At 43.6% G+C, this 116,788-nt stretch overlaps 3 protein-coding genes across 4 annotated transcripts; 1 reads left to right on the top strand and 2 right to left on the bottom strand.

The window, feature by feature from the left end:
* Window positions 1-213: 213 nt before the first annotated feature.
* Window positions 214-47,725, bottom strand: DCAF13 (DDB1 and CUL4 associated factor 13). Of its 2 annotated transcripts, XM_050941051.1 has the most exons (11): window positions 47,572-47,725; window positions 42,673-42,872; window positions 33,480-33,587; window positions 32,667-32,756; window positions 30,569-30,724; window positions 29,783-29,860; window positions 25,628-25,710; window positions 21,010-21,174; window positions 12,574-12,709; window positions 1,950-2,113; window positions 214-1,036 (listed from the first exon to the last, which is right to left on the bottom strand). In XM_050941051.1, exons 1-11 carry the CDS (start codon window positions 47,639-47,641, stop codon window positions 949-951), a joined length of 1,338 nt encoding a protein of 445 aa, XP_050797008.1. In that variant the 5' UTR covers window positions 47,642-47,725; the 3' UTR covers window positions 214-948. The 2 variants fall into 2 exon arrangements, with proteins under 2 accessions (XP_050797008.1, XP_050797009.1); XM_050941052.1 differs by lacking the exon at window positions 42,673-42,872 and having other exon boundaries at window positions 47,572-47,713.
* Window positions 47,726-47,813: 88 nt separating this feature from the next.
* On the top strand, window positions 47,814-74,558 carry SLC25A32 (solute carrier family 25 member 32). The gene is made up of 7 exons (XM_050941196.1): window positions 47,814-48,125; window positions 52,626-52,776; window positions 61,068-61,153; window positions 62,705-62,865; window positions 68,521-68,634; window positions 69,328-69,473; window positions 71,012-74,558. The coding sequence occupies exons 1-7, from the start codon at window positions 47,948-47,950 to the stop codon at window positions 71,145-71,147; spliced, it is 972 nt and encodes a 323-aa protein (XP_050797153.1). The 5' UTR covers window positions 47,814-47,947; the 3' UTR covers window positions 71,148-74,558.
* Window positions 74,559-75,242: 684 nt separating this feature from the next.
* On the bottom strand, window positions 75,243-86,735 carry CTHRC1 (collagen triple helix repeat containing 1). Its single transcript, XM_050941253.1, is given in 5 exon segments — window positions 75,243-76,048; window positions 77,550-77,766; window positions 82,548-82,769; window positions 86,429-86,572; window positions 86,574-86,735. Coding segments are annotated over 5 exon segments (888 nt in total). The 3' UTR covers window positions 75,243-75,905.
* Between the last annotated feature and the right edge of the window lie 30,053 nt (window positions 86,736-116,788).

Below are 116,788 nucleotides of genomic sequence, written 5' to 3'. Positions count from 1 at the left end.
ACTAAATTACTCTGTCATTTCAATAGGAAGCCACTTCCATTTCGCTGCTGGGGGTGAAGTGATATCCGCATACAAATTAAAGAACTTTGGGATGAAAGTATGTTATCAGAGTGGGGGGATTTTATGCAATCTTAAACAAAAGGTTTACAACATATCTCACAAGAAGGGAAATTTCAAGGTTTTCTAAGACCTAAATGAGAGAGATACACTGAATCATTTTAAGAGGTTTTAATTAAGTTGAGAAGTAAAGACATTTATTCAAACAACTCTATTAATATTATCGAGATACAACAGCCCTTGAAGGTTTTGACTGGGTACACAGGAAAAAAAACCAATAAAGTCCTGTTATTTACGTTAGTCAAAGAGTGCTGTTGCATCCCTTCTAATCAAAGAGAAACAAGAGCATGTTGCACGGTAACAAGTATCGTGCAATGTATAGTTATTGAGCATAATCCTGATTTACCTAATTGTATGCAATATTCATTTTCTTTACTTCTACCAAAAATGTTTTTCTTTTTATAATTACCATTGTAAAAAACAAGGTAGTTTGTAATTTCTAACATCAGGGGAAGTCTGTTTGCCACAGGCAATGCTGAAGCACGTTCACCCTTTTTCTGGTAGGGAAGGTGGCAGGGGAAAGGGCTGATACACTGATGTACCACTCCTACGGTCAAATTTTCTGCTTGTATTACAAATGAAGTTCCACTGGGATATATAGGGGTGGATCAGTTTACATCAGCTGCAAGTTTGATTATAGGACTTTAAAGGAGCTAATTCTTCTGACCTCCCAAACTGGATGATGACCTGAGAAATGAAGGGGGATATACAGAGAAGAAAAGTGAGCCGCACCACTTGTGGCAGGGTCTGCAGCAGATCCTCTAACTTTTGTACAGTGTAGCTAATTATGTAAATAAAAAATTACACACAATACTGTAAGCCAGCAAAAAATTATTTCACTACAGCCACAATGTGCTTCTTCTTTTCTGACACAAACGGTAAGGATCCTGGCTTGCTGTGTTTACGGCGATTCAGTTCCCTGGAAACAGACAGGAGAAAGAGAAAAGTTAGACTGAGAATGTCAGCAGTAGATGTGTTGAAGTTCAGAAACACTAGCTTCTTGCTTGGGTACTACAGCAAGTGTTTCACCGCTTCTAAAAATTAATGTCTTCAGAGTCAAAATCAATTGAGATGGCTAAAATTTAATAAATTTTTCCCTTTAAAAAGGAATACTGTACATCTGAAAATCCTTTAAACTGCAAATTTAGAAGAGTTCACATTTTTAAGAGTTTTCTTTCTCGAGCACGCACAGCTTTATTTATTTATTTTAATTGTAAATAGGATCATCTGCAGGGAGCAGATATTTATAAGGGTCTATCAGCTGGGAAGAGTGCCCAAGCCAGAGTGTAACGAACGCATTCAGCCCCACCACTTCCCATTTCCTCTCCATGCATGTGCCAGCCAACTTCTCTTTCAATACCATGGCACCAGCCATGCACAGGTGCTTTCAGCTCCCTCATTCCTTTCTGCTCCCAGGGACCTGTAGAGATGTCCTGGGGAACTGAAAAACTCTCACACTGATCTTGAGGCCTAGCACCAACATGGAGCCAGAAGACCTTCATCCTCCCACACCAAGACTAATCCCTCTGATATGACGACACATAAGGCTGACTGGGGGTATTTCCTCCCCATATAACCTTATGTCCTTTCCCACCCTTTCAGAGGGCCTGGGAAGGAAACTAGTTCTTGCTACTACTGGCAGCTTGGTCTGCACTTACCACTCCACAGAGTCCAAAACAACCAGTCTAATAACTGATTTATTCACTTGGCCAAATTGATACCAGTCAGTCATTCATAAGAGCTGTTCCCTTGTTAGAGGCCCCATGCATTAGTGCCACAGCAATGGGACAGCATACGTTTTACTAAGACAAAATGAAAACAAAGAGTCGTACTTCCGCCGACGAGCATCTCGCATGATGCGCAGCTCCTTGGCCTGGTTGTAGATGGGTTTGGGCAGGTGACGGTGACGAGCTATGCGTTTGATCTGAGGGTGGTGTTGGAACTTCTCTTTCAACTTTTGGTTGTAATTCATAGCTGCTCTCTCTCGTGGTACAAGCTACAGAAGACACAAGCATGTTATAAACAGCATCAGTTGTGACCTTCTCTGAAAGCAAACTACAAGTTTAGGCAGCTTAAGCGGTTTCTTCTGGCCATTTCTCTCTATGCATTATAAAACTAAAAGCAGAGACTTTAAGGCTAGTAAATATTTTTACAAGTGTTACATTTTGTCACCCTACTGCTCAAATACAGAATATAGTACCATAATTTTAAGTTTAATGAAAGTTACAACGCAAGTTCATTTTTCTTAGAGCAGACTTCATTTTGCCACAGAGGAGGGAGAGGGAATGGAAACTGGTGACCTGCCAGTATCTTGCAGAGCAAAGGATTTGCCCTCAACGTAGGGGAGAACGTGGAGCATACAACAGCAAACAGGGAAAAAATATTCGTAACTCCCAGCTAGTGATGAGCTTTTCCTATGAAACAAAAAATTCACAGCCTTTTCAGTTCTTATGTACTGTAACTAGAGATGCTGCTAAGTGTCTAGCTATAGCCCCTCCTTACAGCAGGAATGTTCTCTTCACTGGGTTGGAGGCATGCTCCAACCTTACCCAGCATCTTCATCCATTTTAATGGAATTAGTCCATTGGGAACTGAAATGTGCACATGATAACTGTAAATTTTAACATGCCCATATTGCACATGCCATATTGCACATAATTTTTACTTCTCACTTCACATTCCTTACTAAAAAGCATTTTAATTGGTCAGTCTCCTGCTCCATTTTCAGTCTATACCTTACTTTTATAGGAGAGGGAACAGAACCAGCTATCGGTGAGTTCTGCAGCTTTTACTTTGGTGAGTAATCCTATTAAGGATTCATCATGTATAGGTTGCTGAATCATAAGTTACCAAATGTCTTAACAATTCCTAGTTTAGTAAACATCTTCAAAGCCTCAGTGTAGGTTCAGTGTATACTGTTTTCGAAAATTCAAAAAAAAAACAACAAAACCAGACCTTTTCGAAGATATATTTAGAGAAGACTTACTTGTTTGATTCCATCAATGCTGCCTTTTCCACTTTTCAATTTAAATGCTCATTTCCTCCAAATCAAACTAAAGGCAGTCCTCTTTTAAATTCCTAGATCTTTACAAGACTAAGGTATGTGTGCATTAGAAATCACTTGAGGTACTCCAGATTATACGTTAATAGGACTCTAAAGTACCTGAATTGTAACTTATAGTTTTTATGACACACATGGTGAATGTTTTTTTACGCTACAAAGTCCTGTTTTAAAATGTATTTTTCTGTAGCTACTGAAAAGAGTTTAACTTCTATTTTGATGTGTCAAAGTGCTAAAATTGTATTTAAAAGGCCAACCTCTCCTGTGGCTCTAACGACTAGGTTTAATTTAACTCCAATCCGTAAACAGAATCATGTAGATTTAACTGTCAGTGGAGTGTAGACATGGTATGCCTCTGGCTTCTGCAGAGACTTTTATTCTTGAATGTTTCACTGATTTTGCGTAATGAGAGCAATACCAAATGCATTAACAAAACAAAGGAAACATGCATGTCAGAACTGATGAATACTTGGCAGCCACAGTGCTGCAAGTACAACTTTCCAGTCAAACATTCACCAGCCACAAGACACAAAATAAACAGTGCACTTTTAGCCTCATTTCTATTGCGCCAGAATGGGAAGTAAAACACTATGCACAAGCCAAAGAATAATTCTCCAATTAGAGAAAAAAAAACAAAAACTTAAATTGCTATTAGCAATAATAAAACATCATGATGACCCAGGCCTCCCCAGCATAAGTAAATCTCAGTTCAACAAATTACCTCATTTTACAAGGTGCTGATATTTTAGAAATGCAATGATATTTGCATGCATCATTCAATCAAATCCTCCCACCTAAGAAAATAGTGCAGCCCAAACACCCCCAGTATTTATTACAAATACTCTGACATTTTTTTATACAGAATTGAGTTCCACAGCCTAACTACATGTTGTGTGAAAGAGTATTTCTTTTTACTGGTTACGAATTGACTTTCAGTTTCACCCAGGATCCCATTGTGCTTGTGTTATGAGACAAGAAGAAGAGGAGCTCCAAATCTAACTTCTCTGTACCATTCCTTATATCTCCTCTTATTTTTCTCCTTTCTAAGGTAAACAATCCCAACCTTTCCAATTTTTCTTTATCTGAGAGTTTTTTCATGCCTCTAGTCATTCTCATTATCCTTTTCTGAACCCCCCCTACATTTTGCAGTATCCTCTTTTGAGATAGGGACATTAGCGCTGCACACAGTAGTCCAGATGTGGGCACACCACTGATTTTCTGATTGATATACAACAGCATTATATTTTCCTTATTGTTCTTGGTTCTGTTCCTCGTGCATTTTAACAGATACATCTATGCACTGAAGTGACAAAGAACCTTAAACTCAGGGCTTGGCTACACTGGAGAGTTGCAGCGCAGGTGGTGGGTTTACAGCGCTGCAACTTACTAACTGTCCACACCTGCAAGGCACATCCAGCGCCGCAACTCCCTGGCTGCAGCGCTGACTGTACACCTGGTCTGCTTGGGGTGTAACAATTGCAGCGCTGGTGATGCAACGCTGCCCGTCAAGTGTGGCCACCAAAAGCGCTGTTATTGGCTTCCAGGGTATTAGGAGGTATCCCAGAATGCCTGCTCACAATAAACTGGAAGAATGGCTGAACTCCGAGCTCCCCCGAGCTGCTTATCTAAAAAACAAACACAGCTCCTGTTTGCTCGAGCGAGTGAGTGGAGGCAGGCAGGGGAATTGCTTTGGAAGGTTCACAGCTGTTTGCTTGAAGAGAGAAGTCACATGGCAGAGGGGGACGGGGGAGTCCGTGTTGAGCAGCTGCTTATGTTGTCTGAAGGCTATTTAGGAGTGTGTAATTTGCATTTAGTGAATAAGAGAGGTATGGGGGAAGGGCTCGAAACTTTTAAATTGATTGCAGGTTGGTGATGTGTATGTTGCAGTCCTTAGAACTTGCAAGGCAGGGAAGCTGACAGATCCAAAAATCCACTCTCTCTCTCTCTCTCCCCCACGTTCCCCCTCACCTCCCTTTTGAAAAGCACGTTGCAGCCACTTGAACGCTGGGATAGCTGCCCACAATGCACCACTCCCAACAGCGCTGCAAATGTGGCCACACTGCAGCGCTTGTAGCTGTCAGTGTGGCCACACTGCAGCGCTTTCCTTACACAGCTGTACAAAGACAGCTGTAACTCCCAGCGCTGTACAACTGTAAGTGTAGCCATACTCTCAGTTATACAGCAGCTGATGGGGCCAAATTCTAGTTAGCATACACCCCTACAAACAGTCATGCATACATGGTACAAAAGCTGTGAGAATAAGAACACGTGGTGGATTGGAGACTCACAAACAGCCTCCAATTTCAATGCACTACAATGCTTAGATATCATTCAGAGAGGCACATTAAGTATTAAACATCTAATCTAAACAGGAAAAAAATCTGTGCAGGGTGTTTTCCACACAAGTTGTTGCTGGGTCAGGAGCGTAACTGCACTAAGTATGCAGACCACAGCCCAAAACCCCTTAGCCAGGCTTAGAGATGCCCCTTTTGTAAAAGCAGCTTCTCTACAGTGTTTGGGAGGCCAAAATTGGGGAAGCCAGCTTCCAAGTGCACTTCTGCTATCTAGCTTTGTGTTCTTTGAAATATATCTATGCATCATTCTGGCTAGAATTTAGCGTTGTATTCCATTTCAGAATTTAACTTCATCTCTCTCACTTGTATACACATAATTCCCTCTTTATCCTAGTTTAACATTTTCAAAAGTGTCTAAGTGACTCAGATTCCTAAGTCCCACTGAAAGTCAATGGGATTTATGCTTTTTAAGATATTTAGGCACTTCTGAAAATTTTCCCCAGAAGTAATGCTCTTACACAATCATAGAAATGTAGAGTCGGAAGAGACTTTGACAGGTCATCCAGTCCACCCCTCTGCACTGAAGCAGGACCAAGTAAACCTAGACCAGGCCTGCATAACTTGTAAAGTGGCGAGGGCCACATTACTCCAAAGGAAACAAGTGAGGGCTGAAACCTCCCGGCCCCGCAGAAACACCCCGCCCCAGGGCCGCCCAGCCCTGCGGAAACAAACCCTCCTTTCCCAGCACCGCCCCACCAAAACAGCTGTGGGCAAAAAAGGAAGGATGGGGGTGGGGAGGTGATACTTTATTTTAAATCAACCAGGGACTCCCAGCTGAAGAGGTGGCTGGGAGCCCTCAGGGGCAAATTAAAGGGCCAGGGGCTCCGGCAGCTGGGGGAACCCGGCAGAGCCGGCTCTAGGTTTTTTGCTGCCTCAAGCAAAAAATATTTGGCTGCCCCCGTCCCAGCCCTGGGCTCCCCCCACCCGTACCACCCTGCTGCCTCAGCCCTGGGCTCTCCCCCCACCTACTCACACCCCCTGCCGCCCCAGCGCTGGGCTTCCCCCTTTCTTCCCCACCAGTGCCCTCCCACCACCCCGCTGCTGCCCCAGCCCTGCCCCCCCCCCCCCGGCCTCCTGCCACCTCAGCCCTGGGTCACTGGTAACTCACTCCCAGGGCGGATCATTCAGCAGGAATTTTGGATGTGCACAGAACACAGACAGGATTGGTTCCCATATGGTTACAGAGCTGCAGTAAAGTGGAACAATTTTCAGCGTGTGTGACTGGAGGATATCTGGATGCATATTATAAGACTGTCCTGCATAAATGAGGAAAAGTTGAGGTGCCTTTATTATACTTTTGTTCCACTCTTTCTTTCTACGGGGAATTTGCCAATGCAATATCACTGTCTTCCTTTCAAACAAACAAAAAGGCAACGGCTGTTGAAAATAGCAATTCCAGTCCTATTATGCATTTCTTGCTCAATTTTATCCTACTTTTTCTACGCCAAGTTACAGTGGATCAGTATATTTGATTTGGGAGAAATGAAGTAACAGCTGCCCAAACTGAGCTTGAGCACTCCTGAATTTTGTGGTGTTCAAATCTGGAAGGCAGGTGCTGGCGGGGGGAGCCTAGGCACTGCGGGGGAGCATGGCAGCAATGTTTCTGGAGCTGCACGGAGCCAGACACGCTGGTCTCAGTGGCATGGTAAGGGGGCTGGGGGTTGGAGAAGGGGTAGGGGGTTCCGGGGGGCAGTCAAGGGACAGGGAGCGGGGGGGTTAGATGGGGCAGAGGTTCAGGGGGGCAGTCAGGGGACAGGCAGCAGTTGGATAGGCATGGGAGTCCCAGGGGCTTATCAGGGGACAGGTGGGGGGGTGGGGTCCTGGGGGGAAGTTGGGGGGGGTCTCAGGAGGGGGCAGTTGGGGACAAGGAGAAGGGAGGCTTAGATAGGGGCTGGGGTCCCAAGGAGCAGCGGCACTTAGATAGAGGGTGGGGTCCTGGGGGGCAGTTGGGGCAGGGGTAATCAGCAGCCGGGGGCCGGGATTCAAAGTGCTCTGGGCTGCCCGCAGCTATGGGGAGCCCTGAGCCTTTTAAATATCTGCGGGCGGCCCAGACCCCTCTGATTCCCAGCCACGGCTGGGATTTAAAGGGCTCTGGGCTCCTCGCGGCTGCTGGCAGCCCAGAGCCCTCTGACTCCTGGCCATGGCTGGGATTTAAAGGGCTTTGGGCTCCCCGCAGCTGCGGGCAGCCCAGATCCCTCTGACTCCCAGCCATGGCTGAGATTTAAAGGGCTCTGGGTTCCCCGCCGCTGTGGGCAGCGCAGAGCCCTTTGATTCCCTGCCATGGCCATGATTCAAAGGGCTCTGGGCTGCCCGCAGAGCGCCTTGTGCGGGGGATTTAGAATCCCCCTGCGGGCTGCACAGTGAGGCTCTATGTTGTGCAGGCCTGACCTAGACCATCCCTGGCAGGTGTATAACCTCCAATGATGGGGATTCCATAGACTCCTTGGAAGCCTATTCCAGTACTTAATTATCTTAATAGTTATATAGGTTAAGTATTAGGAAAAACTTTCTATCTCTGGCTGCAGATTAAGCCCCTTACTTCTTGTCCTATTATCAGTGGATAATGGAGAACAATCAGTGACCTCTTTATAAAAGCCCTTAACATATCTGAAAAGGGTTAGTGGGTCCCCCCTCAATCTTTTTATCTCAAAACTAAATATGCCCCTTTTTAAATCTTTCCTCACAGGTGAGGGTTTTTTAAACCTTTTATCATTTTTGTTGCTTTCCTCTGGATTCCAGTTTGTCCACATATTTCTTAAAGTGTGGTGCCCAGAACAGGACACACTACTCCAGCTGAGGTCTCACCACTGCCAAGTAGAGCAGAACAATTATCTCCCAAGTCTTACATTCGACTCTCCTGTTAATACACCGCAGAATACTAGCCCTTTTTGCTACTGCATCACACTGATGACTCATTCAATTTGTGATCCACTATAACTGCTAGATCCTTTTCTGCAATACTACTGCTCAGCCAGTTAATCCCCATTTTGTACACGGGCATTTGATTTCCCCTCCGAAGTATAATACTTTAGCTTGTCTTTAATTAATGTCATCTTGTTGATTTCAGGCTAATTCTCCAATTTTTCAAGGTTGATTTTGAATTCTAATCCAGTCTTCCAAAGTGCATGCAAACCTTCCCAGCTTGGTGTCATTTACAAATTTTATAAGGATACTCTCCATTCCATTATAGAAGTCATTAATGCAAATGTTGAAGTGTACTACACCCAGGACAGACCCTTGCCGGGGCGGGGGGGGAGGCCTCCCAGTTTGACAGTGAACCACTGATAACTGCTCTTTGAGTACTATGTTTCCAATTAGTTATGTGTCCACTTTATGGTATTATTAGGGCCCTACCAAATTCATACTCCATTTTGGTCAGTTTCAGGGTCATAGGGTTTTAAAAATAATATATTTAATGATTTCAGCTATTTAAATCTGAAATTTCACAGTGTTGTAATTGTAGGGGTCCTGACCCGAAAAGGAGTTGGAAAAAGCACTGCAAAAGTAAGGATGGTATGATATGGTATTGCCACGTCTGCACTGCTGCCTTCAGAACTGGGCACCTCGTCAGCAGCTGCCACTCTCCAGCCACCCAGCTCTGAAGACAGCAGGGCAGAAGTAAGGATGACATGGTATAGTACTGCCACCCTTACTCCTGTGCTGTTGGCAGGGCACTGTCTTCAGAGCTGGGTGCTCAGCCAACAGCAGCTGCTCTCTGGCCGCTGAGCTCTGAAGGCAGTGAAGTAGTAAGGGCGGCAATACTGCAAGCCCCCTAAAATAACCTTGTGACCCCCTGCAACTCCCTTTTGGGTCAGGACTCCAATTTGAGAAACACTGGTCTCCCCTGTGAAATCTGTATAGCATAGAGTAAAAGCACATAACACCAGATTTCACAGTCTGCGACGTGTTTTTCATGGCTGTGAATTTGGTAGGGCTCTAGTTATTACATAAAGATATATATATATTATATATAATCTTGATATTCTGTTATTCAATTTTGAATTATTCAGACATATCAGCTTCTAGCAGGGGTTTCAAACCCCACATATCCTGTTATTGGGATATATTAATTCAACAAGGCATTCGTACTATGTGTTTGTAGAGCACCTAGCACAAAGTAGCTAGACCATGATTAGATCTGTTGGACACTACAGTGATACAAATTATAAAATAGTAATCAATGTAGCATCCTCAAATTAAATAATACAAATGGTATAGAAAATGGCAGATTGTATACCAAGCTTACAACTTAACTATTTTCAAATAGTTCAGAATACACTAAAAGCTTTGTTAACCGGCATGTTGGGGGAATGGAGGGTGCTGATAAGTCAAAAATTTTGGTTAACTAAGAGGGAGGGAGTTTGGGAGTGGGAGGGGGCCTAGGGCTGGGATGGAAGAGGGCTTGGGGAATGGGCTCTGGGAGGGGTCTGGGGCATGGGAGGGAGTTCGGCATTCCGGTTCCCGGCCAATAAGAGCTGTGGAGCCAGCACTTGGGGCAGGGGCAGCACATCCGCCTAGGAGACAGAAGAGACATGTCGCTGCTTCCAGGGAGCCACACAGAGCCAGGTAGGGAGCCTGCTGACCCCGCACCAACCCGACTGCCAATGAAAATTAGAAATGCCGGTTTACAGAGTGTTCCAGTTGGTAAAGTGCTGGATAACACAGCTTTTACTGTACTTAGTGTTAAGTAGCAGTGTTCATTACATGCAAAAGATATGCTGCCTTTGTCCATAATTTCCTAAAACCAAGAACCCATCCTATTAAACTCAAAGCAGCAGTTCTTAGACTGTAATCCATTGCCACCAGTAGTTAATAAAATGAATCTCCAGGAAGCTGAACCTAAAGATTCTGCAAAAACAGCCTAACTCCAGATCATGTATTCTGCCTCTGTCCATCTACCAGGGATAATGGAATATTCTACATTCTGCAACAAAAATACCACATCATCATTCCTATCAAATGTTAGTCATTCTATATGTATATCAGTGGTTCTCAACCAGGAGTATGTAGAGGTGTTCTAGGGGGTACAGCAACCCATCTAGATATTTGCCTAGTTTTACTAAAGGCTACATAAAAAGCACTAGTGAATTCAGTACAAACTAATATTTCATACAGACTATGATTTGTCTATACAGTTCTGTATACTATATCAGCAGTTCTCAAATTGTGGGCAAGTTTGTTTTAATGGGGTCACCAGGGCCAGTGTTAGATCCACTGGGGACCAGGGCAGAAAGCCCAAGCCCTGTGACATGGGGCTGAAGCCAAAGCCCAAGTTTTTAAGTCAGGTGAAACTTGGGATATGCAAGACAAAGCAGACTCTTGAAAGGGGTACAATAGTCTGGAAGGGTTGAGAATCAGTGCTTTAGCTACTCATCTATGTCCATTGTGTGAGTGTGCAAAGTAAAGGTGCACATCAAACCTGTTTCTGGACAGCACCTGTTTTAGAGCCATTTGGGGGATGTAGAAGGTAGATATAGTGCTTTTCTCAGTCAGTATACAGATGATGAATGAAGCAGATGAAGTTCTGGCTCATACTGTGATGCAATATGTGACAGGGTGCATCTGTATTGTATATGATGAACAACCAGTTGGATAAACAAATTATTTTTAGCGTGTTATACTTCCGTCCATCACTGCAGTAGCTGCACCCCTTCCACACTACATCAGCAGCAACAGAGAAGTACACAGTGGATGTCACATAGTCCCTACAACTAGAGGTGGTTTTTTGTCTGATACTTACAAAAGACACTTATATGGACCGCTACATATAAAGCTCCCTATAAATACAGCCAAAACATAGACCAAAGTGACTACTGCAGCAGCCTAAATAAAGAAAGTGGCCAATCAACATTTTATAGAAATTTAATTTCAATAATAATTTGTTACTATATAAATGTTCATAGGCTACATATATTCTGCTGGTCAGATTATAGTTCAAGATTCCTCCCTTCCTGGCTTTTACAAAAGAAAAATGCATTACTGTGAAAAATATCAGACTGACAGCTCTACAGACTGATATAGAATAAGCAGTAGCAGCACAAGCATCTCCCAACTACCCTACTAATATGCCACCACCAGGACCTGAAGGGACTAGTCCAAGAGAGCGAGAGGGCAATTTCACTCTCCATACCCGTTCAAACCTTGATCTTCTTACTAAGTCTGCTTAGGAGTGTACAAAATTAGCATCAACTGCGATATCAGATTTTGCCTTTTACTGTATTACACAGCTTGCACTGAGGTAAATAAAAAGTCTGTTTAGTTATGCTGGTATAAACCTCTAACAGATATGTTTAAATCAGTTTTAAGTCACACTTAAAACAGATTCTGTTCAGTGTAATAAACTAATTACACATACTTGTATTAGGGGTTCAGATAGACTAACTAGACAGATATTCAGTTACACCAGAGCAAGTTGTTCAGTATATACGGATCTATCCCACTAGGAACTATAAAAAGGGCATGATCTTACTTCACACAGATCACAGAACAGTTTTTGGCAAATAATGACACTGCACTCTAATAGACATAGGTCATGCCAGAATGTGTATGCAGTGTTGTTGCAGCCATGCTGGTCCCATGATATTAGCAAGTCAAGGTGGGTCAGGTAATATCTTTTACTGGATCAACTTCTGTTGGTGAGAGAGAGAGACAGACAGACAAAATCTGGTCTTTTGGCACTACTGCTCAGGGCTGAATTCATACCTGCATCGTAGATGTGAAAGGCTCAAATCCTGTTCAGACTGGTATAAGCTGAATAGTACACTTTAATAAAATATAACAAAAAAAGCTTTACAGGGAAAAAATGCATGATTCTAATATTATAAACAATGGAGGTAGGAGTAAAGGTCACAGTGAGTGAAATATTTGCCCATACTGAGTATGCTGATTTGCATATTATTTCAATTTTCAAAAGAAATTTTCAATTAAGTTTTCCTTTTACAAGTTCTGATTTTTTAGACGTTTATTTTTAATTTTGAAAAAATACTGTTTCATATCTTAATCTGTCTTGAGATAACTGGTAAAGCTAGCACAAAATCTTACCACGCCCAGTTTTTCAGAAGCATTAGCTTTCCACAGACGAATGTTCATCTCATCTGAGCCGCACAGAATATACTTGTTGTCAGAGGTCCACTTGACAGTGATGACATGCTGCATTCGCTTTGTATGATATACCTCTCTAAAAGAAGGCAAAAGAAACATTAGAAAATGTGTTATAGTTATCTTCCTGATCATTGCTGCCTTTCAAATATCATGACGTTCTCTCTTCAAGGTCTGAATATTGTTCTACAATAACTATAACTGATTAAAATGGTTTTGTTTACAGGGGAATAGTCTCCAAACTGATAAATGGCAAGTTCTCCAATTAAATTCTGCCTAGAATATACTGACAAAACACTGTCTAGATAATACTTAAAACAAAACAAACGCTCATCTTTTCCATAACATCTAACTAGAAGAAGAATTGCTCTCTTTAAATTACTAAAGTCAGTCATACAGACATACACTAACTACAAATCCTAGACAGCTGTTTCTTTATAAATTTCATTCAATATTTTTTAGTATAATGTCCTGTGTAAGCATTACAGATATGGGAAATGTAGAGCTAAATTCAGTCTGTCTGGCACCAATACTGTGAGTGAGAAGATGTCTGAAACCTAAAAGCATTAATACGAACGTGGAGATGTGTCAGTTACTATTCACAACAATTTTCCTCCTTTATCCCCCAAAAAATAGCCTCCTCCTCTGTCAGTCAAGGAGGAATTTGCAAACCATAAGAGAAAACAGCTTAAAATAAAAATGCTTCAGCACACACTGGGGAGTGACCGTTGTTGACAAATAGGTGAAGGATTTAGAACAGTAATGTTGCGTTTAAACCAATAACTAATAATTTCTGTAGACAAATAACAGATCAACCTTTTGTTCAACAATGCTAGCAATATTTGAAAAATAAATTTGCACTGACCTTCAGAAATGCTTCATTTCTGTGTTCAACAAACTATAGATTTTTCAGCTAAATTATGAGTGAATGCTTCTAAATGTTACATTTAAATCACTATTTAAAACAAACTCCTATTTGGATTTCATTCAATACTTACCAAGCGAACAAATGGATCAATAACGTTCACATAAAGCAATAACTTGGTTTCAGCTACATAAATAATTAAACAAACATTTACTATGTCTTATATATTTACCAATGTTCTAGAGTTTAGAACATTTTTAGTTTAATCAAACTTCATGTTTTAACCTTTAAACTTTAATTTTTGTATTATTTAAATCTATATTACATCAATAAACCAGATAGAAAATAGTTTTAACAGATAATTAGCATGTATTGTGCCTTTTACACAAACATGTGGGGGCCTAATTACCTCAGTGGACCTCAGATCAGGCCCAAAATACACTACAGTGGTGGCCAAGTATCATTATTGCTATTTTAGAGTTGGCAAAATAAAGGCTTATGTACACTTGAAAATTAATTTAATTTAAGTTAGGGTATGATTTAAAAGCACAATAGCTATTCCTGACCAATTCCATTTGTGCACACTCTTATTCCAAAGGAAAAGTGCCTTTTTTCCCTGTTTTGCTTAATACTCTGGGCTAAACTAAATAAGACCAAGGCACACTTATTATGGAATAAGAGGACACATGGAGCTAGTCCTGAATAACTCCATATATAGATAAGCCGTAAGGCACAAAGAAGTTAAGTGATTTGAACTAGCTACACAGGAAAGTAATTGCAGAGCCAAGAAAATGCATAAAGTCTTTTGACTCACTGCAGTATCCAATACACTGGACCAGGCTGCCTCCATTAAAGTCCAAGCTACTGGTCTTGTAAAACAAGTCAACAACTATAAAAAGTTAGTTAGTATCCTGTCTCAAGGGCTACAACCTCACCTGGTGTGAACAGACGTAGCTCCATAAACTTCAAAAGAAATACAGGTGGTCCCTGACTTATGCAAGCATTCCATTCCAGAATGCCTTGCGTAACTCAAATTTTGTTTAAGTCGGGAACGTATACCTGACCATTACGCAAAAAACCCACCACTTTCTAGCTTACGGAACTTACAGAACTTTTTCCTTAAGTGTGGATTTGCATAAGTCGGGTTTGCGTAACCCGGGGAGCGTCTGGACACCAATTTACATCAGCTTAGGGCTTGGCTACACTTGCAAGTTAGAGTGCATTAAGTCAGCCCTGGGTGCCCTAACTCCCGAGGTGTCCACACTGGCAAGGCACATAGAGTGCTCATATTCCGCAGCTGGAGTGCCCTGGTAATCCACCTCCACAAGAAGCATAAAGCTTGCTGCGTCCTGGCTGGAGTGCTGTGGTACCAGTGTGGATGCCCTGGTCTATTAATGTGCTCTGATCAGCCTCCAGAAGTGTTCCACAATGCCTGTTCCAGCCATTCTAGTCATCACTCTGAACTCTACTGCCCTGCCCTCAGGTGACCAACTATCAGACCCGCCCTTTAAATTCTCTGGGAATTCTGAAATTCCCCTTCCTGTTTGCTCAGCAAGGCATGGAGTGCTCTCAGCGCATCTTTGCATGTGACCATGCCTCCACGCGCCAGGTGATCCCCAGTATGAAGCAACGGTGAAGTACTGGACCTCACAGCGTTTGGGGGAGAAAGCTGTCCAGTCCCAGCTGCACTCTAGCTGTAGGAATTACGATACCTTCAGGCAGATATCAAGGGACATGATGGAATGGGGCCATGACCAGGATGCACAGCAGTGCAGGGTTCAAGTGAAGGAGCTGCAGAATGCCTACAACAAAACGTGGGACGCAAACTGCTGCTCCAGTGCTGCCCCTATGACCTGCCATTTCTACAAAGAGCTGGACATAATACTTGGAGGCAACCCCACCTCCACTCTGAAGACCACCATGAATACTTCAGAGGCCGTAGCAGCAGAGTTCAACAAAGCAGGAGCAGGAAAGTGGGAGCAAGGGTGCGGAGGAGGAGGGGGACAACCCAGCATCCCTAGATGCATGCAGCCTGGAGCTGTTTTCAAACCAGGAGGAAGGGAGCCAGTCGCAGTGGACGGTCTTGGGGAAAAAACAAACAGCAGAGGAGGTACCCAGTAAGTGGCTTTTATTCTGGGAAGGTAGTTATTTGGTGCGGGCTCTTGGGGCGAGGAGGGTTGCAGAAAGAAGGGTTAGGGTGGTGTGCATGCCTAGATGCGGAATAGCACGTTGATGTGCTCTCTCACATCATGGTAATCAGCCTCAGCACTCTTCAAAGGTCTCATGCAGAAGCTGGGCAATCCGCTTGCGCAGGTTCCTTGGCAGAGCTACTGTGCTCCTTGTCCCAGTAAGGCTAACACGTTCACGCTACTGTGCCGTGACGGGTGGAGGGACAATTGCTGCACACAGGCAAGCGGCATAAGGGCCAAGGCAGAAGCAGCATTGTAGTAAAAGACCCTCCCTTGCTTCCCAGGTCACCCTCAACATTGAGATATCTTCCAGGATGAACTCATCCTGTGGAAAATGTGGGGACAGTGTTCAGTATGTGGGCCCCCTGCAGCTGTTGGCTCTCCCCAAGGCACTGAACCCCAGAGGATAGTACAGCCGTGAAACAATCAGTCCCCCTTTCCCCTGTGCTCACTCACCATTTTGGAGCTCCTGTGGGTCATGTGCGCTCGCTTTGGGATGGGCAATTTCTGCTATTGTGTACACCATACTTGTCTTCAAGTATGGCCAAATCATTGCTCTGTTTGGTGTGAACAATGCTGCCTCTGTTAAATGTTGCATTTTGGCTTTACAGATGCAACCCTGAGATCCAGCCGTCCTTGTTATCAATGGCCAAAAGACTCCAAAGAATCAGGAAACATCTGTGAAGAACCAAAGAGGACCTGCTGTGCGAAGTCATGCAGCAGTCCCTGAATGAAAATCAAAAAGTGCAGGAGTAGTGGGAGACTGAAAGGAGGCTACCCCAGCAGAATGCGGATTGCCAGCACCATAGCACAGAGCAGCTGCTAAGCATCATGGAGCACCAAGCGGACTCAATACGGGCGATCATAGCAATGCAGATGGAGCAGATCCGTGCCTGCCCCCTACTGAAGCCCTTGTCCCAAAACTCTCTCCCTTGTGCCCCCATGTCACCGCCAACTCACTTTCCCCAACATCCAGGTTCTTATCGCTACCAGCTGCCTCCACCACCTATAGCTTCACCACCCAGCCCTGCAAACTACGACCCTTACCCACTACACTCAACCTCCACCACCATGCATTTTAGCGAGCCTGAAGTGCAGCACTCATTGCACAGCTCTCTAGACAGGAAGGCCGAGTATGATAACAGGACATACGCAAAACTGTGATTGTCCTGTTCCCTACCCTGCCCCCTTCCCTTCTCCTACACAGCACAGATGTGTCGTACCTTTTCTGTTTCCCATGCAGTTGTGTTTCTTTTCAAAAAATGAATTTTTTGACTTTGAAAACATTCTTTATTGCATTAAGTAAAAGATATTATAGCCCAGGAAGGCAATAGGCATCGCAAGTCAGTGCATCATACGTAGCAAACACAGATGCCTACTAGCATTGGAATCACTGCACTTCACTCCCGTGCACGGCACCAAACATTACTTGTGGCTTTCAGCATCGAATTGCTCCCTCAAGGCATCGCTACAGCCCCAAGCTGGGCCCCTCTAATAGCCCTGGTCTCTGGCTGTTCAAATTCAGCCTCCAGGTGTTGAATCGCTGAGGTCCATGCCTGAATGAATCTTTCACCCTTCCCTTCACAAAATGTTATGGAGGATACAGCACGTGGCTATAACCATGGGGATGTTGTCATCAGCCAGGTCCAGCTTCCCATACAGACAGCGCCAGAAGCCCTTTAGATGGCCAAAGCCACACTCAAATCATTCTGCACCGATTCAGCCTGTTATTGAACTGCTCCTTGCTGCTGGCAAGGCTCCCTGTGTAGGGTTTCATGAGCCATAGCATTGAAGTGTAAGCAGGGTCTCCAAGGATCACAATGGCATTTTGACTTCCCCTATGTGATGATCTGGTCTGGGAAGAAAGTCCCTGATTGCAGCTTCCTGAGCAGGCCTGCATTCCGAAAAATGCATGTGTCATGAACCTTTCCAGATCAGCCTGCGTTAATGTCAACGAAATGCCCATGGTGAGCCACAAGCTCCTGAAGAACCATAGAGAAATACTCCTTCCAATTTATGTACTAGGAGGCTAGGTGGTCTGGTGCCAGAACAGGAATGTGTGTCGCATCTATCACCCCTCTGCAGTTAGGGAAACCCATTTGTGCAAAGCCAGCCACAATGTCATGCACGTTGCCCAGAGTCACGGTTCTTCTGAGCAGGATGCAAATGGCCCTGCAAACTTGCATCAACACGATTCCAACGTTCGACTTTCCCAATCCAAACTGGTTAGGTGTCTGAAGTTGCCAGCTTCCAGATTGCAATAGCCACCTACTTCTCCCCCAGCAGGGCAGCTCTCAATCTTGTGTCCTTGCGCTGCAGGGTGGGGGCGAGCTCAGCATACAGTCCCATGAAAGTGGCTTTTCTCATCCAAAAGTTCTGCAACCACTGCTTGTCATCCCAGACTTGCATGACGATGTGATCCCACCATTCAGTGCTTGTTTCCCCGAGCCCAAAAGCGGCGTTCCACTGTGGTGAGCATGTCCATGAATGCCATAAGCAATCTCGTTTTGTATGCATTACGTGAGTCGACATCATTGTCGGACTCCTCACTGTCACTTTGTAGCTTAAGGAGTAACTCAACTGCAATTCATGACATGCTGGCGAGACCCATCAGCATATTCCTCACAAGTTCAGGTTCCATTCCCGCAGACCGAAAGGGAAGACAGAGTGTGCAGTACAAAAAACATTGAAAGATGGCACCAAATGTGGACAGAAATACAGGCATTGCTGGGATGCAAAGTGATGCATCACGGGGCATTGCGACAGGACACAGAATGCTCTGCATGCCCCCCTTCCCACAAGTCACAGCGCCAGAATGAGAAGAGGTGCTCTGTGGGATAGCTGCCCATAATGCACCACTCCCAATGCTGCTGCAAGTGCCGCAAATGTGGCCACACCACTGCGCCTGCAGCTGACAGCGTGAACACACTGCAGCGCTTTCCCTGCTGCGGTCTCCGAGGGCTAGTGTAACTCACAGAGCTCTACATCTGCAAGTGTAACCATGCCCTTAGAATCGAGCCATAAATTCTGCCTTTTCATATCTGTGTAAAATGGGAGTTGTGTCTACCTTTGAGGGCGTATGTCTTCAAGGCTGAACTTTGGAATACCAACAAGAGTGTTTACTGCTTCCTCATATCATGTAAGGTCTTCTAAAAAGGCTCCCCTCCGCACTTAAGATATGTCTACACTAAAAGTAAAGTGTTATGAGTAGACAATCTATTGCTAGTTTTAATTTAGCTAGCACAGGTAACTATAGTGTAGATGTGGCGGCACAGGCTTCAGCATGGGCTAGCAACAAGAATATGTACACAGGCGACCCGGCAGGCTTGTACTGTGGCATCTAGCTGTGCTGAAGCCCATACCATCACATCTACGCTGTCACTGTTACCCGTGCTTGCTAAATTAAAGCCAGCACAGGTATGCCTGCTCATGCTACAACCACACCTTCACTTGCACTATAGACATACACAAAAAGGAAAGTTCCCTCCATACCCCAAGTAGGAATAATCAGGTCTAGGTCTTCTCTACTGTTTCAACTTTCAAATTTAAGCTTTCCTTAAGAAAAGAAAGAAAGAAAGAAAGAGTTCCTAACCCACCTGACTGTGAATCAAGTCTTCTGAACTAACTGTGACAAGCCTGTGGTCCTGGTTTAAAGATGTACTTAAGTCAAGTTGTTCAGTTCTCTGAGCTACTAGTGCACCAGGGACACACACAACACAAATACTTCTGGATACACAAGTGGATACCTTCAGCTTAGACTTCTTTTGGCAAGTTTCCTGGTAGTTGGCACTTAACGCTTTCCCTCTCCCCTCTTCAGTGCTACACAGTTCTACCTCTTTTCCCTCTCTATAGATCTATCTGATGGACATAAGAGAAACAGCTACCACTTTGATTAGCAATACAAAAATAAAAAAAGTAGTCAAGGAACTGTAGTGGGTATCTGCAACATAATTCCAGGACTGAAGGAAAACTAAAGTTTTGTAGATCAATTATCAAGGACTCTAAGGAAAAAAAAAAACTTAGCCTTTAATAAGACAAAGGGGCATATGAATAGCTTGGAGAGTATGCTAAGGAAGCTGTAAATAACCAAATTGACTCCACAGAGTCAGCTGGTCTGGTTAATATGCATTTCAACATCCTAGAGGAAATAATTAATAAACTTAAACTCTGGCAACTATTTTTGAGAAAAGGAAAAAAGAGTAAGTCTTGCAAACGCTATTTGGCAAGTCTTCTCTAGTAAAATAAAAGCAGCAAGAATAAAAACCAGAATAATGGAACCAGACACAAACAGTACAGGTTTATGGAGAACAAATAATGCCAGACAAACCTGATAACTTTCTTTGATTTTGATCAAATTGAAAAAATAATTAAGGGAGTGCACAGTCAATGAAATCTAAACTTTAATATAGTACTTAATATGCTTATGAAATCTTGCACGAAAAAAATAATCCAAACTGTGTTGGACATAAACACTGTCACCTGGATAAAAACCCAGCTAGAGAAGCATGAACAAAAAGATAAGTGGAAATTAATTAGATGGGAGAAGTGTCCAGAATGATTCCACAGGAATCTTTTACATCCTGTTGTATGTAATCAAAGGAGGAGAAAAAACAGCCCATAAAAAGGCAAATGCTACAAAATTGTGGGTGTTCCACACACCAGCGGTGATAAAGATATACAAAGGGACCTACACAGATCAGAAACAAAAGCAGGAAATAAAATAAGATTCTGCCTGGACAAATGCAAACTAATACATCTAGGAATAATTCAGAACGGATATTCAATGTAAGACATATTTGCAAAGCAATAGTGTCAAGAGAGGTCTGAGGTGACAGCAGAAATCAAAGGTGTGTTTGCTACAAGATATATTGCTTGACAGGAAAGTAACATTAGCCTGCCTTCCCAAAGGACATCACATCATTAAACAAGGAGTGTATGTATCCCCTGTTCTGTATGAAACGGTCAACTGTTCTGTATGAAATAGACTACTTCTGTCCTTGGCACCTTAGTACCAGAAACATCAGTCAGAGGAGAAAAACAAATGATTTAACAGGCTAGAGAAATTTCATCCATGGATTCCACTTATAATTTTCACTCAAAACTAGAACACAAAATTCACTACTCATTAAATAGGAGTTTCACTCTAATATATTGAATAAAAATTTAGACAGTGATTTAGTATTTACATTCCTTCATATGATGAGACCCTACAGACATGCAATAGGAATCTATTGATTATATAGGTTAATGAGAGCACTAAGCATCTTTTTTGGGGAAAAAGACCCAAGAGAGAGATTTGAAAAAGAAAGAAAAAAAATCACTGACCTGCTGTGACCTTTGTCTACAGGAAAAATGCGAACAGATTTATCAAAGCTGGCAGATACAAATTCTTTCCCAGTGGGGGAGTAATCCACATCAAGAACTGCAGACACATGATCCATGTGAACCATTACAGACGAGTCAAGAAAGCGCATGTCAAAGGTATATAAGCTGTAAAAGAAATTTGCAATTTAAAAGCAGGCACCATGCTTTAAATACTATCTCATATAAACACATGAAAAAGATTAGTGCTTTTCAGATACCAATTTCCAAATAAACTGAATTATCAAACGCATGTCATATCGCCATACATTTCTTCTAAGTACATGATTATATGCACTCACAAAGCTCAGCTTTTAGATCCTAGGCCCTAAAGCTGTTTATTTCAAGCCAGACAACTGCTAATAAAGCATGAAAAGAAACTTAGGACTTGAAGAAGGGTACAGAACACATACTAGCTGGTAGGTTTAGCTGTACTGCTGGAGTTAGGATTCCTTCCCTGTTCCTACAGGAAAAGGGAGTCTCCATTACTCTACTTCTCCCTCAGCCTGTTTTTGGATCTCTGGCTCAATCTGCTTCATAAGCTACCACATCGTCGTCCTCCACTCTGCCCACCTGCAGACTCAAACGTACCATCTACAACTGCTGAGGCCTTGGCTACACTCACACTTTACAGCGCTGCAACTGGGGTGTGAAAAAACACCCCCCTGGGCGCTGCAAGATACAGCGCTGTAAAGCGTCAGTGTAATCAGGGCAGCAGCGCTGGGAGCGCGGCTCCCAGCGCTGCACGCTACACCCGTAAGGGATGTGGTTTACATGCAGCGCTGGGAGAGCTCTCTCCCAGCGCTGCTGCTCTGATTACACTCACACTTCAAAGCGCTGCCGCGGCAGCGCTTTGAAATTCCAGATGTAGCCATACCCTCAGTGTTTCTCACACTCCATTTGACACACCTTCTGCCCTGCCTGCCACCCTTTCTTCTCCGCTACAATGCCCTCATTTTCGTCAGGTCTACACTATACATTTATATCAATATAACTAAGTCACTCAGGGGTGTGAAAAATCCAACCCCGAGCCACGCAGTTAATCCAACCTAACTCCTGGTGTAGACAGCGCTTTGTCGATAGGAGGGCTTCTCTCATCAACATAATTATCGCCTCTAGCAGAAGTGGATTAACTACACCAACAGGAGAAGCTCTCCCATCAGCATAGTAGAATTTTCACTGAAGGCAGGCCAGCCAACTCCACAGATTTTCCCAGTAGGAGCCTACAGGGAAATCTTTGCCTGCTTGGAGAATGGGGACGGGAACCAATCTCCTGCAGAATGTAGGATGATTAGAATGGCTGCAGATGCTATGGGACAGCCTGGGCCCCCAGCATGTGGAGCAGCTACTGACTTTGCAGCTTCATTCTGGTTCCTAGCGTGCTGGTCCTCCTGCCCTCAAAGCAAGGTGGTGGGAAAAAAATTCTCTGTGTGGCCACCTCTAGGCTGACAAAAATACGAGGGAAAGCCATTTAGTATTGAACTGGATTGGGGATGTGCATGTGTGTAAAGTGTCTTTATTTTATTTTTTTAAAACAAAATACAAATTTAAGGGAGGGGGAGTGTGGTTTGTTTGTTTTTTAAAATAAAATCCCTGGCTTTTGGGTCTGTTAGTTAAAAATAAAATTGGATTGAGATTATCTTTTTATAATGAATAAAATTGGTTTACGGGAGAAGAATTTTTCAAACATAAGTTCATTATTAGTGACAGCGAGGAGTGTATTTGAAGAATGAAATGGTCTTTGAGGGAAAGAAGAATGATGTACTTTGGCAAAGAGAAAGAAAAAGCACTGGGGTTTCTCCCTAGGGCGACCTCTCTCTTTCCTTTCCTGTATCTAAGTATATCTATGCACATTTACATATGCAGATTTACATAAATCTGCCTCCTATTATTTTTGTTTTTGCAACACTGGCAGGTATGACAAGGTCTCTAATTAGTGAGACAAAGTGGCCGAGGCAGTATCTTTTATTGGACCAACTTCTGTTGGTGAGAGAGACAAGCTTTCCAGCTTCCATAGAGCTCTTCTTCAGGTCTGGGAAAGACACCCAGGCTATGTCTACACTACAAAATTATGTTGACCTAAGTTACGTAGGCATACAGCCACCACAGTAATTAAACTGCTTTTGCGTATGCACACTACATTCCTTGCGTCACTGGTGACAGTCCTCACCAGGAGCACTTGTACCAATTGTATGGTCTGTGTGTCTGCATCACCTTTGTAACTGCATCAAGTTCAAATCCATCTTTAAAGCCTTCCCCTTTTTTGATCACTTCCTCCTGCTAAACACATCCCTCATTTATGTGCCTCACCACAACTGTCTTCTGCTTTCTTCCACTTCATCCTTTACATATGGAATGCCCTTGAGTGGGCTCACAAGGCCCAGACTCCCAATTCAAATACCTACTCAAGACCACTTTCAGCCACGTCATCTACAAGACAGACAGTAATGACTTGCTAGAGCTGAGGAAAGGATAATTAGTATGTGGTTTAAAAAATAAAAAAAGATGCATCCTGTAGCACCACACCACCTGGCCTCTCCTCCCCACACATAACATTCATACGGAGTTTTTCTTGATTGTAAATAGCGTGCAGCAGGGACTGTCTTCCTAAATTTGTGTCCAACATTTTGCTCCCTCTGAATACTACTTTAATACATACAGAAACAGCAGTAAATTGCTGCACTGCAAGGTTCTGAATTGTATCAGTAAAAATGAAGTCTTGTTAATTTCATCCTGAAAAAGATAGCAGGAGTGGAACTTAAAAAAAAAAAAAAAAGCATCTTCACTTATACAGAAATTGGCTTACACCTCCCCAGTCACCAGGGAAAGCGCCCCAAAAGAGTGGGCAAGTAGATTTTTTCAAGCCCTGTCTAGATGGGTTTTGAGAAATTAGTAAGGGCTTGTCTACACATACAGTTATTCTGGAATAGCTACTGTACTTTAAATTCACACCCTACCTAAATCTAAATTAACTTTGCACCCAAGCCCTAAACTTTCAAATATGAAAAAGACAGAACTCTTCACAGAGAGAACCTGACACATATCAATCTGTAACAACTAACTGGATTATTAATGTGCATAGTGCCAGCATTCAAGGGTGCTTTATAGACACTGATACAGAACATTTATTGCAGCTAATATTAAGCTATGATCTTTACCCTCTTCACCACAGATGGATAGATAGCTGGAATTAATTTGATGCATAGTCTTTTTTCTTATGTACTTTTTCCTTCTGAATTCTCCCACTCACACCTGCTACTCCACTATTTAATTAACTAACGCTTGTACAATGTGTTGAAGATATACAACAGTACACAAGCACTATTACCCACTGTATTTTTTTAAACACAAATTAGAGGAATTAATAGTGGTTGCCAACTTCATAAAGTTTTGACCACTTCAGTGGTGCTACAAGCTATGAGATGTACTAAACTGCTTAAGAGGCCTTACTTTTCCCATCACGTGAATAAGGAATAAATAGAGCATCCAATGTATGCCCCTTTTCAAGTACATGGCCAGTTACCGGTTCTTTGGAAGAGTATTCTCAAGAAGAGTCACTATATTAATGTATTCTAGAATAAAGCGGTGATCTCTGGTTTTGGACCACTGGCTCCTTGGAAAGAAAGGTATGAAGTGCATCTAGAGTGCTTCTGGGTTTAAAACACCATTAGAGAGAGAAAAGGCTTTTTTCCAACATTAGGTTGACTGTTCAAGTGGCCAATGCCATCCAAAAATTTAAAAAAAAAAAAAAAAAAAGTGCTTTAGGAGACAGGAAGAGCTAGCAAATGATAAGTACTAAAACCTTTTGTAGAAAAAAGAAAAAAAATCGAGACTTTTTTTTTTTTAAAAAAGATATGTTCATGCCAAAATAGCTGATTAGCACACTATGCCAGGACTCATGATAGCTGGCAAGTAAATAAGCACTTCCATTGCGCTGGTGGCTGGATCAATGATGTTTAATTTCCAAGTGCCACTGTAGGTTACACTTACATCAACTCACTTTTTCTTATTGTGAGCTAAAATGGTGACCGAAGAGCTGTCATCTTATATTCCCATTTCCTTCTCCTACAGAAATAGTTACTCTGATTTTGATGATCATGCATAACTTTCAGTGCAGATAAGTTACATAGGCATATCAAGGACAGACAGACCTTGTAAATATATGAACAGCGGATTTAGTTTGAGAAAGCAAGTTCAGAGTACAACAGTAGCTGGTGGGTACATAGTACTACAGCCCTCCGTAGTAGTACTATCTTTTGGTCTTGCAAAGGCAGGGGACAAATCATGCAGTCTTTCAATACTCTCACTGAGTTAAAGCCAAATAAGGTCTGCTTCAATAGGCCCTTAGAGAACAAAATGGTGGCTAATTTTTAGTAAAAGACAATGTATTAATTCCAGCTACTGATTCATGTGGAAAGAGTGGTATGTTACTTAATACAAGCTTTATATCCAACAAACCTATGATTCTCTAATTAGTCATTTACTTAAGTGACTCAAACATAAAATGTGAAGAGATTTTATAAAAATAAGATTTAGGTAAATAAACTAAACAGGGATCACCAAAAAGTGAGATCATGCTTACTTGTGGTCCTCATTTGCTGAAGTGAAAATAAAAGCTTCCATGGGGTTCCAACAAAGTGTATTTGTCCTCATGTCCAAGATAACCTGAAGGAAGTTACATGTTACTACATCGTTATAAGTAATAAATAGTGGCCATTCTCCACACACATCAAATCTCCAAACACCTCTGGGAAGCAGGTAAACAATTCCATTCTACAGATGCAGAAACTGAGGCAGAAGGGTGAAGTGACATACCCAAGGCCATAGAGCATTTCAGTAGCAGTGCAAGGATTAGGACTCAGGAATTCCTGTCCCAAATTATGAGGTCTTTCCTTCAGATTATGCTGCAATTAAGTTCTCTGTAGAGACATGTCATGTAACAAGGGCTTTATGCCATGCCATGCTGCCCTCTACCCAGGGAATACCATATCTGAGCTGGTCCACCAAGCTACTTTTAAATTTCCCCTGTAGGCCCACTTCTTCCATAATACCAACAGGAACCTTTCAAATCTATTATCTATTCAATATATTTATTTCTTTAAAAGACATCTTTAATGGATGATGAAATGGATTAGTCTTACTAAGTAATCACATAAAATTAGTACTGCCCTGTCCTTTCTGCAACTACTCTTCGCCCCAGTTGTTATCTTCTTACTATGGCAGAAATTATTGTTCATTAATTCCTCAGGCCAAGATGATACCTTGTCTGCTTTGAGAAGTGCCTACCAGTTTTTGGGTCGGTGCAGTTAGTATAATACCATAGATATACTAAGTAAAAATGGGACCTGTACCGCTGGCAATAAGTTGCTTCACGAGTCAGAAATTTTGCATCCTGAGCTTGTGAAAACCACATGGCCACAGAAGAGACCAGCTTCATCTTAAAGTAGTAGAGATGGAGCTGACAGCTACCCTCGTAAGACAACCCACACATTTTGCTGATAGCCAATTAGGAAGCCATGTGTTCTATTCTCCTACCCTGAAGTGGAGTCCTGCAAGTGTAAAGACAGCTGGGGAATTGCTGGGGGAGGAGGGAAAAAAAAAAGTCATCTGTCATGTGGTAACAGAGTTAGCCCTGGTCTCTGCTGAGGCTTGGAGGAGCTTCCAACCACTATATCAAGAGAGTTATTTGCACACAGTGATTCTTCCTGCCACATATTAAATGGATAACTACACAGAAGTTATTAATAAGTGAGCAATTCAAACAGAATGTTCGCAACTCAGTGGGTCAACTCTAATCCTAGTCAAAGTTTTGTATTTAATCTTTATTCTCTCTCTCTCTCTCTCTCTCTCTCTCTCTCCCCCACCCCTTATTATAGGTGGATGAAAATTTCAGGGTCTTCAACTAGTTAACAGTAAGTGAATACTGCATGGCTTACATCAAAGTCACAAAAATAAATTTATAGCCAAATTTTTATTACATATATAATCAATATTCAAAATTTAAAATTTTGGTAAAAAAGTAACTATTTGGTATTACTGGTGAATCAGAAGTGGCTAAACATTTGTTGGTTTTGATTTGGGTCTTAGTATGGGTAACTCCCTCTCAAAAGGAGCCAGATTTGGTCAAAGTCTATGCCTTTGCCTCCTGTTTCACAATAGTTCTTTTCCAACTGAATGTCTAGTATATCTTGAGTCCACTGTTTCATACACGGCATCATTCTACACTTTTCAAGTAAAAACACCAACTAAACAAACAATGTTACCATACATATCTAATATTACGCCTGACCACAGCTGGAGAAATCAGTCTGGGGCTTGAAGAGATTTGAGTTACTGTGGATGTGATTTTTCACACAGCCACTACAGCCAGGGCCAGCTCCAGACACCACCGCAGGAAATCTGGCATCTCTGTCTGATAATCAGGCCAGGAGTTCATCCATTCACAGCCACTTTGTTTTAAAGATAGCACAGATTTTTCTACTGATTATTTCTCTCTCAAAAAATAAATCATTTTCAAAGACTTCCAGATATTCTTGAATTGTATCATCAATGTACGACTTATCTTTCTTCAGCAGCAGTGCTTCTAGTTTTGAATTCCTTTTTTTTAAAAACTGTTTTTCTATAAGAAAACAGCACCTCATCATAATTGCTTTAAAAGTTTCTCATCTGCAAGCCAGGATTTTGTAGCAGAGTTTTTTTAATTTTACCTCCTATCACAGTTTTATATTTACTATTGCTAAAATAGTTTAGCCACACAGAGCTCTTATCATAGAATATCAGGGTTGAAAGGGACCTCAGGAGATCATCTAGTCCAACCCCCTGCGTTATAGGTGAAACTGCGTTATATCGAACTTGCTTTGATCTGCCAGAGTACACAGCCCCGCCCTGCCGAAGCACTGCTTTACTGCGTTATATCCAAATTCGTGTTATATTGGGCGGCGTTATAACGGGGTAGAGGTGTAATACTACCAAGACTAAGAACTTCTTTTAAGTATGAAAAATAAACAATAATGATGGCTTGGAATAGAGTGAATGTAGAGCTATAGTTGCCTCCCACTGAAAGCACTCTCTTACATACTAGAAATCATGAAGTATTTCCATTCTCTTACGAGACCTATTCTGCTGTCAGGATTTTTTAAAATCGATTAATTTATTTTAAATCAAAGAGCAGATATACTGTTCTGTTAGGACTTTCCAGGCAGATTATTTTGGATCATCACTGAGGATCTACTGATCATTCTGTGCTTGTTTCCCCAGACAAGGCTCCCACTCACATCAACAACAGATTATTTTTTTTTTGTGGGGACAGACTGCATAATATACCATAGGGACTCTCAGTGCATAACAAATAGCCAGAACACTGCGCTCCCATAGAAGCAAAAATGTCATCAAGCTGAGTCAGTCTTTGAACCCAGTAACCACATTATTGGTTCATAAATGCTCAACGGTGAATTAACTTACATTTAATGGTTTGCCTAAAACATGAGTAGGCAACCTATGGCACGTGAGCTGATTTTCAGTGGCACTGACACTGCCGGGGTCCTGGCCACCGATCCTGAGGGCTCTGCATTTTAATTTAATTTTAAATGAAGCTTCTTAAGCATTTTAAAAACCTTATTTATTTTACATACATACATACATACATACAACAGTTTAGTTATATATTACAAACTTATAGAAAGAGACCTTCTAAAAATGTTAAAATGTATTACTGGCACGCAAAACTTTAAATTAGAGTGAATAAATGAAGATTCAGCACACCACTCCTGAAAGGTTGCCGACCCCTGGCCTAAAATGTTTTTGTAAAGGCAAGTGACAACTCACATGTTGTGTATAAAATAATTTATATAAATATAAATGTTATTCAACAAAGTATTTATTCAGTTTTAACTAGAAATGTATCAATCATACCATTTAACTCAAGCAAGCTCAAGAAAAACTTGTCATTTCCATTTGTAAAATATATGTAAGCTCAATTTTTCAGCATGGCTTAAACTGGATCTTCTTTTCTGAGTGAAAATCTTTTAAAAGTTAAAAAAATTACTTTGTCTCCCCCTCTGGCAAGAAAAAACATCACGTGTCGGAGCACTGCATTAAATGAACACAACTAAGGGCTTGTCTACCACACCGGGCGGGGTCGATCTAATATACACAACTTCAGCTATGCAATAGCAGAGTTGAAATCGACGTATTTAGATCTACTTACTGTGGTGTCTTCACTGCAGCAAGTCGACAGCTGACGCTCTCCCGTTGACTCCGCTTGCTCTTCTCATTCTGGTGGAGTACTGGAGTCAACGGGAGAGCACTCAGCAGTCGATTTATCACATCTATACTAGATGCGATAAATTGACCCCTGCTGGATTGATCGCTGTCCGCCAATCCGGCAGATACTGTAGACAAGCTTTAAGACTCTTATGTCCAGTCTGACATCATTCACAATGATTTACAGAGAGAGTATGACAGCCAATTTGAAATGAAAAGAGGACCCTTTTTAATCCCTTTGCATGGCTTAAATCATAAAAATTTACACTCCAGATTAGGCTAAATTAAAGAGGTGACACTCACAGAACTCCCACTTGGTCCAAAATCCCCAACGCTTAGTATGTCAGGGACTTACTTGAAACTGTCTGGGGCCTCTCCATGCTAACATGCTACTTAAGTGTTGATTAGCAGTTTTGGTAATAGAGCAACATTTTATGAACAAAATCATTAAAACAGCAAGAAAACAAAAAGTTACCTTCTTTAATGGAGTTGATTGCCTCATGTCATACAGCACAATATTTCTGTCTGAAGCACAGCTTCCTAAAAGATGCGTCTAAAAAATAATCATGCCATTATATCAGGTACTACCTTCTAAAGTTATGAAAACAAAAAAAATAGGACAGTGAGTATATATTTTACACTAAATATTTAAGCAACTATTTTGCTAACTTAAGTACAGACAGAACCACTTTTTTCCAATATGACTCTTAAAATTTTAAGAAAATTGTTTGAAGAAGAGCAATCATAGAACAGAAACATGATCTAGAACCTTCTTTGACAAAACAAAATGTTGGTGTCAAATGTGTTCTATTTGCTTTAACCATTAGTAAAAGGGTTCACTTTTCTTTATTTACAGCTGAACAGTCAATCCGAGAGCTTTTCTCAGAAATAGCTTTGTTTTTGCCAAACAGAAATCAGAATCAATCCATTTTTCCCTACTTGTAAAGTGGTAATTCTCTCACATATTCACCAGCTAATCTAAAGGACAGTACATCCAAAATTCCCCTTAACACGATGTTGGTCATTGATTTAGTATGTATACAAAAGGCTATCTTTAGTATTATCTACTGAAGCAACATCACCACTTTAAATCAAATTAAAAAAGAAAGCTATAACAGGTGTTAAAAGTACTGTTTTGGAAATTTACAGTTGCAACAAACAGTTGGAGAGTTTCATATGAATCTCTGAATGTTAATATGATTTAAACCTCGTATTGATCAAATAAAATATTCACATATAGTATGTATAAAGAACACATTACCTCAATTGGATTAAATTTAACGCTGCTGATGCTATCAACACCCCATGTCAAAGAGCATATGGGACTGTTCCTTTGTTCATCCCAGATGTCTACTTGATGCCCACAAGTTGCAAATACAGCTTCCTTCCAATGGTGATCAATGCCTGTGTACAGTGTCTTTAAAGGCAAAAAAATTAGTTACAGGAATGATCAATTCCACTTTGTATAACAAGTTTTTCAAGTTGTTACATTATTTAAATTACTGATGACCAAATTGTCACCCCTTGCTGAGCAGTTAACATGTTGTAGTCTTTTACATTTAGCTATTTTAAGAATATTGTAGCCTTTAATTTTTTATTTGCAAGTTCTTCTTTGTAAACTTTCATTGATGATATTTATAGTGAAACCTGTATTAAGTGGTCACCAGTCTGAGTGAACATTTTAATTTGAAGTACAACATATTAAAAAGTGTGGTAATATAACCTACACACACAAAAAAAGAAACCCTTAAAAATGTTTAATATATTTCCAGAGGCAGTCAAATAGGTCCCATATGTTACACAAAAGTGTATAGCTGAATCTTGTTAGCAATTTTCCTTATGGCTGTACCCATAATTCATTTTAAAATCTCTCTCTAGCTCACATACAAAGATAACCCACCAAAACATGTGCACTGTGGTAGAGGATGCCATGAAAACCATTTTTTTTTTTTTTGGCATCTCATGGCTGCAGGCCAGAAGGAACCATCATCATATAGTCTGATCTCTTGTATAATGACCTATGATAATTTCACCCAGTTAACCCAATATTGAGCCCAATAACTTCCATCTAACTAAAGAATAACTTGTATTTGACTAAGGCATCCAGTTAATAAAATGACATCAAGAGATGGAGAATCCACCACTTGAATAGGTAGTTTTTTCTAATGGTTAACCACCTTCACAGTTAAAAATCTGTCCTAATTCGAATTTCTCTGGCTTCAGTTTACACCCACCAGTTCTTGCTATGCCTCTCTCTGTTAGAATAAAGATCCCTTTAGTACCGGTATTTTCTTCCCATGAAGGTACTTATATACTGTATTCAAGTACTCTCTCAATCTTTTTGATAAGCCAAACAGATGGAGCACTTTAAGGGCTTGTCTTCATAGTAACGTTAACTAGACGTATAACTCAAGAGCCACCTCTAACCTAACTCCCCTCCACACATACATAAGAAGGGCCCTACTTGGTCAGACAAAAGGTCCATCTAGCCCAGTATCCTGTCTTCTGACAGTGGCCAGTGCCAGGTGCCCCATAGGGAATGAAGAGAACATGTAATCTTCAAGTGATCAATCCCATCGCTCATTCCCAGCTTCTGGCAAACAGAATGGACCTCTCCTCCATGAATTTATCTAGTTCTTTTTTGAACTCTTATGGTATTGGCCTTCATAACATCCTCTGGCAAGGAGTTCCACAGGTTGACTGTGTTTCGGGTGAAGAAATACTTCCTTTTATTTGTTTTAAACCTGCTGCCTATTAATTTCATTTGGTGACCCCTAGTTCTTGCGTTATGAGAAGCAGTAAATAACACTTCCTTATCTACTTTCTCTACACCAGTCATGACTTTATAGACCTCAATCATGTCTCCCCTTAACCATCTCTTTTCCAAGCTGAAAAATCCCCGTTTTATCACTCTCTCCTCATATGGAAGCTGTTCCATACCCCCAATTGCTGTTTAATTTATTAATTTGTTCCAAAACCTCCTCTAATGATACCTCAACATGGGACAGTTCCTCAGATCTGTCAGCTAAAAAGAATGGCTCAGGTTTGGGAATCTCCCGCACTTCTTCAGCCATGAAGACCGATACAAAGAATTCATTCAGTTTCTCCACAATGGTCGTATCCTCCTTGAGTGCTATTTTAGCACATCTATCGTCCAGTGGCCCCACTGGTTGTTTAGCAGGCTTCCTGCTATAACTTTTTGAGTCTTTGAAAAATATAAAACATTCCCAGGAGAAAATGCAGAAAATGTAAATCCCAGACCCACAATCAATCAGCTTCCACCCCACTAGTTGATGCTTAAGTAACCTAAGTAGTAACAAGAAAATAGAAGTGTGAAACCAAAACTAAAGTTTTTATACCTTTCCAAGAATTGTACGCAGTGGTTCTTCTTTTCCTCCATATCCCGGGCCTTCCATTTTCCACTGCTTCACAGTTTTATCATCACCAACCTAGAAGTATTGGAGAAAATGTATACAGCTAGCTCTTTCAGTATTTAACATACATGTATTCTATTTACAAGATTCAAGTTCCTATGTTATGCAACTACCCAAACCATTTTTTTTCCTCCTCATGACACTTATCTACTTCAGAGCAGTGGATACACATTCCATTGTCAGTAGATGGACATGCAAGATTTTTGTTAACAAGAGGACCCATCAACTCATTCTGTTCTCCATACTTCATTCTTTTCACTGTTAGATGTTAGTCCTGTTTTCATTTGAACACCAAACACTGATATTTTATCACAGGCAGTATATGTGCACTTGAACCCATTATACTTGATATAAAGTGACAATGAAAGGATGTCTTACTGACAGAACTTTGACTTTACTCATTCATCTGAAACCATCTTGAATCATAGTAACTATTAACGTCTTTCAATTAACACAGTTTACCATCAAACTATCATCAAAACCAGTATGTAAAATAACATACTCAAATTAATTGAGCTGCCCTTATTAAAGGGAGAACACCAGAAAATTCTTGGTTAACAAGAAACAGAAAAGGATAGGTTTGTAATATAAATGGAGTTTAGTGGACATTATTCCTAAATATTACTGACATTTTAAACATTCTACCATAGAGAAGCTCACCAAATGATTACAATAAGTTTCTGATTGGAAAATCAATGTGGAAGTACACTCTATAAGTCATACCAACATTATACTTACAGTGAAGAAAGAGGTACCACAAAAGCGGGTACATATCCCTCGTACAAAGCCCTCATGCGCTTGTAAAGTACGGATGCATTCTCGTTTGGTCAAGTTCCAAATTTTAACCTGTTAAAAGCATACCAAAACATTTTTCCATTTAGTAGTTTTCTAGCTGTAAGATGTTATGAAAAGTCATGTCAAATGGCACCATCAGTCTGAAATCTAGCTAGTTTTAGACAATGCATTCCAATGAGTTTGAAACAAACCTTCCCCTGAATATCCATGTCTATTTTTTGTGGGCTTACAATCACATTTCCTTTATATTTTTTTAAAAATTATTTATTGAAGTGAGTGTCACCCCTACCGCTAGCAAGAATTCAATTTTACAAACCCAGTACTGGAAGCTGCTCCACATGAGTACACCTGCTTGCAAGATAGGGACCATAGAAAGTGCAGTGTAAGAATTTACCGTATAGCACTGTTCCTATCCAAGAGTTCATGATATTTTTAAAAAGTTGTAATCTCTCACTGTCCACAAACAAGTTTTTAGAAATTTCACTGTGAGTCACCAATGATCTAGCTCCTTATATAGCCACACTACAACATAGTAGTTGTAAAAGACGGTTACTCACCTTTGTAACTGTTGTTCTTCGAAATGTGTTGCTCATATCCATTCCAGTTAGGTGTGCGCGGCGCGCATGCATGTTCGTCGGAAGATTTTTACCCTAGCAACTCCAGTGGGTCGGCAGGTCGCCCCCTGGAGTGGCACTGCTATGGCGGCAGATATATACCCCTGCCGGCCCGTTCGCTCCTCAGTTCCTTCTTGCCGACTACTCCGACAGTGGTGAAGGAGGGTGGGTGTGGAATGGATATGAGCAACACATCTCGAAGAACAACAGTTACAAAAGTGAGTACCGTCTTTTCTTCTTCTTCTTCTTCGAGTGATTGCTCATATCCATTCCAGTTAGGTGATTCCCAAGCCTTACCTAGGCGGTGGGGTCGGAGAGAGATGTCGCAGAGTGCAACACGGCAGAGCCGAAGGCTGCGTCATCCCTAGATTGCTGGACCAGGGCGTAATGGGAAGCGAAGGTGTGGACAGAAGACCAGGTTGCTGCCCGGCAGATTTCCTGAACGGGCACGTGAGCCAGAAAAGCAGCCGATGAGGCTTGAGCCCTGGTGGAGTGTGCAGTCACGTGGCCCGGGGGGGGCGTGCGCCAATTCATAACAGGCATGGATGCAGGACGTTACCCACGAGGAAATCCTCTGGGAGGAGACGGGTAACCCCTTGACACATTCCGCCACCGCAACAAAGAGTTGGGGGGTTTGCGGAATGGCTTAGTCCTCTCTATGTAAAAGGCAAGTGCCCTACGGACGTCCAGTGAGTGCAGCTGCTGCTCCCTGCAAGACGAATGGGGTTTTGGGAAGAAGACAGGTAGGAAGATCTCCTGGTTAACATGGAAACCCGATACCACCTTGGGGAGGAAGGCTGGGTGTGGTCTCAGCTGCACCTTATCTCTATGGAACATGGTATACGGGGGATCTGCCATGAGGGCTCGAAGCTCCGAGACCCTTCTCGCTGAAGTGATGGCCACCAGGAAAGCGGTCTTCCATGAGAGGTAGAGAAGAGACCAAGTCGCTAATGGTTCAAATGGAGGGGACATGAGCCGGGTCAGAACCATGTTAAGGTCCCAGGTAGGGGCAGGGCAGCGAACCTGGGGGTAGAGATGCTCGAAGCCCTTAAGGAATCTACTCACCATAGGGTGAGAGAACACCAAGCGGCTATCCCAGCCTGGGTGAAAGGTGGAGATGGCCGCCAGGTGAACTCGGAGAGATGATATCACCAGGCCCTGTTGCTTGAGAGACCATATGTAGTCCAAGATTTGAGCAATGGAGACCTCGGTGGGAAAGAAACTCCGTTTCGCACACTAGCAGGTGAAGCGTTTCCATTTGGCCGAATACGTCGCTCTAGTGGAAGGCTTCCTGCTGCCCAGGAGCACTTGCCGCACTGGGGTAGAGCAACGGAGCTCAGACCGGGTCAGCCACTCAGGAGCCACGCCGTGAGGTGGAGCGATTGAAGGTCCGGGTGATGGAGCTTGCCATGGTTCTGAGTGATCAGGTCCACATGAAGGGGAAGCGGGACAGGGTTGGCTATGGAAAGGTCCAGCAGCATGGAGTACCAGTGCTGCCGAGGCCACGCTGGAGCTATCATGATCAAGCAGGCCCTGTCCCTGCGCACCTTCAAAAGGACCTTGTGGATGAGCGGAAACGGTGGGAAGGCATGAGCAGGTGCGTCGTCCACGGAACAAGGAAGGCGTCCGCCACCGAACCCGGTGAGAGGCCTTGGAAGGAGCAGAACATCTGGCATTTCATGTTCCCGTGGGATGCGAAGAGGTCCATTTGGGGAAACCCCCACCTCCGGAAGAGCGAGAGAGCAACATCCGAGCGAAAGGACCATTCGTGGGACAGGAAGGACCTGCTGAGATGATCCGCCAGCGTGTTCCGCACCCTCGGGAGAAAAGACGCGATGAGGTGAATGGAATGGGCTATACAGAAGTCCCAAAGTTGTAAGGTCTCTTGACACATGGGGGAGGATCTCGTGCCGCCCTGCTTGTTTATATAATACATGGTCGTCGTGTTGTAGGTGAACACCAAGACACAACGGCCCTGCAGATGGTGACGGAATGCTTGACAAGCAAGGCAGACCGCTCTCAACTCCCGGACGTTGATGTGGAGGGCTAGGTCGCGAGGTGACCACAGGCCTTGTGTTTGCAGGAGCCCGAGGTGAGCCCCCCAACCCAGGGAGGAGGCATCTGTTGTCAGGGACACCGAGGGTTGGGGTGGATGGAACGGAGCCCCACACAAACCACAGAAGGGTCCAGCCACCACTGAAGGGAGTCCAAGATGCCTTGTGGAATTGTGACAATCATGTCGATTGGATCTCTGACCGGACGGTATCGGGCGTTGAGCCAGGACTGAAGGGGTCTTAGGCGGAGCCTTGCATAGTTCGTTACGAACGTGCAGGCTGCCATGTGGCCCAGGAGGGTAAGGCAGGTGCGCACTGAGGTTAGGGGCGCTGCTTGCAGTCTCCGTATGATGGCTGCCAAAGTTTGGAACCTTGAGGGAGGCAGAGAGGCTGTGGCAAGGGTGGAGTCCAGGGTGGCGCTGATAAACTCTATCCGCTGTGTGGGGATTAGAGTTGATTTCTCCACATTGATCAGTAGGCCTAGACTTACGAACAGGTTCGTGACCATGCGGATGTGCCTGAGGACTTGCGCCTCGGAAGTCCCCCGGATAAACCAGTCATCCAGGTAGGGGAATACGTGAATATGACTGCAGTGAAGGTGGCCGATGACTACAGCCATACACTTGGTGAACACTCTTGGGGCTGTAGATAGGCCGAACGGGAGGACCGCGAATTGGAAATGTTGCCGGTTGACCACAAACCGGAGGAACCTCCTGTGGGGTGGGAAGATGGCTATATGGAAGTAGGCATCTTGCACGTCGAGGGCGGCGTACCAGTCTCCAGGATCCAAGAATGGGATAATGGTCCCCAGGAATACCATACGGAACTTCAACTTTAGTAGGTATCTGTTGAGTTCCCTCAGATCGAGAATAGGTCTGAGACCTCCCTTGGCCTTGGGGATTAGAAAGTATCGGGAATAAAACTCCTTGCCCCGCTCGAACTCGGGAACCTCCTCTATGGCTCCTTTGGCGAGGAGCGCTCGCACCTCCTGTAGGAGGAGTTGCTCGTGAGAGGGGTCCTTGAAGAGGGACGAGGGAGGGGGGGTGGGAGGGAGGATTTAAAGCAAATTGCAGGTGGTATCCAGATTCCACCATGCGTAAGACCCAGCGGTCCGATGTTAGCTGGGACCACGCAGGGAGGAAAAAGGAAAGACGGTTGGAAAAAGGAGGGGATGGATCCATTAACGAAACTGATGCAACGTCCTCGGGCGCACCTTCAAAAGAAAGGTTTGGGCCCAGAAGAAGGCTTGGAGGGGTTCTGGTTCTGGCCCCCTTGGTTGCCGGATTGTCTGCTGCGACCATTCCTGCCTCGCCGCCTGGCAAAGTCCTGCCTTTGCTGGGGCTGGGGGAAGGGCCGGCGTTGCTGCTGTGGCCGGAAGGGTCTGCGCTGGGTAACAGGTGTATGCATCCCCAAGGAACGCATAATGACCCTATTGTCTTTTAGGCTTTGCAGCCTAGGGTCAGTCTTGTCAGAGAACAGGCCTTGGCCCTCGAATGGGAGGTCTTGGATGGTATATTGGAGTTCCGGGGGAAGGCCGGAGACCTGCAACCATGAGATACGGCGCATAGTATCGCCAGATGCCAGAGTACGCGCAGCTGAGTCCGCAGCATCTAGGGCAGCCTGCAGGGAAGTTCTCGCGACCTTCTTGCCCTCATCAAGGATCGCAGAGAACTCCTGACGTGCGTCCTGAGGGAGCAGCTCCTTAAATTTGTCCGCTGCGGCCCAGGTGTTGTAATTGTAGCGGCTAAGGAGGGCCTGCTGATTAGAGACGCGGAGCTGGACGCCCCAGCAGAGTAGGCCTTGCAGCCAAGTAAGTCCATGCGTCTCGCCTCCTTGGACTTTGGGGCTGGGGCCTGCTGACCATGTCGCTCCCTCTCGTTCACAGATTGGACAATGAGGGAACAAGGGGAAGGGTGGACATACAGGTATTCATACCCCTTTGAGGGGACCATATATTTACGTTCCACCCCTTGTGCAGCGGGGGGAACAGAAGCTGGAGACTGCCAGATGGTAGTGGCGTTGGCTTGGATGGTTTTAATAAACGGAAGGGCCACCCGAGTGGGGGCATCCGCTGACAATATATCCACCACCGGATCTTGTATCTCCGAGACCTCCTCAGCCTGCAGGTTCATGTTCTGTGCAACACGCCTGAGGAGGTCCTGGTGCACCCTAAGGTCAAGCGGATGCGGGCTGGTAGATGACGTCCCAGCCACAGCCTCGTCCGGAGACGATGACGAGGAGAGACCCGGGAGGAGTGGGTCTGCGGAGGGCTCTGCCTGAAGGACTGCGTCCGACTCCGCAGGGGGTTCAGGGTCTTGAGGCAGGGACAACCTTTCCTCCGCAGTAGGAGGAGGAGGACGAGGACGGGAAATCGTGGCCTCAAGAACCCTGTGCTCCGAGACACTGGAGCATGAGGGACCCAGCTGAAGGCCTTGGGCTTGATGGTACGCCCAAGGTGTCCAGAACCCCCACTGCTGCGGTCCATGCTCTTGGGGTTGGGGTTCGTGGAACAACATGGTAGGGACATCTGTGTCCGGGGCATATAGGCTATCCGCCTGGGAGGACACAGACGGCTGGCGAGACGGCCGGGGGGCGGGGGCGATCGAGGTTGGTACGGGCCCCTTGCCCCCGTTAGTGGAGACCTTCTTGGTGCCGGAGACCGGTACCGGGAGTCATAACGGTGCCGAGACCGTGACCAGGACCTGCCACCCGCTCGGTGCCGGGAGGGATCGGGAACGCCGATGGCGCGAGCGGCTGCGGGAGTCCCAGTGCCGATAGCGGTGGCTAGAACCGGAACGGTGCTGAGAGTACCGGGAGGTGGATCTGCGCCGCGAGTACGACTGGTACCGCCGTGGTGAGCGGTGCCGGGACTGTGAGCGGCACCTCGACCGAGATCTTCCACGGGACCTGGAGCGGTGCCTAGGTGGAGATCGGTGCCAGCTCGTCAACTCCAGGGAGGGAGGTCTCATGGCTGCCGGTTTGCCTCTAGATTGAAGAACCCGCACCGGTGGTGCCGGGGGTTGAGGCAGAGCAGACTCTGTCATCGCGATCAGGTCCCTGGCCGACGAGAATGTCTCTGGCGTAGATGGGACCGTCAGTTCTACCACAGGTCTCCCCGGGGAGCTCACCAAGACCGGACTCAACGGACCTCTCGGGCCCGGAGTCGACAGCATTACTGGCGTCAGGGCCGCGGCAGGAGTCGGTGCCGGGCGGTCCGCACGAGTCTGCGTCCCAGGAGTGGAAGCCACTGATGTTCTTCTGTTGGGACCCAGCGCCGGGGAAGGCCGGTGCCGAGGCGTCTTCGCGGTGCAGGCGCGGTCCGGTGCCGGCACGGTGTCGGCACCCGGCGCCGAAGAAGGAAGGTTGAGAGCTGCCTCCATGGAGGAGAGAGTCTTCAATCGATGGTCTCTCTTCTTCTTGGTCCGCAGCTTGAAAGCCTTACAAATGCGGCACTTCTCGGATATGTGCGATTCCCCAAGGCACTTTAGGCAGGCGTCGTGGGGATCGCTTGTGGGCATCGGCTTTTTGCAGGCCGAGCACGGCTTGAATCCCGGCGACCCAGGCATGAGCCCGGGCACCGGGTGCGGGGAAGGGCTAGAGCCCAAACCCACTAAACTATATATACAATAATTAATTGACAACTATGAACTAAATACTCTATACACTAACGATAACTATATACAACAAGTGAACAAGGAGAAGCTAGGTACGTGGAGGACAGCTATGCCGCGCTCCACAGTTCCAACGACCGACATGATGGTAAGAAGGAACTGAGGAGCGGACGGGCCGGCAGGGGTATATATCAGGCGCCATAGCGGCGCCACTCCAGGGGGCGACCTGCCAACCCACCAGAGTTGCTAGGGTAAAAATTTTCCGACGAACATGCACGCGCGGCGCGCACACCTAACTGGAATGGATATGAGCAATCACTTGAAGAAGAACTTCTGGAATTCAGGTACCGTTGAGACTTTTCCACTGCCTTTGGATACATAAAATTACACAAAAGAAGAGAATATGCAGAAAATTTGTTTCTGAGAAAAAGTAGAGGCAGCTTATAAAAATGAGAAAACCAAGAGAATAATCTTTAGATCCAATGCAAAAAATTTCATTTCATTTCAAATGTTCTTTCACGGCTTATTGGAAAACAACAATACTTTTGCAGTTGTACAGTTTTATAGTGAACATATTAAGTCAGCATTTTTTGATTACTTCTCCAATATCTGTTTATCTCTAATAAATATTTCTGTTTCAGGCTTTTTCAGAATCCAACTGAAATGAATAATAAAAATGTACTTAGATTTTATATTTTATTTTGTGTTAATGCGCAAGACCTCTTCCATTCTACAATGTCGAGTCCTGAAATGTTTCCTATACATTTATTCCCATGGTTCCAATTAATTTCCCTCCCCTTTTTCTAAAATTTGTTCCTCGATAATTGTGTATATAATACCCACAAATAGTGGAAAATGAATGACCATAAAAGGAAACAATTACGACACTGTGCACAAAGTAAATCAAGTGAGGTGGCATGGAAAATGAGGTGTTTATTCTGTAACTGTTTCTAATTATCACAGTAGTTTTATTTGCTACCTATAACAATACAAAAATAGACAGTCATATTTAAGATTTGTGCTATACGAACAGTAATGGATAGATTGCCTGCTCTATGCAGAAGCTTAAAAATGACAGCTGTGAACAAAGGCACAGGACAAAAATACAGAAGTCAAATTTTACCAGGGAAAATTGAAAGAAACTCTGGCAAGTCAAGTGTAAAAGTATAATTAGTCAGGACAAAAAAGAACAAATATGAAATTGCAGAGCTAACTGTGGCATGTAACCTATCACGGAAATCAGCCTCTGCACCAGATGACGGGAGGATAGCTAATGTAATGTCAATTTTTTTAAAAAGGCTACAGAGGCGACCCTAGTAATTACAGGCCAGTAAACCTAACTTCATTACCAGGCAAAGTGATTGAGTCTATGGTAAAGAACAGAATAATCAGACACACAGATAAACACAATATGTTGGGGAAGAGTCAACACAGTTTTTGTAAAGGGAAATCATGCCTCAATCAATTAGAATTTTCAAAGGAGGTCAACTAACATGTGGACAAGGATGATCCAATCGATACAGTGTGCTTGGACTTTCAAAAAGATTTTGACAAGGTCCCTCACCAAAGGCTCTTACGCAAAGTAAGCGGTCATGAGATATGCGGGAAGATCCTGTCATGGATCAATGATTGTTTAAAAGATAGGTAACAAAGGGTGGGAATAAATGGCCTGTTTTCACAGTGGAGAGAGGTAAATAGCAGGGTCCTCCAAGGATCTGGCCTGGGATCAGTGTTGTTCAATATATTTATAAATGATCTGGAAAAAGGGGTAAACAGTGAAGTGGCAAAATTTGCAGATGATGCAAAATTTGCAGACAATACATAACTACTCAAGATCGTTAAGTCCTAAGTAGACTGCAAAGAGCTATAAAAGGATCTCACAAAACTGGGTGACTTGACAACAAAATGGCAGATGAAATTCAATGCTGATAAATGCAAAGTAATGCACATTGGAAATATAATTCCAGCTATTCATACAAAATGATGGGGTCTAAATTAGCAGTTACCGCTCAAAAAGAGATCTTGGAGTGATTGTTGACAGTTCTCTAAACATCCACTCAATGTGCAGAGACAGTGAAAAAAGCTAACAGAATGTTAGGAACCAGTAGGAAAGGGACAGATAAGACAGTAAATATCATAATGCCATAAATCCATGGTACGCCCACACCTGAAACACAGTGTGCAGTTCTGTTTGCCCTATCTCAGAAGAGATATTAGAAATAGAAAAGGTACAGAAAGGGGCACAAAAACAATTAGGGGTACGGAACAGCTTCCAAATGAGGAGAGATTAAGAAGACTGGGAATGTTCAGTTTAGAAAAGAGATGACTTAGGCAGGATATGGTAGAAGTCTACACACCAGACATGATTTTGGAGTAAGTGATAAGGAAGTGTTATTCACTGTTTCACATAACACAAGAACCAGGGGTCACTCAATTAAACAGGTTTAAAACAAACAAAAGTACTTCTTCGCACAACACACAGTCAACTTGTGGGACTTGTTGCCAGAGGATGTTGTGAGGGCCAAAGATATAACTAGGTTCAAAAAAGAAGTAGATAAGTTCATGCCAGGTCCATCAATGGGTATTAGTCAGAATGGTCGGGGAGGAAACCCCATGCTCTGGGTAGTCCTAAACTTCTGACTGACCGAAGTTGGGACTAAACAACAGGGGATGGATCATTCTTTAATGCCCTGTTCTGTACATTCCTCTGAAGCATCTGGCACTGGCCACAGTTGGAAGACAGGATACCGGGCTAGATGGACCACTGGTCTGACCCAGTATGGCCATTCTTATGCACAAAATATTTAAAAAAAAGTGGGTTTTTTTTGTTTTTTTTTTTTTTTGCAAATTCACTTACCTCTCCATCACAGGCCCCAGAAAGTACTGTAGATAAACTCTGTGGATGCTTAGCCATACAATTAACTCCATCCCTGTGACCATCCAGCGAAGCAAGGAAAGGTTTTGCAAACACACGTTCTAATTTTGTTGCATTCAGGGCTCGCACATACTCTCGTGGAACCTCAAACGGATGCAATGCAGGATCATAGTTTCTTGGAACTGGAATAAGATGGATAATCGTAAGAACCCATAACATCCTCTGTGGTGCAAGTTAGGTTGAATTAAGATAAAGTCCCCTTTGATTTTCCCTACCATTCTGGAAACAATACATTTTCCTGTAACACTGGAATTTCTGTCACCTTGATAACTGCAAAGTGAGCTGTAGGATCACCTGCTACTGAAATGTTTAAGTTTAGAGTTAGTCCTACTAGCTTTTTTTAAATTAAGAAGTTAAAAGGACAGTGTCAAGTAATGTTTAAAAGATCATACTTTTACATTAGACTTCTAGCTATCAACATTTGTCTTATATTTCAAAAAGAGCTGAAATTCAAATGCCCATAATTTAACTAAACTTTGGATTTATGCTAGTTACGTGAGCAGGCTAGGAACAGAAAGTTAAAAGGCTCGATTGTCAAGAGACATTACCTGCTCAAAGAACCAAAAACAAAGCCAGTATTGAGAATACCAATGGACAAGGATATTTTGTAATTATTTTGTTTCTTCCACGCTGTTGTGGTTTTCAGTCCTTCCCTTCCCACCCACAAGAATAAGGGATTAATAATTTTCATGCTATCTGCAGCAAGAACTAAATGTCATGTGTTGTTAATACACACACACACACTCCACTATATAACCACAACTCTAGCCATCTAAAGGCTAGTTGTGGTTCTAAATACCTATGGCTATGCCTACACTACAGCCAGGATCGATGCTTTGAGATCGATCCACGGGTGGTTGATCTAGTGAAGACCAGCCAGATCAACAACAGATCGCAGATCATTTTCCAGGCGACCCCTGTACTCTACCCCCAACAAGAAGAGTAAGGTAAGTCGATGGGAGAGACCCGGTGGTAACTTGACCTAACGTATGTCAACTCCAGCTACATTATTCACATAGCTAGAGGTGCACAGCATAGGTCAACTTACGGTAGTGTAGTGTAGACATAGCCTATGAGACCTCGTCTTCTGCACAACCAAAATAGCCTCTGGTCTAGTTGAGGTAGATGACCATGACTTCTACCCCCACTTCTTCCAAAGAGCAAAAATATTTCCCTGCATTTTATAACACTTATTACTGAGCAAGATACCATATCCCTACATTATGAGACTTAGTTTCTTTCTTACCCTATTATACAAATGAGATAACTGAGGGGCAAAGAGTTTGCATACATTCATATCTGACAAAGCTGGGAAAAATCATACAAATCGAATATAAAGTGGAAGACTCAAATCTCATCCACTAGACCAGTCATTTTCAACCAGAGGTCTGGGGCCCCCTGGGCGTCCACGAGCAGGTTTCTGCGGTCTGCCAAGCAGGACCTGTGTTAGACTCGCTGGGGCCCAGGGCAGAAAGCCCTGCCATGTAGGACTGAAGCCCTGGGGCCCTGGGCCCCAACACCTGGGGCGGAAGCAGAAGCCCGAGCAACTTAGCTTCACGTGGCATCCTGTGGTGTGGGGTTCTGGGCAACTGCCCTCCTTGCTATCCCTTAATGACTTTGAATATTACTCCTGAGGGCATTTTGAGCCAAAAAATTACAAATTCTGCACACAATATTTTAAAATTTTGCAAATTTTGTCAAACAAATGCAGAGGCTCCAGCATGGAATTGGGGAGCACAGGCCACTGGCTGCACAGAGGTGGGAGATCACTGTGCAGCTCCCCCGGGACACTGACTCAACATGAGGCTACACCTAACCTGACACAGCGTAAGAACTGGACCTGCCCCAGAACACCTCAGGGTCCTGTCCCTCTGTGCCAGGTGCAGGCAGGCAGGCCTAGCAAGTGTGAAAGGGCTCAGTATGGGGGGAATCTAGGTGTGGGGTGAGAGGGTTCTGTGTGGGGCAATCTGTGTGTGGGCGGCTCAGTGGGGGAGCGAGCTGAATGCACAGGGGTTTGTTGGGGGGTTCTGGGTGCAACAATAATGGGACTCTGCAGGGGGGTCCAGATGCAGCTGGTCATGGCTCAGTAGGGTGTGGATCCAGGTACAGGTGTCTTGTCAGAGTGGTCCAGGTGCAGTGGAAGTGAGGCTCACCAGGGAAGTTCTGTGTGTGTGTGGCAGGGGTTAGGCTTGGCAGGAGGGTCTGGATGCACGGTGGTTGGGCGGATAGGGGAGCAGCTCCCTGTACAGTGATCCCTCCCCCTGCAGCTGAGGAGCAATGGGTGCAGGAAGGGCAGAGTTGCAGAGCTTCCTACAGCCAGGGGAGAAATCGGGGGTGAGTCTGACACAACCCTGGGTGCCACGCAGGGGAAAAGGAAGTCCGATCCTCCTCAGCCCAGCCAGGACTAGCAACTGAGCCTGATGCTGGGTAGGCATCACCAGCTGGGTCTTCCTCAGTCCTGTCCTCTGCCCCACAGTGATTAACTTCTCTGTCTGCTGCCCTGGGCACCCAAAATAATACTGCTGGGGAGGGTCACATGACCGCTCTTGTAGCTTGCCTTTGCTTCCCCATCAGAAAGACATTTTTCTGCAGAGAAGCAAAGAAATCTGTGGGGACAAATTCTGCGCATACACAGTGGTGAAGAATTCCCACAGAAGTATTACATGCAGAAAACCATTTGTGGCGGCACAGGTGGGCAATGGAGTTTTTATAGTATGTTGGCAGGGCCTCAGAAATAAAAAGGTTTAGAACCCCTACATTAGACCACGTTCACAGCGTCTCTCAAAAAGAACGTGTCAAATCTGACCAGGACAAGACTGTCCGTAACATGGTAATATTCTGACACACCCATCTTTACTAGATGCCATTGGATCCATAGATAAACAAGCACTACATAAGGGCAAACTATCACTGAAAAATAAGTAGCAGGCTGGAGTCATAACTCCCAGACCCTTCCTCTAACCTCAGGGTAGCCAATTAATTTTTGTCAATGTCCAAATTTCTTGGTTAAGGTACAGTCAAGGTCCAGACTCCAGAGAAAAATAGTAACAAGTAATAAGTAAATGAAAATATTTCAGAGTCCATTCAAAACATCTGGTGGTCCAGATTTGGCCTGTGGGCCGCCTGTTGAATATCTCATCTAGATCATGATCCATATCAAGAATCAGAAACAGAACCCTGCATTCCCAATTCCCAATACATTATCGGGGCATGTCCTTATATAGAAAGAGGCAGTCCTTTTCTTATGGTGTAATGCAGAACATTATACACCTGTCTAAAAAAATAAATGCACAAGATGAAAACTCAGCCTGGGAAATTTAACAGAAAAATATATCCCTACACTAAAAGAATATTGATGCTCCAAAGCGAAGCATTCAACTGTTCGGAAATGTCAAAGTTAAGCTAGTATACATATCCTTAATTCTGATATCCTATTCACTAGCATTAGACACCATGATCACAACTATTTTTTCCATTAAGACCCCTGACTCATTCAGAACACAGTTTCAGTGGTGAATGAGTTCTTGTTGGGAGTAAGTTGAACGATAGATAGTGGCACAGACTGCAGAAAGCGAATGTAGTGTGTTCTGGTGAAGGTACTTGGGCAGGACCCGGTAGAATGAGTTTCTAATCCAGGCTTTGACACAGACTTTCTATGCCATGGTAAGGAAATTACTTAAACCAGACTTTGCAGAGGAGAACACTAATTTTATGTTCCTCAACTTCTAAGTATCCAATCTGAAACATCAGGAATCTGATTTTCATTCTCAACTCTGACTGAAGTCAATAGGAACTGCATTTCTGTATCAGGTCATAGGTGCCTTGGGCAACAAGCTACTGAGCTATCCAAAATCAGCAGACACTTTTGTAGGTGTTAGCTTTAACCTCCCTGAATGTCATTTACTAATCTGTAAAGCCTGCATAATAATACCTCCCTGTCTCACTCAGGTGTTGAGATGGTAAATTCATTAGTGTGTGAAATGCTCACACAGGACAACAAGGAGAACCACAGAAGAGCACAAACATCCTCAGGCATTACAGCACTTGGAGGTGTGCAATGAGCGTGGCACCATCACTTGCACCAGACCAGGGGTAGGCAACCTATGGCACACATGCCAAAGGCGGCACATGAGCCGATTTTAGTGGCACTCACACTGCTCAGGTCCTGGCCACCGGTCCAGGGGGTGGGGGTGGGGCTCTGCATTTTAATTTAATTTTAAATGAAACTTCTCAAACATTTAAAAAACCTTATTGACTTTACACACAACAATAGTTTAGTTATATATTATAAAGTTATAGAAAGAGACCTTTTACAAACATTAAAATTACTGGCACACTAAACCTTAAATTAGAGTGAATAAATGAAGACTCAGCACACCCACACCACTTCGGAAAGGTTGCTGGCCCCTGCACTAGACAATGACACCAGATGCCAAAGCACAGTCCAGGCAGGCGCTGAATGGGGGCCGGGCGGCTGCCAAAACCAGCAGTGGGTCGTGACATATAAGGGGGTCAGGGAAGTCGGTTTGGCACTGCATCCGCCCCCGACAGTATTATCATTACTTACTTGCAGCCTGGGACGGCGCCACGTGTCCACGTGTGGGGCCCAGGCCCTGCTATGCCAGGCGCTGTACACACACGCACCCCAGTCCAAGGGGCTCCTAGGTCAGACCCTCGCCTAGCCCAGCACAAGGCGGGCCCCGGGGAACGGGGCTGAGCACCCGGCCGGTACACGCAGCCATTGCGCCAGGATCAGCCCAAGCCCCTGTCCGTCGCGCGGACCGAAGATTTCCCCAGCCAACCGCCTGCCCGCGCGCTCACCGCGCTGGAGATCCTGCTTGGTCTCGCGGATGTAATCATCGGGGTTCCGGCTCAGCACCTTCACCCTCATCCTGCCGCCGCGCCGCGCCGCGCCGCGCTCCTCACGGCGGCACAGACCGGAACCGGCCCGCCACGCTTCCGGGTCGAGTCAGCGCTCATTAGCCACACCCACCACCGGAAGAGCTCACGTAGGGCTCACGTGACACGCTCCCCAAACCCTACGTAGCCGCGGAGGAAAAGGTCTTCGTGTCTTACCTCCGCCCACGTGCGTGGCCCGGCTCCGCGCACTAGCGAGGGAGCTCGGCCGGCGCCGCGGGCTCGCCCGTCCACGCCACGTGTCTCTGTCGCGGGCCGGTGGTGCGGTGGCCGAGTGCTGATGAGTGCGGCTCCGGGCGCGCGGGGGCCGGTGTGCGCGGTGGAGTCCCCGCCGGCCCCGCCCTTGCGGCCTCTGTTCAGACACGTGCGGTACGAGAACCTCGTGGCGGGTCTGAGCGGCGGTGTCTTCTCCACCCTGGTGCTGCATCCGCTGGACCTGGTGAAGATCCGCTTCGCAGGTGAGGCGGGCCCCCTGCTCCCTCCGTTCCCTGCAGACGGGGCCCCCACGCCTGCTGGAGCCACTCCCACTGGGGAAACTGAGGCATAATTTGTAGCGCAGCTTGGTTTCCGCTCCACCTCTTCCCACCTTCGCTTCAGAGCATAGATTTGCTATGCGGCTGGTGGGTTTCAGCTAGCTGCGAAGGGGCGTAGTGCGTGTCCGCTCTGCTTCACCGGCGCCTGCGGGTGTCGGAAACCAGCCACATCTGAAGACAAGGTTGAAGGGACGGGGAGAGGGCTGCAATTACAGCAAAACCTGAGCTTGAGGCTCTACTAGAAACATGATCCAGCACAAACAAGTAACGCTAAACTTCAACTCAGGGATTCTCTGGGGGTCGGGACCTCTAGGAGGTCACAACGTTATTACATGGGGGATCCCGAGTTGTTAACCCCAGCCCCAAACCTTGCTTTGTCTCCCGTATTTATAATGGTATTAAATATATTAAAAAAGTGTTTTAAATTTATATAGGGGGTTGCACTCAGAGGCTTGCTGTGTGAAAGGGTTCACCAGTACAAAAGTTTAAGAACCACTGCAATCTTGTTACACTGACTGGATCTAAGCACCCATCAAAATACACTTAACCTTAATACATCATTATAACAAGTATTTGGCTATCTTGTTTGGATGTGATATCCAATATTAAATTCATATGCATTACATTCACTTCCCCGTGGTACATAGCTGGGCAGTTTTACTGTCTTTAGAGCCAATAAATTAAATAGTAGAGGCAAAAGAATATTTAATTTAGCCCCATTGTTATAGGCTGTGGTGCTGGTCGGCAGAGAATGAAGTTGGAATTGCAGTTTTTCTGCGGGGAAGGATGCCATCCTCTTCTCGATAAGCTATTGTTGATGTGGCTGATGAGTTGTTCTTTTGAAGCCTCTATTTTATCACAGCAGTTTATATATAGGTTAAATAACTACTCCATTTCTTTACATTTATTTTAAATGGATTTGTGGATAAATTAGGCTCCAAAATTAAATGTGAATTTTTGAAGAGTTTTACAAAATATGTTTTCTGTATCATCTAAAGATTCAAGTGGAATTGTATTTTTTGGTGTGGATTTAAACTCTTTTTCTTGCAGTTACAGAGAGAGCATTGTGCCTAGCATATGGACACTGGAAAATGCAACTAAGTAGAAGCAAAATTTACTAGATTTATTTTTATTATGAAAATTTCATTGATACATTAGCACTAGATAGCATAGGTGGTGAATAATAAACTAGTTTCAGTAGTCTTAAAGGTCTGGTAACACAAGATATTTTTTTTAACAGAAGAGTGTCCCTTTCTCTAAATCTTGTCTCCTTCCACCCTTCTAAGTCTTACTTTCCCTGACATCTAATATCACATTTTTGCCTTAGTTTGGCAGTGATAGCTAGCTAAACTTCTCTATCCCTCAGCCCAGCTGTTATTCCTAACTGCCATAGACCCCTGTAAGTTTTGCATTCCATCTTTGTTCTTGAGCTTTGACCATTCCATTTTAGATTGTATTTGTGATTTCCCAAGCCTCGGATTCTGTCTGTTTCTCAAGAGCTTTATTGTATGACTGGACAAAAGTCTGTATCCCAGACCACTGAGACTTGGAGTCCTTCCCTCACCGGAATGGCCCCTTCACGTGCTCTTTTCTGATTCCCAGAAATAATAGGTGGAGGGAGCATGCTGATGTCTCAGGTTTTTTTCTGAACCAAGGCCTCATCCAATGATGAAAATTCCAGTGTTCCATGTGATTGCTGCTGCTTGTGGCCACAGGTGGTAGGTTTAAGCCCCACAACATCACCAGTCAACCCATGGGTTTTGAGCTGTCCCTTTGAATTATTTATTGGAACTCTGATGCCAAATATGTGTCCACCCAACCAAGATGGATTCTCACTGAAACAATGTAGATGGAATGGAGGTGACAGTTTTCATTTACCTAATAAAAATAATAATATATGGAGATATAGCTATCTCATAGAGCTGGAAGAGACCTTGAAAGATCATTGAGTCCAGTCCAGTCCCCTGCCTTCACTAGCAGGACCAAATACTGTCCCTGACAGAGTTTTTTTTTCTTCCTTTTTCCTCTAGATCCCTAAATGGCCCCCTCAAGCATTGAGCTCGCATCCCTGGGTTTAGCAGGCCAACGCTCATAACAGTGAGCCAGAGTTGAACCCAGAAGAGTCTCCAGCCTCTGCCTTCAACCAGGAAGTGGAATTAGGGACTGAGAAATTAGAATAGTGATTAAAAAAAACTGTTATTTAAAGTGAAAGTTTAAAAACAGGTTTAGGGTAGGAGCTCCTACACCCCAAAGATCTAAGTAGGTTTAATTAGGATGGTTAAGAAGATGTTTAAAGTGAAATTAAATTGATAATCTGAGATTAAGACTATATGGGTATGTCACAGAGTGTGGGGAAGTCAGGGCCCTGCACCCCTCTTCCTGAGATTCACCATGACTCTCAGCCAGCCTTTAAAACAGAAGGTTTATTAGATGACAGGAACGCAGTCCCAAGTGGAGTGTGTAGGTACAACCAGAACCCGTCAATCAAGTCCTTCTGGGGAGGGTTCTGGGAGTTTAGACCCCAGCTTGGATTTCCCTGCGTTGCACCACCCGTCCCAAGACTGAAAACAAAAACTCCTCCAGCAGCTCTCTCTCCCCTCCCCCCAGCTTCTCCTCTCCTTCGGTCATTCTCCCAACCCTCCTTCTGGCTCAGGTTACAGCTCAGGTAGCTTCCTTCAAGGGAAGTTCCCCATCCGCATTGTAACTCTCCTGCAACATGCCCAGGTCAAATCTGCCCTGCTTCCTGCTCCATCACAGGGTAAACAACAACTTCACGGACCCCCTAATGTATGTTCCAGGCTATGACATCCCTGTTGTTTTGAGGTCCTGCTGAGTCATTTATTTTTTCAAACTTGGTCTTTGTCAGAACATATTATGTACATGAGGCAAGTCAGAGGATGGATGTAATAAACAGAAAATGCTGTCTGTTTTAGTTACCAAACTACCATTTCTGATGGGGGCATAGTTCCTCTGCATAAGCAGGGCAGGAAGCCACTCTGGTTGCAAAACTTTGAGCTGATTTCCTAGTTGTGACACAGTCTTGGGAAAGTTTTTGCTTTAGTTTGAAGTTTAGGTCACCCTGAACCCCACCTCTGCTTCCTACTTTCTAGGTAAATTCCTGGTATCGCAAATACTGTAGCCATCAATTTTACAGTCTTATATTATAGTAAGAGCAGTAGCAACTGCTATAGTGGCTATAGTCAAGGCTACACACACATTTCTGTTCCATCTGAAATCTATCAGGCTAAAACTCTCCATACTTCCATCTTTTCTTAAAGTGAATGTCTTTGAAAGTTTGGGCAAAAACAGTTCAGCTGTTGAATAAAAAAGGGCCAAGGATACACTTTTCCAATTTAAAAAAAAAAAATTCAATGCAGCGCAGCTAGTGAGGAGTGACAGAGAAAAAATTAGAATTTAGCATGGAAATAGCCTTTGATCTGGTAAAGACTGATTTTGAATTCACTAGCTCATGACCTGTTGAAAATCATACTTCAAACATGGATGATGCATTTTAAATGGGGGATTCTTGCTAAAGTCATAATAAAAATTCCAATGAACCAAAATCTTCTGGGGAGGGGGGGAAAGTAGTATTCGTAGAGGACCACAAAAATCTCAGATTATAGGTGAGATGTAGCATAAAACTCTTAGGCCCATTAAGAAAAGAAGACAAACTCCATCCCCTGTAAAACTGACAAAATGCTTCAAGTCAAGGATGCTACGCATCTATGGTATGCTGCAACAGAGTTACCTTCTAAGTGAGAGGCACTTCCATCCTGTTGACCATAGGCGGTCTGCAGGACAACTGCATCAATCTATTGTAAGGTTCTCCTAACCCTAACTCACATACACCTTTGGAAAACAGCTACAGTAGAACCTCAGAGTTACAAACACCAGAGTTACAAACTGATCAGTCAGCCACACTCTTCATTTGGAACCCGAGGTATGCAATCAGGCAGCAGCAGAGATGGGAGGCGAGGGCGGGGAGTAAATACAGTGCAGTAGTTTATTAAATGTAATGTGCTAAAAATATAAAGGGAAAGTTTAAAAAAAGGTTTGACAAGGTAAGGAAACTGTTTCTGTGCTTGTTTCATTTAAATTCAGGTGGTTAAAAGCAGCATTTTTCTTCTGCATACAATGTTCAGTTGTAAACCTTTGAAAGAACAACCATAATGTTTTGTTCACTGTTATGAACATTTCAGAGTTACAAACAAAACCACCATTCATGAACTTTTTGTAATTCTTGAGGTTCTAGTATAAATAGCTATGCCAGCTGTTTCACTACAACTTTCTTTAATATTGCACATTTCCCTGCTCAGCCTAGAGAAAAAGTTATTTATTTTGTAGCTTTTATACAGCTCGCTTTCACTCTTTATGGAATGATGGGGTTTTTTTCAATCTAATCTTTTTTTTTTTTTTTTTTAATAGTAAGTGACGGGTTGGAATTGAGACCAAAATACAATGGGATTCTACACTGTTTGACCACTGTCTGGAAACATGAAGGACTACATGGCCTGTACAAAGGGGTAACTCCAAATATTTGGGGTGCAGGTGCCTCCTGGGGACTCTACTTTTTCTTGTAAGTGGATCTGTAGAATATTACTATTCTATGCAAAGTGATCCTTGAATGTAGGTTGCACTTTAATTTTTGGGGAGGTGGTGTGGGTGCATAAATATAAACATTTCCCTTTGTCATCACTTGCTATTTTAAGTCTTATTTAGACTGTAAGCAGTTTAGGACAGGGACCTGTAACTTTTATAAAATATAGTGCATGCCTAGGAGGGTAGCGTGACCTAGTGAATAGAGTAGTGGATTGGAACCAGAGTGGATTGATTTAAATCAGTTTTAGTCATCCTTTAACAAACTGTATTCATGATTTATTTTAGCAAGCAGGAGACTCAGATTTAATTTCATTATTTTTAATGTTGTCTTGCGTTTGTACTTTCTTTATTTTCCTAAAGAAAGTTCATTCTCATTGGTTGGTATAACTATTCAAAAATGTTGATTTACAACTAGATAAACCTTGACATGCAATGTGGTAGTTTTTGCTACTCAGGAGAATGCACTATTTCTGTACACTTAAGCAATTATTTAGTGTAAAACACATTCAGTGTCTTCGGTTTCTTATGTTTTTATTAGAAAATTGTGAATGATGCATTTTATTTATTAGATTAATTTTTATTTGCATCTTTTCTAAGTATTTGAATGGAAATTGAAATTCAAGTAAAAGTACACAAAACCAGCATTTTAAAGTAGTTTTTATTAGTTAAATAAAGCTAGCTTAAATGTACTGGATACATAAGGAAAAGATTATCAAAACATGTTTTGTATTTAAAACTTATAGCTTTATTAAGGAAATACTGTCTGTAGTTAGTGAATTGACACAATTATTTCTGGTCACCATGTCCTTCAAGATCTTAGAACTAGTAGATCTCATCCTCACACCCCATTTTTATTCATGGATTAGAAGAGGGGAAACAAGTTTTCCTGTTTGTTTTTTGTTTTTCCAGCTTCCAATCAGATTCTTAACTTTGACTGAACTAGTCATTGAACTATTTGAATAGACTAAAATGAAAAATATAGTCTCTACACCTGCATCAGAGGGTACTGCTGTCAATAGCTGGTTTATCACTTCAGCAAACTCTGGCTCCAGGTGCTTAGCTATTGACTTTGACTAGATCATTGGTTCGACTTTCTTTAAAACTTTGTCAGCAAACATAGAAAACATAGCAGTATAGGTGTAGAACGGTCCTGAAAATCATGTAGTCCGTCCCTCCACACTGAGGCAGGAACAAGTATACCTAGACTATCCCTAATAGTTGTTTGTCTAATGTGTTCTTAAAATCTTTCCATGACAGGGATTCCATAAATTCCCTTAGTAACCTATTCTAATATTTAATTTCCTTAAAGTTAGAAAGCTTTTCTTAATTTGTAACATCTAACCTAAATCTCCCTTGCTGTAGCTTAAGTTGATTACTACTTCTCCATATCCACTGACGGTAGAACAACAATTGATCACTGTCCTCTTTATAATGGTGCTTAACATTATTTTAAGACTGTTACTGTATCATGTGCCCTCCCTTCTTCCCCTCTTGTCTCAGGGCTAAATGTAGTCAGTTTTTTAAAACCTTCCTCATAGGTCAGGTTTTCTAAACCTTTTATCATTTTGTTGCTCTCCACTCTCCAATTTGTCCATGTTTTCTTAATGCCTGGTGCACACAACTGGGCACAGTATTCCAGCTGAGGCCTCACCAGTGCTGAGTAGAGCCGAACAATTACCTTCTATGTACCACATTCCTATTAATACACCTCAGAATAATATTAATCTTTTTCACAACTGCATCACATTGCTGGCTCATATTCATTTTGTGATCCACTATGCCCTAGAATGCCTTTTCAGCACTACTGCTGCCTAGTCAGTTATTTCCATTTGATTTTTCCTTCAAAGTGTAGTACTTTGCACTTGCCTTTACTGACTTTCATCTTGTTGTTGTCATAAAAATTTCCCAGTTTGTCATGGTCATTTTGAATTTTAATCCTGTCCTCCATAGTTCTTGCTGCCCTTCTCAGCTTGGTGTTATCTGTGGATTTTACAAGCATTTTCTCTGTTCCATTATCCAAATCATCATCAGTGAAAATGTTGAGGCGTTCCGGACCCAGGACAGACTGCTGCAGGGCCCAGCTAGATACATTCTCCTGGTTTGACAGTGAGCCATTGGTAACTACTTTTTGAGTACAGTCTTTCAACCAGTTGTGCACTCACCTTATATTAAATTTCATCTAGACTATATTTCCCTAGTTTGCTTATAAGAATGTCATGTGGAGACTGTGTCAGAAGCCTTATTAAAATGAAGGTATATCACATCTATAGCTGTCCCCAACCAGTAGGCCAATAACTATCAAAGAAGGAAATTAGGTTGGTTTGGCATGATTTGTTCCTGACAAATCTATGTTGGCTGTAGCGTATTACCCAATTATCCTCTAGGTGCTTACAAATTGATAGTTTAATAATTTTGTTCCAGTATCTTTCTAGGTATCAAAGTTGGGGTGACTGATCTATAATTCATTGGATCCTCTTTGATTCCTTTTTAAAGGTAGGTACTATGTTTGCCCTTTTCTAGTCCATTGGGATCTCACCTGTCTCAATAAGTCTTTGAAGATATTCATTAACGGTTCTGAGATTGCTTCAACTGGTTCCTTAAATACTCTAGGATGAATTTCATCAGGCCCTGCCAATCTGAACGGATTAAACTTATTCTTTTCTGGCTTGTGTGCCTTCCCCTGTTCATAGATTCATAGACTCTAGGACTGGAAGGGACCTCGAGAGGTCATCGAGTCCAGTCTCCTGCCCTCATGGCAGGACCAAATACTGTCTAGACCATCCCTGATAGACATTTATCTAACCTACTCTTAAATATCTCCAGAGATGAAATTCCACAACCTCCCTAGGCAATTTATTCCAGTGTTTAACTACCCTGACAGGAACTTTTTCCTAATGTCCAACCTAAATCTCCTTTGCTGCAGTTTAAGCCCATTGCTTCTTGTTCTATCATTAGAGGCTAAGGTGAACAAGTTTTCTCCTTCCTCCTAATGACACCCTTTTAGATACCTGAAATCTGCTACCATGTCCCCTCTCAGTCTTCTTTTCCAAACTAAATAAACCCAATTCTTTCAGCCTTCCTTCATAGGTCATGTTCTCAAGACCTTTAATCATTCTTGTTGCTCTTCTCTGGACCCTCTCCAGTTTCTCCACATCTTTCTTGAAATGCAGTGCCCAGAACTGGACACAATACTCCAGTTGAGGCCTAACCAGCGCAGAGTAGAGCAGAAGAATGACTTCTCGTGTCTTGTTTACAACGCACCTGTTAATGCATCCCAGAATCACATTTGCTTTTTTTGCAACAGTATCACACTGTTGACTCATGTTTAGCTTGTGGTCCACTATGACTCCTAGATCTCTTTCTGCCATACTCCTTCCTAGACAGTCTCTTCCCATTCTGTATGTGTGAAACTGATTGTTCCTTCCTAAGTGGAGCACTTTGCATTTGTCTTTATTCAACTTCATCCAGTTTACCTCAGACCATTTCTCCAATTTGTGCAGATCATTTTGAATTTTGATCCTGTCCTCCAAAGCAGTTGCAATCCCTCCCAGTTTGGTATCGTCTGCAAATTTAATAAGCGTACTTTCTATGCCAACATCTAAGTCGTTGATGAAGATATTGAACAGAGCCGGTCCCAAAACAGACCCCTGTGGAACCCCACTTGTTATACCTTTCCAGCAGGATTGGGAGCCATTAATAACTACTCTCTGAGTACGGTTATCCAGCCAGTTATGCACCCACCTTATAGTAGCCGCATCTAAATTGTATTTGCCTAGTTTATCATAAAGGATATCATGCGAGACTGTATCAAATGCCTTACTAAAGTCTAGGTATACCACATCCACAGCTTCTCCCTTATCCACAAGGCTCATTATCCTATCAAAGAAAGCTATCAGATTGGTTTGACACAATTTGTTCTTTACAAATCCATGCTGGCTATTCCCTATCACCTTACCACCTTGCAAGTGTTTGCAGATGATTTCTTTAATTACTTGCTCCATTATCTTCCCTGGCAGAGAAGTTAAACTAACTGGTCTGTTGTTTCCTGGGTTGTTTTTATTTCCCTTTTTATAGATGGGCACTATATTTGCCCTTTTCCAGTCTTTTGGAATCTCTCCCGTCTCCCATGACTTTCCAAAGATAATAGCTAGAGGCTCAGATACCTCCTCTATTAACTCCTTGAGTATTCTAGGATGCATTTCATCAGGCCCTGGTGACTTACAGGCATCTAACTTTTCTAAATGATTTTTAACTTGCTCTTTTTTTAATTTTATCTTCTAAACCTACCCCCTTCCCGTAAGCATTCACTATATTAGACATTCCTTCAGACTTCTCAGTGAAGACCGAAACAAGGAAGTCATTAAGCATCTCTGCTATTTCCAAGTTTCCTGTTACTGTTTCTCCCTCCTCACTGAGCCGTGAGCCTATCCTATCCTTGGTCTTCCTCTTGCTTCTAATGTATTGATAAAAAGTCTTCTTGTTTCCCTTTATTCCCATAGTTAGTTTGAGCTCATTTTGTGCCTTTGCCCTTCTAATCTTGCCCCTGCATTCCTGTGTTATTTGTCTATATTCATCCTTTGTAATCTAACCTAGTTTCCATTTTTTATATGACTCCTTTTTATTTTGTAGATCATGCAAGATCTCGTGGTTAAGCCAAGGTGGTCTTTTGCCACATTTTCTATCTTTCCTACCCATCGGAATAGCTTGCTTTTGGGCCCTTAATAGTGTCCCTTTGAAAAACTGCCAACTCTCCTCACTTGTTTTTCCCCTCAGTCTTGATTCCCATGGGATCTTACCTATCAGCTCTCTGAGCTTACCAAAATCCACCTTCCTGAAATCCATTCTCTCTATTTTGCTGTACTCTCTTCTACCCTTCCTTAGAATTGCAAACTCTATGATTTCATGATCACTTTCGCCCAAGCTTCCTTCTACTTTCAAATTCTCAACGAGTTCCTCCCTATTTGTTAAAATCAAGTCTAGAACAGCTTCTGTGTCTGGTCACAATTAACCTTTTTAGTGAAGACTGGAGCAAAATAAGCATTAAAGAGCTCAGCCTTCTCAGTGTCATCTGTTATAAGCTCTCCTTTTTCTTGCTTCTAATATATTTATGGAACCTCTTCTTACTGCCTTTTATGTCCCTTGCTAGGTGTAATTAGCCTTTCTGATTTTTGTCCTTACATGCTTGCACTATTCTTTCGTACTCATTCTTTGCAATTTTTTCATGTTTCTGTTTTTTGTCAGATTTCCTTTTGATTTTCAGGTCATTAAAGAGCTCCAGATGGAGCCAAACTGGCCTCCTGATATTATTTTTAGCTTTCCTTGGCATCAGGATAGGTTGTTGTGCCTTTAATATTGTCTCTTTGAGAAATTGACAGGTCTCCTGAACTCCTTGAACATGTACTACTTATTTTTTAATGTTATGTTTATTTGCATTTTGTGGTTATAATTTCAAATTTTAAAATTGAATTTTTTAAAAATTAGTCTAAATCAGCTTTTTCATTTTTTTAATTATTGATTTTTATTCACTCTGACTGGGATTCGGGAGATCGGGATTCTATTCATGGCTCTGCCATTGGCCTGCTGGGTGGGTGATCTTGGGCAAATTATTGCCTTGATGTGCCTCAGTTTCCCCATCTGTAAAATGGGGAGGGTAATGATATTGACGTCCCTTGTAAAAGGCTTTTGAGATCTGATGGAAAGTACTATATAAGAACTAGGTTTTATTATTATGATGCTGCAGAAATATTAAATAACTTCACTTGTAGCTTGTCTTACTTCAGTGAGAAATGGTGAACAGCAAGTTCCCCAAGAATCTCTACTGGTATATGTGCCGTTCAACACATTCATTAATGATCTGGAAAAGGGAGTTGTAATGGGGGCACCTCCTGCTGTCATCCTAGGAATTAGCTCTTTTATAGCCTTGGAATGCCCTCTGCAGGCCCCTGTCTTGCCTTGCTAGGGCCCCCTGTCCCTTCTAGACCCCAGTGCCCCTTTCCACTGGGGTTTTGCCCCTTGCAGTACCCCCACAGTCTTGGTGGGTCTCCCCTCCCCAGGGAATCCCCACCCCTCCATCTTGCATAAGTCTTGGCTACTGCCAGTCCCCATCTAGCCGCCACTCACTGGGGAAGACAGCAGTCTGATTGCCTCTCATCACTGGCAAGGAGGGTTTGGGCCTACTGCCTCTGCCTACCTGTGGGCTGCCCTCTCTGCAACCCTTTTTGGCCTTGCACTAGGCTGTAGCCTGGGGGGTTTCCAGGCAGGAGCTCCCCAGCTCCTCTTGCCTTCCCTCAGCCCTGCTCCACCATAGGTACCCAGGTACACTCCCCAGCAGCCAGGCCCTTCTCCCTCTAACGGCAGAGAAATAGCATCTCAGAGCACCTGGCCCACAGCCCTTTTATAAGGGCCATCTGTGTTCTGTTTAGGGCATGGTCCCAGCTGTGGCTGCTTCCCCAATCACAGCCCTCTCCTGGGCTGTTCTAAGCCCTTTCAGGCAGGAACGGGGCGACCACCCCGCTACAGGAGTGAACTGTGAAGTGGCAAAGTTTGCTGCTGATACAAAATTATTCAAGATAGTTCAGTCTAAAGCAGACTTTGAGGAGTTACAGAGGACTCTCACAAAACTGGGTAACAAAATGGCAAATTAAGTAAGATCTTGGCATAACCATAGATAGTTCTCTGAAAACTTTCAGATTGCTGCTGCGCATGGAGTGGAAGTCTCTCAGTATGTTAAGAACTATTAGGAAGGGGATAGAAAATAAGGCAGAAGATATAATACCACTTTATAAATCCATGATGTGCCCACACCTGGGATACTGTGTCCAGTTCTGTTTGTCCCTTCTCAAAAAGTATATAGTGGAACTGGAAAAGGTTCAGAGAAGAACAACAAAGATAATCAAGAGTATGGAATGGCTTCCATATGAGGAGAGACTAAACAGACTGGGGCGTTCAGCTTGGAAAGGAGACTTCTAAGGAGGGATGTGAGAGAGGTCTATAAAATCATGAATGGTGTGGAGAAAGTGAATAGAAAAATGAAACCTTTTCACACTATCCAAAACCAGGGGTCACCCTATGAAACTGATAAACAACAGGTTTAATACAAATGAAGAAGTACTTTTCACACAATGGCAATACATTCCACAGATTAATTGCACCTGGGATGTTTTGATGGCCAGAAGCATAACTGAGTTCAAAAAAGAACTGGATTGGTTTGTGGAGAATAGGTCCATCAATGACTATTAACCAAGATGGTCAGGGATGAAACCCCATGCTCAGGGTGACCCTTAACCTGTGACCATCAGAAACCAAGTGTAGAGAACAGGATAGAGTGGATCACTCTTTAATTGCCCTATTCTGTACTTTTCCCCCTGAAGCTCTGGTACAGGCCACCATTGGGGACAGGATACTGGGAAAGATGGACCATGGTCTGACCCAATATGGCAGTTCTTATTGTTAAGTATAATGAATCTTTTTTTCTAGAACCTGAAATAATTTATGCCAAATAAAAAATAAGAACCTAAACTTGGACAGATATTAGGAATTAAATAGGCACTTTAAGTTATTTAGTCTGCTGAAGCTGAAAGCATTTAAGATATATATGCATAAAGAAATCAATGTGTGCAAGTCAGCTTCTCAGAATTTTTTGTGAGCTGATGGTGTTTTGCTCTTTGGGGCCTTTCCTTCAATGTAAAGTGTCTTAAATTTGTTCATTAACTATAAAATGGAAAACTGATTTCCTGTTGATTCAAACAAAGTAGAGGACAGTTATTTGTGCAAAACTATTCTAGGGCTCTATTATCTAGAGCTTATTCTCTTCTGACTTACATTTGCTCAACTCCCAGTGAGAGTTCATTCAAAATCCAGAGTGCAGGCCAGAGGGCATAAGGTCAATCCAGCAGATAAAGACTGAGATAATGTAGTGTAGTGCTAGAAAATAAAAACCTACCGCCTAGGGTTTATGAAGAAGCAATCTTTTGTCTTATAAACATCTCACACAGACTAATTTTTCAGTTCTGATCAAAGTTACAGAGTGCTGTCCCATTGTTGTTGTCTAGGAATATTCTGGCACTTTAAAGGGTACTGTTGTAAAAGATATTTCAATAGCCTTGAGCTGCAATTCAGCAGCTTGTATTGCATCTGACTGAGACAGGTTAATCTCTGACCGTGTGTGCTCTCTAAGGGCAATGGTGCATAAAGTAATATATAATCTTTAGAAACCTTTTCCTAAATGATCTGTATTTCTTCTATCTAAATATGTTTTACCTCTTCCAGCTATAATGCCATCAAAGCCTATAAGGAGGAGAGAAAGCTAGAAAGTCTTGGTGCAACGGAGCACCTAGTGTCAGCTGCTGAGGCCGGTGAGGAAAATGCTAATGAGATTAGTGTTTACCTTCAGCCTGTCCATATGCTGTTTTTGCCTTTTGTCTGTCAATGTTGCTTTTTCTTCCAGATGGCAAGTGCAAGTGTTTCAGTCCAGCTGCATTCACTTACAAAGTAATAAATAATTTAATAATGTTTGGTTGGACAGCTGTGTGTCTTACATTTTTATTCACAAATAGCAATCACTAAAATGTTTTATGGCTGCATAGCCCTCTTTTCTTAATATTTTATACACATTCTAGTGCATAACCTATATGCAGCTGTGCAATAAAAGGCCAGAATTTATTAAACACATCCTTGTAATATAATGTATTAATGTTAATTTTGAGTACTTAGAAGATATACAAAAGCAGATATAGGACCCAATTAAGCACCCATTGAAGTCAGTGCAATAACTTGATTGGCTTTAATGAGTATTGGATTGGACCTGTAGTGTCAATCAGATCTCGAATACAGATACATTTAATACTTAAAGAATTAAATGGATCTGAATTCCAGAAATATTAAATGGATCTGAATTCCAGATCTGATCAAAACTACAGGTCCAGCCCAATGCTCAAAATAGCTTACCTACAAAATACAAATATCTGATCTCTGCAATTTTTAATCTAAATCATTTCTAATGTTCTTGTATACATTCTCTGATATAGATAATAATCTTGGAGCTTTGGAGGAGTTCTTGTTGCAATACTACACATTAAGTTGTATCATTAGTTTGTCATTAATTTACAGTAATCTGTAAAGCTACATCAGGTTAATCCAGGGGTCGGCAACCTTTCAGAAGTGGTGTGCCGAGTCTTCATTTATTCACTCTAATTTAAGGTTTCATGTGTCAGTTATACATTTTTAGAAAGTCTCTTTCTATAAGTCTATAATATATAACTAAACTGTTGTATGTAAAGTAAATAAGGTTTTTTAAATATTTAAGAAGCTTCATTTAAAATTAAATTAAAATGTAACGCCCCCCGGACTGGTGGTCAGGAGCCAGGCAATGTGAGTGCCACTGAAAATCAGCTCACATGCTGCCTTTGGCACGCGTGCCATAGGTTGCCTACCCCTGGGTTAATCATTCTGACAGAGTTAGGTGGTTCATTACATGGACAATTTATTTCTGTGCACCCTTTGTTTAATTTTGAAATTTTGTATACCATAAGGCTAAATTGAGATTATTAAAGCACATATAAAACTAGCTTCTTATGTCCAGATTCCACCATTTGGACCATGGCGGAGTAAAGGAGGAGATTACATTGGGGCTAGTGGATGAGGATACACAGGGAGCCCTGTGGTCTGCAGCATGCGCTTCTGCACAGACTCCCCAAATTATACAAGTTTCCCCTCCCATCCTCTGTTCAGCAGAACTGTTGCAGTAGGATTTGGCTCTCAAAGTTAAGAGGAGAAGAGTGGAATGCCTACATTTTTCTTGTTTAGTATTCTTGTAGGATGGGTGTTTGTTGTACTGAATTGAACAAAATGGTACAAACTTTCAGCGTGGCGTTCATAATATTACCCTAACTTCCATCTGTTCTTAGGAGTCATGACCCTCTGTATCACAAACCCAATATGGGTAACGAAGACGCGGCTTGTGTTACAGTATGATGCTGGCATTGATTCATCAAAGCGCCAGTACAAAGGAATGTTTGATGCTCTTATAAAGATATACAAGCTGGAGGGTATACGTGGCTTATACAAGGTAATATAATTTGACATAATGGATAAGAATTCTGGAATTTATCATGGGTGTAATAGCATTATGGCTCTTGTGGAATTGGGAAGTTGTTAGGTTACTATAAAAGCTACCTTTCATCATCTCATAAGCCTATTTCTACCACACCAGAGAATTGCAACAAAAAAGGCTTATAATGGTAAGTAAAGGTTGCAGAAGGATAAGCAGTAGTGGAACTGGAAGTGGGGAGACTATGAGGTACATGGACAAAAACATTGTGGGCAGAAACTCCGGTGAGAGGAATACTATGGCTAAAATAGAAAAGTTGAATCAAGAACTGCTTTTGTTGAATAATTGTGAATTTTTCCTCTGTAGTATTCTCTTCTAATCATTGGAGGAGAGAGGTGGCGGCAACAGGGCATAATTTCTAGGGCAGATTGAGACTGATATTGATCAAACTGTTCCTTCATCCAGTTTTGTGTGTCTGCCTGTCTTTCTGACAACTCATGAATGTCCAACCATCATCTTAAATGCAGTATGACTGAAACAAAGTTATTAATCTTCCCTCCATTACTGTGGACAATACTTCAGTCACCTCTCACATCCCATTTCCAGGCATTTAGGCCTGTAATGTGTTGTCTTCAGCTCTGGATCCACACATTTTGTAGGATTTTAAATTTGACTACAACAACTAGGCTGCACAATTGAAAATGTGGCTTTTAAATTCTCACATGGAAAGAATAAATTTAGGGAAACAAAATAATAGCTTGATTTGAACTTCATTCTGTCTCCCTCCCTTCCTTCAAGCCATGACATTAGGACAGTCATCAATACCTTGGAGACCTGAAGAACTCTGGTTCTTTTAATCCAACTAATGTGGAGGAACAGGCTTGCTGGCTCTTAGCAACTGTGGGTAGGTTACTGAATGTTCATCTCCCTTATTTGCTGAGGGAAACCTGATCCCAGTACTCTGAGATTGTTCTAGCAAGTACCAATGAATGCCAAGTTCTGATAACTCTGAAACAAAATATTTCACTTACTCCTTAAACTGAAGTTGCTGGGATTCTTTGATGTGCCTTGATAAATGTTTGTTCTGTTCCATGTAGATCCGTTCTAATTTCTTGCATCTGTTAGGACTTCTTAAATTCTGTTCCATTGGGGTACTTTTCAGATTTTCCATGTGTTTTGGCCCTGGATGCTTCTCTCTAGTGCTAACCTTACCTGCAAGCGTAGGGATCCAAGCTAGGCTCTTCCTTTGAAAGAGTCTATAATAGCTGTTTTCTAAAGAAGGTTACCCACATAACTATCCACATCAAGCAACTTTTGCTTGAGATTAGGGCTGTCTGAGCCTGTTATATTCTAGTATAGAGTACTTCAGGCCTTTTTTTAAAGAAATTAAAGCACAGAATGACTTTCCCTGCTTCTTCCCCCTCTTTGTGCCATGTTTGAAGCTTTATGAATGGTGGATGAGTGGCTTGGAATCTAGCCCTCCAGCCAAACCGCAGTAAAGAGTTCTCCCATCTGGACTCCAGTTATCCCAAAAGCAAAACGCATCTCTTTCATAGCCCACTGACGTCGGGTTGCCCTCCCTGAACTGAACAGTTTCTTTTGCACTCCCTGAAACAGCTCTCTCTTTAGCCTGTTGTGCAGATGACCTCACATCCACAATTTTCAGCCCTGCCTGGGATTGGTAGTTCATTTGCCCTGTTGATACAGGGTTCCTCAATAACTTGCCTTCCCTGAACTAAGCAGTTTTTTTTTTTCTTGATCCTCCCCAGGCCCAGTCAGTAGTCATTCTGTTGATGCAGGGTAAAGGAGGCTTCATTCAACCCTGCTTGCTGTCCCAAAATAAACGCAAGTGACCAGTGCCAGGTCTCAAGCCTGCACCCTTACTGTATTGCCTCAGGCCTTTTCCTTCAGATACCTGACTCTAGAGTTCTGTTCAGTTCACCTGCCTGTTTCTCTAGTCCATCCACTAGGTTGTTTCTTTGGTGAAGAGACCAGAGAGAGAGGCTCTGTCAAACTGATGCAAGAACAGCTCTCTGTGTATAGCCTAGCCGTCACATAATATGCCCTGCCCATCATTGCCTCCTGGAGACTTCGTCTGCCAGAATTCCCTTGTTTGAAAGGGTGAGGCCCAGTAAACCGTAGGCTGGTCTTGCCGGGTCTTAAAAAAGCCAGCACAGTAATCCCAGGCCTGAGCATGCCAAATCATGATTTAGGCCCCCAAAATATCATGAGATTGGCTTAAAAATAATGAGATTTAAAATTATACTAATTTTTTAGTTCTCTTTATTTGACTTTGAGATTTCAAGGTTTATGTTCTCTAGTTTTTCTCCATGACCATTAGGGCTAAAAAATTAAAAAATAAAAACAGATTCTCATATAATCACAAGACCCCAGCTGCTGGAGTTTTAAGAAAAACAGCAAATATTGTGAAACTCATGATAAAATCACTTGAGTTAGCATGTCAGCTTTTTAGCCCATTTTGTTTTTTTTTTTCTTAGATTAAAGCTGCTGATTAACAATAAATCCTTTTGTCAAGAGGATATGTAAACATATCTTGAAAGAGACTATAGCAGAGGTTTTTTTAAATCTCATGCCTTGGCTACTGCAGTCTCCTGTGGCCTTGGTGCCTCCAAACCTGCATCCTTCAAGTTCATCCTCGTTCAGTGGTGAGGTGACAGCAGCAATTAGAAATAAAAAAGCAAAATGTAACAAATGGAAAAGGAGGGAATAGATAGCTTCCCGTATCAATTTTCTGCACTTCATAATTTATAATTCATTGATTCCAAAGAATACAAGGGAAAAATCCATGGTTGGCAGGGCTAAGGACAATAAGAAGACATTTTTCATTATATTAGGAACAAAATCCTAGCAATGGTATAGACTCTTGAAATAGTATAATTGTTAATGATGATGGAGAAAAGGAAGAAGTGTTCAATAAATTATTTCTGTTATGTATTTGGAAAGAAGCAGGATGATCTCATATCACATGACAGTGCTAATACTTTCCAGTCCATTAGTAACGGAGAAGGATGTTAACATCTGCTAGCGATAAATATGTTTGAGTGCAAGTTATCCAGGCCTGTTGAAGTAAGAGTTCTAAGAGAATTGGCTAAGGAAGTCTGGCCCACTGATGTTCTTTTTTCAGTAAACCTTGAATATCAGGGAATTCCAGAGGGCTGGAAGAGTGCTAATATTGTGCCAATATTCAAAAAAGAGCAAATAGGATAACCTGGGTAATGATAGACTGGTTAGCCTGACATCAATATCTGGCAGAATATGGAAAAGATGATATTGGATTCAGCTGATAAAGTAGTCAAAGATGGGACTATAATTAATGCTAGTCAACGTGTTTTAGGGAAAATAGGTCTTGTCAAGCCTGATATTCTTCATCTTTGAAATTACAAGTTTGGTTGATAAAGGTAACTGCGTAGATATATGTAGTACCACACAACATTCTCATAAAAAAATTTAGCATTATATAGTCTCTATAGAATTCACATTAAATGGATTAAGAAGTGGATAACTGATGGATCTCAAAAAGTAATGCATAAGGAATTGTTGAATATAGGGGTGTTTCTAGTGGGGTTCCACAGGGATTGGTGGTAGGCCCGACGCTATTCAGCGTTTTCATCAGCAGCAAATAAATATAAAATCTCTACTGATAAAACTTGCAGAATTGCTGGGCCCAGCTTCCCTTAAATGGCCAGCGCTTCTGTGATGTATTCACAAGAACGCAATCTGATAGGCTAAGAACCTGAACCCATTCTGTTGGATTTGTGACCTTGTTTCCCCTGGCCAATTATTTGTCTTGTCCACTTGTAGCATAGTTTAAAAGACATGACTTCTCCCTGCTCTGCACCTCCCAAGCACCTCAGAGGGTGCACACTCAGGAGGGGTGGGGTGTGCTTGACCTCTTGAGGTCCAGGATCATTCTGCCATTGTGGGTCTCCGTGTTTGAACTCATGACTCCCTGCACTGGAGATCTGGATTATTTAAACTGCTACTCCATTGGCGGTGCTTCCTGGGGAAAAATGGGTAATCCACCCTAACGGGATGTCATACTCCATTCATAAATAAATACATAATTCTCAAATTACCAAACAGCTCCAAAAAGCTTTATATAAACAGTAGAAATTATAAACACAAAAAAAGTCAAGAACAAGATATGCTAAATAAATATATATGAACATGGATAGATTTTTAAAATATATACGCAGCCATCTGTAGAGGATGCCATAAACCTGTTTTTATTTCTCTTGGTCACTTAACACAACCACCCACAAAGTCTCTCTGACTCTTAGTTGTTATGTCAGCCCTCTAGCACAGGGGTTCTCAAACTGGGGGTCAGGACCCCTTGGGGTCACAAGATTATTACATGGAGGGTCGCAAGCTGTCAGCCTCCACCCCAAACCCCACTTTGCCTCCAGCATTTATAATGGTGTTAAATATATTAAAAAGTGTTTTTAATTTATAAGGGCGGGATTCGCACTCAGAGGCTTGCTATGTGAAAGGGATCACCAGTACAAAAGTTTGAGAACCACTGCTCTAACGTGTCAGTCCCACATCCAGGTACCTGTCAGTGGTACGCTTGTAGACATTGCAGGCACTGTGGCCTGGTGTCTTGTCTGAGGGGTCCAATGATCCACAGAGCAATCTGAATCTTGGAAATAATTTTGCAGCTCCAACGGCTGATCTGAATCCTTCTCTGGGGTAACAATCTTAGATACGAGCTTTTCACTTTTCCTCCTGGCTGAGGTAACTGTTAGTGATCAGGCTGTTAGCTGTGGCAGCCAGCTGAACTGTCCCATCAAGCAGTCACTGCCCTCCCAGTGTCATGGCAGGCCCTGCGGGAACCCAGTTTGATGGAGTTTCTCAACTGAGGATTGGGAAAATTGAAAAAAGGTCAATCTGTGAGGGGAACTGGATGCTCCCTTCCTCTCTGGTGCTCTTTGCCACTATCTCTCTCGACCCTTTCCTCTGTCACCTCAAAGGAGGAGCTACCTCCTCCTTGTGTGTTTCTCAGCTGTTTGCAGTGGTTTTAGCCATGCTGGTTCCAGAATATTAGAGACACAAGGTGGGTGAGGTAATACTTTTAATTTAATTTTATTTAGAAGAACTCTGTATAGCTGGAAAGCTTGTCTCTCCCCCCCAGCACAGATTGGTGCAGTAGAAGATATTGCCTCATCCACCTTGTCTATCTAAACTGTCGCCCCAGAGGGATACAGAACCATTTTCTCTCTCCCTGATCCCTGGGGTAGAGAACCAATCAAAGTCCTCTCTGTCAGGACATCTAGGGCTGCTGGTTTAGTTCCCTCCCTCCAGCCTCCTCGCTGCTTGAGAGGGTTGCCTGACAACAGAGCAGCAACACTTCTGGGAAGCAATCTTTGACCCTGGCTGGCCCAGATAAGTTTCACCCCCTTATGGCAAGGAGATGGGGTTACTGCTGTAAACTCTTTGTGGCAGGGGCTGACATTTAGATAGATGTGTTTGTACGGTGTGTAGCACAACAGGACCGAACCTGGTTGTAGTCTTTAGGTTTTGCAACAATATAAATGTCTGAGTTGTGTGTCTTGGGAGGGGAGTGCAGAGCATGTGTTGGAATAAGAAGATGCAAGCAGGTTGTCTAGCTTTCAAGGGGTACAGATTAACCTGTTTTTTAAAAAAATGTTTTAGGGATTTGTGCCTGGTCTGTTTGGAACTTCACATGGAGCACTTCAGTTCATGGCATATGAAGAGCTGAAATTGAGATACAATAAACATAGAAACAGACTACTGGATACAAAATTGGTAAGTTGACTTAAGTGGAAACATTTATCTTTTATAGTTTGTGAGTATTTGGAAACCAGAACTGTCTAGAAATGTCTAGAACACAGATCAGATGAGATTGTACTGTTGTGCAATTGCCACAAACTACCAATTTTATTAGCTATTAGTGTTATATTAACTTTTGGCAGATCACTCAGGAAAAAATAAATAAAGTACTCATTGTTCTTTTCACTTTCAATTTTTAGTACAAATTACCTCATCACCAGCCAATTAACACTGTTTTTACATGTTGGGGAAATCCACTTTTCATTTGAGAACTTGGCAAATCTTGTTTTTTGTTTCATTTTTAAATTAACTTTTGGGAGAATGTTTGTAGTTCCACAAATATAAACAAATAAATAATAACTATACCAAAAAAGTAATTTATAATATATTTTTTAGGATGTTACTTAAGTGTGCTATTGAACTTGCAGTATAAATGAGAACATCAGTATAATCAGCTTTTACACCAAAATAAGTACCTCTAATGCTAGTATTAATGTGTAATAAACATCAGCACTTGTTGGAACTTGTATAGCCTTCTTACAGAAAAAAAAAAATCTAGTTACTGCTCTATTCGTGCTTTAAAAAGCAGTTTGATAGTTCCCAGCATTTTATTTAGTTGTCTGTAATTTAACTTAAACTAACATTGGTAACTTTTTCTTGTAATTTTAGACTGCTTTAGAATACATTACCATGGCAGCACTATCCAAAATATTTGCTGTGTCAGCAACATACCCATATCAAGTAGTGCGAGCTCGTCTTCAGGATCAACACAATAGGTACTCTGGAATGATTGATGTTATTCGCAGGACGTGGAGGTAGGCATAGAGAAGTAAAAATGCAATTCTGAAAATGACATCACCTTAACCAACAGATCTGCTCCCGGTGTATAGTCAGTGTTGTGGCTGCTGACTTCAGTGACACATTTTTATTACTGTTTTTTTCTGTTAGCTGTGTTGGTTCTGCAGGGCCAAGTGTGAATTGGATTCTGTTCCTCCTAGTGCATCACCTACTCAACAGTTATTTACTTATGCCTTGTCTTCACATACAGCACTACATCAGCACAGCTGCACTGGTGTGCCATTGCACCACTTTAGTGAAGACGCTAACACGCTATTGGGAGAGCTTCTCCTCTCAGTGTAGTTAATCCACCTCCCTGAGAGGCGGTACCTATGTTGATGGGAGAAGGTCTCCCATTGACATAGCGGTTTCTACACAGAGGGTGTCATAAACAGATGGTTAAGGGTTAATGTCTCTTTTACCTGTAAAGGGTTAAGAAGCTCAGTAAACCTGGCTGACACCTGACCAGAGGAACAATAGGGGGACAAGATACTTTCAAATCTTGGTGGAGGGAAGTCTTTGTTTGTGCTTTTTGTTTGGTTTGTTGTTCGCTCTCGGGACTGAGAGAGACGGGACATGATTCCAGGCTTTCCCAATCTTTCTGAATCAGTCTTTCATGTTTCAAAATTGTAAGTAATAGCCAGGCAAGGCGAATTAGTCTTATGTTTGTTTTCTTAACTTGTAAATGTGTCTTTTTGCTGGAAGGATTTTTACCTCTGTTTGCTGTAACTTTGAATCTAAGCCTGGGGGGGGTGTCCCTCTAGTCTATATGAATCTGAGTACCCTGTAAAGCATTTTCCATCCTGATTTTACAGATAATTTTTATTTTTTTTCTTTCTTTAATTAAAAGCTTTCTTTTTAAGAACCTGATTGATTTTTCCTTGTTTTAAAATCCAAGGGATTGAGTCTGAACTCACCCAGGGATTGGTGGGGGGAAAAAAGGGGGATGATTAATTCCTCCTTGTTTTAAGATCCAAGGAGTTTGGATCAGTGTGAAGCCCCTGAAGGCAACCCAGAGAGGGGAAAGTCTGGGGGGAAAAGGAGGGGGATGGTTAATTTCTCCTTGTTTTAAGAGCCAAAGGTTTGGGTCTGGGTTCCCCAGGAAGGTTTTGGGGGAACAGAAAGTGTGCCAGACACTAAATTCTGGCTGGTGGCAGCGTACCAGATTTAAGCTAGTAATTAAGCTTAGAAGTGTTCATGCAGGTCCCCACTTCTTGTAATCTAAAGTTCAAAGTGGGGAAAAAACCTTGACAGAGGGTGGATTTTTCGAACCCCTGAGTGACGTAGTTATACTGCTATAGACCTGTAGTGTAGACCTGAACTTACTTAATCTTTACAAACTCTTTGTAGTCAGTGGGGTTGCACAGGTGCAAAGGCTAGAATTTGAAGACACGGAAGAGGTGTAAGACTGTATATTGGGGCGGGGAGAGATATCGTGGGCTTCCACGTTTGTTTGTCTCGGTGATTTTTTTCATTAAAATGTGCTTTTAAAATGCCCTTTTTTCCCCCCCCAAAGGAAAGAAGGAGTTCATGGATTTTACAAAGGAATCATCCCCAATGTGATCAGAGTGACTCCTGCCTGCTGTATCACCTTTGTAGTGTATGAAAATGTATCCAATTTTTTGCTTAATTTTAGAAAAGAAACTAATTAAATTAAAGCTAGGCGTTTGCATCCAGAGGAGTTTACTGTCCTTTATTTTTTTAAACGTAATCTGAGAGAAATATTGTACAACTGTCTAACTTAAGATTGTGAACAGTTCCAGTAATCAAAGCAAGAATTTGGGGATCAGAAAACCCAAACTGCCTTCTCTTCTATTGGAGCTCTTCTGACCCCTCTTTTCCCTTCTTCTCTGTGAAACAGCAGCCTCTGTCTGAAACAGCTGTTCCCATCCCAACCTTAAAACAGCACAGTGACTGGATAAAGGCAGACTTGCAACAGCTATGTCCTTCGATGAACTGATCTCTCTAAATCATCTTTTCCTATACAAGAGCAAGAAGCTGATGATGTCCAGGGTTAATTGAGTGAGGTTGTGAGGACATCAAAAGTTGTGATAGGTTCCAGATCTATCAAACACAGGGCCTCTCTTTGGCGGTCTCCCCACAGAACTGTGTACACGTTTGTCCTCATGGTGGTCTGGAGTTTTCTAAATCCCATCTATGTGTAATTTGTCAGGTTTCAGAATTACAAATGGTTGATTGCAGTGTGTGCACAGTGCAATCCCTGACTCACTGGAGGAGACTGAGGGGGTGGGGACAGCACAAACATTTAGGGTACCTTTTAAGGTACAGTGTGGCTGGAGACAGTGAGGAGAATGGCTGTTCACCCAGTCCATTATATTAAAATCTAATAAACCTCCAGTTTTAGTATAATGTCCAAGGCATCTTGCAAAATTTTTGTAGCATCAGACCTAAATCAGTTAATGTGTCACTGGCCAATTCTCCAGTTTTTCCTCTTAGAGGGAAAGACAAATTCTCTCTCTTAGTTACAGATATTACGTGTAAACTCCAGGTTGAGTTTACATTGAAGTAAAAGGACAATTGCAGACACATAGACATGTTTAGCAAATAGCTTGGTCCTTTTGCACTAGTGTTTGTAAATAACAGCATTTTTCAAAGTCTTATTTTAAAGATGGCTTTTTCAAAATGTTGGGTCTTATATATTCAGAGTTTCAGAGTAGCAGCTGTGTTAGTCTGTATCAGGAAAAAGAACGAGGAATACTTGTGGCACCTTAGTAACTAACACATTTATTTGGGCATAAGCTTTCGTGGGTAAAAACCCACTTCATCAGATGCATGGAGTGGAAAATACAGTGTGTTTTTATACACGCGCGCGCGCGAAAAGATGGGAGTTGCCATACCAACTCTAACGAGACAATCAGTTAAGATGGGATTTCAGCAGGAGAAAAAAAGCTTTTGTAGTGATAATCAGGATGGCCCATTTCAAACAGTTGACAAGAAGGTGTGAGTAACAGTAGGGGAGAAAAATTTAGTATGGGGAAATAGTCTTTAGTTTGTGTAATGACCCATCCACTCCCAGTCTTCATTCAAGCCTAATTTAATGGTGTCCAGTTCGCAAATTAATTCCAGTTCTGCAGTTTCTCGTTGGTGTCCCTTTTTGAAGTTTTTTGTTGTTGTTGAGGAATTGTGACTTTTAGGTCTATAATTGAGTGTCCAGGGAGCCTGAAGTGTTCTCCAACTGGTTTTTGAATGTTATAATTCTTGACGTCTGATTTGTGTCCATTTATTCTTTTGCATAGAGACTGTCCGGTTTGGTCAACGTACATGGCAGAGGGGCATTGCTGGCACATGATGGCATATATCACATTGGCACATGTGCAGTTGAACAAGCCCCTGATGGTATGGCTGATGTGATTAGGTCCTATGATGGTGTCTCTTGAATAGATATGTGGACAGAGTTGGCATCCGGCTTTGTTGCAAGGATAGGTTCCTCAGTTAGTGTTTTTGTTGTGTGGTGTGTGCAACCCCCATCTTTTCTCGTGTGTGTGTGATCTTCCTACTGTATTTTCTACTCCATGCATCTGATGAAGTGAGTTTTTGCCCACAAAACTTACGTCTAAATAAACTTGTTAGTCTCTAAGGTGCCACAAATATTCCTTGTTCTTTTTATTCAAAGTGTTACTTGACACCACAGCAGAAATGCACGAGTCCATATGTAGTCTTCCATCATAAGCAGTGTGCATGGGAGAAGTTGCCTTTTTTAAAAGAAAAAAAATGCCATCTTGCCTCTTAATTTAAGAGTGTGATTGTCATAACTTGCATCAGCACTTTTCCCAATAAACAAAGGTTACAGGACATTTTGTAGAAGAACACTTGAAACAGCAGTGGCATTCCAGGGTACATGTTTTTCGGAGTTAGGAGACTTTAGTTGTTCGTAATTTTGCATCAGGAAAATGCATTCTTTGCAAATAGCCACGTTTGTAACAGCATTTAATTGTTTTGTATAAAGTATCGAATGAGAGGCAGGAGTTAATAAAGTTAATACAAGAATTATTCAGCCTGTAAGTTAAGTAACTTGGAGCATGGCAACTGGTTTACCTTCTTTATTGCTTAGGAAATTGATTATTCCAAAAGCTCATCTTTTCATAATAAGCCAGCCTAACCTATGGCAAGTTCGTTATACATAAGAAGTAATTTTTGGAAAGAGTCTGGATTGAGTAATTTTATGATCCTGGAATTTAGGACATTGCAAAAGGTAAAATGTTGAGCATTCTTAATTCAACTATCTGAAGAGTAGCTTGATATTGAGAGGAATGTTTGTTTCAATTGATTAATCTTACTGCCTTCTTGGTTAATCTTTCCTGCATGTTTAAGTCTTTACTAACTAAGCTTCTTGGGGCAGAGACTATCTTGGTGCTGTGTTTTTACAGCACCTAGCACTATGTGGTCCAGGTTTGTGACTAGAGCTCCCAGGTGCTACAGTAATACAAATAATAACTCATTCCTACTCCCACTCACACAGACCTGAGAACATAAATGTCTAAATTATTAAATTAGTGGCATTCAGCAGAGATGGGATACTATTAGGGTTCCATTAGCTAGCCTTCTTTATTATCTGGGCATTTTTAATATTTACATTTCATTTGTACTTGAATGATAACTGAACTTACTCAAAGGCCATCATGTGAATTACGAAACTTAACATCTCTGTATAATACAGTTGTTAACTTCATGTGCCTTATGAAGTTTTTATTTAAAAAAAAAATCAAGTACATATTATGTAGGACTAATTCAATAGGGCATTGCATTATTAACCACTTGAAGAAGAGAATATACTCTGAAACCCCATGAAAACAGTGGCAATGAACAAAGCTCTAGGGAGATATATCCGCTGTATAGCTTGCTGGACCTCAGCAGCAACACTGATATTATTTCCAGGTAGAAGAGCCTGACAGCCCTCCTAGTTTCAGGTTAGTTTATATGGTACCAACTCACTGCAAAATGGAGGTAGAAATTTGAGAGGGAAATGTGGCGACAATCTTAAAAAATATGTATTGCATATTCTCTTCAGAACCTGGCTGAGCCAAAGTGGTGGTCTTTTTTTTTTAAAAGAAATAAAGTTAAAACCTGAATCTAAGCTGTACAGGTTTTTTTTCTTTTTAATTTTAGGGAAAACTAGTCTTTACACTTTCACATGTTATACATGCTTTAGTGACTTTTCCTTTGGATTGTGTCTTCAGTGCAAAATTTGAGTTCTTCCTAACCACATAGCTTTTAAATTGTAAAACTTTAAAAGGGCCCCACTTTTGTGGGTACTGTCACTTGACAGCTACATTTTGGAGTAAATACTTAGAATGCTAGTTAGCTATGAGAAATGCTGAATGATCAACATGATCACCTTCATAGTGTGATTGCTTCTAACACTTGCAAACTATTCTGAAGGCCACACAGCATGAGGCATTTGAACCAACCCTTAAATATTTATTTTTTCCATTCCTATTACTGTATCACACTTAATGCTTTTGTGTTGCTGATTTATAATTATCTTAGCACCAAAGTGATAAGTGGTGACTGTCTGAGAAGACTATGAAATAAACTAGTTTGTTGGGGAAATGAAATACCTTAAGTATTAAGGTAAATCAACATTTGTTGTAGTAAAATTGTCTAATATATTCACCTTATTAGTCTTCTTCAGTTGGGTGCGGAGAACTTCTTAATGAGTTATTTAAGTTAGTGGTGAAAAAGCCAAAATGGTATGCTGAAAACTTAATCTTTTAAAATGAGATTATTTTCTGCTGCTTATCGGCCTGGATCCAACTCTCACTAACATTAATGGGAGTTGAATCAGAACTATAGTAAAGTTGAATAATCTGGTGCTACAGTAGTACAGTCAGGTTCGAATAATATGATTTGATGCTTTTAAGTAATGCTCTTGAAATCTAAAATGAAGAATAAAGTATAGTATTTTCTCCACAGATACTACTTTCATGTCTGTCAAGCTACTCTAATACACCTGTTTCGTAATAGTCATGTAAAAAGTAAAACCCTTTGCATTTTGCTGACAATAAAATAGCCTGGATGTTTGCTTCTCTTTATAAAAGGTCTTATTTATTTAACCGATATAAAAAGATTTCATCTCTAGTTTTTACAAAGGTGATAAATATTCAGTCCAAATTATAATAAAACAACTGGACAAACTTGTTTCTAATATTCTAAACATATATTGTAGAAGAACTTGCCAGGTGTGCTTAACAGTGATGTGCCTACATGTTGAGCTTTTCCAGCTGAACTGTTTAACTATGGTGCTTGTAAGCAAGTCTGTGTATTCTGGCCAGATGCTTACAAAGCTCTACAGAAATATTCAATTTCAAAGTTAATTGTACAAAATCTGTATAAAAAATTGATAGGGGGGCTTGGGAACGATGGGTTATAAGGAAGTTTAGAAAAAACTTCTATTTCGGCAGCTCTTCAATGATGATACGAGAGACAGAATTCCATCCAGTAGAAGCATCACCTCTTGGGTAATCTGCACAAGTACCAACCCAAATAGCAACATCCACCAACCCAGCGCTGATTCCTTCACACAGTCCTTCCACTGTTTAAAGACAAACGTATCCTATTTCAAATAATCAGTATCACTTATTTCACTGATTTTTTTTTTCCCATATCCTGACTTTCATATAGTTAACATGCCAAAGAACGTTAGTTCAGTGGAACTCTGTATAGAAACTCCATTAGTTAGGGTTACTATGTTGCTACTGTTTAAGTCTTTGCGGGGCAGGGGATATTGTCTTCCAGGGTACCATGGCATCGGTAGAAACTATCTGCAGCCAAATGTTTGTTAAACCATTATACAAAGTTTTAAAAGTAATTTTATGATCTATAGGACTAGTTTAACCATACACAGTTCCTTATTTCTGTTCTCTTTTTCAACAGTCTGCATTGTAGTGGCAATGCTAATGGGAAACATGAATACAGGGTAACAAACCCATTCTGATACTTCATGGAAAGGCCTACTATGGCCACACAAGTGGGTTTTCATGGATTTTCTTGTTACTGTAGTGAAATACTGCTCCAAGAGGAGGAGAGAGAGTGTCAGAGACCTTCTGTCATAGGCAAAAAGCTGAGCTGCTAACTTCCCAATAACCTTAGGCCTGTTACAAGCAGCAGTTGTTTTCCTGTGAAATCTTTTAGCCTATTTGCTGCGCTGTGGTGAATATTCTCTGTGCTACAACATCTGATAAGTTAGATGTTGCAAGCCTTTGGTTTTATATATAATTTCTCTCAGTATATGTTTATAATTCAGGGTATTAAGGGGACATATGGTGTAGGTATATTTTAGTTGTTACTCCCATTTTCCCCATATCATAATCTTTTGATAGTGAACAAGAACTGTTGTTGTGATTTGCCCTTTTCTTAGAAGAGGGCATCATATAAGATGTGGATAACTAACTGTTCCTGAATATGATTTGGTTTTAGCTTTTAACATGATAGACCTCACTGGTAAAGATGGGTTTGTGCTGGAAACTCCAGCAGAAATTAGTCTGTCTTCCCAGGAATATTGCATGCAATTCCATACCTGATGCACATAACTGCACAAAAGACAATACAGGTCTAATAACATACACTGCCAACTTAAAAGGTGGTATTCCAGTTTCACCAAAGCACTAGTGCTATTTAGTTATACTGCAGTTGGGCATAGTGTCACACATGCCTTTTTTATCCTAATTTGAAGCAGCAGTAGTTGTTCAATAGAATCCTATTGAAGCTCAGTGGGTTGGACTGGATAAGGTAAGTCTCTTCATCTCTAACTTCTTGCATTTATGTAAAGTATGACTAAAGCTAGTAAAACCATAAAAATGGAGTGGCAGTAAACCCAAATCCACAGGAAAATCTGCTCTTACTGTATTTTTAATACTGATACTGAATTCCAACAAAGGTGGGAAAAATCATCAACTAGCAACTGTCTTTCTCTGCCTCCCCTTTATGGACCCTAGACTTCTAAATGGAGGTCCTTAAGAGGTTCCCCGTGTCACTTGTTAACTGCATCCTTATCTTGAACTCCAGTCCTAAGCACATGGCTTTAACATACATACCTGAAGAAGTGCGATGTATATTAATAGTTGAATTCAGCTCTGGGCTTCCTTGGTCTAAATAAATTATGGCTTCAATAGGAAGTGGCCCAGAGCATTCGGCTCCATTAAATGTAAAATACCACCGCTGGCAGCATGCATTTTTGCATTTGAGTCGAAGTGATCCACTGAAGAGAACTCTTAGAGCACTGTTAGAGCGCATCTTTGTGAATGTACATTCCTAAGGAAAATAAGAACGAATAGTTGGCTGTGGCTTTTCAACCCACTTCACTAATTCTTTCGAGAATATGTTAATCACCTTCTGTTCTCCCCCTTCATTCCTCTGTTCCTTTTATTAAAAAAACAGCACCTGACAAGTAAGTCGATGCCCCAAAACACTGATCTATGTTTCAAACACCCCAGAGAATGGGGGAATGTCAGGGAACGAGATCCTATATTTTAATATGAGACGATGAATGCTTTCAAGTTAGGTATCTAAATATCTATCTTTCTTCTTTCTTTTCCCACACTCCCCTTCCTTGCAAGTAAGCATAGTATTACCAGGTCTCTCAAGCCAGTCCATACTCAACACAAAATGTTAGCCAGAAGAGGTTGATGAAAAGATGCAGGATTATCTTGGTGCTGTATAAGGTGGATAAATTCATTTTTTTAAAAAAGTTTTAATAGGGATGATTTAGTTAAACCAGATTTTCTAAAATTTAAGTATTTGCTTTTAAAAATTACTTACAATTATGACATTATATTAAAGCCTTCATTAACTATTTATTAAATATTTTAAAGTGATCTTAATATTAAGTTTTACTTGTTTGCTACCGAAGTTTTAAAGAACATCAAACCAGTGGCTCAGCCCATGGACATTAGAGTTTGCTGAGGTGATAAACCAGCCTGTGACAACAGTAGCCTCTTCTGTGGTTGCAGAGAATTTTTTCTTCGTTACAGTTTATTCAACTTGTTCACTCAAAGTTAAGAAACTGATAGGAAAAGGAAAACAGGTTCCTGTTTTTTCAACTTCCAATCTATGAATAAAAACTAGGTGTGAGAGGATGAGATCTCCTAGTTCTAAAATCCTGAAGGACGTGACCAGAAACAATCACTTCATTTACATAAGAACATTAAAAACAGCCATACTGGGTCAGACCAAAGGTCCATCAAGCCCAGTATCTGTCCTCTGACCGTGGCCAATAGAAGGTGCCCCAAAGGGAATGAACAGGTTATCATCAAGTGATCCATGCCCTGTCACCCACTCCCAGCTTGTGGCAAACAGAGGCTAGGGACACCATTCCTGCCCATCCTGGCTAATAGCCATTGATGGACCTATCTAGCTCCTTTTTGAACATTGGCAAGGAGTTCCAGAGGTTGACGGTGCATTGTGTGGAAAAATACTTTTTTGTGCTTGTTTTAAACCTGCTACCTATTAATTTCATTTGGTGGCCCCTTGTTCTTGTATAATAAGAAGGAGTAAATAACACTTCTTTATTTACTTTCTCTATACCACTCATGATTGTAGACCTCTATCATATTCCCCCTTAGCTGCCTCTTTTCCAAGCTGAAAAGTCCCAGTCTTATTAATCTCTCCTCATACAGAAGCTATTCTATACCCCTAATAATTTTTGTTGCCCTTTTCTGAACCTTTTCCAATTCCAATATATCTTTTTTGAGATGGGGTGACCACATCTGTATACAGTATTCAAGGTGAAGGTGTACCATGGATTTATTCAGAGGCATTATGATATTTTCTGTCTTATTATTTATCCCTTTCTTGATGATCCCCAACATTTTGTTTGCTTTTTTTGACTGCTACTGCACATTGAGTGGATGATTTCAGACAACTATCCACAATTACTCCCAAGATCTTTCTTGAGTGGTAACAGCCAATTTAGACCCATCATTGTATATGTATAGTTAGGATTATGTTTTCCAATGTGCATTACTTTGCATTTATCAACATTAAATTTCATCTGCCATTTTGTTGCCCAGTCACCAGTTTTGTGAGATCTTTTTGTAGCTGTCTGCAGTCTGCCTGGCACTTAACTATCTTCAGTAGTTTTGCATCATCTGCAAATTTTGCCACCTCACTGTTTACACCTTTTTCCAGATTGTTTATGAAAACAGATGCTCCGCGGGTTACGCAAACCTGACTTATGTAAATCCGCACTTGTGGAAAAAGTTCCGTAAGCTAGAAAGTTGTTCTTTTGCATAATGGTTGGGTATACGTTCCTGACTTATGCAAAATTCGAGTTATGCACAGCGTTCCGGAATGAAACGCCTTGCGTAAATTGGGGAGCATCCATATGTTAAATAGGACTGGGCCCAATAAAGATCCCTGGGAGACACCACTATTTACCTCTCTCCATTCCGAAAACTGACCATTTATTTCTACCCTTTGTTTCCTATCTTTTAACCAGTTACCAATCCATGAGAGAACCTTCCCTCTTATCCCATGACTGCTTATTTTGCTTAAGAGCCTTTGGTGAGGGACCTTGTCAAAATCTTTTTGAAAATCTAAATGCACTATATCCACTGGCTCTCCTTTGTCTGCATGCTTGTTGACCCCCATCCCCCTCAAAGAATTCTAGTAGAGTGGTGAGGCATGGTTTCCCTTTACAAAAACCATGTTGACTATTTCCCAACAAATTATGTTCATCTATGTGTCTGACAATTTTGTTCTTTACAATAGTTTCAACCAATTTGCCTGGTACTGAAGTGAGGCTTAGTGGCCTGTAGTTGCCAGGGTCACCTCTGGAGTCCTTTTTAAAAATTGGTGTCACATTAATTATTCTCCAGTCATTTGCTACAGAAGCTGATTTAATGATAGGTTACAGATAACAGTAGTCCTGCAATTTCACATTTGAATTCCTTCAGAACTCTTGGTTGAATACCATCAGGTCCTGGAGACTTATTACTGTTTATTAATTTATTCCAAAACCTTCTCTAATGACACCTCAATTTGGGACAATTCCTCAGATCTGTCACCCAAAAAGAATGGCTCAGGTTTGGGAATTTCCCTCACATCCTTAACCGTGAAGGCTGATGCAAAGAAAGAATTCATTTAGTTTCTCCACAAGGGGCTTATTGTCTTTGAGTGCTCCTTTAGCATCTCAATCATCCAGTGGCCTCACTGGTTGTTTAGCAGGCTTTCTGCTTCTGATGTATTTAAAAAAATGTTGCTATTACTTTTGAAGTCTTTGGCTAACTGTTCTTCAAATTATTTGTTGGTCTTCCTAATTATATTTTTACACTTCATTTGACAGAGTTTATGCTCTTTTCTATTTTCCTCATTAAGATTTATCTTTTTAAAGGATGCCTTTTTCCCTCTCACTGCTTTTTCCTTTCAACAACTACAGCTATTTCTTTTGTTTAATAACTCAGTTTTAAATGCAAATCATGTTTTGATAAAAAAAAAATTTCCTTATTTATCCTCCACATTTTAGTTTTAACTAATAAAATTAAAAAGCTGTGTGTATGTATTTTACTTGAAGTCCTATTTCCACTCAAGTCAAGCTTAAAATAAATCACAAGTAAAAAAACCCACAATCACCTACTAAATAAATACACCATTCATTATTTTCTGACCTACAAAATTTAAAAATTTGAATAAATTTTGCAGTATAATTTCTTAAATATAGATAGATGTGGTTAGCAAAAAGAAGTATCAGATTTCATGTAAATGCTACCTTTAGTTGCCAATCAACATGTTTTAATGGTTACCTACTACTGAGAATCAACTTTTCTTTAGAAAAATAACTCAAGAGTACAAATGCAAATCAAGACTCAAATCAGTTATTGAAATCAAGGTTTTCTGCATGCTAGTTTAAATCATGATTAAAACTGGTGACTTACAATCAGTACATCCTATTGCACTACTCTAATGCTAGGAGACAAGGGATGTGTTTGAAACCTGACTCCCTACATAATATAATTTTATGATTTCTCTATCATTTAGGCTCCCTGGATTTAGCAGTCACAAGACACTGTTTTTGTGAAAACTGAAAGACTCTTAATATTGACAGTCTATACAATTTAGTAGAAAACATTTTCAGTTGAATTTTTAAGTGTGCCCCTTCTACTCAATGCTGAATAACTTGCTGATTGGGCCCATTAAGGGGCAGTTCTAAAGTAAATAGAAATTAGATATTTATTGTACCTATTTAATTAGTTCTCACATTTAGGCCTGGTCTACACTTGGGCGGGGGGGGAGGAATCAATCTAAGATACACAACTTCAGCTACGAGAATAGCATAGCTGAAGTTGATGTATCTTAATTAATTACTTCGTGTCCTAGCGGCGCTGGATCAATTGCCGCGGCTCCACCATCGACTTTGCTTCCGCCTCTCACACTGCTGGAGTTCAGCAGTTGACAGGAGAGTTATCGGGGATTGATTTATTGTATCTACACTACACGCGATAAATCAATTCCCGATAGATCGATCGCTACCTGCTGATCCGGCGGAAAGTGTAGACATACCCTGTGACTGCAACTGTACTACTTAAACAAAGTAGGCCTACCAATTTCAGGCTTGATGTATATAGCTACACTGGAGTTGGGAGTTTTTTTCTTCTTTCTGGCCATCTTGCATACCTATTAATGTCTTGTTTTTTTTTCTTATTTTAAAATCTCATGCTCAGAGGCCTGCACTAAGGATCACAATATCTTTGTTGAACCGATTAGGACTTGTCAATGCTGCACAAATAGTGCCAGTAAGTTAGCCAATTACCTCTATAATCCATGCAGCAAAAACCTTGGCTTCCAGTTTTACTGCTTCAAAAGGGAAAACTGAATACAGGTCTGCTGTATGTACCCAGAACAGCCCAGCTCTCTCACCTGCAGCTTTATTGCTGAAATGAGCCACCTTCAATGTCCAATCAGTTATTATGCATAATAGAAATGGGCCTGAACTAAAACTCTACATGGCATCAACCTTGAATGTTGAAGAAAGTTTCCATCAGTGTCTGCTATGTGTTGCTTTACATCAGACTGCAACATCACGGGTGCTTACTTACTGCAATTTTCCCAAGATCTATGCCATAATTCAGTGCACTCCATGAACACTGTTTAAAGTTGGGTGTCCAAGACTCCTCAGTGCTTTCTCGCATACATTCTCCTTTTTCTCCTTTCAACCCATCCCGACCAGGGATTCCAGGTGTCCCAGGAATTCCATTGATGCCGGGGTTTCCATCTCGTCCAGGAACACCACCAGGTCCTTGTAAACACATTCCATTGTACTGAAAAACACAAACTTTTCTTCACACTTTGCTTATTGATTCTAAGGCTTAAAAATAGTGTTGCTTACTTTGTACAAGATAAGAGTCTTTTATAGAGGGCCATGGACATTCCTCTGTTAGTAAGGAAAGAGTGGCAAGAAATCACATTGCCTCTCAATACTGAAAATTAAATGAATATGTTAAAATTGGCAGCTGAGTTTGCTGTTGTTGGAGTATCTAAGACATGCAGGACGGCAGTTTCATTAATAGAAAATATTAATTTATGTTAACTACAAAACTGCATGGAAAAGTGTACAATGTCCCCTACCTTCCAAAAAACTTTCCCTGGATTACAATATTAATATGATCAGTTGTTAGCCTCAAACTACAATGGTACACTTTGCTTTCACATTTGAATAGGGTGACCAGACAGCAAGTGTGAAAAAGCAGGATGGGGGTGGGGGGTAACAGGAGACAAAGACACAAAAATCGGGACCGTCTCTATAAAATTAGGACATCTGGTTACCCTACATTTTAAACAACTAGACTATGACATTTAACAGTATAAACATAACATTTGGGAGAGAGGAAGATGAAACTCAGATGGGACTATCTCTTCTCTGCCTTCAATCCCAAACTATTCTTTGGACTCAGAGCTGTGCAGGGTGGACCCCATGCAGTTCCACCCATGCAAGCTCCAGGGAATAACTCCAGGGAGGAGACAATTTGCGGGGTGCAGACAAAGCCAGGAGAAGCAGACATAGAAGACGCTGCAACAGGAGCCTTCAGACAGTGCTGATGTTCACTACTATTTTTTTTATCTTGAACATTCTTTCCCATCTGCTGACTGGGTGCTTATTCTAATCTTCATCTCTCCATGGAGCCCTGGTCTACGCTACGGGGTTGGGTTGAATTTAGCTGTGTTAGGTTGATTTAAAAATGATTACATCCACACAACCAGCCCCGTTCCGTTGACCTAAAGGGCTTTTAAAATTGACTTCTGTACTCCTCCCCAACGATGGGAGTAATACTAAAATTGACCTTGCTGGGTCGAATTTGGGGTAGTGCGGACACAAATTAATGGTATTGGCCTCTAGGAGCTACCCCAGAGTGCTCCATTGTGACCGCTCTGGACAAACCCCTCATCCCTGGCCCCACCCCAGAGCCTGCATCCCCGGCCCAGAGCCCTGACCCCCTCCTGAACTCCCAACCCCCAGCCCTGAGCCCCCTCCTACATGCTGAACCCCCTCATTCCTGGCCTCACCCCACAGCCCTGTGCCCCAGCCCTGAGCCCCTTCCGCACCTCAAACCCCTCATCCTCAGCTCCTGGGTTGCCAGGAAAAAGGTCTGAAAATCAATGATATAGAGCAATATAAACAAGTCATTGTCTGTGTGAAATTTTAGTTTGTGCTGACTTCGCTAGTGCTGTTGATATAGCCTGTTGTAAATCTAGGCAAGTAGCTAGATGAGTTGCTGTACCCCCTTGGAAGACCTCTGCTTACCCACAGGGGTATATGTACCCCTGGTTGAGAATCACCACTTTAACTGACCTGGACATTTTAGTTTTCGATTCCACCAGGGGGCAGAGCTAGCCAAAAAGAGGGTGCTCCAAACTGATCTAACATTAAAGAAATTTTGAATATTTCCAGAGAGGGTGGTTTAAACTTTTGCAAACCCAGAAACTCACATATGCAAAAGAATTACATGGGCTTTGGTCTCCTCTTCAGCCAAACCGATCTGTACTCACCAGATCAATTATTTTCACATATGGTATGCTGCTTTTGAAGTGGAATGAGCATATTATTGTAAAATGACAATGTTGTGTCTGTTGAAGCAAGGTGGCCCCTAGTCATGTTTTTGGTTCTATTTTTGAAGGGGTCTGTGTCAAAGTTATTTTAGCTGACACAGTTAGCATACATCTACTTAAGTATGTTTCCTTCGCTTCCACCAATTTATCTGAGTTATAGATCTCAGCCAGCCAAGGCTGAAAAGCAGGATGCAGTGCCAGGCAAATATTCAAGATGAGACACAAAAATATTTGTTCATATAGAAAATTTAAGATGTGGGATTCGCTCTTTTAATTTCCCATAACCTCAGATTCATTATTCCTTATTTTTTTTGTATAAAAAATGTCCAATGAAAGTGAGATGGCACCAAAGCTGTGTTGAACACAGGTGGGTTTAGGACTGAAACTAGTGATAGACCTCAAACTGAAGTACATTTGAAGGGTATGATTTAGGTACATCTGCTGACAATGCCATCTATATACCAAAAACAGCAGCATCCTCTCCATCCTAAAAAAATATAGTTGTTAGTGAATACATGTGGGAGATCCCTGCAAAGACTTACCTTTGGCTGAAGGGAATTAAAATCCATACCATTGGTTTTTCTATGGCTCTATAGCCTTCAGTGCATTTGTAGTTGCAATGAAACAGCATCCAGAAATGTGCCATGTATAAGCACCAGTGTGAATTTGTTTACACACAGGAAAGTGGGATTTAATAAAATGAGAGTTTTTCAGTGCTTGTGGCTCTTTAGTTTAAAAGTAACCTTTTTTCTTTATCTTGTCCTTTATTTACTATGCTAGTTTAGTTAATCAGGACTTAAAATTTTCAGTTTTGCATAGGTGATGTTTTAGTAAGGAAGGATAGCAGTTCACAGTTCACTCTTTTTTATTGAAACAATCCAGCCACATTAACTTGGCCTTGCTTCCTCATGCGGACATGACTGGAGAGAAGAGTATGTATTACTTTAACCACAGACTCCGGACTCTGCTATGTAAAAATCTGAGGAACATAATCTGCATCTGGAAAGAAATAGCTTCCATGAAAACAAATCCATTCTAAACATCTCCCTGAATCATCACAATTAGTGAGCAATAAAATGTAGAAAAGAAGATAAATCGAATTACTCATCCTTCCTGCAAAAATGACCCAGCATAACTGAGACTATGGTCAGATCTTCAAGTTACGACTGGGTTTGGGAAAGGGGAACTGTCCTGGCTAGCAGAAAGGAGCTGTTCTCCCAACAATAGACAGAGACTGGCCCCTAAAGACTGCACTAGCCTCTTCTTGGGCTAAAGAAAAGGAGAGGATTGGGTGGTTCCAACCCTTTGAACGAAAAAGCAGCAGAGAAGATTCTCCAGCAGCTCCTTACTTGCTACTGTCACCTCAAATCCACAACATCGTTCCCAACCTTGTCCACCAGCTCCCCTCATATCAGACCCCTCTGTCCCCAGGTCCCCAGTCCAGTCCTCCTAACCCCTCTCCAGGCCCCCTCTGCCCCATCATCTAGTCCTAGCCCCTCTCCAAGCCCCCTCTGCCCCCAGACTCCCAGTCCAGCAGCCCTCCTAACCCCTCTCCAGGCCCCCTCTGCCCCATCATCTAGTCCTAGCCCCTCTCCAAGCCTCCTCTGCCCCCAGACTCCCAGTCCAGCCCTCCTAACCCCTCTCCAGGCCCCCTCTGCCCCATCATCTAGTCCTAGCCCCTCTCCAAGCCCCCTCTGCCCCCAGACTCCCAGTCCAGCCCTCCTAACCCCTCTCCAGGCCCCCTCTGCCCCATCATCTACTCCTAGCCCCACTGCAGCCCGCTCTGCTCTGTCCCGCTCTCCCGAGCCCTTGCTCCAGACCCCTCCATTCCCAGCCCCTATTGCCGAGGCGCGCGCGGCGCCGGCAGACTCACCAAGTCCACCACCTCCCTCTGGCGCAGCGGCTTGTGCTTCCCCTTCGGGCTCTCGGACTCCCCGAGCGGCGGCGCAACCAGCAGCAGCGCGGCCAGGAGCAGCAAGGCGGCGGCGGCAGCGGCGGGCGGAGAGCGCATGGTGCGGGGCTGCCGGGGGCGCGGGGCCGGGCTGGCTGGGAGCGGAGCGAGCCGGAGCGGGGCGGGGGTTAGTCAGTGTCTGCAGCGCCCCGCAGCAGCGCTCTGGATAAATGAGCCTTTCACAGCCCCGAGCCCGAGCTCCCTCCCTGGGGACGCCTGGAATTTCCATCCTGTAACCCGGCAGCAACTCCCAGCCTGAGCCGTCCGGCCACAGCCACAGGCCCGCCGGGCTTCCCGCCCCCGCATTCCCGCCAGCCTCAGGCACCCGCAGGGCAAGTGTGCTGGGGCTGTGTGCCCTGGCCCTTAGCAACTCGCATCCCGCCTGTGCCCCGGCCCTTAGCACCCCGCACAACCGTCCTGCCTGTGCCCTGGCCCTTAGCACCCCTCACAACCGTCCTGCCTGTGCCCTGGCCCTTAGCACCTCTCACAACCGTCCCGTCTGTGCCCTGGCCCTTAGCACCCCTCACAACCGTCCTGCCTGTGCCCTGGCCCTTACCACCTCTCACAACCGTCCCGTCTGTGCCCCGGTCCTTAGCAACCCCGCACAACCGTCCCGCCTGTGCCCTGGCCCTTAGCAACTCGCATCCCGCCTGTGCCCCGGCCCTTAGCACCCCGCACAACCGTCCCGTCTGTGCCCTGGCCCTTAGCACCCCTCACAACCGTCCTGCCTGTGCCCTGGCCCTTAGCACCTCTCACAACCGTCCTGCCTGTGCTCCTGGCCCTTAGCACCCCGCACAACCGTCCTGCCTGTGCCCTGGCCCTTAGCAACTCGCATCCCGCCTGTGCCCCGGCCCTTAGCACCCCTCACAACCGTCCCGTCTGTGCCCTGGCCCTTAGCACCCCTCACAACCGTCCCGCCTGTGCCCCGGCCCTTAGCACCCCGCACAACCGTCCCGTCTGTGCCCCGGCCCTTACCAACCCCGCACAACCGTCCCGCCTGTGCCCCGACCCTTAGCACCCTTCACAACCGTCCCGCCTGTGCCCTGGTCCTTAGCACCCCTCACAGCCGTCCCGCCTGTGCCCCGGCCCTTAGCAACTCGCATCCCGCCTGTGCCCCGGCCCTTAGCACCCCGCACAACCGTCCCGTCTGTGCCCCGGCCCTTAGCACCCCTCACAGCCGTCCCGTCTGTGCCCCGGCCCTAAGCACCCCGCACAACCGTCCTGCCTGTGCCCTGGCCCTTAGCACCTCTCACAACCGTCCTGCCTGTGCCCTGGCCCTTAGCACCTCTCACAACCGTCCCGTCTGTGCCCTGGCCCTTAGCACCCCTCACAACCGTCCTGCCTGTGCCCTGGCCCTTAGCACCTCTCACAACCGTCCCGTCTGTGCCCCGGTCCTTAGCAACCCCGCACAACCGTCCCGCCTGTGCCCCGGCCCTTAGCAACCCCGCACAACCATCCCGCCTGTGCCCCGGTCCTTAGCACCCCTCACAACCGTCCCGTCTGTGCCCCGGCCCTTAGCACCCCGCACAACCGTCCCGCCTGTGCCCCGGTCCTTAGCACCCCTCACAACCGTCCCGTCTGTGCCCCGGTCCTTAGCACCCCTCACAACCGTCCCGTCTGTGCCCTGGCCCTTAGCAACTCGCATCCCGTCTGTGCCCTGGCCCTTAGCAACTCGCATCCCGCCTGTGCCCCGGCCCTTAGCACCCCTCACAACCGTCCCGCCTGTGCCCCGGCCCTAAGCACCCCGCACAACCGTCCCGTCTGTGCCCCAGCCCTTAGCACCCCTCACAACCGTCCTGCCTGTGCCCTGGCCCTTAGCACCTCTCACAACCGTCCCGTCTGTGCCCCGGTCCTTACCAACCCCGCACAACCGTCCCGCCTGTGCCCCGGTCCTTAGCACCCTTCACAACCGTCCTGCCTGTGCCCCGGTCCTTAGCACCCCGCACAACCGTCCCGTCTGTGCCCCGGTCCTTAGCACCCCTCACAACCGTCCTGCCTGTGCCCCGGCCCTTAGCACCTCTCACAACCGTCCCGTCTGTGCCCCGGTCCTTAGCACCCCTCACAACCGTCCCGCCTGTGCCCCGGCCCTAAGCACCCCGCACAACCGTCCCGTCTGTGCCCCAGCCCTTAGCACCCCTCACAACCGTCCCGCCTGTGCCCCGGCCCTTAGCACCCCTCACAACCGTCCCGCCTGTGCCCCGGCCCTAAGCACCCCGCACAACCGTCCCATCTGTGCCCCAGCCCTTAGCACCCCGCACAACCGTCCCGCCTGTGCCCCGGTCCTTAGCACCCCTCACAACCGTCCCGTCTGTGCCCCTGGCCCTTAGCACCCCTCACAACCGTCCCGTCTGTGCCCCGGCCCTTAGCACCCCGCACAACCATCCCGTCTGTGCCCTGGCCCTTAGCAACCCCGCACAACCGTCCCGTCTGTGCCCTTGCCCTTAGCAACCCCTCACAACCGTCCCATCTGTGCCCCGGCCCTTAGCACCCCGCACAACCATCCCGTCTGTGCCCTGGCCCTTAGCAACCCCGCACAACCGTCCCGTCTGTGCCCCGGCCCTTAGCACCCCGCACAACCGTCCCGTCTGTGCCCCGGTCCTTAGCACCCCTCACAACCGTCCCGTCTGTGCTCCTGGCCCTTAGCACCCCGCACAACCGTCCCCTCTATGCCCTGGCCCTTAGCACCCCGCACAACCATCCCGTCTGTGCCCTGGCCCTTAGCACCAGCACCGCACAACCGTCCTGTCTGTGCCCTGGCCCTTAGCAACTTGCATCCCATCTGTGCCCCAGCCCTTAGCACCCCTCACAACCGTCCCGTCTGTGCCCCAGCCCTTAGCACCCCGCACAATCGTCCCGTCTGTGCCCCTGGCCCTTAGCACCCCGCACAACCGTCCCGTCTGTGCCCTGGCCCTTAGCAACTCGCATCCCGTCTGTGCCCCGGCCCTTAGCACTCCTCACAACCGTCCCGTCTGTGCCCCAGCCCTTAGCACCCCGCACAACCGTCCCGTCTGTGCCCCGGTCCTTAGCACCCCTCACAACCGTCCCGTCTGTGCCCCGGTCCTTAGCACCCCTCACAACCGTCCCGTCTGTGCCCAGGCCCTTAGCACCCCGCACAACCGTCCCGTCTGTGCCCCGGTCCTTAGCACCCCGCACAACCGTCCCGTCTGTGCCCAGGCCCTTAGCACCCCGCACAACCGTCCCGTCTGTGCCCAGGCCCTTAGCACCCCGCACAACCGTCCCGTCTGTGCCCCGGCCCTTAGCACCCCTCACAACCGTCCCGTCTGTGCCCAGGCCCTTAGCACCCCGCACAACCGTCCCGTCTGTGCCCCGGCCCTTAGCACCCCGCACAACCGTCCCGTCTGTGCCCCTGGCCCTTAGCACCGGCACCGCACAACCGTCCCGTCTGTGCCCCTGGCCCTTAGCACCGGCACCGCACAACCGTCCCGTCTGTGCCCCTGGCCCTTAGCACCGGCACCGCACAACCGTCCCGTCTGTGCCCCTGGCCCTTAGCACCGGCACCGCACAACCGTCCCGTCTGTGCCCCTGGCCCTTAGCACCGGCACCGCACAACAATCCCGCCGTCTGTGCCCCTAGCCCTTAGCACCGGCACTGTCCCATCTGTGCCTCTGGCCCTTAGCACCAGCAACACACAACCGTCCCGCCCATGCCCCTGGCCCATAGCACTGGCAATGCATAACCATGCCGCCTGTGCACCTGACCCGTAGCACTGGCAACATACAACTATACTGCCTGTGCCACGCAGCCCTCCTCCCTGGCTTCAATTGTACCGCCTGTGCCACTGACCCTAAGTACTGACAACATACAACTATCACCTGCGCCACGCACCCTCTCCCCTCCCTGGAGTCAACTGTACCGCTTGTGCCACTGACCTTTAGCACTGGCAACATACCACTGTATAGCTGTACCACACAGCCCTTTTCCCTGGGGTCAGTCAACTATAATGCTGATACCATGCAGCTCTCTTCCCTGGAGTCAAACAACTGTACTGCCTGTGCTACACAGCCCCCTTCCCTGGAGTCTACTGTACCACCTGTGCCACTGACCCTTAGCACTGACAACATACATCTGTACAATCTGTGCCATGCAGCCCCCTTCCCTGCAGTCAGACTACTGTTCTGCCTGTGCCACACAGTCCCTGGAGTAAGACACCTGTGCCATGCCACCGCCATCCCTGGGGTCAGACAACTGAAATGCCTGTGCCACGCATACTACAGCCCCTTCCTATGGGGTCGGACAACTGAACTGTCTGTGCCATGTAGTCTATAGCCCTTCCCATGGAGTTGGACAACTGAACTGTCTACACCACGCACCCTACTGCCCCTCATGTGGAGTCAACCAATTGAACCATCACCTGGAGTCAAAAAACTGAACCATCAGCACCATGCAGCCTACAGCCCCTTCCATGGAGTCAGACAACTGAACCATTTGTGCCACACAACCAAAATCCCTCATATAGAGTCACACAACTATACCATCTGTGTCACACACAGGCATACACCCCCCACACATGGAGTCAAATAACTGTACTGTTTGTGCCATGCAACCAGAACTCCTTCACATGGAATCATGCAACTGTACCAGCTGCGCCACAAAATCTACAGCCCCTCACATGAAATCAGACAACTGTACCATCTGTGCCCAGTGGTGCAGGAATAAGAGGTGCCAGGAGGCACTTTCTTTTTGAAAGTGGTTGGGCCTGGCCTGTCCATTTTTTGCAGGGGGCCCTGCCTCTGCACCTCCTCTTTCCCCCACCAAGGCCCCACTCCCCACCCCCAGACAGTCCATTAGCTGTGGGGCACTGTGGACTCTCCACCTGCCCGGGGTAGGGTGTGGTTGAGAGCAGCCCCCGGCCTATGTCCACATGCCATGGGCTTCCCTTCTCCAACTTAGGGCAGGAGGGTCTGCAGCTCCCCACAGCGGCCCACGTGCAAGCTCTTACCTGGCCCCAACTCCGGCTGGGGGGCCATAGCACGGCCATGGTGAGAGCCATGCGGGCAGGCATGGGGCTGCACTGTGGACCCTCCACCTGCCCGGGGCAGGGACATGGGCCAGGGGCTGCTCTTGACCCTCCCCACCCCAGACAGATGGATAGTCTGCAGCTCCTGGCCTACTCTAGCTTCGCTGGGGGGGGGGGGTGTTGCCTGGATTTAAGGGGTGTGTATATTCCAGAATGTAATTAAGTGAACTGCAACCATATTATGTGCATTCAGCCACCATGTAGTAATGAAATAAAACACCACATAGCTGAGGGTTAATTTAAAGATAGGCTTTCAGAAGCAAGGTCAAAACTAGTTAATAGCTTCTGCTAATCAGTGGAAGGAGGAGACAGACAAGTAAGCAAGTGAAACTGAAAACCTTGGTGGCTGGAAAACCTTGAGCCTGGGCTCCTCTGATACTAGAAGTTTATTGAAAGTTAGGGAAAGTAACAATTCAGTAGTGGTCATTGTAACTAAGGCTTAGCTTTTGTCACAGATATTTTCAGTAAAAATCATGGACAGGTCACAGGCAATAAACAAAAATTCACTGAAGCCCGTGACCTGTCCATGATTTTTATTAAAAATATCCCTGACAAAATGGGAAGGGAGGCTGTGATGGTATCTTTCCCCAATTTGAACCTTAGAGTCCAAAAGTTGAGGTACCAGCATGAATTCCTCTAAGCTCAATTACCAGCTTAGAACGTGTAGCGCTGCCACCAATCAGGAATTCCAGTGCCTGATACACTCTGGTCCCCCCAAAACCTTCCCTGGGGACCCCCAAGACCCAGACCCCCTGGATCTTAACACAAGGAAAGTAAACTCTTTCCTTCACCAGTGCCTTTCCTAGGCTTCCCTCCCTGGGTTACCCTGGAAGATTACTATGATTCAAACCCTTTGAATCTTAAAACAGGGAAGGATGTTCCTTCCCACCTCCCCTTCTCCCTCACCCAGAGACAATACAGATTCAAGCTTTGTGAACCTAAAATAAAGGGATTCCACCCCTCCCCCTCCCTTCTCTTTCTTCCCTGTTAAGTACAGACTCAATTTCCTTGAGCCTCAACCAGGAAAAAAAAATCATACAGGTCTTAAAAACAAAACTTTTAATAAAAAGAAAAGAGAATAAAGAAAATCACTGTAAATTCAAGATGGAATATTACAGGGTCTTTCAGCTTATAGAAACTGGAGAAAAAAGCCTCCTCCAACAGAAATACAATTTAAAATACTTTCAGCCAAATACACATTAGAACTCTACCAGCCAGATACACATTTGCAAATAAAGGAAAAAACAATCAAAAGACTATAACCGCCTTCCTTACTAAATACTTATTATTCTGAATATATAAGAGACTGCAGCAGGGAGATTGGCAAGAAACCTGGTTGCATGTCTAGTCCCTTCCAGGACTCAGAGAGAACAAAGCCAAACCCAAAAACACAAACAAAGGTTTCCCTCCACCGAGGTTTGAAAGTATCTTGTCTCCTGATTGGTCCTCTGGTCAGGTGTTGCAGGTCACTGTTTGTTAACCCTTTACAGGTGAAAGAGATATTAACTCTTAGCTATCTGTTTATGACAGAGGGGGGTCCAGCACCCACAGCGGCTGGGCTGCTGCAAGGTCCAATCCCTGCCCTGGTGACTGAGCAGCTGCAGGGTGCTTGGCTGGGGTGCTGTGGGGGCGGGCTCCCACCTCTCACTGCAGCTGGGCTGCAGCAGGGTCCCCCTGCCCTCCCCTGTCGCTTGCCATGGCTGGGCTGCTGGGGTGGAGGGCTGCTGCCAACTGCTGCTGTTGGGTAGCTATGGGGAGCCCAGCTGCCCATGGCATGTGGGAGCACTAGGGGACCCCCATGGAGCTCCAGAGTCCCACTGCTGCCCAGCAGTTAGGAGCTGCTGGGGGCCTCTGCCAGCAGTGGCTGAGAGCTGCGGGGCTGCCTGCTCACAGCAGTCCAGCCCCAGGGCAGAAAATGTCACAGAGGTCTCTGAAAGTCATGGCTTGCATGACTTCCATGGCTGCAGTGATGTAATTGTAGCCCTAATTATAACTTATGTGTTTTGCAGAAGTTAAGTATAAAAAATTAGCTAATACAGCGTACTTTGGAGTAGTCTTCTAAAGCCATTTTGAAAGACATTTTTCCCAACACCTTTGCTCCCCGGTGGGTGAGCAACAGGCCACTGCAAACTTGCTGTTAATTACTCAGTACCATTCCACATGTTAGATAATATCTGGGATGTTCTAAACCTATTGCTTATGTCTTTGTGTGCTTAAACCTGTTGCCGGCAGATAACTGCCTGAGGCCAAGCAACAGCGGGGGGGTCCGTTGCCTGGTGTGCTGCGCCAATAAACACACCAGGGTGGAGAAGCAAACCAAGTTTATTTGAGATCTCAAAGCGGTGCAGGGAGATTGACTTAGATCAAGCACACCTAAAACAAGCAGTCTGTTTCTTTATATCCATGAGAACTTTTTTTACTGACTAGCAATCCCCCATTTCCCCTCCCTCCTCCTCCTTCCTCCCCCTGTAACAATTACGTAAGCGCAGGTGCATTAAGCTTGGCCGCGGCAGCTCATTAGTAAGTTTTCCTTCTGCAAGTTATCTTGTCTTTCTGCTAAAGGTGCACAGGCCTCATTATTTCTGCTTTAGACCAGTTAGAACTGTTGCAACTGATAACGGCTGTTACACCTGGCCTTTTAGGTCGATTAAAGTTCAAACATGGAGGGACTCTTGTCTGCTGAGGCCTAAAACCAGGAAGGCTCCATACTCTTGTGGCCTTTCACCCTCCCGAGTTACGTAGGGTTATGCTTAGTGACACCAACAACTCCCTCCTTTGAGAATACTCAACAAACTTTTGGCTGAGTGTTCTCACATTTAAAGGATAACATGTGATTTAGCTCTAGGGAGCTGAAGTGCTTTACAGCAAGCAAGCAAGAGAAGAGTAACGATACACAACACCACACCAGTGAGCAGGAGGTGAACAATACCTTCCCCTAGTTCTCTCAGGTTGAGTAACCAGCCCCAGAGGGAATCAGAAAGAGTAGGTTTCCTTTCCTGGGCCTTTCACTGTTTAAAAGCCTGTTTGGCTGACAGGATGTGCTTGTTAATATCCTGTGCGCTTTCTGGAACATAAGTACAGCATTCATTCCCTATAAGGGCGCACACCCAGCCCTGGGAAGCCACACTTCCACCCAGGAAGTGTCCAAGTATGTCTCCATGATCACAGATCAGATGGTATTCCTGATGCGTCTGTAAGGGCAGTGGGCCAAGTCTGGTACTTAAGATCACTTCAAATGGCCATCATTTGGTAATTCAGGAAATTTCGAATTTTTAAACATACTAGATTTTACTGCAATGCCTTCCCAGCCTCAGTGATATTTAATACCATCTTTCCTTGCTGTAGTACTATAATACACTTGTTATTTAACTATTTTTAGGTACTGTCAAAAGGCATTTTCATTAATAGCATACATTATTAGTCACTGGAATGGTTTCAATACGGGTAAAATTTTTAGCAGCAGAACAAACTTTTTGGGTACTTGTTATTTAAAATTCAATTAGAGAGAGATATATATGCTGAAGGATTTATCCAAAACACAGGGCGCAGCCTGTAGAATAAACCCCAAAATCCAATTAATACCACATTTCCAAACATGGGTCCCACAAATGTCCTTCCACCAGTGTATAATTTTTTGTTTTTTCACCAGGGTTAGTTTCTTATGTCCTTTTTAGTTAGGAATTCCTGGACTTTGGCAATTTCAGTGGAGCGAGTGTTTCTTTTTTTTTTCCAAAACAGTCGTGGTGCAGCATCCTTGTACTTTTTCCCTACTGTCCAGAAGGCACAGTGGAGCTAGAAGGTGAAATAGGCTAATTATCAGTAGGAGAATTCTTTCGATGTGGAGGGGTCTTTTTGCAGTGAGAATCTTGGGTCCATGCAGTCAGTCTTTGACATTTTACAGCGATGTTGGTAGTTACCGGGACTTAAGGGCCTTTTCAGGGTGGAGCCAGAGCAGACTTTTGTCGGTGGACCTTTACATCAATCCCGTTTCCTGGTTCCAAAGAGTGGTAGGGCTGCTAGGGTTTTTGGGTAGCCCTTCTTTACCTGTGAGAAAAGAAACTTAACACATTTTATTAGTGCCTGGCAATGTTTTGCAAATTTTATAGCTACGTGGGCAAATTCAAGCCCTTCTTTTCCTGGTTGTTAGCCAAGTTTTAACTGTGAGCAGTGTTTTTGAATGGAGTCAGTGTTTTATTTATAGCCTGAGCTTGCTATTTTATTTTATTTTTTTTAGTTAATTTATTTTGTTTTTTGTCCTTTTTTCCTTCTTGGCTTTTTTTAACCTGCAAAGGAAACTTTTACTTTTTACTTATACACCTTTTTTTTAACAATGAAGACATAAACATTGTTATTATACAGTACATTAGTCTTATTATTTAATATATGCCACACACACCGTTTTACTAAAATAACCTTATTACAGAGCTTTGGAGCAACAAGCCAGGACAAGCACACCCACTTTGAGGAGTTAACTTAATACAACCTTTAGTCCAATAGCCTTTCACCATCCCCAGCCCTCTGGCTAGAAATTTGAAGTAGCCAGAAAGATCCCATGTACAATATGGGGAGTGGGTTAACTTTTTATGTCTTTGCTTTCAAAGACTGTTGGTATGCAAATTTTAACAACAATTTTTGCAATTAACAACTTGGCCAATGAAGTTTCTTTTTCTTACTTAAGGAAATGCATTAGACTTTAGTATATTACATTTTACTGATTTATTGAAACACTTTGTATTTCAAGTTGAACAAAACAAATATTTGCATTTTAATTTAACCTTTTTGTTTGATTTTAAACTAGACTATTTTATAAAAATATTAAACACAAAAATTTTGGCCACAAGACAAACACCACAGGACAGAACATAGAACACAAAACATGATTTTTATTGTGCCAGTAAATGCATGGTACATTGAATGCTGTTCAGCTGGCATCAGTTTTCTCTGATTATCTGAAAGACAAAAAAAGAGAGGTCTACCCACCCCTTCTGGGCAGACAATCATCGCTTGAAATATACAATTACTTTTGTTGGCTTCAGGCAAAAGAGAGGAATTACCCCATAGTTTCTTGTATTTGTTTCATAGGCAGCCCAGGTTTTCAATTACATGACACTGTATACATTTTTTAGCTAATTTAACTAAATTGTTCATAGCCAAACCAAATGATTGCAATTCAATAACTTCTTTGCCTGAATTTATTTACAAACATTTCACAGACACCAAAAACTTTTTTTTTAGCATTTTTACAAAGTTCAACTGCTGTTTTGTTTAGCAACTACAGAGTTAACTTTTTACTTTCCCTTAAATTACTTGCTTGTCTCCCAACAGCCACTTTTATCAATTTAAATCACCATTCCAAGTAAGTCCTAGGTATTTGAAATTTTCATGCTTACACTTACTGACTCCTTCCTTCCACTACACCCTTAAAGTTTTCCAACCTGCTTTCCAATCTCTGTCTGTTGCCTGCCCGCCTGGGCCCGATCCTGCTTTTCTTGCTGAACCATTCCTTCCATGGGCACCAACTTGTTCCACTACCAGTTTAGCTAGGAGGGTGGGCTTCTCATCTAGCCCCCACCCCTCCTGGTCTTTTCCCTTAAACATTTTTACTCACAAGACTACCCGAGTTCTTCTTCATGAGGCTTGCCACCTGGACAAAAACACATGGCCCATTGGGCAAAGGCCATTTACTTAACATATAATTTAAAGGACTATTTTTAGAGAGTTTACCCAGAGACTCATTCATCTGTTTGACACTTAAACAGAAAAGAGAATTACACAGAGAGCAGAGGGAATTACAGTCTAAGCCAGACTTTCCCACTTCTATACACTGACCGCTACAGGGGACGGGACAGAAGGATCTCAATTCAACCTCAGAGCTTTCTCGCACACATGGCTTCCACTCCGAGGAATTACGAACAAGAGGTTTAGTTCTGCCCACACTCCTAACGCCCAAATGAACAGAGCAAAAAAACCAACAGTAACCGGTTAAACAGAACAGAACCAGAACCAGATAGCGTTTTCTTATCCTATTAGGACTCACTTTTACTTATGCAGTTCTCAACATATAACACCAACAGTACCAAGCAAAGCAAACACAAAATAACAAGGGTAAAACAAATAGATGGTGTAAATTCTGCAGGGCTCCCCCCTTCTTAATTGCTCACCAAACTGTGACAAATTTTTGTTACCAATCTATCCCTCGTGTCAGGTGATTAGGCTGACACTACAGGATCGTTGGGGGAAGATAAAGAAAACACACCATATAACTAAATTTTAAAGCTTCATTAATAAAACAACAACAGAGAGTGTTGAACGCTCCCACATCACTCAGGAAAATATTAATGCCCCAAGCCCCTTTCATACCCACACACGTACGTCCAGACTGGCCACTTCTGTGTATAATGTTCAGAGAAGGGGGGAGAGGTGGACTGGAGATTATCCTGTATACAGCTTGTCCAGAATTTCTAACATGCTTCCGCTCTTTGGAGGGCTGTTTTCTTGCACCTTGGAATCTTCTGCAGCGTCTCTTTCAGAGATTCCAGTCCAGGTCAGCTGCCTGCGGCTTCTTCAGTGTCACCAAGCCACACCGGCTCCGGGGTCACAAAGGCACACTGTTGGATCTTACTGGACAGTTAAGCTTTGCAAATGTAATCTCAATTTTGTAACTTGTATTTTCTTTGCTTCGCCTCTGTCTATATTTTTTCCTTCACAGCCAGCTGGGGCCGAAAGCAGCCCCTCCCTGCACCAAGCACAGTCCGCGCCGATTCCTGACCCTGAACGCAGAGCAATCCCCCCCCTTCCATCCCTGGGCCAAGATGATTTTTAAATTAACCCGTTCCTTTCCTCAATAGACAAATTTGCTCACCCTGTGTCAGGGCTTTTTGGTGATTAAACGCTCCTCTTAGATGTATGATCTTATCTAGATTGAAGTACCTTCTAGTGGGCATTATTTAGATGGATTTTCATGCATGTAAATATTCCAATTCTCTAAATACCTGCAGGTTGTTGAACTATAATGTACGTACATGTAATATGCTGGGGTACCCTTAGGGAGTGAGATGGAATGTTTAGACTGCCCCCTACCCATTTTCCACTTACACACACAGGGAGGGTGCCCTGTCCGCGCTAGCGGCTCATAAACTAAGGATTTTTCCCTACAGGGTACTCACACAGGAGAGGCTAACGAGGATGGCCACGACCCTCCTACACCTTCCTTCAGCAAAGAGCGTCGGCTAGTCTCTGGGAGACGGCGCCGCTTACTCTGATTGCATTCAGTGAGATGATCAGACTGTCAGTAGCCCACACAGAAAGGAAAGGGGAAGGGAAGATGGGTACACACACTCCTAGACCCAGGCAGCTTCCTCACCGGACGATGCCAGGCCAAGTCAGCCCACCATGGGTCGGACCTCCTAAAGATCCACTAGTTACCGGGCTTGCGTTAGAGTAGTCCTGGTCACGAGCTTTTGCTTCACAGGGTACTCTGGGCGTCTTCCGGTAACAGTCACTCACACTGGCCCCCAGTACCATTCTGCATCTGATCTTGCTTTTTAGCTACAACAGGGAGAGAGTGCACTAGGACATGGGGTCTCCCCTTTCTAAACAGGTCCCTCCTTTGTCCCTGCACTATCCCTAACCTGCTTTTTGGATCCTTGCACTCTGCCAGACAGAGGGAAGAACTGGAGCTACAGTGGGGTATTTTTACAAGAGCTCTCCATACAAACAGCTTCAGAAGCTACCCATTTGCTGACAAAACAGGAGTAATTGGAGGATCATGTTATAATTAAGTGATCCTTCCGGTGGCCACCTTTCTGGTCCTCTAGTTGATATTGAGGCCAGTCTACTATACAGAACTTTTAAGTTTGCTTTTAGTTAGTGGATCTGATCCAAGCACTTCCCAATTCGCTAGAATGTATTCTAAGGGTGTACACCGTGCCCTGCCTGTACTCTGTCCCTGTCTCATATCCTAGGGTGACACTGGGCATCCCCAGGTCATAACAGGCAAAAATCCAGACCACTGGACTGTTCCTACCTTATCCAAGGGACCGGTTCCTCACCGTCGCCCTCAACTGCTTCTCCACTACTCGAGCGCGTTGCACCGTTGTGCCCTCTGGGGTCGCTCATACCGCGTCTCCGCCGAGGCCCCCGGTGAAGTCACCGGTGCGTGCTGAGCGTCGGTCGTCGCCGCAATCCGTCGACCACCAGAAGGGATCCAGGCAAGGCTAATTTTAGCCTCAATGCCCCACGTTGGGCGCCAAGAACTGTTGCCGGCAGATAACTGCCTGAGGCCAAGCAACAGTGGGGGGGTCCGTCGCCTGGTGTGCTGCGCCAATAAACACACCAGGGTGGAGAAGCAAACCAAGTTTATTTGAGATCTCAAAGCGGTGCAGGGAGATTGACTTAGATCAAGCACACCTAAAACAAGCAGTCTGTTCCTTTATATCCATGAGAACTTTTCTCACTGACTAGCAATCCCCCGTTTCCCCTCCCTCCTCCTCCTTCCTCCCCCTGTAGCAATTACGTAAGCGCAGGTGCATTAAGCTTGGCCGCGGCAGCTCATTAGTAAGTTTTCCTTCTGCAAGTTATCTTGTCTTTCTGCTAAAGGTGCACAGGCCTCATTATTTCTGCTTTAGACCAGTTAGAACTGTTGCAACTGATAACGGCTGTTACACCTGGCCTTTTAGGTCGATTAAAGTTCAAACATGGAGGGACTCTTGTCTGCTGAGGCCTAAAACCAGGAAGGCTCCATACTCTTGTGGCCTTTCACCCTCCCGAGTTACGTAGGGTTATGCTTAGTGACACCAACAAACCTAATAAACTGCAGTATTAGACAAAAGCACGCTTCCTTGCATTTAATCCTTAATCAGAAAGAACTGCTGTGTTTCTATTGATTTATTCCTGACACCGCCTGGAGTGAAATAGTTAAGTTACCACTGTTGAGGGTTGTGAAAACCCAAGGGCAGAAGAGGGAGGGCGGGAGTGGAGGCCCTTGGCCCTCTCACTTTTGGTCAGGCTCTGCCACCCTTGTCTGTGCCACTCAATTAAAAACATACACTGGTATCATGAACTAATTCTGAAAATAGGAATGGTCTACCAAAGCTATTGTCAAAAATCTTATGCAAATTCATATTTAGACACCATTTTAAAAATAGATTTATGGAGTTGTTACTGTCCTGTGAATCAATATGGCTGCCATGCAGAAAACAGATTAATACAGAAAATTGCCACATAGGCCTATATTTGGAAGATGCTTTATACTTTTCATATCTCATCCATTATTCCATCATTTATCTGACAACCCTAGAGATCCCACTATTATAACCCTCCTTTTAAACCTTTGAGGCCCTGTTTTACAGTTAGTATCTTTCTGGTTAAGGGGCTGTTTATCCAGGAACTCACAGAACAATTCTACAGAAGGCAGAATAATGCTATTTTAGCTGCAGCAAAGATTCCCAGCAGAGGTATAATGTGGCATGAGTATCATTACTTTTGAAAATACTATCTAAATATAAATGTTTAGATGACAGGAGCTATTTAATTTTAACAGATGTGGAAAACAGAAGATAAAAAATATTTTTTCCCAGCAGTAGAAAATTAGACTTTTATGAAATAACATTATACTGCCTCTCACTAAGTACTTTTGATCTTGTGCTCAAGGAAATGCCACAATACTAATATCGGGGATTTCTCTTACCCTGGACAAGGTTTCGTTATCCGACCGCAAAGAGCCAGGCAACACCAGCAAATATCTAATTATCAAGCTCTTTACTGTAGGCATGCAATTTACAATAGAGAACTGCCCATCTCATTCCATACAGAACCAGCCCCCCTTCTGCAAAATCAAACTGCCTTTATTAGCCACTTCACCGCGTCATAGGCACCTCATCACGTCATCACTGTATTTTCCTAGCTATATTTTCCCAGCATACAAAGGAGGAACAAAGAACAACTGTTACGTTTTGATAAGCTTCATGGTTAGTACAAAAAAAATACAAGTCGCTTCAAAAAGCACCGGCAAGCATTTTACCCAGCCTCTGCAAGCATTGTTTTATCTAGCAAGGTCAAGCAATCAAGTGCCTGACTGTTTCAACTAGTATATTTTTTCAGTGGGCGTCGCTGGTTGCTAAGCAGAACTGGCCATCAAGGCAAACTCATCACTAAGAACTAAAACCAATATAATTCATCTCACACTGCATTAATTAAAATAATATTTTATTATGAAGTCGTATTAGAAATAAAATCAATCCAAAAGAAATTATGTTATATATTGCCACTCATTAGAACTGAAAGAGTCAGACAGTTACTTGAGAGATAACCCATGCAAACATCAGCCTGAGTAGGATTATAGAGGTAAGGTATCTTGAATATTCTTGAATAGTTCACATTACTATTTTGTATTCATATGTGTGAATGCCTGTGTCCAAGGCTTTTTAAGTGAGAAGACCATTGCATGTCACTCTCTCAGCTGCTGAAGTCAAGGACTAGTGGCACAAAAGGTTGCAAAGACTGGGAATTTCATTAGCTGCTGTGGATAGCCATTGACATGTTTTGTGCCTTGTCAAGTCTTATGTACTCAACAATATGTTGTTGCAATGCCGTTCCAACCATTGCATCAATAAGTCTCCTCCACCCAGTCTGCCAAAGCAGATTTAGTATATTGGGGGTAGGCATTTCCCCTCATGGCTACCCTCTACCTGTTTTATCCCACCAGTTGAAATTCATTTAGATACTCAGTGCCAGCTGTGTTTGGACATTGCTCCTGGGAATCTCTGTGCTTTATTTTCATGCAAGAACAACCATCACAAAGAGAGTGAATATATGTGTGTGTCACTCAGTCATTCTTCCAGCCTCCTTTCTGGCTGAAATGTCTCCAGGAAGCATCAGCTTGTCAGAGGCTTTGGTGAAGAAACAAAGATAGACTTCATATGGCAGTCTGTGTACAATCAGTGCCAAATAGGGTGGTGATTTTGTGATGTATGGTCCACTGGGAAGTGGACTGAAACTTCCAACTCATGTCACAATGGCCAAACAACAACTAACAGATAGTAAAGATTTGGGACTACTACTTACCTGGTCCAGCTATGTACATTTATGGCATTAAATAATGCTTAATAATATTTGCATCCATGGTTGAAGTAATTGTTTCCATTGTGAACTGTGTTATCCTCATCTATTTTTGAGACCCTTGAGATCTGAAACCACTAACTCTTACAGATATCTTTTCCTTACTATGAGGAAACCCCTGAGAACTTCTTTTATAGTGAAGGAATTGACTGTTTCCACTAGTTGTAGCATGCACTCTATTTATTTAATGAACATTGGATGTTTTTGAGCATTGAGCGAGAAAAGTGAGTCACCGAGGAATAGTGTAGAAAATGCTGCACGTTCTAATAAGTATACCTGCTGTAAAATCCCCAGTACTCATTTGTCTGCCATTTTGGGTTGCTATCTGGAAGAAATTAAGGTAAACATAGTCCCAAACCTAATCCAGTCTGCAGGGGCGGCTCCAGGCCCCAGCACGCCAGGCGCGTACTTGGGGTGGCATGCCACGGGGGGTGCTCTGCAGGTCACCGAGAGGGCGGCAGGCAGGCCACCTTTGGCAGCATGCCTGCGGAGGGTCTGCTTGTCCCGTGGTTCCAGTGGACCTCCTGCAGGCGTGCCTGCAGAGGGTCCGCTGGTCCTGCGGCTCCACCAAAGCCATGAGACCAGCGGACCCTTCGCAGACACTCCTGTGGGAGGTCCACCGAAGCCGCGGGACCAGCAGACCCTCCGCAGGCACGCCTGCGGGAGGCCCACCGGAGCTGTGGGACCAGCGAGCGGCAGAGCGGCCCCCGTGGCATGCCGCCATGCTTGGGGCAGCAAAAAGTCTAGAGCCGCCCCTGCCAGTCTGAACCCTATTCTTTGACAGTCTGCATGGGATGTGATTTTTGACTTATTTAAATGCTCTCTATTTGCATGTCTGAGGACAGTCATCATTGTGCAGGTTTAGCTGTAATACTCAGATGGCATGAAATTCAATCAAGTAATATAGATAGATTTTAAGGCCAAAGAAAACTAGTCTGATCATCATTCTAGGATGACCTCTTTCCTATCACAACCCACAGAATTTCACCAAGTGATTCCTGCATCAAGCCCATAATTTCTGGTTTAGGTAGAAGGTAGGGACTGGTTTTGTTCAACATCTTCATTAATGATCTGGATGATGGGATGGATTGCAAGTTCATGGATGACTTTAAGCTGAGGGGAGAGGTAAATACACGGGAGGGTAGGGATAGGGTCCAGAGTGACCTAGACAAATTGGAGGATTGGGCCAAAAGAAATCTGATGAGGTTCAACAAGGACGAGTGCAGAGTCCTGCACTTAGGACAGAAGAATCCCATGCACCGCTACAGGCTGGGGACTGACTGGCTAAGCAGCAGTTCTGCAGAAAAGGACCTGGCAATTACAGTGGACGAGAAGCCGAATATGAGTCAACAATGTGCCAGGGTTGCCAAGAAGTCTAATGACATATTGGGCTGCATTAGTAGGAGCGTTGCCAGCAGATCGAAGGAAGTGATTATTCCTTTCTATTTGGCATTGGTGAAGCCATATCTGGAGTATTGAGTCCAGTTTGGGGCCTCCCACTACAGAAAGGAGGTGGACAAATTAGAGAGAGTCCAGTGGAGGGCAACGAAAATGATTAGGAGGCTGGGGCATGTGAGTTATGAGGAGAGGCTGAGGGAATTGGGCTTATTTAGTCTGCAGAAGAGAAGAGTGGGGGGCGGGGGATTTGATAGCAACCTTCAACTACCTGAAGGGGGGGTTCCAAAGAGGATGGAGCTAGGCTGTTCTCAGTGGTGGTAGATGACAGAACAAGGAGCAGTGGTCTCAAGTTGCAGTTTGGGAGGTCTAGGTTGATTATTAGGGAAAACTATTTCACTAGGAGGATGGTGAAGCACTGGAATGAGTTACCTAGGTGGGTGGTGGAATCTCCATCCTTAGAGGTTTTTAAGGGCTGGCTTGACAAAGCCCTGACTGTGATGGTTTAATTGGGGGTGGTCCTGCTTTGAGGAGGGGGTTGGACTAGACAACCTCCTGAGGTCTCTTCTGACCCTAAAAGTTAGGTTGTTTTTTTTTAAAGGTTACGATCAGAGAAGACAGTTGGGTATTTCTAATAGTACTGTGCAGCCTGTGTGTCTGATTCAAGAAAGAAAGAACCATCTGTACTTCAGTAGTAGAAAGCCAAAATATGAGTTTTCTAGGAACCAAAACTTACTGTAGGCTAGGAAATATATTTTATTTTCTTACAAAGATCCTCAGAACAATATAAGAAAATGACTGTGCTCTTCATTGGTGAAAACATTCTTTTCAATAGCTATATTTGAAATTTTAATTAAATACATTTCATGTGTGCACTTGATTTGAATAAAACACATGTAATAGTAATTTAAAGGACACTAGAAAACTGTTTCTCTGTTGGTTACTTCTACTGGCAGGGATAAACTGTATTAGATGTTTGTTGACTGAAAGAGGTTGATTCCTGGCACAGCTCACCGTTTAGGGGATGTAGTATGTATAGTAGTTCTTTGTAAGACATGTGCTCTTCTAAGACTTGACTTTAGAATTAGTTCTGAATGCAGATGTAATGGTTTTACAACATGTGTCAGTTCATGTTGCCCTCCACTGCACTGCACTCGGTTGTTCAAAGACAGCAAAGTCACAGAATTCAGGGTGCGTTTATGTGGGTTCACGTCAAATCCCTGAAGGGAGGATCTGACACAAGGGGCTCTTGGCAAAGGGGCACCTGGCTTTTGAGAACATCTCTTGCTTCAGACCTGACAAATTCACTAATCCAAACACATGTCTCGCAGGGTATTTATCCATAAGAAGTAACATGTAAGGTATCTACAGAAAGCTCATAGCTTGTCAAGATTCATAATCATTGCAAGGTGTATGTATGGGTAATATTTATGGAATAATATATTTATACTGAAAATACACTTTAGGGATGGGGAGTAGAAATTAGTTGCCAGGTGATAATGTGTCTGGGTGATGACCCGTTCGGGCAAGGGGGGTTTGTCAGCCTGCCCTGTTTGGCCAGTGTTTCAATGCAAGGCTCAATTGTTTAGCTTTGTGCAGTAGTAAGACTTTGCAGTTGTCTCTGATGGTTTCCAGTTAAATGAGTGAAACCTCTGTAAAGGTAAAAAAGGAACTTTACAACAAGGCAGGAGTTTGTCTTGTGTGTGAGCAGACACAAAAGGCTGTTTTCAGTACAACAAAGAGGAAGGAGAAGCACTCTGCGCCCTTTTAATAAGGAAACTCCTGGTGGAGTGACATATTTTCATGAATATTTGGATCCTGATTTTTGTAAAGCTAGCAAGCTCTGCACTAGATTGAATTTGGGATTGGGGGCGGAGGGTGGGGGGAGGAAGTATCTACTTTATTAGATAGGAAAGGAAACATATGAATACGTCTAGACCCATGTTCACATTTTATGACTTTGTTTTTGTATTGGACCCATTTGTTTCACCCCTCTCTCATTTTTTATTAAATCTTTATTCTTTCTTAAATAAACCTATTTTTGTTTTATTATAAATGCTCACAAGTGCTGTGTGGTTTAAAGGACCAGTGCTTTAAGATAAACTGGTAAACTGGGGTACACTGTACCTTTGTGGGCAGAAAATTGCTGGGACTAGCCAGTGTCAGGGGCTGGATATCACAGGGCAATGGTTCAAAGGGACTCAGGAACCTGCAAAGTAAATTTAGGGCTGGCAGAGCCCAGAGGAGAGGGCTTGAATGGCTGAAAGGCTGGTGATGTGAGGGAGCTGATACCTGGCTACCACTTGCTGGAGGCAGGAGGTAACAGAGTACCCAGGCCTGTGAGTCATCTTAAGAATCAGCACAAGAACTTGTGCAATGCAGCTGCTGCTGCTCACCACTGCCACGGCTGCCTCTACTGCCACTTGCTGCTGCTCACCACTGCTGCTGTTTGTGGCTACCATCTTTGCTGTTTACTGCCCTAGCTGGTATCTCTGCCACTGCTTGCTGCTGACTCTGTGGCTTTTGCTGCCGCTACTCCCTGTTGTCTCTTCCTCTAGATGCAATGCTGTGTCCTGAAGTTTCCCCACTTAGCCCAGTTTTCAATTATTTCAGTTCTTAGTGATTTTACCAAGGAATGGGGAACATCACGGCTGTTGCATTCTCCTTCACTGCAGCACTGTCCCCACACCAGCCTCTAAGGTTCAGCCCCTTAGGCCTGCTCATCAGTGATTTCAGCTCATGTTCGCTGAGCAGAAACAAGGCACCTCAATCAGTCCCCACTTTTGGAGTTGACATCACTACTCCCCCCAAGCAAGTGATTCCCTCCACAATAGGGCATATTTAGTACAGTTCTGCTTAACAGGATAACATTTCATTACCTCTGCATTCAACCTAAAGTGGATTTTAACCCAAAACAGCTGAAACTGATCAGTTTAAAAAAGCAGGCCTGTCTGCTGATCATCTAAGCAGAGTAGGTGTGTTCATGCAAATCTAATAGCAACAGACCCCAGATGTCAGCAGGCAGGATTGAACCTGGGACTTCTGAAGCTTAGTGCATTAGCCTCTACTGCATGAGCTAAAAGTCACATGGCATTTAGCCAGTGCTGTAGCAGACTCAACAATCTCTAGCTGGGCTAGGTGCCACTTGAGAGGGACAGCGTGCCATACCAAGCAGGCATGCATCACACAAATACAGTCTGGCCCTGAGGTCTTTCCCCCCAATTCATCAATAGATGTCTGGGGAGAGTTCGGTCAGATGCTGGCTGATAGATATGCTAAGGCAGTCTGATGCCCATTTTGAGAGTTTTTGTATTGGATTTATTAGCAAAAAATACAAATAGTTTTGGTGATTTATAAAATGTTTTTGTCCTATTGAGGTATTACAAGATAGCTATTCAGTCATCCAAAGTGTGGAGTTTAGCCTCTGCCAAGGACGAGTGAGGTCTTGGAAAGACCACAGGTAACTGAATACATTGATTTAAGTGAAAGTCAGAGACTGCTTCAGGCAGAAGTTTAAGATGAGAGTGAAAAGTAACTACTTATGGAAAATGGCATAAATAGTCCTGCCATCAGTGCTTGGATTTTTCTCATTCTGAGAGTAGAGGTAGTAGCTGAATAGATACAAAATGCTGTGTCAAGGTATTTTTCCCACTTTGAACTTTAGCATCCAAAACGTGGGGACCTGCATGTGCCCTTCTAAGCTTAATTCCTAGCTTAGATCTGATAGCGCCGCCACCAGCCAAAATATAGTGTTTGGCACACTTTCTGTTCCCCCAAAAACCTTCCCTGGGGAACCCAAGACCCAAACCCCTTGGGTCTTAAAACAAGGAGAAATAAACCATCCCCCCTCCTATCCCCCTCCCAGACTTTCCCCTCCCTGGGCTACCCTGAGAGACTACACTGATCCAAACTCCTTGGATCTTAAAACAGAGAGGAAGTAACCTTCCCCCCCTGCCCCCCCACTTTCTCCCCACCAATCACTGGTGAGTTCAGACCCAATCCCCTTGGGTCTTAAACAAGGGGGAAAAAAATCAATCAGGTTCTTAAAAAAATAAAGCTTTTAATTAAAGAAAGAAAAAGTAAAAATTATCTCTGTAAAATTAGGATGGAAAATGTTTACAGGGTATTCAGCTCATATAAACTAGAGGGACTTCCTCTCCGCCTTAGCCTGAAATTCAAGTTACAACAAACAGAGGTATTAATACTTCCAGCAAAATACACATTCACAAGTTAAGAAAACAAACATAAGACTAATCCACCTTTTCTAGCTAGTACTTACTATTTTGAACATGAGAGACTTTTAGAAAGATTGGGGAAACCTGGGGTGCACGTCTGGTCCCTCTTAGCCCCAAGAGCGAACAACGAACAAAACAAACAGCACAAACAAAGACTTCCCTCCAGAGAGATTTGAAAGTATCTTGTCCCTCCATTGGTCCTCTGGTCAGGTGTCAGCCAGGTTCACTGAGCTTCTTAACTCTTTACAGGTAAAAGAGACATTAATCCTTAACCATCTATTTATGACATGCTGTCTTAATAGACGAATGATACACAGAACATGAGGTCATGGATTCAAACAAAGGTTCCATCAGAGATAGGGCTATGCTTAAGTCCCAAGAAGGGGAAAAATTCTTATCTGCCAGAAAATAAGGCATTAGCCCCTTCAAAATTTTGGTTACTGTTGGATGGGATGATAGAAATAGATGTGTCCACATGGTGAGAAGCTGTGATGTTTTGGAGTTCACCTAGGCCAGTAAGGGCTCAGGTCACCAAGTGCCTTGTAACCCTGGGTGTCTTGTGGCTGTGCTGTTTTAGGCCAGAGCTCTGACCCCAACAGCGTCCCAGCGGTTCCCAGTGCTGAGTCTGCCCTGGCCCAGGCTGGCTGTCCTGCTTCTCTCAGGGACTCAAGGCAGCTGGGGCTGGGGCTGCAGGCACTGCAGCCATGCCGCCCAGTGCTCTGGGGCTGGGGACGGCGCCGCCCAGCACTCTGGGGCTGGGAGTGCTGTGCTGGGGCTGGGGGCTGCAGTAGGGGTGCTCTGGGCTCCTTCGGGGGGACAAAGGGAAAGGGTTGGGGCCTCTGGCACAAGAGGAGACGCCAGGAGCTAGGCTCCCCCAATGGCTGGGTCACTGGCTGTACAAGCTTACACAGCACTGATGATTTATAATGAAAGCAAAATTAGTTTATTACAAAAGAACTTGGAAGCAGTGATACCAAGTAAAAGGGAAAAAAGTAAAAATGGTTATACGCAAACAAATGTGAAAACACACATCTAAAAGAGTCTTTGTTCAAGAGGATTTCTTTCACCCACAGTTGCCTTTCCAGCTCTTACTGGCCAGGATCCATCACAGTGATCAAATTTCCTGATTCTTTTGTCTCCTAAAATGAAGGATAATCCAGAGGTTCTTTGCTCCTCTCTTTCATAGGTCAAGTATCAGAGGGGTAGCCGTGTTAGTCTGGATCTGTAAAAGCAGCAAAGAGTCCTGTGGCACCTTATAGACTAACAGACGTTTTGGAGCATGAGCTTTCGTGGGTGAATACATCTGATGAAGTGGGTATTCACCCACGAAAGCTCATGCTCCAGAACGTCTGTTAGTCTATAAGGTGCCACAGGACTCTTTGCTGCTTTCATAGGTCAGTGAACCTTTGAAATGCTGAGTAAGGGAGCCATGACTGTGCTACTTCCTCCACCCTGATGATTGCTACAGTGCAAATTGATCTGTTCCTGCAACCTCTGAATGACAAATTGACTTTGATTTCACCTGGATGGAGGTGTCAGTCTTTCCTTTGTCTGGGAAAAACCTGTTTACCAGACTTGTCTGGTTTAACACATTTCAGCCCATGTCTACACTGGCACTTTCTTTGGTAAAACTTTTGTTGCTCAGAGGAGTGAAAAAACAACTCTGAACACCACACATTTTAACAATGAAAAACACTGGCGTGGACAACACTTCCAGCGACGAAGCTACCACCCCTTGCTCAAGGTGTTTTTATTTTGTCACTAGGAGAGCTCTCTCCCAGCGATAAAGAGCTGCTACACAGTGCGCCTTACAATGGTTCAGCTGCAGCCGCACAGCTGTGCCATTGTCAAGTGCACAGTGTAGACATAGCCTTAGTCCCATATTTCCAGCACAACTGTACAGTCCTATGTGGTTTACTGTGCATACACCATGCAAGAATATTAATGATCCATGTGTTATTAGTTTTCCAGTGGTACCTTACATAACAGCTATTGGATATAGATTATGACATTAGTGAGTTGGGGTATACTGGACTGGTTTGGTCAGCTGAAATTCACTGCTAGATAACAGGGAGCCCCTTGCCCTCTAGCACTGGAATGCTGTTAGGAACACAGAAGTCCATATGGCTTTGTAAATAAACCTTGTTGATTGTTTCAGCTCTCAATGAGAATGTTCTGCACCTCTTCAGAGCAACAGCTATCTTCCAGGCTTAACCACTTAGTGTCCAAGCTGTGAGATGTAGAAACACTGGGCCCAGGGTATAGAATCAGACCTTGGTCCTGTGATATGATGTCTGGAGTAACCAGTAGCTTGAACTGGGATTGACCTGATAGCTGTACCATGTCTGAATACCAAGGTTGTTGTGTCCATGTGTGATGGGGCATCCACCCCACACTGGAGCCCTAGGGAGACTGCACAGAAATCAGCCAATAAGAGAAGGGCTGCAAGAAGCAGCCAATCAGGGCCAGGCAAACCCATATAAGAAGAGCTGCAGGGCAGAGCAGGTTGCTCCTTGGAGCTTGAGGAGGGAGAACTGACTGCCTTGCAGGAGGAAGAAAGCTAGCACCTTGGACAGAACAGTTCTGGGCAGGATGAGGGGAGTGACAGCAAGCTCCTGGCTGACTGCTGATATGCTGAGGCCCTGAGATAAGGGTGGAGATGATGCTGGAGCTGCGGGGAAGTGGCCCAAAGAAGTAGATTGAGAGGTTGGAGGGGACACAGTGCATGGCTGCCATCTACAGGGTCCCTGGGTGAGGACTCAGCATAGTGGGTGGGACTGGATCATTGTCCCCCTAGTCACCACTGAGGAAGTGACTGGACAGTTGGACTGCAGTACTGTCCCCTGGAAGTGGGGAGCAGAGTGTGTGGCACAGCCTGAGAGTTGTGTCCTGAAGAGGCCGCTGTGGCTCTTGGAGTGACATGGGTCCAGGAGCAGAAGTGACAGCTGGTGAGACACCACCTGAAGAGGGCCCATTGGCTAGCAGTGCCGATGTCTGGGATGGCCAGAAGGAGGTGCCAGAGTAGTGAGTTGCAACCCGTCACACCATGCCCGTCTTATTTTCCTGAGTACTCTAGGGAGTAGGAGAAACAAGAAGAGCAGATTCCTGTCTCAACAAATCAGAAATGCATCTGAAAAGAAACTCGGACTCATTCCTTCCATGGAGCAAAAAATGTGACATTGGTTGCAAAGAGGTCTATGATGGGGGTGGGGCCCACTTCTGAAAGAGGATGATCTTGTTCCTCCTTGCCTGTTTATGTAGTGCATTGCTGTAGTATTGTCTGTCCAAACTTGGACAGTAGTGCCCTGAATCAGAGGTTAAAATGCCTTGCAAGCTGGATGAATGTTTCTGACTTCTGATGTGTCTATATGTAGTTGGGAATCCATCAGGGACCTGGGTCTGTAGGTGAGCCAGATGTGCTCCCCAGCCCTCTTTGTAGGCATCTGTCACCAGGATGTTTGTGGGAGTTGGAGAGGCAAACATCACCCCCGACAGACATTCTGAGGTTCATTCCACCAGAATGGTGATGAAAGGACATTCCTGGGAACAATCACTGGCAAACCCATGCTTTGTTTGGCTCATTGCCTTGAACCAACATGGCTACAATACTGCATGTAACTATAAAGTGTCAGCCAGTCATTGATGGCTAGTTGTGTGGCAGTTGAGGATAGTTTATGTTATTCATTTATTTATTTTAATTAAGATGATTTGGATATATCAGGTTCCATTAAATTACACAATAGCTGATTAACGTGTAACCAATTGATATTATTTTTGTTATTCTGATCTCCCCCCTCCAATGCCTTCCTTTTATTTATCAGACACTTGTTAAATTTGGTCTCAAATTAAACAAATCAGGGGACTGTACCTATGATTTGTACAGCACCACACATAACAAGGCTTCAATCTTGACTGGAGCTTCTGGGCACTAAGGCAATATAAACAATTACTGCTCTTAATAGTGCTCAGAACATATTCAAATCTTTGTTAGATGTAGGATCTAAAAAAAAAGTAAAGTAAAACAAAAACGGTTGCCCTCACGTTATATGCATTCCTTTTTTACAGGCAGGCTGGGTTTTAGGTTTGTTTCTTGAACAAAGTTGAAGTGCAGAGAGTAAATGTAGTGAAGTATTCTGATTTAATTGTCATTGCCAAAAAATTCAGTATTCCAATTTATAATATTTTAAATGTGATTAATGCTCCAGTTAGTGATAGAGAATAAACTCGGGTCAATACACTGAAGCATTTGTGGTGTGCAGAAAATTGTTCTTACATTTACTAATGTGATTTAGGTTTCATTTTTCTATAGTTTTGAATCAAAAAGTAACTCCTAATACAGCTTCCAGACGTACAAAGCAGTCAGCAGATTAAGGGGAAGTGTAGGGGGCAGGACTTCTTTGATTTTTAAATACAGTTATGTTTAGACTAAAAAAGTTCAAGGCTTGTATAACGAGTCTTTTATTCTATCTGAAAAAATAAGAAAGAGGGTGCATGAGATGAAGGGGAAACAAGAAAGAAAGCATAAATGCAAAAACAGCTACAGCAGAAAGGAACATTTTATTTTGTGAGATTCTAAACGATGAATCACCTTTGGTGCCAGTCCTCTAAGTTTTTGCTAATACCAGAGGCTAGTATTGGCAAAGAGTTTTACTAATAAACACAGCCAAACAAAAAGCAGCTTGACACCTTCAAAGCACTATTGAGCACAGCAACTAGTGCCAGTCAATGGATGTGTGGCTTTATGAGATGGTCTGGTGAGAGTGGGTGGTCAAACTTCAAGGAGAAATTTGATTCCTCATTCCATTCAGTTCCTGCAGTCTTCAGTGCTTTGTAGAAAGCTAGGTTTGCTTTTTTAGTTTTACTTAAGAAGTTGAATTGGAAACATTTAAACAATTCCTGATTTAGTTTCGTACTCAACTAAAAGGTGGCCTGGCTGCCTATGAAGCACTGGTGAGTTCAGTGACTATAAAAGAGGAAGGACCTGCATTTCCCTGTGAAGCAACTGACCAAATTTCAAACTAAAACCATACAATGTCGTCTCAACTGTCTCTTCCCACTCAGCCCAGGAGTGCTTTCCAAATGGTCAGGCTCCTTGTAAATTTAAAAGGATAGTATAAAACTACAGATCATATGCAGTTGCTTTTTTTTTTTACCAAATTTACTAACATCACCTTAAAAGTATTACAAATTGGAGAATTAAAAAACTATTTAATTTATTTTTTGCCATTTGCTGGTTTACCTTTTACATTTCACCACTAAGTTAGCTCCAAAACTAGATGATTTCCAGTTAGTTTATATATCCTACAACATTATTTTGTATTGCAACTTTTTGGTAAACTTCATCCCAAAACTCTCTAAAAAGATAAATAAAAAAAGGAAAGTAAAATAGAGTCTATGGAAAATACATTGTTGCAAAACTAACTGAAGGACTGCTAATTTAGCAGACAGGTTGTATCACACAAGATTTATTACACTATTCTCTTTTTAAAGTCTTGGCCTTTGAAATTTATTTCACATGTGACCTGGGAGCTAACTGTAATGCACTTTTAAAGTGTTCTATCATGGAGATTCACTTTGTGTAAGCTTAAAAAAATAGAGAGCGGCATCATGATGTATTGCAGGGGGCTTGCAGATTATAAAACCAGATGGGATTATTATCATTATCTAGTCCAGGGGTGGGCAAACTTTTTGGCCCAAGGACCACATTTGGGTCTGGAAATTGTATGGCGGGCCATGAATGCTCCCAAAATTGGGGTTGGGGTGCAGGAAGGGGTGAGGGCTCTGGCTGGAGGTGTGGTCTCTTGGGTGGGACTGAGGGATTTCAGGTGCAGGAGGGTGCTTTGGGCAGAGACTGAGGAGTTCAGAGGATGAGAGGGGAAATGAGGGCTGGGGCCAGGGATTGGGGCATGGGAGGGGGTCAGGGGTGCAGGCTCCGGGTGGCGTTTACCTCAAGCAGCTCCCAGAAGCAGTGGCATGTCCCTCCTCTGGCTCCTACAGAGAGGCACAGCCAGGCGGTTCTGCACACTGCCCCATCCGCAGGTGCTGCCCCTGCAGCTCCCATTGGCCCCAGAACCCAGCCAATGGGAGTTGCAGAGGCAGTGCACAGAGGCCACCTGGCTGCCCCTAAATGTCGGAGTTGGAGGGGGACATGCCGCGCCTTCTGGTAGCTGTGGCTCACGCGGAGTGAGCCCCAACCCTGCTCCCTGGCTGGAGTGCAGGAGCAGGGCAAGCCCCAGACCCTACTCCCCAGTGGGAACTTGAGGGCCAGATTAAATTGGCTGGCGGGCCGGCTGTGTCCCAGAGGCCATAATTTGTCCACTCCTGATCTAGTGTGACCTACCTAATATAGGCCAAGGGTTCTCCACCTCTTTCTTTCTGAGCCCCACCACTCCACTCACAATGTGCTAGAAAAACTCCAGGGCCTAGTGTGTGTGTGGTGCAGGGGGTTGGGGAGCTTGGGGCTTTAGCCCTGAAGGGTGCCGGGCAAGGAGGAGTGGCACCATAGATTTAGTTTGACTTCTATTTTGTAGGGTCAAATCTGCATGGTAGGCCCTGGTGAGGCACTGCCACCTCCACCCCCTGACTAACCTCAGCAGGCCACCCAGCTTGTCTGGGTTGGGCTGGGGAGGAGGGCTGCAACCAAAAATTATAAGTCAAAGTGGGGGGTGCTCAGCTCCAAGTTTAAAAACTGCTCAGGGTTCAGAGAAAGGGTAGCTAGGGGCTGTGCACAGTGAGGAGTGTAGCTCAGGGTGCGGGTAGCTAGGGACTGTGCACAGTAAGGGGTGTAGCTCAGGGTGCAGGGATGGCGTAGCTGGGGCTGTGCAGACAGTGGGTAGCTGGGGCTGTGTGCAGGGAGAGGGTAGCTAGGGGCTGTGCACAGTGAGGAGTGTAGTTCAGGGTGCAGGCAGGGGGTAGCTAGGGGCTGTGCACAGTAAGGGTGCAGGAAGGGAGTAGCTAGGAGCTGTGTGCTGGCAGAGGGGTAGCTCAGGGTGCAGTGAGTTAGCTTAGCTAAGGGCTGTGTGCAGGCAGGGGGTAGCTCAGGGTGCAGGCAGGGGGTAGCTGGGGCTGTGTGCAGGGACAGGGGGTAGCTCAGGGTGCAGGCAGGGGAATAGCTAGGGGCTGCGTGATGGGAGGGAACCTTTCACAGTGAGGTAGGTTTTCCAGACCTTGAATAATTCTTGTAGCTCTTTTCTGAAGCCTCTCCAAAAAGGATGTTGAAAAATTGAAGCATGGACACCAGACATGGACACATTATTCCAGTAATAGTATTATGGCATTAGTTAGACTACCTCCCTACCGCTATTTGATATTCCCCTGATTATAAATCCAAGGATTATGTCATCATCTTAGCTACAGCATTGCACTAGGGGCTCATGTTCAAGTGGTTATGTCATGGTGGGGGTCTAAAATATGGCTCTACTATTGACTTGCTGAGATTCTATCTTGAGCAAGTCACTTACTTTCTGTGTCTGATTCTCCATCTGTAGAATAAGAATACATACAATACCTCAAAAGGTGTGACTATTAATTCGTTAAAATTTGTACAGTGCTTTCAGAATGCAGTGTAATACAAATCCGAAGTATTTACGGTACTCAACTTTTTAGTGCTCTTGTACGCCTCTTTTTTCTATTTTTTAAAATGAGTATTACAAGAAAAGAAAAGCATCTCAAGTCAAACTACTGACATGTACTTGTGCACTGACAGAACACTACACCGATATGACACTATGTGAGTACATATTTACTATACTCTAAAGGAGGCCTTTGATTAGGACCAGAGAGAGGAAGAATGGTCCAGTGGTTAGGATAAACTCTGCTCCGCCACACGTTTACAGTTAATTGTTTCTCTATGCCTCATTTCCCTACCTACAAAATGAGGATAATAGTAGTTCTCTATCTCACAGAAGTGTTAGGACAAACACACTGGGGACTGTGAGGTGCTCAGATACTGACAATAGGGGAAATAAAGCCAATTAATGAGAACTAAGTATTAACCAAAAAAATCAACTCAGGAGCTCCTATTGTATAATATAATATTTTATTACTAACAAAGATAGTAAAAACAAAACTATTAAAATATATATAAAGTTTTCAGTTTACAAACAGAACAAGAGAAAATATTTAGTGTGTTTCTTCACAGAGGGTATTTCAGATTTTTCTCATTCTCTATCTCAGTAGCAAGAATATTCTGTGCTAAAAATAAAAAGAGAACACTAAAAAAAGAACATCCCTTATTTAAGGCAATAAGTTACAAATTATAAAATGCAGAAGACACAATATAACATAAACATGTTCAAATTTCAATATACGTTGGATGTAACAAGTAACTTTGGTTTATCAGAACTACAATTTCTTATTCAATGAGTATTTACATGACCTTCCTGTTATGCCTCACTGTACATTATCAAAGTGGTTTTGTCACACTAAGAGCCCTACTGTTACCAGTAAGGCAAAATGCAGAAGAGCCCTATAGAATGTATCAACATTAGGTTACAG

The sequence above is a fragment of the Gopherus flavomarginatus genome, chromosome 2 (assembly GCF_025201925.1).
Source record: "Gopherus flavomarginatus isolate rGopFla2 chromosome 2, rGopFla2.mat.asm, whole genome shotgun sequence".
In the NCBI taxonomy this organism is placed as follows: Eukaryota; Metazoa; Chordata; order Testudines; family Testudinidae; genus Gopherus; species Gopherus flavomarginatus.
The sequence above is the reverse complement of the archived record's forward strand: the minus strand, read 5'-3'. Positions and strand labels throughout refer to the sequence as shown.

What these genes read in the sequence shown, in the direction of transcription:
- DCAF13 (XM_050941051.1), bottom strand. Translation starts at nt 47,641, where the DNA reads ATGAGGGTGAAGGTGCTGAGCCGGAACCCCGATGATTACATCCGCGAG. An exon ending in TCAGCAAATGAGGACCACAA is followed by an intron (nt 21,175 to 25,627) that starts GTAAGCATGATC and finishes TTTCTTTTACAG; the next exon opens with CTTATATACCTTTGACATGC. An exon ending in GTAGACAAAGGTCACAGCAG is followed by an intron (nt 12,710 to 21,009) that starts GTCAGTGATTTT and finishes GCCTTCTTTTAG; the next exon opens with AGAGGTATATCATACAAAGC.
- SLC25A32 (XM_050941196.1), top strand. Translation starts at nt 47,948, where the DNA reads ATGAGTGCGGCTCCGGGCGCGCGGGGGCCGGTGTGCGCGGTGGAGTCC. An exon ending in GGTGAAGATCCGCTTCGCAG is followed by an intron (nt 48,126 to 52,625) that starts GTGAGGCGGGCC and finishes TTTTTTTAATAG; the next exon opens with TAAGTGACGGGTTGGAATTG. An exon ending in TGGGGACTCTACTTTTTCTT is followed by an intron (nt 52,777 to 61,067) that starts GTAAGTGGATCT and finishes TACCTCTTCCAG; the next exon opens with CTATAATGCCATCAAAGCCT.